Genomic DNA, 144,179 nt, shown 5'->3' on the forward strand with positions numbered 1-144,179 from the left:
TTAGAAAATTGATTTCTAAACATATTTTTTGTCATTAAAATTAGTTGTTATCTAAGAAATTTTTTGTAGTGATGTATTTGTATGAATTTACTTAGGGTTATTTGAACTCATTTAAAAAGAAAAAGTGTTGAGTTTTAAAGTTATGAATTTTTTCAATTTACTATGTGAACTTGTTTTTTTATAAGATTATATTATTACGTTAAATTATGTTGTTCTAATCTCTTCTTTAGTAATTATTTTCTTGGAAATTGATTTTACTTTGACATCCATATTTTGACATAATCAATTAATGTAAACCGTAATAATTTCTCTTTAAGCAAGCAATTGTTGCACTAGCAAGGGAAACAATTTGTTTAATTATGACTTGGTCTGATCTTTGCATAGGACAATTGATGCAATCTTAAACAATCTCTTCCTCAATAGTTGATCACTAGAAATTGAACTTGTGATCTTTGATACCAATTCTTCATGCATTTTCATCTTTAAAATGCTTGAACACAACAAAATGGAGTTTGTAAGTATTGAATATAATGAAAATCTATGTATGAAATTAATTTTTCTTATAAACTCTATTTATAATAAAAGAAATATGGACTAACCCAAAATATTAATAAGAAATAATAACAAACTAACTAAAGATAATATATTTATCTAAGATATCTAATAATATAATATATTTAACATTCTTCCTCAAGTTAATGCATACAACAACCTTTTACTAATATAATAAAAAAAACTTAGTCATGTTTTTACACTTGATTGACACCAAATTGTTAATGATTTGTGAAGACAACATAAAAGATGAAATATCAATCTAGAAGGCTTTTCCCAAGCAACAAATCTGAAAGGTTGCTCCATATAAATCATTTCTTGTAAATCCTCGTTGAAGAATGCATTGTTGACATTTAGTGAATAAAGAGGTCATTGTTGAAGAGTCACCATGACTACAAATAAATTAACAAAAATCATCTTTTACATAGGAGAAAAAACATATATGGACGAGTCAAAGACAAAAGAGAGGTCAAAAGGGACCGTGGACGAAGCCAAAAATGAAAATGAGAGAGAAAACCTAAAAAATCGAGATTCTCCAATCAAGGCACCTAAAAGAGGAAAAAGAGCGACTTTGATGATCTAAATAACTTCTTAAGAGAAAACGAGATGTGCGTGTAACCAAAAAAAAAGGAGCATATCCACAAAGTAGAAAAGGAATGAGGCGTCACTGAAGGCACGGTGGTCGTCTGGCTGAGACGATCAAAATCGTGTGGTTGTTGGTCGAAAACTCTGACAGCGACAATAGACAACGCGGCTGGTAACAACGGGTGCAAGCAACAATTCTTTTTTCCCTAAAATAACCTTAGACTCTTACCATGCTCAATACAGTGAAAAACTATATATAAGATTAATTTCTCTTGTGTAGATATACAATAGAGTATTCTAAATTATAAAAGAATATGAGTTAAGCCCAGAATATAAAATAAAAAATAATAACAAACTAACTAAAAATATTTTTGATACATGCTAATTTCTTTATTTTATTTCTTTAATTAAGTCATGTAAAATTTCAAAGTTATTCTTGGTCACGGTAAATAAGTAAAGAAACAAGGAATAATAAGAAAGAATGCAAACAAAGTTAAAAGTCATTGAATAATTTAGTAAAAATGTTCATAGAATACACATTTATTTTTGTAATAAAAAATGCTCAGAGTAAAAATTTATTTTTGTAATTGGACATTATAAAACAAAGAATGATATGTTTTTTTTGTTAATTTCAAAGTTATTTTATTTCTTTAATTAAGTCATGTAAAATTTCAAAGTTATTCTTGGTCACGGTAAATAAGTAAAGAAACAAGGAATAATAAGAAAGAATACAAACAAAGTTAAAAGTCATTGAATAATTTAGTAAAAATGTTCATAGAATACACATTTATTTTTGTAATAGAAAATGCTGAGAGTAAAAATTTATTTTTGTAATTGGACATTATAAAACAAAGAATGATATGTTTTTTTTTTGGCAAAGACTAATACTATAAAAGTAAATTTTGTTATTATGAATAATATACTCCCGTCTAATACGATATGTAGTTTAATTTTGCTAGGTTTTACCTATTTGAATTCATGTACTTGAAATAAAAAACGTGATAAAGTATCAAACAACAACAAGAGTAAATAAATAAAACGAGAAAAATAAAAAAAAAATACATAAAAGTAATAAGAAAAATATACTTCAATGAAAGATGATAAGAGAAAAAAAAGTTGAAAATATAAAGTTTATACCATTAATAAAGGATGATAAGTAGTTTTTAACAAAATCAATTATAATTCGATGAATATAACAAAAAAGGCTAAAAAATTATTTGACTTGCAAGTAATATCCATTATACCTCTCGCATTATACAATAAAATGCAAACATATATTAAAATAGCTTTTTATTTTTATTTTTTAGCAGCGTATGTATGAGTAAACTAAATGAAAAAGGTGTATTTGATAAAAAAAAAAATACAGATTTAAGTTTTATTTTGTACACTATTCTATTTTTTTAGATAGTTTATTGTTTGAATTAAAAAATAATATCATATATTTTTGTATTAAATTAGTCTATTGACCCGAATGTATTTTTTTTAAAATAAAAATGATAAGAAAGACTAGGCACAACGAGCTAGCTCGTTTATCTTGATCTCCCTTCTAGTCAGTTCGGCCAGTAAGGTCACACATTACATTAGATTATTTGTCATGTTAATCTAGTTATGTAGTATATCCCGACCAAATTGACAGTCAATCCTATCCATCTAACTCATCTCAATCATTCATTCAACTCGTTTATTGTAACCAGCCTAACCATCTTGTCCATCATGGCCAACTCAACCAAATAAGCCAGCCAATCCATCTTGACCATCTCGTCATCTGATTCATCTCGACCATCATGGTCATTAGGTTCATCCCGTCAAGCCAGTCTGGCAAGATCGGCCAGTCTATCCATCCTGATCATTTAGCCAATGCAGTTCATCCCCTCCATCTTAACCATCCCGACCATCTATGTGAGTCCAACTAATCAACATTATGAAAACTAAAAGATATAACTAAGAAGGACAATATAATAATAAACCAAAACAACTTTTCAGAACTATGAGATGGAAAGAAATCTTGTTAAAAAATACCTAACCTTCAAATACAAAAGAAGAAAAAGCTTTGAAAAGGAAAAGAAAGAAGAATTTGGGACCAAACAAGAAGATGATAAAAAAATAATGTAGGAAAAAGAAGAAAAAGTGGAAATTTTACGAGGAAGAAAATTTAAATAATAAAAGAGCAAATAACTAAAAACCAAAATAGTTTACAAGTTTCATGAAATTAAACTGCCTCATTTTAGATAATTTTTCATGGTATTGTTTTTCTGTATAGATATTGATGAATAAAATTGAACTTTTTTTTCTGTTACAACTTTTTATTTTGGTGGAGACTATAAATTTTACTTCAATGATGGTGGGTCTCAATATTTTAAGAGAGTTGCTCCTTGTACCACCACCAACAGCTTCATGTACCACCACATACCTAATTTGCCCTTCTATAAAATGGATGTCAACATCCGTTTCACCTTCAACGGATTGACATCCGTTTACATATTTTATATTTTAGTTTATTATTTTTATTTAAAAAAAAGACTTCAACGGATTAAAAAGTATTTTATTTATTATTTAAATAATAATATATAAATTAAATTCAAAATAATTATTTTATTAAATAAAATAAATTTAATTTATAAATAATTAAGTAATAATTTTAAAAAAACTAAATAATATTTATATATTAATTTAAAATATAAAAAATTAAAAAAACTAAAAACTAGAAAAAAACAAAACTAATTCAACGGATGTGGCCACGCCTGTTTAGTAGATTTATAACAAAATTTTTAATTATTATTTAAATAATAATACATAAATTAAAATTAATAATAATTATTTTATTAAATAAAATACAATTAATTTATAAATAATTAAGTAATAATTTTAAAATAATTAAATAATATTTATATATTAATTTAAAATAAAAAGAATAAAAAAATTAAAAAAATAAAAATTCAACGGATGTCGCCACATCCGTTAATGACGTGGCACATCCGTTTTAATATATTTATAAAAATTATTTTAATTATTATTTAAATAATAATACATAAATTAAATTAATAATAATTATTTTATTAAATTAAATAAAATTAATTTATAAATAATTAAGTAATAATTTTTAAAAAATTAAATAATATTTATATATTAATTTAAAATACAATAAATTAAAAATTAAAAAATTAAAAAAAAAACTCAACAAATGTATACATCTGTTGAAGAATTTTTTTTTCAACGGATGTTGACATCCGTTGAAGAAAAGAGGTGGGAGTGTAGTATATTTTAAAATATAAAGGATAGTTTTGAAATTTTATAAAAATGTGGTGATGGAGGGAGTAAAGTGGATTGGTTTAGAGAGTAACCCTCATATTTTAATAGACCCATGCACCCTAAAATCCTTCGGCCCAATTCATGTCATTCACTGGGCTTTTTCTTTCTTATCGCTAATTACACCACCGTATAATTCGAAAAGACTAATATATCCTCGCTTATCAAACCATGCTCTTATCACTGTTGGAGAGGAAAAAGAGCAAAAATAAAAAAGTAAAGCTCATTTAAAAAAAAAAAGACTTATTTCTGAAAAACGTTTTCTAAAATGTATTTTAAGGGGCAACATCATTGTCATGGAAAGTGGTCGAACAATTTTTTTTTAATACTTCTTGCATGAACATATTATTTATAAATATATTTAAAAACTTAAATTGATTTAACGAATAGCAACAAGATCATATTTTCACTCTATTTTAATACATTCCACTTCATTTACCTTAAAATACTCTTTCAGCATTATAAACTCTAATAATCAAAAGTTTGTCTAGTTTACCATTTCAAACCTTTAATACATCTATTTTTTTACACTAAAGGAAGAACAAATTCAATTTCTTGATTGAATTATTGATGAGATACTTAGGATATAACTTTTTTGTTTTCGAACACTTTTTTTTTGTTTCATCTTGGAGAAGTAGTAATGTTATGATTTTTTTTGTTAAACAAGAAAATAAAAAAAGTGCATTTAAGGCTTCACAGGAACATCATTGAAATATTATCATTCTATAGTTCATTAATGGTTTATAATTTACATTTCATCTTCGAAAACTTGCTGTGTATTTGGAGTTTCCCTTTTCAATTTTTTTTTTGTTCCTGTGGTGAATTATTTTTTTAATACAATGGTTGAAGTGGGTTTGCTGAATTTATTTTTTATAGTTATGATATCTTTATTTTAGTTAGCTACTAGATACATATAATGGATTTGAAAATAAGTATAGGTTATAAATTTAGACTTTCTTGGAATGGGAGAGAAATAAATGGGATAAAACTAAGTTGGTAGTAGAAATAAATAAAAAAAAATATAGAAAATAAAGATGATATCATTTTATAAAAAAAATAGAGAAGAGACCAGAAATGATAGAAAAATGAAAATATAATGAGTAAACCAGTTTTCAAATAGAGCATATTATTTCTTTCTTTCGTTTTCCCATTCTCAACTAAGTTACATATTAAAACGAATAAGTTACACACATATATAAATGAAAAAAATTATAATTGTAATATTTCAAGTTAGTCAATATGATCTAGTTATGTCTCATTTAATCTTGATCACTTGTAATCCAACAAAAAGATAGTGACAAGAATGATCTATTATTAATAAAAAAAATACATATTATAATACTCTACTTTGCTAGAGCAAGATAAAAAAAATCAAAGAATGTATTGAGAAGATAAAAATAATTTTAAAGTGATGAGAATATAGTTACATTTCTTTTTTTATTATTCTCTGAAATAGACATGCACTTTTTTATATAAATGGTTTGAAATTGAAAGTTCATAAATGAATATATATATATATATATATATATATATATATATATATATATATATATATATATATATATATATATATATATATATATATATATATATATATATATATATATATATATATGAATAAGATTCTAACGTATCGATCTTTGAATAAACTTCAAGACTTTTAAGAAAAAAAAAAGCAAAAAAAAATAAAAAAGTAATAAAAATAATAATTAAAAAAACTTATAAGAGAAAGTTTTGTAAAATTAACCTTTTGGTCTCAATAATTTCACTAATTTAAAATTTTAATTAAAAATTAAATCTTCAGCAATTTTAAGTTGTAATTTTTCTAAAATTAAGTGAATTTGGTTTACAATTAATAACATTGTTTTTAAAAGGTGATTGAATGTTCTGAGTCTGTTGTACTGGATCTCGATCTCAGAAATCATAGGTTTGGGGGATGGTATGTCTACATATACAAAGAATTAATGCATTAGTACAGTAAAAAATAATGCTAACAGTAAATACATGGGATATATTTATGTTGTCCTTAATTACTCTTTATTTCATTGGCTAAAGTAAGGTATTAGTGTTAGATAGTCATTATTCTTTACTTACAAGATGACAATTGAACTTGTTTTTAAAGATATTGTCTGAACTTTTTTTAATTTTCATAATTTTTATATCAAAGTTTGTATTAATTAGATACAAATATAAATATGAGTTATACTTAATTTTTAAATTAAATATAAGGATAAAAATTAGTGAGTGTATAATAGCAACTGTTTCAATTCTAATACTCGTTTTCAATCACGAAATTGACTTTGTTTTAAATAACTAAAACATCATTAAACTTTTAAGTAACTTAAAAAACTTATATTAGTTTTTCTTTTATTTTTAATTTTGTAACTTGTTGATAGGATATATATACATTTAATCATTTTTATTTACCTTTATATATGTTTGACCTTTATCCAATTGTCATTTAAATATTTCAATTTTATTTTTATACAACTATAATTTCTCTTTTAATATTTGACACTAAAAAAATGCTATTATTTTAACATTGAATCAATAACATTATACTTTATTTATTGTAATTTTTATTTTCATGAAAAAATCATTTAATAAATATTTAAAACATAAAGAGAATAAATAATAAAGATGATGAAAATTTTTACTCTAATAAATTTTACACCAAATCCTACTTATTATCATCATAAATATTAATGATAGAGTCTACAATAAACTTTAATAAATTTCATCGCACACATATATTTACATATGTTTATTAACGATGGAATGATATTTTAAGAGAGATTATAAATAATTCCAAATAAATGCATGATAGAAATAAGGTTTAATTATTTCGGAAGTTCCTATTTTCGGGCAGAATTTAAATTTGGTCCTTTTCTTTCTCGGCGTCTCAATTGAGTTCCATTTTTGTGAAAATTGCAACAATTCGGCTCTGGCCGTTAAATTGAGCCTAACGGTGTCAATATTTGATAAACGTGGCACGTTGTACTGAATTGTACTGCTTTTTTTGCTTGACGTGGATAAATGATGTGTATTAAGATAGTTTTAAAATTTGTGTTTACAGAGAAGGAAAAATGAACTAAGAATCATTTGGACTCAGAGGTGCAGCGTGAATGCTTAATGTAACTCCCATTGGAAGGGCGAAACTTGAGTTCACACTCCAAGTTGCTCCAGAACTTAACTGAACCTAAGGCTCCTACTCTTCACCTTGTTCTGGCGCTTCCCTTCAAGTCAAACCCTATCACGTCACGCTTCCATGACTCATCCACTTCCTCCATCTGGTCCGGTGTCAAGGGGATGGAAGCAAACCGAACAACGTAGTTCAGAGTCTTGGAGCTGCTCTTAGGAACATCAAAGGGTTCGGCAATCATCCTTGCTATCGGCTGGCCCTGGTAGCTGAGGTTGAAGTTTATGTCAGAGAAGGTTGAATGGGCCCTGGAGTTCCCGTTCTGGGCCACCATGATGATGGTGAGTTGTGTTTGGATAGTGGGTTTCTCCCCAACCGGGGTTAGTGGGTTTCTCCCTAGCCGCCACCTTCGCGGCTATCATTCCCGTCTTTAGCACCATCATCAAAAACACCAAAACCCTACTTTCCATTTGTTTGTTTTTAAAAAAATATAAATATACACGCCAGACAGAGTAGCCCCTACACGTCAATTAAAAACTCATTCCAGCGTGCCACGTCAATAAGACACTGACGTCGTTGGGTTCAATTTAACGGCAAGGGCTGAATTGTTGCAATTTTTACAAAAATAGGACCCAATTGAGACACCGAGAAAGAAAAGGACCAAATTGAGATTCTGCCCGAAAATAGGAACCTCCGGAATGATTAAACCTAGATATAATTGTCATTATGAATATTTTATTCAAAAAATAAAGAGTAAAAAATATAAAGAAAAGAAAAACATGAATTACTGTCTCGAAGTCATGCTAGAATTACATCGTATTTACAAGAGAAAAAAAGCATATTATAAAAAAAAGTCTATGATATATTGCATGAAAATCATTCCATATGTTGAGTTTCATATGTAAGTAATATATAAGTAAAAAGAAAAATTTCTTAACATATTAAAAAATTTATTATTAGTTAATTCTCTCGCATTTCAAGACTTTTAATTTTTATAAGTTTTTATTTTAAAAGATTTTGTCAGAACTCATTTAAAACGCACCCAAAACTCTTGAGCGGACGTCAGGTGTCAAGCAAAGGAAGTCTGAGATTCAGAAAGTGAAAGACAGGTGTGTGTCACAGATTGGACGAACGTTTTGAGAGTAGAGTAAAACTGAAATTTTCTAAGTTTCGTGCCACTTCTCTACATGCACCAGTCATCTTCAACCTTCTGAAATCTCCTCCTTCTCTCTAAAAGCTCTTCCTTCTCTCTATAAAATCTCACCATTTCTCTTCTCCAATCACCATTCAGGCATCGTAGAAGCACTTCCGGCGTCAAGAGCTTCCAGTTAAACTGTTCGGTTTGTGAAGCTGAGCTGGTAAGTCCTTATCTTCACTCAGTCGTGCGTTTTCCTGGACATGCAAACCAAGTTCTGGTTTCCTGTGTTGATCACCCTTCTCAAATGAGTGGTTCTGATAGGGTTGGGTTTTCATTTGGTGTAGTTTGGAATTGTTGAGCGTAGAGGGTAGAAGGACGTATAGAGGTGAACCATAAACCCTAGCTGGAAGCGTTCAGTCACGTTAGAGGTAAGGGAAGCTTATATAATTTGATTGTATGTTAGTTTCTACGTTCGTTTTTAATGAATGCATGTTTGTTGAGTTGCTGAATGAATATGAAGTATGATTGTTGATATGTTTTGACTGTATGATGTATGAATCTTTACTATGATATGGATGTTTGCTTTTATGAAAATAGATGTTGAGAAATGAATTGATATAAAGAATTCTAAGTATGAAATTCCCTATGAAATTGTACGTTCGTCACTGAATGGTCCTTGACCGTTCGGTTTTTTTTCTAGTAGACTCGGTTGGAACTAGATTCTTTCATTTGGGAAAAATTCTAGTTGAGAACGAGTGTCTTCGTTTTGTAATAATTGTACATGAGCGTTCGGCCAAGGGTAGTCGTTCCTTGGTATTCGGTTGTAAACTTAAGTATATTTATATGTAATTATATATTTCGTTCGCTATTGAAAACTATTTAAATGATATCTTATTATATTTATCAAGTCTTTCTTCTATAAGTTTAGTAGTGTTCGGTCTTACACCAAGCGCTCGTACTAAGTAAGTGCTCGGTCTTACACCAGGCACTCGTTCTCATTTTCGTAATCTATCTTTATAATAAGAGCGTTCGTCCAAACTAAATAGAGTACGCTTTCTATAGTGCTCGGTCTTTGACTGACATTCTGATTGTTCTTGATGTTTAACTCATTCAAAAGCTAAGTATATTTGTTGACGTTCGGTTTATTCACCGGATTCAGTTAGGTACCATTATTTGATGTCCCACAGTGTCTGTCTCAATTGGTTTCAGCCTAGAGTCTTAGTACTCGGCCTAGGCTTGTTGGCGTTCGGTCTAACTCTCGTGAGTCAGTTCATTCAATTGGCTTACCTAGTAAATAACGTTTAGTTCTATTTGTTCTCGAGAAATATTATTGGAATCAGTCTCTTTCTTAAAACCGATGTTCACACTTTCGGTTTTGATACGTTTTTGGAACTGGAGACCTTTGGTCTCACTCCAAGCGTTCGGTCTTGTTCAGGGTTAAAGTTCAGCGTTCGACATTTTGATATTCTAAGAGATTTATTCAAATTGATCTCATTGAGGTCTTATTAGTGAAAGATGATGAAATATGATATGGATGAAATAACTTGAGTTATGAACGAGCGTTCCGAGGAGGAATAACTCATGAATGTAAATTGGAAATTGGTAAAATATGAATGTGGGCATGCTAAGCTGGCGGTTCATCCTGATATTTGTGATTACTCGTTTCTCACGTAGAGAAGGGTAAGCCATGTTTGAGAATGGCAGGAGGTCCTAGTCCTTATGGTTAATTTGGACGGACGGACTAACCTCGGGTGGCAGCTGTTGAGGGTATCCCAGTTACTACATCACCCGGGTGCACGACGTCGTAGCTACACAGAATTCATACCGTCCAGACAGTCAGAGTCTAGTATTAGGCTTTGCATGAAAAGTGAATGAGTTATCATGTTTGTATGAATTGTGTGAAATCTATGTTGATAATTGAATTAAATTACATAAGTTTACCCTATTTCCTGTCTTGTCTTTTTGTACGTTCGGTGTGTGTATTTCTGTTGCAATGATCATCCGTGTGGATGTGAGCAGAAGGAGAAGCGTTGCTGGAAGAGGCGCTGGAAGAAGAAAATTTGGTAGAGGTAGAAGTTAAGACCGAACAGTAGAACCGTTCGGTCATCTTTTGGGCTACTCTTTTGTAGGCCGTTTGGTATAGGTCTTTTGTAAACCGTTCGGCATAGTTTCAACTTTTGTACAGTTTTAGCTTTCTCGTTATTATGTAAGGCCGTTGGCCATAAGCGTACGCTCTACTTTTTGTATGAACTGATCTGTAGTATTATGAATATGATATTCCTATTATATGGTTTTGATACTGTATTTTTGGGATGTTACATATTTAATATTAATTTTTTTAACATTTTATTATTATTTAAATCGATTCATAATTTTCTTCCATATTTAAATCTCTCATTTCATAAAATATATTAACTCATTTAAGAATTATTTTCAATTCTTCTAGAGCCTCCTTAAATATCAAAGAATTAAAAATATCACTAAATTATTATAAACATGATAAACTATGGATAATGAATGTGTCATCATGTAAAAAAAACATACTACTAATAAATCAATTTTTACTAACAAACCCCATTAAAATTCAAAAGAAAACTCACACAAACATTATCATAATTTAGTTTAGTTTTCAAAATTTTCAAAAATATGCTATTAAAAGAATAGAAACTAAAAGCCCGTATACACACAAATTTATAAAGATAAAAATTATTGTTTTTTATTTTCTTTTATAAAATTTTATCAAAAAGATTTTGAACTAACTTATATAATTTTGACTGAAGAAAAAAGAAAACATAATTTTTTATGCATGAACATGGATTGACCTAGCACAGCAGTTCCGATATCAACGGCGACTTGGCCTCTCCACCAACAACCAACAGCAAAAACAACAAAATGTTCAATGCTCCAACATCACATTAAATATGGAAGAAAAAAAGAATATATTATACGTCCAATAATTTTAAGGATATTTTCTTTCTCTGCTTCGTTATTTATTATATATTATAATGATAAAGATAGATGAACATAAAATTAATAGGATAATAATATTTTTTTCTTTATGTTTGTAGTAATAATTTAAATTTTTTCTCTATTTATTTTTATTCAATATATTTTTTATTTAATAGGAAAGACCACATTAAATCTTTTTAAATTATGGTTAAAAATATAAGAATAAAAAGTACTATTAAGTCAAAATAATAATAACAATATGTAAATTAATTTATATACTATTAAATTGTATCACATCTCAATATGAAAACCAAACTCACTCTACTTTCCTCCTTTTTCTGCATATTTTGTCTAAATTTCATGCGTATGTGTGATTACTGGGCAGATACTACTTGGAACATAATATATTAAAAGGTAATATTGAAACATATAAAATATGTAAGAACCAAGAAAATAGAGTATTAGAATAGATAGATGTATTAAAATAATGAGACTGAGTATTTTATTTTAAATAATTTTATAATATAAATATAATTTTTTAGAGTTCGGTTCATTATCTAAAATACTTCTATCTTTCTAAAACACTATCCTCCTTGCTTTCTCTCACTTCTCTCTACTCTTTCTTACTCTTGGGTCATAAGTTCAATGATCAGGAAATGTCTAGACGATCTTAGCGTCGAGAGCTACATTTTTTACCGATCAATTTCTTGATTTGGGCAAGTAAGTTTCATTCCTCTTTTCTAGGTTTTCTTGAATATGTAATCATGCGAATAAATCTGTCTTTGCATGAGATGGGTGTCTCTCTTTCTTGATTCTTAGCTCAATTTAGGTTTTAAGGTTGGTTTTCTATCACCAATCGATGATTTGTAGGTTTTTCTAGAATTTCTTTGCGATGTAAGCAACTGTCGGAGTTTTATTGAGTTGTGCAAATTTCTTTGAGGTAAGAGAAGTTAGATTATTGTTTTAATTTAGTGGTTTAGTGAGTATGTATGATAATTCTACGTTTATTGTATTGATAGAACTAAATTTAGGTTTTTGAGTAAATGATATTGTGTGAAATTTGATTGTTATGAATGTATATTGATGGATTGTGATAAGAAACTTAATTGGATGATGTTTGACTTGCTTTTGGGTGTATAAAAGGTTAGAAATCTGTATTAAGGTTGATTGGTTATGAATAGAGTCACATTGTAGTGGCTTAGAGTAAGTTTTGAGGAAGTAGAGTAGCGAAAATGAGAATTAGAGGTTAGATGCTCAATGGGTTTGTTGAGACATCTTTGGTAAGTCAAAGGTGACTTGTTTACCAATTGTCGGAACAATCGGTACCGTTATAGAGTCGCGCAGCGGAATAAAATATAGATAGCAGAAAGCGTGTAACGATCACAACACAAGTTAAAATAGTCGGTTTTAAAAATTGATTTTCTTAGCGAACTTTTATCGAACAATTGATGTGGTAAGAGTTTAGGGATCAAGAAAATCAACACAAAATTTTTATCCTGGTTCGAATCAAAAGATTCTACGTCCAGTCGTTAATCACTATAAATAGTGATTAACCTTTTTCACTAAAAATATAGTTGTACAGATTACAAGATAAATGAAATGAGCAAAGAATAGAAAACACCTTCCTTCGACAAACGAACCGGAAGAGCTTCCTTCGACGCATGAACCGGAAGCAACAACTCTGTCAACTTGAAGAGAACTGCTCCGACCTTTGACACACAAAGCGCGAGCTTCTCCTATTCACAAGACCAGGCAAGAGCACTCTATCACTTTGAGAACTTCCTCATACAAATTGTATTCTCAAAATGACATAGATCCTTTTCACTCACAGAGAGTTTCCCTTAGGCACAAAGCTCTAATACTCTCAATTGAAAAGTTCTTTCTAAGAGTTGTGAAGACCTCTATTTATAAGCCTAGTTTCGTGCAGGGTCAAAAACTGAAAAGACATCTCCCAACTGCCACTGATAATCGATTATCATAAGTGATAATCGATTATTTGTGTCCGTTATGGGGTTTTCAAAAAAGTGATAATCGATTATCCTGAGCAATAATCGATTATTCCAGAGACTTGGACAGAATTAAATGAAACAGTGATAATCGATTATTCTGTGTAATAATCGATTATTTGCGCAAGCAACTCTCTTCTAAACTGGCTCGTGATAATCGATTATTCCTCTTGATAATCGATTATTTGTGCAATGACTCACTAAATACGAAAACTTCTAAGAGTTTTTACATCATTACATTTTATCCTATACATTTGTTTCTACAAAATGCGTTTAACAAAGATGCATTTAGAGTCTTCAATTCTTCAGCTTTTATCATCATCAAAATTTCACAGTAGCTTCAAGAGACCAATGCTCCTCATTGGTAACATTGTTTGAGTCCCTAAATTGCTTAAAAATGTGTCAAAAGTGGTAGAACATGAATTGGGTCCATAGGTTGATGATTTGAAAGTTTTAAAGAGTGAATTGCTTAGGAAACACTTTAGAATGATGTAGTAAGGTTTAGAAACACTTGTTCAAGTATAATGTTTGACTCATTGTTTGATGATTTGCAAGCGAGAAGGTGCACTGAGCGAGTGGTTGAGGTCTGGGAGCATTGTTAATTTTATTCGATTAGTGAATGGGTTCGCTCAGCGAGTGAGTTGGGGGTCTGGACCACTGTTTGAATTTTCGCACAGTGAGTTAGGTCGTTGAGCGAGAGGTTGGGGTCTGGTACCACTGGGAGTTGTATTCGCTCAGCGAACTGGGTCGCTGAGCGAGTGGTTTGGAGGTTGGGGTTACTGTCAGTGGATTCGCACAACGACCCAATTCGTTGTGCGAAAGAAGTCTGTGGTCGCTCAACGAGTGTGTGCATTGAGCGATTGGTTCAGGTTTTGGGTTTACTCTTTCTTTCTTTGTTTTATATTGATGTGAGTGGTGTTTTGATTCAAGTGAGAATGATGTAGGAGTAATTCTTGTGAATAGATATTTCTTTTCTTACGAATTATGATTAGTGAATGTAACTCCATGACTTAGGGTGAGATTTCATGGTAGTACCTTGGTTGATGATGTTGATGTTGTTATATGAATGTATGGATCTTTGAAATGGTAAGTCTATTCCGACACTCTAATGATCATTCATTCTCAAGTAGAGAGAAATTATGCATGTGGTGAGAGTAGCGGGAGGTTCTTGTTTATAGGCTTTGAGTTTAGCCATAGGCATTGAATATGGACTAACCTTGTATGGTGTTGGAGAGTGCCAACAGAACCATATAAGTGCACAGACCACCAATAGTTCGACATTCATACCTAATCCGGATGAGTCATGTTGAGTATGAGATGTATGAAATGATCGGTGTACATTATATTCTTTTGAAATAGAGTTGAAATTGTTGAATAATTATACAAATATGAATCTTTGTTTATCTAGTTTACCCTTCTGTTTGTTGTTTTAATTGTATGAGCTTGTACTATTTTTCTCGGCCATGATCATCCGGTGGGTGTGAGTAGAGGGCGAGGAGATGTCTATGGAGCAGGCCTTAGAGGAGGAACCAGCAGATGTGTAGTTCCTTAGATAGTTAGGTGTATATGGTTTTGGTTTATCCAGTTGTATATAAAGTTTTAAATTTATAGTTGTTTTTGGATAACTGTAAGTTAGGTTTTATTCTATAATTATAATTGTTCTATCTTATCATGTCTGTGACGACTCTTTTACATAGTGTTCTACTATATTTTTGGGTGTTACAAAATATTTTTTTGTGTGTGATCTTTTAATGTTTCTTTAAGTAGGATTGTTAATAAGACTTTTTTTTTTAAAATATTAGTCAGAATTGAAGTAAGATTAAATGATTTTATGTAAATTAAAAATAAAAGTGATTAGAAGATTAATTTCGTAAAATTGTTATTCTCTTTATTTATTTAAGGGTTAAATATGTTTTTGATTCCTTAACTTTCAGCGAAAATTGGAATTAGTCCCTCTTCAAAACTTTGGCCTAATTTAGTCTCCAAACTTTAGAAATGTGTGAATTTAGTCCTTTTAACTAAATTTTGTTAGGTTTATTTGATGTTTCAAGTGCGTTTCATGATAGTATTTGAGTTATTTACACCGTTTGACACATTTTTGCTTTAATGTTCACTGAGAAATGCGTTTAAAACTGTTGTAAAACAGCAGTAGGATGCTGGAATTAATTATTCTCTCATTCATGCTTTTGAAACAATACATAGGTGTTTAAAAAGAAACAAACTATTGTCTAATTAAGGTAAAAAATCTCCTGAAATAAAGTCTCTAAATCAGGAGATATCTACCCAATAATACCTGATCTTAATAAAAGGAAATCTGCCCAATAATTACTAATCCTAATCCCTTAATTTTAGGGATTACACATAATTGCAGGATTACACATAATTGTTATATTAATTGTGCAATAAATTCACATATTCTGACACCCCCCCTCAAGTTGAGGAATAGATATTGGTCATTCCCATCTTGCTTATAAGATCTTGGAAGATAGGGCTATTGAGACCTTTTGTTAACACATCAGCTACTTGTTGCCTGGATGGGACATACGCCATGCATAATAGACCTTCGTCTACTTTTTCTTTGATGAAGTGTCTATCTATTTCAACGTGTTTTGTCCGGTCATGTTGAACCGGATTATGTGCAATTTCTATTGCTGATTTATTATCACAGTACAGTTTCATGGGACCCTTCAAATCAACTTTCAAATCATCCAGAATAATTTTTATCCATAATAATTCACATATTCCTTGAGCAAGTGCTCTGAACTTTGATTTAGCTGATGATCTAGACACTACATTCTGTTTTTTACTTCTCCAAGTTACTAAATTTCCACCCAAGAAAGTACAATATCCAGTAGTCGATCTTCTATCAATTAGAGATCCTGCATAGTCTGCGTCGGTGTAGGCTTCAAGGTTCAATTTTTCATTCTTCTTGAATAGGATTCCCTTTCCGGGAGTGCCTTTTAAGTAATGTAGAATCCTGTAGGCAGCTTGAAGGTGAGACTCCTTTGGTTCATGCATAAACTGACTTATTACACTTATCGAATGGGCAATATCTGGTCGGGTATGCGCCAAATATATTAATTTTCCAACCAACCTCTAGTACATCCTTTTTTCTACTTCTGGTTCATCTCCAGATTTACTCAGTTTGTGATTGGGGTCCATTGGAGTTGTTGCGGGTCTGCATCCAATAGTCTTTGTCTCAGCCAACAAATCGGTTATGTATTTTTGTTGGGATATAAAGATTCCTTGGGTAGAGTATGCTACTTCAATTCCTAGAAAATATTTCAGTTTTCCAAGCTCTTTGAGATCAAATTCTTGGACTAGTCTTTGTTTCAATTTTTCCTTTTCTTTTTCATCATTCCAGTTACTATAATATCATCCACATACACCAAAAGAACTGTTACCTTCCCCTTTTCTGAATGTTTTATGAACAACATGTGGTCTCCTTGGCTTTGTTTGTAGCCAAATCCCTTCATAACTTTTGAGAACTTCCCAAACCATGCTCTAGGAGATTGTTTCAGTCCATATAGTGCCTTCTTAAGTCTGCACACCTTATTTTGTCTATCTCCTTCAACCCCCTGTGGGATATTCATGTAGATTTCTTCCTCTAGGTCTCCATGAAGAAAGGCATTTTTAACATCATACTGTAGTAGTTTCCAATCAAAATGAGCAGCTAAGGATAGAAGAATCCTTAGAGTATTCATTTTAGCAACTGGTGCAAACGTCTCTTCATAGTCTATTCCATATGCTTAAGTGTATCCTTTGGCCACCAATCTTGCTTTGTATCGTTCAAGTGACCCATCAGCATTATATTTTACTGTGAATATCCACTTACAGTCAACGATATTCTTTTCTTTGGGTTTATCCACAATTTCCCAAGTGTTATTCTTCTCTAATGCTGTCATTTCCACTTGCATAGCATCTCTCCACTCTTTCTTTGTTAGTGCTTCAGTAATATTATTTGGTATAACCACAAAATTCAAGTTTACAATAAAGCTTTTATGGTTAGCTGATAATCTATTATAAGAAACATAATTTGAGAGAGGATAAAGAGGTTTTTTAGTGCAATTTCTAGTACCTTTTCGGAGGGCTATTGGAAGGTCAATCTCATTTTCTGGTTCACGTATTTCTTCATTTTCTGGTGCAGAACTTGGATTGGATTCATGGACTTGCATCATCTCTGGAATTTGCTTTCTCCTGGTGTAAACCTTGTTAAATATCGGAGGATTGTCAGCTTCTATTCGAGTTGCTTCCATGGGGAAATCTGTATCCATAGCTTCTGATCCTCGTTCATAATTATGTTGTATAGTTGGAGGCTCAGATCTGTTGGTTGTGATATATGGCAGAGTTAAGAACTCGGCATTTTCATGAGGGTCTTCTAGACATTGTTCTGTAGGATTGGTTTTGTTAAAAAAAGGTTTAGTTTCAAGAAAAGTAACATCAGCTGAGATATACCATTTTTTAATGATAGGATCATAACATTTATACCCATTTTGTGTGGCTGAATATCCTAAAAAAATACATTTAACAGCCCTGAGATCCAGTTTATCTCTAGCTTGAACAGGGACATGTGTAGAGGCTGTACATCCAAATATTCTAGGAATCAGTCCATTTGATTTCTTAAAGTGAGGAAAGAAATTATTTAGGACTTCTATTGGACTCTTATTACTTAGGCCATGAGAGGGAAGTCTATTAATAAGATATGATGCAGTAAGAACAGCTTCTCCCCAATAATTTTTTGGAACATTCCCTTGAAAAAGAAGAGCCCGAGTTATATTGAGTAAATGCCCATTTTTCCTTTCTGCCACTCCATTTTGTTGTGGGGTATAAACACATGAAGAGTCATGGATGATCCCATTAGATTGGAAATACGAGGATATGGTTTGGTTGAAATAATCTCTAGCATTATCGGTCCTAAACCTTTTAATATTAACTCCAAATTGAGTTCTAATCATTGAGTGAAATATGGGAATGATAGTGCTGACATCGGATTTTTGTTTAAGCAAATAGAGCCAAGTAACCCTAGTGCAATCATCAATAAATGTTACAAACCAGCGGGCCCCAGAAATATTTGGTACTGTAGACGGTCCCCATATATCATTATGAATCAATTGAAAAGGTTGAGAGCTTCTATTATTGCTGTTGGGAAAAAAAGCACGAGTATGCTTCGCTAACTCACAAGTTTCACAATGAAGTTTTGAGATATCTAAGTTTTCATACAAATGAGGAAACATAAACTTTAGCACCTTAAATGATGGATGTCCTAGACGATAGTGATACAACCATAGTTCATCCTTATTTGTTATACTGTGAAGGGATTTTGCTTAGTTGGTTTGGGATTCTTGAGATACTTCCAAGTAGTAAAGACCATCTTTTTCTTTAGCAAGTCCAATCCTCCTCCCCGAGTCCTGTTCCTGAAAAACACATAGAGATGGGAAAACATTGCAGAACAATTGAGATCAGAGGTTAGTTTCTTTATGGAGAGAAGACTGGGTGAGAGTTTGGGAACATGGAGAACGTTTCTAAGCATAAGGTTGGGGTTTACTTGGATATTACCATATCCTGCAACAGTAGCTACTGACCCATTTGCAACAATAATTTTTCTATTACTTGGTGAGGGTGTATAAGAATGAAACAAGTGGAATAAATGTGTCATATGATCTGTAGCTCCCGAATCCACAATCCAAGAGTTCACATTATATGAGGTATTCATACAAGAAGTTTTACCTAAGAAAACAAGAGAACATGATCCAGAGGGTTCCTCCATATTCCCCAATAGCTTCTTCAATTTCTTTATTTCTTCCATATTGAAATTGTCTACTGCTGGAGATTCTTTAATCTTTGTTTGTGTTACGTGCACTTGGGACTTTTGTTGTCCTCCACGATTCACCCACTCCTTTCCTGGAGGTTTGCCATGCAATTTCCAACATTTCTCCCTTGTGTGTCTCGGTTTCTGACAATAGGTGCACCATAAATTATCTTTGTTTCTTTTCCATAGAGAATTAGGAATTTGCTCATTTCCTTTCTACACCAGTTCAGGTTTGGTAAGTAGAGCTGACCCATCTATTGGTTGAGACTTAAGCATTACACTCCTCCGACTTTCTTCTGCACGAACAATAGAGATGGTTTCTTCTAGTGAAGGAGTATCCTTTCTCCCTAGAATTTGCACTCTAACCTGATCAAATTCAGGATTTAGTCCTGCAAGAAAATCATACACACGATCCTTCTCTATGAAATTCTTCAAGAGGATTGCATCCTCAGCACACTTCATTTTAAAAACTCTGTAGTGATCAAGTTCCTGCCATAGATTCTGCAACAGTGTCGCATATTCTGTGATTCCTCTGCTTCCCTGTTTTTTGGCTGCAGTTTTTATTTTGATTTCATATACTTGGGCAGCATCATTGGCTTTAGAATATGTGCGGTTTATGGAGTCCCAAATATCTTTAGCTGTATTAAGAAACATACAAGTGTCGCTGATGGTAGCTTCCATGGAGTCCCACAACCAAGACATAATCATGGAATCTTTTTCATCCCATGCTGCAAATGTTGGATCCTCCATGCTTGGACCATTTTCAAGGAGATGAACCAGGCATCCTTTTCCCTTGAGATAGGTTCTAACAAATTGGGACCATTTGAGAAAATTTTTTCCATCCAATCTGTATGACGCTCGGAGACCTTGGAGTTCTCCATTTTTGTGTGAAGGACTAGAGACTTCTCTACTTGATGTAGCACCAGACATTGTAATCGGATGTTAGGTTAACACAGCGGAAAGAATAACAGCAACAATTAAGGCTGCCCCTTTTTTTTGGACGAGAATGGCAATGAAGGCCAGCAATAGTTGAGGAACGACAATGAAGGCCGTGAGACAAAAAACAAAGACCAGGGCTCCAGGAAAAACCTAGAGCTCTGATACCATGTTGTAAAACAGTAATAGGATGCTGGAATTAATTATTCTCTCATTCATGCTTTTGAAACAATACATAGGTGTTTAAAAAGAAACAAACTATTGTCTAATTAAGGTAAAAAATCTCCTGAAATAAAGTCTCTAAATCAGGAGATATCTACCCAATAATACCTGATCTTAATAAAAGGAAATCTGCCCAATAATTACTAATCCTAATCCCTTAATTTTAGGGATTACACATAATTGCAGGATTACACATAATTGCTATATTAATTGTGCAATAAATTCACATATTCTGACAAAAACATCAAATAAAGTTAACAAAATTTGGTTAAAAGGACTAAATTCACACATTTCTAAAGTTTGGGGACTAAATCAGTCCAAAGTTTTGAAGAGAGACTAATTCCAATTTTCGCTGAAAGTTAAGGGATCAAAAACATATTTAACCCTTTATTTAATTTGCTCTCATAAGGAAAAAGAAATTAGATCCACATTTTTTTAGGAAAGAAAAAGACCATTCTCTCTATTATGAAAGTTACAAGGATAACAAATGAATCCATCCTCTCAAGCATTATTAAATTTGTTTTAAGTTTGACAAAAAAAATCAATATTAATTAGGTATGGACACAAATATAAATACGAGCAATACTTAACATTTAAATTAAATATGAATACATATTCACTTTGTTCTCATACCTACCTTTATTCTCCTGTATGTCCTCATTTTGAAAGCTTCTATCAATTTTCCTTTGTAACTTATTTCTTAGATACACATTTTAATTATTTTTCTCTTTTCTATCCTTATTTGATATTTATTTAATTGATATTTCATATTTATATAATTATCATTTTTTTTCTTGATATTTTAAAATGTTAATACACCATTCCATTTAAAGTGGAGGAAATAATATACATGGAAGTCTTTAACGTTCAGTTTGGTTGTCATAAAAGGGAAAAAAAATGCACATAAAAGAGTTGATATTGAAATTCACAGGTTTTGGCAGCAAGAAAGGAACAGAAAGTATGATAAAAGTTGTATTTTAATCAGAAAATAATATAGAAAAACCTATAAAGATTCATAGCATTTACTCATTGGTGTCAAATATATATACTGTGTTTCTGTGTTTCCTTGCAAAGTTATCGACCAAGCAGGAAACAGGAACAACCTTGTTTTTTTCAAAGCAAGATGCACAGAATCACAGAAATTTGGTTGGTGGCAGAAATGCAGCTCTCAATCTCAACCTCATGAGTCAAAAAAAATTTGCCATAAAAGTCTTTCCAACTGTGCCGAGTTGAAAAGGAACTATGACAGATAGTTAAATCTTGCTGGTCAACAATTTAAACTAAACTGTTCCCAAGACCAAGAATGTGTAGAACTATTATGTAATAAGAATAATGCTATTCACACACACTTTTCATGACATTTTTTCCTTTTTTTCTCTCTCTCCCTAATGTAAGAAGTGTTAAAATGACTCATGATATAGATATATTCTTAATCATGTTTTGAAATTGAATTATGCAGAAGTTGTGTCAATAAGCATCAGCATCAAACACTACATTAAACTACCATCTCTTATTATACCATTTTCTCTTACATATCAATGTCAATTATGTCTACACCATCCCAGTCAAAAATTGATCACAGTTGACTTTAATTACATACGAAAACTACTCCATCAGCAATGCATTTTTTAGGCTAAAAGACAAGATATACGATGTACTAGATTGATAGAAGCTCCTCTCAGGAGTTTAGAAGTTTATTTATAATGATGTAATTCTGTCTTCCTTAGGAAGGTTGCGTCATTCCTCTGTCAAGAGAGTGCTTCTGCAAACTGAGGAAATTGAGGAATATATTATTTAATCTTCAGATAATGATGGACGGGATAAAAAATTATTAAGGGTGCATTTAGGTAAACAACTTAAAGTAGTTGTTGAATAGGGATTCTTTAGAGAAAACTTCTCCATAAACAGTTAAAATTAGTTTATATGTGAATTCAAAATCAGATTCTAGAGAAGCTAGTAAGAGATCATCACTTCCATAATTTAATCTTACTTTTTTCTCCTCTAAGGGCTTACACAAGTACTTCTTTTACTTAAAACTCCAAATGCACCCTGATCAATGTGTGCTTCTTTGCCGGTTGTGCTTGGAACTTGTGTGCGAGAAGGCACAAACTTTGTGTATGCAGAAAACGAACATTGGTCAAGTATATGATTGTACAAGATTATATGATATCAAGTTACCAACAGAAACCATGGAAGAAAGGAATGCTACAAAAGAATGTTTCTAATTTTATTATTCAATCTCTTGTTTGGCAATTAAAGTATGGAATTCTGTTACAAATTCAGGATCTAACCCTGTGCAGACTATCATCACATATCTGTTGAAAGGACCTATACATCTTTTACATACAAAGTCCATTCAACAGACAATGACCAATTACTTGAACATGTCATAAACAAGCAAAAGAATGATGGCCTCAAGCAGCAAAACGGTGTACATCACTTTATCAAACACAACCTTTGAGTTAAAGAAAAGAAGTGCCGGCCAAACCATGATGCAGAAGATTATGAGCAATTGCATCCCTGGCCTTCATGGAGCTCATTGACCTCAATGAAACTTCAGGCACCATCTCATCATCCATCAAATCAATCTTCAACTCAGGGTCCATCTTTTCCCCCTTCAACTCACATATATTATGCAGAACACAGCAAGCCCCAAGCACAACCGGCAAGTCCTGCAGCTTCACCTCAGTCCTCTTCTGCAAACAACTCCACCTCCCTTTCAACCTGGCAAAAGCATCCCTAGCCACCTTCTGAACCTCCCCAATCTTCTCATTGAAAGCATGCTGAGTCCAAGTCAGATTCTGCTGACTATAAGGCACCAAGACCCAATCCATCAAAGGGTACCCGGAACTCCCCACAATCCAAACCCCCTTCAAAAGCCCCCCATTAGCCCTTTGAAAAAGGGCACTTTTTTCCAACACCTGATCATCAGGCATTGAACCAGGCCAACCAATGCACACATCAGTGAACACCCCTCTGTGATCTACCACCCCCTGAACGGTAATACTATAAGAAGTCTTCTGATTCCTCTCAGTATGCCTCTTGTTGAAATAAGCAGCCACACTGATCTTAGGAGCTATGATAGGCACATGAGAAGTATACATAGACCCCACCACATTAGGAATCCCAGAAACAGACTCAAACTCACTCTTCACCCTCATCAATGCACCGTCATCGGGCCAATTCAAATACTTGTGCATAAGCACAGTCTTAATTGCAGTGCAAACCTCAAGCACCAACTTATGGCAAGTTGATATGCCCAATCCAAACCTCTTAGACACAATCCTAAGAGGGTCACCAGTGGCCAACCTCCACAAACAAACAGCCACCCTTTGCCTCACAGGAATAGCATTCCTCAAAGTGGTGTCCTCCTTCACAATTGCAGAATTCAACTCCTCACATATCATATCAAAAGTTTCCCTTCCCATCCTAAAAGCCTTCCTAAACTCTTCCTCAGGAAAATCTTCTTTGTTACATTCATCCCACCACGCCCCCGAACGATCCTTCACCCACAACCTTCTCTGAGAACCCCCCACACCAGATTTCGCCCCCTCAACACTTCCACCACCTTCGCAACCCTCCTTCTCACACGCAGCCACCGCCACCGCCCGTGCCATTCCGCGTGACTTCTTCCTCTTCACCCTCTCCGATTCCTCCACGTGGCTGTAATACTCATCCAAATTGGAGTAATACTGAAGCATGGCCTTGGTTTTCTTCTTGTGATTTGTTTCCAACGAAAACTTCTCCTCCTCGGAGACCCTGTTGTTCTGTTGTTGCTCAAGCTTCTCTTGCTCATCCAACAACAGTATCGAGGTGAGGAGACCCTTCAGCTCCTCCTTCTTCTTCTTGCTCCTCCTGCTATTACTCTCTCCTAGGTTGTTGTTGTTGGATGACCCATCATCGCCACCATCACCATCATCGTCATCGTCACCGTCGTGGTTTTTTCTGCGGCGCTTTCTGGCCGTTGTGGAAGTGGCGTTGTTGCTTATGGCGTTGTTATTGTTGTTGCTGTTGCTCATTTGATCAAAGGAAGATTGGAGCAAGGTGTAAAGGTAAGACAAGGATTCAGGGTCTGCAAACGTTGTTGGGAGTTTCATAAAGACAAAGAAAACAAAACAAAAACAAAACCCAAACCGATAAACAATCAAAGAAAGAATGAAAAAAACAAAGTCAGAGGCTTTAGATTTGAAGGAACAGGGACAACACAAACTCAATCACAGTTTAGCAACAACACCAATTCTTAGGATTGTGTTGAGTTTCAGTTTGGTTTCGTGTGAAATTATTATTATTATTAATTAATATATATATATATATAGTTATAAATTGTGTGAGGTGTGAACACACCGTGTGGTGTGAACGCGGACATTGAAATCTTATAGAATGAAGAGATGCCAGAGAAACGAGTGTTGTTTTCACTTCTTAATTAATTAATTCATTAATTTTTCATTAATTAATTTTTTTTAATTCATTAATCAGCGGAAATTAAGCGTATGATGAAACTTTGGACTTTCCAGTTTTGCGTCGATTTCTTTAATTGACAGATCGATTAGAGAGTGTTGCAAGTAAGCGAGTAAATATTTATTTATTTTAAATCATTGACGTATTAAAGTTTTTCTTAATTTCAAAGACCAACAATATATAATTTTAGAAATTAAATAGAATATTTAGTTTCCTATAACAAAACCAAGGTCATTGGTTTTTCTGTTGCTACCAACTCACTTTTATTTTCTAATGAAATTCCTATACTACTTTTAATATTTTCTTTGCATAAATATACCATACAATGAACAAATATCTGTTTATATGTACGTTTAATCAGCATCAACATTAATGATTATGAGAATTGTGATGGTGGGATGAAAATTAGGGTTATAGTGTGAACACGATTTGGGAATGGAATTTTTTGAGATTGGATTTGGCTGTCAGGTATGGTATAAGACAGACGCAGACTTGGAATTTTCTTAATTTATCTTCTTATTCTCTTCACTTTCTCGATCATCATTAAACTTTTTTCATCCATGGGATTCCACGTATAACGAACAAGATTAAACATTTTTTTATTATCACGCTATTCTATTTTTTTATCATTAATACCAATAATCTCTTCTTTCAAAAGTTTAACCAATTTAAATTTAAATACAGGCCAATAATAATAAATAACAATATTGAAAATGTAAACCCAAACGCCCAAAATTAATATTAATAATTATATTTTTTTCAGTTTTTTATCCAAATTTTGACCGGTCAAACCTGCTAGTCTTTGTTGTCAGAGAACTAGTCAATGACGTAATAACAATCAAGGTTAGTGTCTAATTATGATATTAAGATGTAATTTTTTAATAGCTATTATTTTGTTGGTTTGGTGTCAGGAAAAAAAAATACAATTTTTGAAAATGTTGAAATATTTTGTGGTGAGATTAGGGTTAATTTTTAGAATATTGAAGTGGGGTAAGAGCACTAATTGAGGATAATGGTGTAAGTTTTAAAATTTGGAAATCATATAAAGGTGTTATTAGATGATAAGATGTTGATGTACTTGTGTAGTTGGTTTATGTTTATTTTAGTGAAGAATGTGATGATATTAGTAATAAAATATTTAAGAGGAATTTGATAGATGTGTTATATGGTTGATTTTCCTAGCTCAGATCTCATGTCAAAAGTATTCTTATCTCAAATCAGATTCTCTTATATATAAAAACGTTTTTTAATTATAGACAGAAAAAAAAAGTGTCATGAGTAATATATACTTATGCATCTTGGAGAAAAAAAAAGAAAACTACTTTTTAGATAATTTTTGTTGACAAAAAAAATCCACATGTGGTCAATTCTAACAAAACCTAATCAAATTGGAGTAATCCTTTTTTTTCTTTTTTTAAAATATATTTTAAATTAAGAGATAGAATTAATTGACTTTTTGGTTCATCATAAATTTATGTATTTTTAATTGAGTTACAGTTAAACTTTATTCTTTTTCTTGGATATCAACAAATTTTTACAGTTTTTGATTGAGGTTTTGTTTTTTTATAATTTTTAATTTTTGTTAGCTGATTATTTTACATTATCATTTTATTTTCTTGTCTTTACTAAGAAACATGATATTTTATAACTAATAAAAAATACTAACCATTCTACATTAAGTATAATTTTATTTTATTAATCACAAATTTTCATATTTCTTAATATTTGAAAAAAAATAAAAATAAGACGACAAACTTAAATAACAAAAAAGAATTAAATACTTATAGTTGATTGAAAAGTATAAAAAAGTATTCAATAAAGAAACAAATTTTAATAACAATTCGATTAAAAGTAAAACTTAATTTAACTTAAAATTATTTAAAATTCATATCACTATTAAAAGATTACTACATTTAACAATTTCCATATCAATTTTAAAACAATAACCACTTTGACGCCTAGAAAATTTGAAAACGAATCTATGAAAAAAAAATGTCAAATTGAAACAAAATTCTCACTTAAATAGTATTATTAAAATGGGTCATCTAATTTAACATGGTTTGACTTACCACACGCACTTAGTAAACCAACCTAATCTATTTATTAGTGAGTTGAAAAAATTTGAACTCAGTTCGCACTATCACAGGTTGGTGGGTTAAACAGATTAGTTCATTACCTCACTTAATTACAATTTTTTTTAATTAAAAAAATAATAATATTTATTTAATTCAAATATAAACAAAGGAGAATGATCTTAAATTAGATTGGTGAGCCAAGGATGACAAAAATACTCATGTTTGTCGATATCCGTAGATAAAATCAACGATAGATAATTGATACTCGCAGGTATTTATTATCCATAGGTAGCGGGTAGCGAGTAGCGAGTATTTTAATACTTGCTTATAAACGGATCGTGTGCGAGTATTATACTATCATACTCGCGAATATTCGCTATCCGTAAAAAATAAAAATAAAAATTTTAATTATATTTTATTAAGATAAATTTAATTAAAATTAAAATTAATTTATATTTTATCAGGTTAAATTTAATTAAAATTAAATTTTAATTTATATTATATTTTTTATTTTTTTGTAATTTTATTTAAATTTTATTTTAAAAATTTATAAAATATATATTTTTTAAATATTCATGGATATCTACGAGTTTTAAAATACTCAGATATATTTTTTAAACGGATATTCATGTGGGTAGCAAACAAATTTTTTATTTCGAGTCGAATAACAAGTAAGCACTATCTGTGTTCAACCCAACCCATTGTCATATTTAAATCCAATGAGTCAGGTCCAATATTAGTCTCCATCAAAAGTTTTAAAATTTTTTGTCATCCAATCTAGCCTAAACTTATGGTAGGTTGAATTAACTCATAAGTTGCAAACCATTACAAGTTGAGCTAAGAAAAATCATTAAAGAAAAGGAGGAATGTTTTACATTAATAACAGTTATTAAAAAAAAGCATTATTGTTGTAAATGTTGAAGTGATTAGAGGCATTTATTAGTGAGGCATAGGTTTGGTTTAACCTTTAGCGAAAAAGTTGTGCTTGTTGGGAGTAGACATTTTATTTGGGAAGACTTTGACATTGAGCATGCATGTTCACACTTGAGTTGAGATTGCCCTAGATGATGATGGGTCCCACACTCCCAAAGCCTGATATAAGAATTCAACAATATACGCTACTTTTGACCTTTTGTCTCTCTAGTCATACCCCATCTCACAAGTAAACCAATGTGCTCTAAGACATCAATTTGCAATCTCCAAATATGCAAAAAGTATAATCTCATGTGCATCATCTCACATAAAACTCTTCTCTTAAAAAGGGATTTAGTGTAAAAGCAAATGGGTCATTCATGAAAAACCAATATCTCAACTACCATTCTATCTTTTCTTTCACCATCTCTTACGACATTTTTCAATCAATTCACGGCTTTCACACACTCGCTTCCTGCTATTTTTATATTCATGATTGACGATAACCTTTTCATATTCTTCCCAAACATGTTTCAATGCTGCAACTTCTCTTTATAACTCTCAGTCATCCAATCGAGCTCATGACCTTATCTTCCTCTTCTTCAATATATTGAGATTTTAATTCTACCTTAACTTCACATGTTTATACTTAAATGGTTAGCTTAACTTGGATGAATCGACCAAAGACCTATATTAATGTTTCTCTATAAGAATCTAACAAAGTTAATTAATTTTAACTTTCTACATTTTAAGGTCCAATTATAATCATATCCATAATATATTCGAAATGTCATAATATCTTAGCTATGACTTAACAATGAATATCAAATTTATTAAAAGGTATATTAACATTGTTGTTAATTTAAAAGTTAAAGATGGTTGTAGTAAATATAGTTTGTTATTCCCCAAATGAAATTAGAGACCTAGTTTTTTTTTTCTTTGACTTAGCCGCATTGTCATAATCTTACCTTTGTTTTCTTTTTCCTTGAAAAAACTAGGACATTGTCGAGTTGGGGGTACAGTAGGGACCAATAGATTCACTTGTAATAAAGAAGAGCACAAAAGGTCAACAGAAGTATTTTTAAAAGCATCCCAAATGATAGAGCTATCAACGCAACCCAATAGATCAATTAAGCCAATAGCCAAATGAAATTAAAAATGTTAGGTACAAACCAGTTAACAGTTAGTGGTAAACTACCAAAATTCTTCTTCAACAAAAGACATAGAGGTCTCACAAAAATGTTAGTTTTAGTTTTTAAAGAGGTTAGTTTAATTAGTAGTTCATATATTATTTGAGACTTTTATAATTAACTATTAAATTTAAATTAAAATATTTCATTGATCATCATATTTGTTTAAAAATATTAAATAGATTCTCACATTTTGATGGGTCTCAATTAAGTTTTTATTATTTAGAATGTGTAATAACATTAAATATAACGTTTGTGATATTTTTTAATTTTTTTAAAATTTCTTTTATTAAATTATCTAAATCTCAATTTGTTATTTTAATTCAATTCAATTTTTATTTTTTTAAATTGACAATTTTAATCTTTTCAAATTAAGAATAAATTTAATTTTTACATAAGTATTATAAAGATATTTTTTATTAAAATTGATAATTTTATCAAATATTTTTAACAATATTAAGTTCATTTAAATTTATATTTTACATTAAATTTTATTTAAATAGTTTTAAAATTTTGCATTTGAATTGTAAAATTGTTATTTTTAAACCAACTATATTATTTTTATAGGAATTATTAACATAATATTATATAAATATTTAAAATATGAATTTATTTATAAATCTATACTAACTTATATACAATTATTTAATATGTAAATTCAAGTAGAACAACAATATTAAAGTTTATACAGATACATTTAAAATTTTAAAACAAAATTTAAATAAAATTCAATATAAAATATAAATTTAAATAAACTTAGTTAAAAAAATTACTTTTATAATATTTATATAAAAGTTATATTTTATCTCAATTTAAAAAATGACGAATTATTTTATTTAAAATAAGTTGAAATTAAATAAATTAAAATAATAAATATAAAAACTAAATTAAGATTATGACAATGATTTAACATATAACATGATGTTGATTTAATAAAAAATAATTTTTTTAAAGAAAAAAAAATCACAAACTAACACAAAAAATATTTAACACTGTCTAATAAAAATTACCTAATTATATTATATATTTTTAAAAATAAAAAACAAACGAATCAAAATATAAGGCCTATCAAAATATGAGAACTATTTGAAAATTTCCAACTAATACTAATACCATAAAAAAAAATTTAGCATAAATTTGTGACATTGCAACTCGGTTACTCCAACAAAAAATTATGTTTAACTCAATCTGTCCAATCATTACCTTAATGGTAAGGTACTGTCAGGAACACGAAGTCCCACACAGTAAAACAAGATTTCAACCTTTCACCATCAAACATTTTGGCACTGATCTCCATGTGGTAGTAATCGAAATCGATGCTTCCGTGAAAGAACAAAGCGACATCTGGGTGCAAATGAAAGGCGTGCATTGTGTTTGACGTCAATAGATTTGCATCCACATCTTACTGTGACTCATTCATCAATAATTTGCATCATAACTGGTTGAAGTGACTTAAAAGGAAAAATCGGATTTTCTACAAACACTCACTCACAGACACAAACAAATTCTCTCTAGTAAACTGATGGTTTCTAAATTTGTAAATCGCTATCACATTAGCTCTTTAATTTTAAAAAACTAATAAAAAAATCTCTGTAAGTATAAATTGGCAATCACACTACTTAAAATTTTTTAAAAAGATATTACTCTAATAATAATAATAATCGCACATATTCCAAGAAGCCTAAGTTCAAGGACTCGTTTAACATTCCAAAGACCTACGTAACATTTTCAACTTCAGAAATTAAATTAGAAGAGGCTACCACTTTCAGGACTAAAGTGACTCTACCCCTCCTTAATGTGGCACGTCAACTTTACACGTTAACTATTAATACGTATTTAGAAATGTGCCCCTCTTAACAAAACAAAAAATGTCAAATGAGTCTTCAATATAAAAGGTAGAACTATGAACTTCTACTCTAAAGTGAAAAACCATGCGCATGATGCATTATCAAAGATGCTATGTATGGAATACCCACGCACGACCATAATAATAGCTGAAGCTTAGTTCCCTAGAAAAGAAAAACTCAATTCAATGGATATCTTTGTAAATACATGCCCCCAAAGCTCCAAATCCAACCCATCTCAACTAAAATGAAATTCTGGCATCCAACTAAAGTCTTCTTCATCTGCAAAAAATTGCCAGTCTCACAATAGTACAACATCCTTCCGATTCCTAATATTAAAATAGAACAAATGTGTTAAAGCTACACAAAACATCTGTTAAGATTGGACAAAGATACAAACTCAATTAATGAATGAGAGGAGGCCCTCACATGAGTTCCTCGTTGGCTTTAATTGAAGGAACACTTGTACGGTAACCCTACATCTCAGTTCTCACTCACCAATATCAGTGTCCTTGTCTGCAATGTCTGCTACACTCCTCAATGCATCAACTTTCTGCTTAGTTCCTATTAGCGAAAGTTTCCTTTCCCAGCACAGCAGCAGAGACATGTTAACCTTCAGAACCAATCAACTTGTATATTTACATAGCCATGTTGGCACCTGAATTGTCAAGTAAGAGATCTCCCAGCCCACTCTCGTTCTCGTCTCTTTTGTTTGGCCATCATCCTATTAAACTTTTCTTTCCCCTTTTCCAGAAGAGGGTCGTGCACAACATAATCATTTGGGTCCTCATTACGTGACATGCGGTCCTGCACGTTTACAAGAAAATTACAGGCAATGTGTAAGGGTGTAAGAAAGGAGCGATGTGATTTATATCAAAGAGGAACCAGTTGCAGTTATAACATATATCTTAGAGCACGAGGATATTTATTTCAATAGAATTGTCTAATTTCAAAGATTTTCTTCATGTATGGAGAAGCAATTTTCAGATTATTTCTCTGACAACTGGACAGATGAAAATGAAAAGACAGGTAAAACACATAATTTGGATGGGAAATAAAATGATTTTGAAATCCAGAGTTTATACAGCCCATATAGAAGAAATGCGAAGAGAAAACTCACCTTGCCAGACTCGGGGGTAAATTTTAAACTGACACCTTTCCAGTCAGACAAATCCTCATTTTTAACATCTTCAGATTCGCTAGCTGGGAGTGTCTCCTTTGCTGCTAAAGAATTCTTAAATTTTTGAAGTTTAGCCAGAACCTAAAGGTAGAGATACAAAGGGAACAATGTTACTCGGGAAAAGTACTTGAAAACACAAGCATATTATCACAAAAAAACCCTTAAACGACTAAAAATTTAGAAACAAAGCATTAACCCCATAATCCGTAAGGTTCAGACATTAACAAATGTTCATTTAACTGTCAATCTTGTTTATATAGAAATTTTGAGTCAACTACTCTTACATGCCATAGTAAATCATTAGTCAGGTTATCATTTCCTTTCAATTATATTTTTTATAGTCTAGAATGCTCAAGAACACAAGCAGGAAAAAAAAAACTACAAAGGAAATAAGGAAACATAAAATAAAACAATCAAAACATACTTCATCTTCGCGCCCTTGAAGTCGGCGTTTCTTCTGCTTCTGCAATTGTCTTCCTCTCTCAGTTTCATTTAATAGTTGCAGATCTGCATCTGCATTAGCCATTCGCTCAGCTCTTGCTTCAGATCCCACTCCCTTTTTCTTCATGGACAGCTTTTCCACCTTTGGTTGATCCTCATCAACACTAGCAGCATTGGACCTAACAAGTAGACAGTCAACCATTTACTTAAGTTTAGACCAATTACAAAATGTTTGAATAATCACACAAGCCACAAAACAAGCTTGCATATGCAGAAAATCCAATAGATACAAAAAACATCTACTTGGAAATCCAAGCAAGCAAACTTCATAGGCAATAGGAGGCTAACAAAAAGCCACTTTAAAATATTTCTTTGGCAGCTAATGGATAAGATTATATATCTTCTTTAAATAAATGATAAACACTAGCAGTATAACCAGCAATCTTTCAAATGCCAGAGCACAATCGAGGCACAGTAACTTGATTACAGTGGATTTCTCAGGTAATGAAGCCCTGGGTTAGGAATCTCCATATTGTTTAAGGAAAAATGTCAAACGTCAGAATGATATCCATATGAAGTACAGACATGCATGTGCATATCCTGGGACTATGGACTTGGAGAATTGAACTACAGACTAGTTAGTAAAAATTATCCTTTTTGTATGAAACTAGGAAAAAAACATGCAAGCACAATATGTTTTCATTGCACAGGCATGGTTCCTAATGTGAACAAAATGTGATATGCATCTTAGCACAACCATCTAATAATTTCCTCTATGACTCACCTTGGGTCCCCACCATGGCCACAAGTTGAATGGCTTTGTTACCAAGTATGCTACATAGGGAATATAGAGCATGTAAGGGGCTACAAGCTCCCCATAATGAGCCTAATAGTATATCATTCTTGTTTCACAACAATATTTTACAATTTAAAAGAGCCGAAATTTTTCTATAACGTTATGTATCATTGCCATTCAAAATATCCACAATGGCACTTTTGTGGCAACAGATAAAACAAATACTCGAGCTCTAAATGTTGCCATAGAATTTCAAAGACGGATAGTTTTACCTTAGTGCTGACGTATCATGATTCTCTGGAATGGATCTTCCTGCTGATTAAGAAAACAATGATGAGTCTTGGCAATACAAAAAATATTTTGAATAAGAATAGTACATAAAAAGAAGGGAAATTATAAAATGTTCTAAGGGATCAACAGCTTAAATCTTAGTAAGCATAACCATTACTGCATTCACAAATAAGACAAACTTCTGCCATAGATTTATAAAATAAAATAGATCTCCATTAACATAAATAATTACTGCATTTACAAATAAAACAAACTTCTGCAAAAGATTTATAAAATAAAATACATCTCCATTACCATTTTTGATTAAATTAAATGAATGTTGTCATTTTATTTGCTCTTGTAATGCAAAAAGTAGCGAACATTCCCCCCAAGTGTTGAGAACACGAAAAGGTATTTCATAATTTACAATCAACTTAAAAGATCCAATATACTATAAGCAGTTGCAAAGTGTCTCAATCAATTGTTCCTGCAACTATTAGCATCTTCTAACCATTTTGTCCCTTGTTAAGACTACCATTTTTATTATACACGATTAGTATTTTTATTCCATTTGACAGGTCCTACATGTCACTTCTACAACTCGATTCTTCCACACACCATGCCTTTCAAAATTTTCGCTATTACATGTTCCTTATATTCGTGTTGGTGCAACAAGCATTTCGAAAAGAGTGAGAGTTTAATTTCATACATCAAAAGTATCTCTCTCCTATGTTTTGTTTTGAAAATTTACAGATAGGGTTCAGAAGAAGGAAGTGGCCTAGTTGCTAAATAATTTATCTTCTGTTGGAGATGAAGAAGGAATAAACATGGCAGCCTGACAGTAACTGTGGTAGCATAATGTCACAGCTATAAGATCATTGAACCTTGCATGAGTAGAACATGAAAGGCTTCCTAGATCAGAGGTTGAGATGTTACAACTAAGAAACTGCAATATATAGCAGCCTGACAGTAACTGTGGTAGCATAATGTCACAGCTATAAGATCATTGAACCTTGCATGAGTAGAACATGAAAGGCTTCCTAGATCAGAGGTTGAGATGTTACAACTAAGAAACTGCAATATATAATATAATATAATATAAATTGAATACAACTTGACGTACCTTTTTGCAACTTAGGCTTCGGAGGGAGATCACCCAACTCCTTCCTCTTTTTGAGTATCTGCATGCGCATTCTTGAATCAAAATCTGCTTCATCATCATCACTGGAATCAAGACGAGCAATGTTACCAGGTGCTGAATCTTTCTGAGGCTCTTCTTTCTTTGCGTTAAGTGTCTCCCTAACAGACAGCTGCAAATCTCTTCTTGATGCACTCTGCAAAATAAATACAAGCAATTTATGTTTGTGACAATTTGAAGTAACATTTGTGTTGTTAGTTTCCATTGAAATATGAGCTTTCAGGTTGAAATTATCAAATGATTATGTCACATGGGGACTCTTGGAGCTGTAAGCCAAAGCAGCAACCACAAATAATTAATAGATAAAGCACTAAAAATTACAATTATCAGGTAAGTGTTATACTATAGGAACAGAAGAAATACTATAAGAAAGGTCTTATTACCAATTCACTATCAGGTGTTTCTTCCTTTAGAAGACGAGGATCGTTCAAGACATCATGACTGCTCTTAATCTTTTGCTTCACTGACGCCAATTCCTTTTCCTCTTCTTCAGCTTCTTCCCCAAATGAAAGCAAGTTTAATTTTCTGTAATCGAATTTACAAATCAATAAAAAACATGCTGCTTAGAAAGTAAGCATTCTGTATTGAGTTCTAAGACATTTTTCTTCAACAGGAGGTTGAACTTACTTTACACCTTTCTTCTTTGGTTCTTTACTTTCAGTATCAACTCTAGATTCAGTTCGAGATTTCTGAAGTGTTCTTGGAACAATATCTTCAAATGGATTCCATAACACCTAAGATAAGTATATTAAGATGAAATTAGTGAGGATTAATTATCTGCACTGGACACAAACTACAATGTTTTAGCAATACCAATCAAAAGCACAACTAACCTCGACTGATAAAATTTTTGGCGGATCTAAAGGCCGGTCATTCTTATCAGTTTCAACTTCACCCAGTCTCAAAAGATTATACATTGTATCTCCTGTCACCTGAAGTCAAATAGCAGTGAGAACAGCCAATCATCCTTAAATATCACAAACAGAAAGTTTTACTTCATCATAACTGCAATTGGATTCTTTAGGGATTTTTTCACTTGACTGTGGTGATATGGAAGGCAAGGACTCCGTAGACGTCCTTACAAATAAAGGAAAGAAATCCTTGACCAGAACTACATTTTGTATGCAGACGTAGCTAACTGAGTGTCTGACTCTATTGGTCATAGTTCCCTGTTGTTGTGGCCAGTGCTCATTTGCACATATGTGAATCAACCCAAAAAACAAGGAAAGGATGCCTCCCAGGGGCATACGAGAATGATTTGAGCCGTATTAAGAGAAAGTATCATGTACTTGGCTTTATTTTTTCAGGTGGGGGAGGAAGTGAAGTGGTGGACCTACCCATCCCAACCAGCGATATGCTGGGATTGATGTTTTCTGTTTGCAATTTCACATATTTCATTTTGTTTTCACTTTGTCCCCATTTTCAAAAGTGTAGCAAATCAAAGAACACAACCTTTCATTGTTTTCAATTTTATTTTCTATCTCACCATTTCTTATACTTATCTTTGAAAACAAGAAGTAAAGCAAAAAAATACGTGACACTACATAATTAAAAGTGAAAACAGACAATAAAAACAGAAATTTTCCTTGGAAAGAACTCCTCTTACTTTTCCAAAAATGGTATGCTTGCGATCAAGCCAGTCACAACGATCGAGAGTGATGAAAAACTGACTTCCATTGGAATTTGGAGATCCAGCATTTGCCATCGCAACTATTCCTCTGTGCTTGAATTTTAAACGAGAATGAAACTCATCAGCAAAAACACCACCATAAATGCTTTCACCTCCTACAATAACAGCAACAAAACAATTAGTTTTTTTGATAAAAGACCCACTAAACAATCAGAAGAATCACAAACAAAACAGTATCCACAATTCACATAAATCAGCTAGTAACAATAGAACAGAACAAATATGATTATGGTATGTATGGAAACTAGTGAATCACATTTAAAAAATCATGCAAACCAGGAGTTAAAGCTACTCTCTGGTGTGTTGGAAAACCATGGTGGAACACTGCAGTTTCCTTAAATCAATGCAAAACCAAACCCTATTCATGGTGGAAAGTATTAGAATTGATTTTCCCTACTATTAGACTTTACTTCAGTAAAAAGACAATATTTGTTTACTGTTACGAAAAATTGATTTTGCCTCCAAACCTCAGCTCTACTATAAGTGATATAAGTAGCTTCTACTTTAGATTGAAAAACTTGTCAGAATAACTCTTACATCAAACTTGTCTTCAGATAAAAACGCATCCCAAAGCAACCTAAAGTTGCTTTAAGTTATAATCAATTATGAATCAAGACGTAAGGGTTTGTTTGGATGAGTTTCTCCATAAGTTCATCCTAAGAGAGAAAAATAAGGAAACACTCATTAGTTTCTCTAGAAGCTAAAATTAACTTATGCACATGTTACAAATAAAAATTTAAAGAAGCTATATAGGGAACTTTTACAAGTTATGCATAAGTTAATTTTAGCTTATGAAAATGCTAATGTCAAATTTTCCTCTATTTTACTTTTGTGGAAAGAACTTATGGAGAAACTCATCCAAACAAGTCTTCAACGTGCATATATTTAACTAAACTCCGCTAACTAATAATTTCAACACCATTTCAACGTGATTCCAAATAATCCAACCACAAATCTAAAATCATTAAAGTGATAAAAAAAACAGCTTCCGCTTTAGATTGAAAAAGTTACACTAAATTTTACATCAAACTTGCTTTCAGAGAAAAAAACGCATCCAAATCAATTTAACCTGTATTTCAATGTGATCCTGGATTATCTAATACAATATGTAAAAACACTTTAAAGTGTTAAAAAGATAGCTAGTTGCTTTCGGTTGAAAAAATTTACATTATATATTACATATCCTAACATAAATCAACTTAACTAGTATTTCAAAACAATTCTGAATACTCTAACACACATTAAAGCAATACTGCTCTAGATTGAAAACGTATACACTATGTTTTACATTTTGCATCAAATTCGCATTCAAGAAAAAGCTTATCCAAGCACAGATCAATTCGCTCCAACTTCCATTTTAACTATAACTAAGCCAATTAACCAAAAAAAAATTCATATAAAATCAATTAAGCAAACGCTCACTCATAGTTTTACAACCAATCACGGAGAAACAAAAGCGGAAGGGTGCAAATTAGAGCGCGTGGACTCACCGGTGCCGGAGCCGGTGGGGTCGCCACCTTGGACGAGGAAGTCCTTGATGACGCGGTGGAAGATAGTGTCGTCGTAATAGTTTTCGAGGCAGAGCTGCACGAAGTTCCTCACGGCTTTTGGAGCCTCCTTCGGCCATAGCTCGATGTCCAAAGGTCCGCGCGTGGTGCTCACTACCACTTTCCCCTTCGTCGGAGGTTCTAGAACGTAAACCGACGACATCTTCGATTGTTTCGATCGCGTAACCACCACCAGCACCGCCAACGACGAGGATAACTGTGTGTGAGGGTTTTGGTTTTGGTTTGGATTTCAGAATCAAATCGATTCTTTGTTCTTAGCACTCCCAATTCTCTTTTCTTATTATTTATTTATTTATTAAACAAATAATATAGTTTTTCAGCAAATTAGTTCCTCAATGAAATGTTAAGAATAATTTCTTTCCGTCGAAATAAATCAAGAATAAAATTTTTATGGTATTTTCAATTAGAATTAATTAAAAGGCCTTTTTTACATAAAAAAAGTCTTTAATTTTTGAAAATAGTGACTATTCTTTTAAATTTCAAACTAAAATTATAGTTAAAAATTTAAGATTTGAATTTTAAAGGATTTACTAAATACTAAGTCATAATTATTGAAATACTTTTATAAATATAAATATAAAGATTTTATGTAATTTATAAAAATAAATAATAGATATTATGTGAGATTCCTCAGAAGATTAAGCTTGATTTAAATATTTATTTAGTCTTTATTTTCGTTAATTTTGTTTAGTATAGGATTTTTTTTTATGTTTAATGTGGTTACAAATTTCATAATTTATGTTCAATTTAGTTTTTTTTCATAACATTGTCTAAATAGTTAATGATATACTATACTTATTGACAATGTTTGAACAAGTTGTTGGTTTTTTGCTTACATGGTCATCCTGCACAATTGTTTACATTGCCATGCGACGTTGTCATCAAACCACGTTGTCAACCACCATTGGAGTCATCACCGAAGCAACATCGTTCCTCCACCACAGAGACACATAAGATTCCACCACCATCACAAGTGCAACACCAACTAGAAGGAATCACAAACCACTTCATGCCTTTAACACAAAATGCGAATCCATCTTCTTGAAGTCCTTAATCGCAAACCACACCTAGCACAAATCCATAATCAAACCACCACGAGACAAAAACAACAACGAACCACCAACAAAACGTGACAGCAACGCAAATAACAATTCAACCACCGTAGAACCCTAAATCATAAAACCCCAGATTGTGAGACGCATTTCACGATTTAGGGTTTTGCTGGTGTGTCCCCTTTGTGTGCATTGTTGATTGACATGGTGTTGTTCGTTCTTGCAGGTTCAGTGATGGAGCACGACGTGGGTTGTTGTGTTCAGACAAAATCGTCTCTCATATTTTGAAGTTTAGCCAAATAACATTAAACGAAATAAGAATTTGAAATATCATAGGTAGAAACATAAGCATTAGCTTCGAAATCCCCATCAATAGAAGAGTCTTAGGAAAACACTTAGGATTGTAGAAAACACAGAAGCACCTAAGTCAAAACATCCAGACGCAATACTAAACGACTAGTTGGAGCACAAGTTGTTAAATTATATTAATTTAAGAATTGGTTCATGTAATGTAAAGTATAACTTTGATGTAAAGATTCTAATGCGATGATTATTAGAATATAAGGTATTAAAGTTATAGGCATTATTTTAGAGTTATTAAAATCAATCCCTCTCTTCTCACTTCAATAAAGCGCATTTTGGTATTTTATTAAAGTTGGTTAAATATCATAAAAGAGGAAAAATGTTTTACTTCCGTGGACACATTAAGTTTTTGAAAAGTAAAAGAGAAAAGTAACGTTCTCAGGAAAGAAAAAGAAACTGTGACTTTGACAGAGAAAAACATCCTTGGCAATTTTTATATCATCAAGAAAGCATTAAAGAGGAGTAAGAGAAGGGAGAACAATTGATAGGAAAGAACTATACAATGGATCCAGGTAAGTTCTCTTCTACTATGTATGTGAGAATAGTGAGTATCATGAAAATTCAAGATCCTGTGTGTTTTTCATTCAATTGAAAATTAAAGAATTGCTTACAAGTGATATCAGAGCCAGGTTCTGAATTTTATGATTCTCCATGAATGGTAATTTTCTCAATTTTTTGAAACCCTAATTTTTTTTTAATTATAAAATTTAGGGATTTTAATTTTTTAGATGTTTATATTAATTAATTTTTTTGGCATGAAAGAAAATTTCAATTCACTGTTACGTGAATTTGATCAAGGAAGCCACAAGTCTTTTTAATTTTGGTTGTCACACAACTTTATTGTTGTGACACTATTCTGACAGTAAAGCAATTTTACTGTTGCACTTATGTTAAATTCTAAAACTGTGCATTAAATGGAAATCAAATGTGAATTAAAAGTTTGAAGGTTACAAATGCTTTTAATGTTTTGTTTTATGAATTATACGTAATTGTTAATTAAACTTAGACGAAGGAAATTCAATTAAGTTGAATTTCGAATGAGTTATAATTCTAATCAAAATTAAAAGTTTTATTAATTCCGTTGTTCTTTTAAATTGCTCATGTTATGGTGTTTTGAATCCAAAAACACTGTTAGGAGAATGTATATGCATTATTTTGAAATACCATTGAATTTTGATGACTGGGATGTATGTATTGATTATATTAAGGGTAAATAAAAAAAAGCACGTATCAAAATATCCCGCCACAAGAAGTAGTTAACTTCTTGAGTTAATACACATTGATATTTGTGGTCCTTTTGACGTTGAATCTTGGAGTGGTGAAAAATATTTTATCTCCTTTATTGATGACTTCTCACATTATTGTTATATATATCTATTACATGAAAAATCTCAATCAGTGAACGTCCTTGAAATGTTCATAAATGAGGTGGAAAGACAATTAGATATAAAAGTAAAAGTAGTAAGATTTGATAGAGGTAGTGAATAGTATGCTAAAACTGATGAAAGTGGACAATATCCAGGTCCATTTGCAAAGTATCTTGAAAGTCGGGGTATATGTGCACAATATACAATGCCCGGTACACCACAACAAAATGGTGTAGCAGAAAGGCGAAATCGTACTCTTATGGGTATGGTTAGGAGTACGTTAAGTCATAGTAATATTCCTTTATCTTTGTGGATGTATTCATTAAAGACTGTTGTATATCTGCTTAACAGGGTTCCTAGCAAAGCAGTTTCTAAAACTCCTTATGAACTATGGACTGGAAGGAAACCCAGTTTAAGACATCTTCATGTTTGGGGTTGTCCGGTAGATGTAAGGTTATACAATCCACATGAAAAGAAGCTTGATGCAAGAACCATTAGTGGCTACTTCATCGGTTATCCTAAAAAATCAAAGGGATATAGATTTTATTGCCCTAACCATAGTACAAGAATAGTTGAATCTAGAAATGCTCGGTTCATTGAAAATGGACAATTTAGTGGGAGTGAGGAATCACGAATAATAGACATTCAAGAGCATACTGATAGTGTTTCTACACCTATTGTCTCTTCTGAAGTTGTTATCCCTCTGGTTGTACCACAATCACACAACAAGTAGAGACAACAAGTTAATGTTTCAATCCCACAAAATGAACATATAAATGTTGAGCCAATTGACAATGAGTAAGTCACAAATGAGCAATTCATAAATGAGCAATTGATAGAGGAACCACAAGAAGCAACATTAAGAAGGTCTGTAAGGCAGAAAAGACTTGCTATTTCGAATGATTATGTGGTTTACTCTGTTAAACATGAATGTGACTTAAGCATTGATGAGGATCCAGTCTCTTTCAGACAAGCCATGGAAAGTAATAATTCAGAGAATTGGTTGAATGCTATGAAAGAAGAATTAAAATCAATGGATAACAATAAAGTGTGAGATCTAGTTGAATTACCTAAGGGTTCAAAAAGAGTCGGCTGTAAATGGGTCTTTAAGACTAAACATAACTCAAAAGGCAATATTGAAAGGTATAAAGCTAGATTAGTCGCCAAAGGTTTCACTCAAAAGGATGGGATTGACTACAAAGAGACCTTCTCTCCTGTTTCTAAGAAGGACTCTTTGAGAATTGTTTTGGTTTTGGTGACTCGTTATGATTTAGAGCTTCACCAAATGGATTTAAAGACTGCCTTTCTGAATGATGACTTAGAAAAGGAAGTTTATATGGACCAACTAGAAGGTTTTACAATAACAGGAAAAGAAAATTTGGTGTTTAAATTGAAGAAATCAATATATGGACTAAAACAAGCTTCCCGACAATGGTATCTAAAATTTAATGATACCATAACTTCATATGGTTTTGTAGAGAACACCGTTGACCGGTGTATATTTATAAAGATCAGTGGGAGTAAGTTTGTTATTTTGGTTCTATATGTTGACAACATTCTTCTTGCTGCTAATAATATTGGTATGTTACATGATGTAAAGAAGTTTCTCTCTAGTAACTTTGAAATGAAAGATATGAATGAGGCATCTTATGTGATAGGAATAGAAATATTCCGTGATAGATCACAAGGATTGTTAAGTTTGTCTCAAAAATGCTATATTAACAAAGTGTTAGAGAGATTCAGAATGGAAAAATGCTCTCCTAGAGTAGTTCCAATTCAAAAAGGGGACAAGTTTAGTCAATGCAATGTCCCAAGAATGATTTGGAACGAAAGGCCATGGAGTCCATTCCTTATGCGTCAGTGGTTGGGAGTTTGATGTATGCTCAAACTTGTACTCGGCCAGATATCAGTTTTGCTGTTGGAATGTTAGGCCGATATCAAAGTAATCCCGGAATGGATAACTGGAAAGATGCAAAGAAAGTTCTTAGGTACTTACAAGGTACCAAAGAATACATGCTCACCTATAGAAAGTCTAATCATCTTGAAGTGATTGGCTACTCGGATTTAGACTATGCTGGATGTGTGGATTCAAGAAAGTCTACATTTGGGTATGTTTATCTATTAGCTAGAGGAGCAATTTCTTGGAAAAGTGCAAAACAATCAGTCATTACAACTTCCACCATGGAGGTTGAATTTGTGGCATGCTTTGAGGCCATGGTTCATGCTTTGTGGTTGCGTAACTTTGTATTGAGGTTTGGCATTATTAACAGTATTGTTAGGCCAATAAGGATTTATTGTGATAATTCCGCAACTGTCTTCTTCTCTAAAAATGACAAGTACTCAAAGGGTGCTAAACACATGGATTTGAAGTACTTGTTAGTTAAATAAGAAGTGCAGAAACATAGAGTGTTGATTGACCATATTGGTACGAATTTGATGATAGCAGATCCGTTAACTAAAGGACTACCGCCCAAAACTTTTATTGGCCATGTTGAAAGTATGGGCATTATGGATAAGTCAATATTAACATGATGATGTTATCTATCTATATGGATATGTATAGTTATATGCTTGTACTGTCATGACACTTGTGAATTCAATTAAAGTTATGTTTCTCTTTATTTTATTGTTATCCACATTAAGTTATATACATGTATTATTGATTGTGGTAACATGTTATATCTCTTGTAGAAATATGAAAGTTATAAGACTGATTAAAGTTATGTTGAGTTGGTTTGATTATGTGATACATGGAAGAAATCTTGTCGTTCATGACTTTTGCCCGCCATGATCCGATCATTTCAATTCATATAAGGATGATGACTTGATAATTCTAATGAATGGTGCACACTTAAAGTTTAGTTTTAGATCTTCAAGTCATCACATGAACCAAGTGGTATTTTATTAAAGTTGGTTAAATATCATCAAAGAGGAAAAATGTTTTACTTCTGTAGACACGTTAAGTTTCTAAAAAAGTAAAAGAGAAAAGTAACGTTCTCAGAAAAGAAAAAGAAATTGTGACTTTGACAGAGAAAAACATTCTTGGAAATTCTATATCATCAAGAAAGTATTAAAGAGGAGTAAGAGAAGGGAGAACAATTGATAGGAAAGAACTATACAATGGATCCAGGTAAGTTCTCTTCTACTATGTATGTGAGAATAGTGAGTATCATGAAAATTTAAGATCTTGTGTGTTTTTCATTCAATTGAAAATTAAAGAATTGCTTACACAAGTTGCTCTTTGGTGGCAACAGTGGCCATGGCGGTGGGTTTGTGTTCAACATGTCGGCGCTGGCGTTTGGCCAATTGTTTTCTCAGAGGGGACCCCTTCAGTCCAGTAACACCCCTTCGGTTCGCGCTTGGATATACCCTTCGGTCGATCACCACCATCACTACTTCTCGTCGCTGATCCACTAGGGCTCCGTCGCGGCGGCTTCTTCAACGGCGGTGGACTCTCTTTCGCATTCCAGCACGAATTCAGGGTGAAGAGGAGCACAACGGTGTATCCGACAAGCTGTCCTCTGCTTCCTCCGATTCTCGCCATTGATTTCAAAAACACATAAAAGATCCCAAATTTGTTCTTCCCGAGGTTCTTTCTCACGACCCAATTCTTAAAATCTCAATAGTGTTCCTCCTTTTTCGTTTCTCTTACTCAGTATTTTTTGTTAATGTTATTTTAGGGCATGTGGGTTGCATTGAAGATGACTCGGTTGATAAAGAGAACATGCTTTTGAATGAATTTTCAAGAAAACTTAGTTGATAAAGAGAACATGTTTTGCTTGGTTTGATTGGTTGATTGAAGATAAACCCTAATTTTTCAAGAAATCCTTATTCTGATTTTAGAAAAACATTGAAATGTGACACACATTTAACATGAAGGCTAGCATCAGATGTGGCATATAGTTAGCCAAATCAGAAAAAATTTAACGTCATTACTTTTTGAGTACTAAAGATTCGAGTTTCCTAAGAAAGTGAATGAAAATAAACAAACATTTGGAAGACTGACGAAATCCAAAATAACATGATACTTAAGGAATTAAAAACATATTTAACCCTTATTCTTATTGATATTACCTTTTAAGTGAATTAACTTTTTGATTATTCTTTTAAATTTAACTAATTTTTAATTATAAAATTACCTACAAAAAAAGTAAAATTTATTTACAATAATTTAAATATGATAATAATAACGATAAAAATAATTTTTTTATTTTTTTATTATCATAAAAAAATAATATATATATATATATATAAAATAATATAATATGGGTATTTCTCTTTTTATTAATAATTGTTTTTCAATTTTATCTTAATTATTTTTAATAAATTTAATTATTTTTTATTTGACCAATTTTCTTAATTATAATGGAACTATTTACCAATAAAATTATTTATATTTACAATAAAATTATTAAAATTATATTTTATTATCATTAAAAAAGTAAACACAAACACGCTAGCACATGTGTCTAGTCTGTATATAAAAACAACATAGTTTTTGTATTCGCATTTATTTTCTAATTTTATTCTTTTAAGTATTTCTTATAGATAAAATAATTATTTTAACAACATTACCTTTTAAGTGATTATTTATTTGAATTTAAACATTTTTTATTTGGCAGCTTTTTTAAACTTAATCATTTTTAATTAAAAGATTATTTACAAAATAAATGAAAATTACTTACAATAAAATTATAAAATTATTTATAATTAATTTTTTAATTATAATAATATTAATAATTATTTTTTATTTTTGTATTATCTAAAAAAATAACACACGCATAATACATACGTTTCCACTAATTTTAAATAAGCTGAATAATAACATTTATACTATTATAAAAATTAATTAAGTGTTATTTATTTTCTTAGATTTTTCATTATAAATAAAATTCATAATAACAACAATGAAAATAGTTATTTATTGACTTTTTTTGTATAAAAAAACTTTTTTTTTGGGAAAATAAAGAATACAGGTTGTATTAAAAGAATACTTTTTACATTTTTATGTTAAATTATATTTTTTGTAGGCATATATTTTCTTTAAAAACTCAGAATTCTGTTCTATTTCTAAAATTGCATATTTTTAATTCGTTTTTTTTTCTATTTTGTACCAATCGAACATTAAATCTACCACATCCCTTAAGATGTCATTAAAAAACTTAACCATTTAAAATTAAAAATAAAAATAAAAATAAATAAGACATATTTAAAATTAAATATTATATTAAAGTCATGAATTTTCGTAATAATAAAATTTGTAAGATTCAGTTTGTTATGTTTAAAAGAAAAAAAGTTAAATTTGATAGAGAATGAAAGTATCTCTTAAAAATAGACTATGACAAAATTATTTTTTATTTATTAAACGATGCTATTTCTTTAAAACTAGAAATATTATGTTTATTTATTTATTTGTTTCACAAACATATTGTGTTCATATTTGATAGGAAATATAGTAAGATAGATCAATTAAATTTTAAATAGGATAAGTTTTTTTGTATCCCTTTAATTATTTTTTTCTTTCACATGTGTAGTTAGATTCACGCCTACTAGATTAGGTTAGTTATGGAATTAGAACTTTTAATTAAATTAAGTTAATTTGATGTTTTTTTTTATTGTTAGGTTTTTGTACTCATGTAAAAGGAGATTCAAAATATTGTAGTGAAACATTTCATACTCATTAAGTTATTTATAGGTAAAGAAAAAAAAATTAATTTAGAAATTCGAGAATGGCGGAAAAGTTTGTTCCTAAAATAAAATTGAAAATGATCTTAGCCTTGACCTGTATATTAAATAGATGTTTTAATAAATTACTCTTATGTAATAAAAAAATGTAATGTATATAGTCCTAGATGATCGATATTAAAAATTAAGATAGATTGATAGAAAATTTGAGAAGTATGAATAATAATTTATTTAGAGAAAAATAAGAAAGAAAATGAAAAAAAAGAAGGTTGTGGTGTGGTGTGTTAGGGTCAAAGGCCTAAAAAATGAAAGGATGAGGTTGAAAGCATGGTGCGTCGGGGTGAGGGTGATGGAAAAGGTTGCAACAGGAAAAAAGTGGGAAAGCATGGCTTTTCTCATTTCCATCTTCACACCGCATCAAGATCAAGAGGACCCCAAAACAAAAGGACACAAACTAACCGAGACCTTCTGTCTCCGCCCCCGTCTCTCACAGCGGAGCAGGAGGTGGCAGACCTTGGCCAAAACCACAACCACAACCACAACCACAACCTCAACCTCAACCTCAACCTCGGCGATGTCTTCTAATGCCGACTCCACCACCTCCCAGCTCTTGAATGTCACCATGGTAGCCGTTGACAAAGGCAAGAGCTGTGCCCACGCCTTTCGTTGGACCATCAAAAACATAGACAACCCCGTCATCATCGCACTCCATATCAAACACAAAAACATTACTCATCGTAGGTACCCTCTTGCATTATTTACCTGTCTCTCTCCCTTCTTCTTATTCCATCCTTCAACAGATCTTTATATATATATATATATATATATATATATATATATATATATGTACGATGATTTTTATGCTGTTGCTTATATTATATAACAGTTATAATATTATAATTATGCGCATGCAGAGAGCACCGATGCTGTACCTCCCGACGAAGACGATGTAGCACATGTTTTCAACCACTTACGTCAAATGTGTCAAGGCAACAATGTATGTAATTGATATCCAATTTTGGAGAAAATTTTCATTACAATATTCTAACAAATAGTTTGTAATGGATAAATAAGTTCATTAATTTTATGATAATTACGTCACGATTTTTTATAATATCAACCGTTAATTTTGATTAGTTGACACATACAAAATTTATATAGAGACCATGCATAATTATTGAAGTCTTCACTAATAACTAGTGTTATGTATATAATAACAAATAATTATTGTTGTTGCTCGTGGTGATACTTGAATCTAACTTTGAAGTGATAAAGATGTTGCACATTGTTAACTCAGGTTCAGTTGAAAGAAGCCGTGATCCATGACAGTGATATTGTGAGAGGAATAGTGGAATATGCACAGAGAAATCGCGTCAATACTATAGTCGTTGGTGCAGGCTCCTCCAACAGGACTAGTTTTGCAAGAAGTCTTTACCTGAGGAGTGGAAGCAAGTTAAGTATTAATTGAGACATTACTTACCAATTTTTCTACTTTGAACTCATATAAATGAGTTTAATCATCTTAAAATTTGGCCTTTGCATGACAATTTTGTGTTTCCTTTGCATGTACAAATGTTATGTAATGTGTTAAAGTTTCTTAATGTGGTGGCTGTCTCAGAAAATTAAAAGGCCATGTGTCAACAGGCGTAATGAAATCAGCACCAGATCATAGTTCTGTGTTTGTGATTTCAAAAGGGAAGATAGTGGGAGCTCGACCAGCAATACGACCGATGGTAAACATGGTTCAACCACCAAGTGAACATGCAAAAAGGTGCCACACAATGAAACTTATTAGTACCTTTCACATTTTCAATGCATATATGCCATGATGAAATATGCAAGTAGTGAGTAAATAATTTGTCAGAAAATAAGTTGGTTATAGCCATGTTAAACTGTAAGCAAAAGGGGTCTTAAAAATTTTTCACATTTTGGTTGGCTACAGTGAGAACAGGACACATGCAATTAGAAGTGGGAGCACCAATGGAAGATCAGAAAGATCACTTGTACTTGAAATGCCAAGGTCTTCTTCAGTTGGTCAATCAATGGAACACAGGTTAATATTTTGCCGCAGCTCGGATGGAACTGACTCTTCAAAGTCGAACAAGTTAGTGTCATCAGATGGAATTAGACAAGAGTGCGATCTATCAGATTCTCAATTCACAGTATGTGTCCAAGAAAACAAAAGCTTATCATGGATTAGATTGTCTTTGTTGTAGAACCAGAACTACTGAGTGATCAAATCAGTATGGTAAAACTAAGTCGTAGAAATTAATTTACTATTTTATTACTTCATTCCAGGAAGAGCTGGAGAGTGAGATGAAAAGGTTGAAGCTCAAACTGAAGCATACTATGGACATGTTGAGTTCAGCTTGCAAAGAAGCAGTGTCAGCCGAAAGCAAGGTAAAGTAAATTATGTGATCACTGTAAGAAGTAAGAAAACTCTACTTATGTGTTCATTCACTGCATAATGTATATAGACAAAAATTACGTACCCTCAAAATGGTTTACATATTGTGATGCAAATAAGGCCACAACTATTACTCCTTCACTATAATAAACTGGTAAGGATAAAACAAGGGTAGTGATTAATGAGGTTGAATGTTACACTTAGATGAAATCAACGAAGTGTTAAATGAAATTACTCAAAGGGTGTTCTTGGCAGGCTAAAGAGATTAACCAACGGAAACTGGACGAGGAACGTATAGCTGAGGTGGCTAAGTTGTCTAAAGAGGCAGCACTTGCATTGGCAGAAAAGGAGAAAGTTAAAGCCAAAGCTGCCTTGGAAGCAGCTGAGGAAGCCATTAAGATGGTTGAAAAGGAAGCACAGAGAAGATTTAATGCAGAGATGAAGGCCAGAAGAGAGGCACATGAAAAGGATCGAGCATTGAATCAGTTGGCATGCAGGGATATTCGATGCAGAAAATACAGTATAAGCGATGTTGAAGAGGCCACTCATAAGTTCTCCCCAGCATTGAAAGTAGGTGAAGGTGGATATGGACCCGTCTTTAAAGGCCAACTTGATCACACCCAAGTAGCAATCAAAATTTTGAACCCTGAAGCTACCCACGGAAGGAGGCAGTTCCAACAAGAGGTATGTAATAAATTCGTCATTCCAGAAATTTACGTTAACTTTTTTATGTACTTTGCTTATTCTAACCGATATACTTTAAATGTCACAACCGATACAACTTTTAATTCATCAACAGTATAAAAGTATTTATGGTGAACATCCATGTTTATGCAAGCTGAAGAAAATATATTTTCCTTCTGACATGTGTAGGTTGAGGTATTATGCAGCATAAGGCATCCTAACATGGTTCTCCTCATTGGTGCATGTCCTGAGTACGGATGTTTAGTGTATGAGTACTTAGAGAATGGTAGCTTAGAAGATAGATTACTGAGGAGAAATGATAGCCCTCCAATTCCATGGTGGAAACGTTTTGAAATAGCTGCTGAGATTGCAACTGCACTTCTTTTCCTTCACCAAACAAAGCCAGAACCAATTGTGCACAGGGACCTCAAACCTGCCAACATTCTCTTGGACAGGAATTTTGTGAGCAAAATCAGTGATGTGGGTCTTTCAAGACTAGTGCCAGCTTCTGTGGCTGATTCTGTCACACAATATCACTTGACTGCTGCTGCTGGAACCTTTTGTTACATTGACCCTGAGTACCAACAAACTGGGATGCTAACAACAAAATCAGACGTATACTCATTGGGGATAATGCTTCTACAAATCATCACAGCCAAGGCTCCAATGGGGCTTGCTCACCATGTTCTGAAGGCCATTGAAGAGGGAACATTTTCGGAAATGCTTGATCCTTCGATCAATGATTGGCCCCTTGAAGAGACTCTTGAATTTGCCAAACTCTCACTGAACTGTGCAGAGCTCAGCAAAAAGGACAGGCCTGATCTTGCAACCGTGGTTGTGCCAAAGCTTAATCATTTGAGAGACTTTGGGTTAGCATCACAGAACAAGCTGAATCATAGTCATCCTCAACTCCCTCTCTCGCCTACAAGAACTCATCGATCAGATCCATAAAATAGGTTCCATTATGGAATCATGGCTGTGCCATGTTATTTTGAGTAGAACATTTACTCCAGTAAACTCCTTGCAGCACTCATTGTTGTGTTGTAATGCTAGTTTCCAGCAGCTTTCTTGTAACGAAAGAGTTCCTTTAATCCAAATAGATGATGCCTAAACCCTAAAATGGACTTGCAAGCGATCATGAATGCATTATGTCGTAAAACATTTTTAAAATGTTAACTTGATCTCTTTTATGTTACTTTAACAAACTCATATATTACATGATTGTGATAGAAAGATAGTGCAAGTTTCTTTTACAATCTCAATGCTTAAACTATTAACTCTTAAACTTATGTGCTGTCCAGTTTTCTTATAAGATTTCTAGTGACTATCACAAGATGTGTTTATGTTTGTTTAAATAAACATAATCAAAAGCGATTATAAGAGAAAAAAATTTAGTTATTTCAAAACTGTAAGTAAAAAATAAGCTTTAATAAAATTTATTATGAAAAAAAGGGTGTAAAGTAACTCAACCAAGATCATTTTATTGCAGATGTGAATTAATACAATTGATTTTAGTTGTGATTTTTTTTTGTTGATCACTATACTAATTTCTTTATCATTATCAACAAAGATGTTATGTTATTTTTTCTCAATAGTTTGCTAGTTTTTTTCAATGTAACTAGAAAACTTAGCCAACATTGTTAAAAAAAAGTTGGCAAAAGACTCCTAACCTTAAATAATTATGCTAATTCAAATTATCAAAAATAAAAATCACCACTCAAAGAACCCTCCTGCACTTAAATAACATATGTAACATCAATGAAAACAACATATTTAACATAAAAGCCCTACAAAATTTAACATTTCCAAATTTTTTAATTAATTAAAAAGTTTAATTACTTGTTGGATTCTCACTTTACTTGAAATGTTTCAAGTTGGTCCTCATTTCTTAATTAATTAAGTCTTTTAAAACAAAAATTATTAATAACGTTAATAACATGTTACATGTCCATATGTATTTTTTAAATTTTTTTTGTAAAAACTTTTGTTTACACCTTTCAAGTCCCTAATGTTGACATGTTTAAGTCCTTAAGTGTTAACGGTTATTGTATTGATTTTAATTTATCTTTTATATATATATCTTTAATTCAATTTAATCTTAGTTTGTTTAAAACAGAATAATATTATTAAAATTTTATTATTTGTATAAATATTATAATAATATTTTTTATTAAAAATAACTTTTTAATATATTACATTATTGTATGTTATTAACTTATAACTTTAATCATTGAATTTTAATATAAATATCAATATAATATTTATATAAATAATAACTTTGATAGCAATTAAAAGAGATTCAAATTTATTATTTATGTAAATGATGTTAATTAATTTATTTTTATAAAAAAATATGATTAATAATATATTAGTTTTAAATATTTACTTTTTAAAAAAAGTATTTATACTTAATTAGTTTTAATCTTAATAAAAAAGATGGGTTATAATAATATATAATATGTAACAGGTTAAAAAGTTATTTTTAATATAAATACCAATATAACATTTATATAAATAATAAATTTTATCTTAATTTAGAAGCGGAAATATTATTATTTTTGAGAAAAATTATGACTAAATTAAATAAATAAAAAGAAATGTTAAAAATTAAATTGAAAGCAATGTCGTAAAATACAAACATTAAATCATCTAAACTACACAAATTATCTCCTTCCACTTGTATAGATTCCAATTTAAATTTTACAAAATTTTTCTCAATAATATTTTGTATAGTCTTTTTAATAAAAATAACCCGATCATAACTATTCAATCCAACAAAAAAAATCACCGTTTTCCATCTTCGACAAATCTTTTTAACTGAAAATAAATTTAACTGATCAAATCAATTTCTGTTACCTTATATCTTGAATTCATCAAACATTGTATTCTTACAAGAAACCTTAGCTCAAATTCAACCTTTCTTAAACAATAACAAATCAAATTTTTTTTGTATAACTCACATAAACCATTGTAAGGAGAATTAATACTTTTCCAGCGTGCCATTCTTAAGGAAGCATCAAAGAATATAACTCAAACTTCCAAAGTGCCAAAATCCCAAATGCACGCTATATAAAAAATTCACCAATTCTTCCATTGTTTCTGTCTATATAATACTTTCACCATGTACATATTTTCCCATGCTTCCAAGCTCATTCCAATTTACCTCATCAAATGGGACATCACAGATTCAGACAAAAAGATCTGTTTCCATTGATGAGAAAAGTTGGATTCATGGTGCTGGGTTTGTGTGCATGCATGGTGGCATCAGAAGAAAACATTGAAGACCCTTCAACTGGTTCATTGTGCATCACTGAATGTGCCTCATGTCCTACCATATGTTCACAACCTCCTCCTTCTCTTGTCACATCATATTCAAACCATCCACCTCCTTCACCTCTTACACCACAACCACAACTTCCTCCTCCTCCACAACACCACCTCACACCACCATCATATCCACCTCCTCCACCACTCCTAACATCATACCCTTCCCCTCCTCCACTCTCAACATCAAATCCACCACCTTCTCCACTTCTAACATCATATCCACCACCCCCTCCTCTCTTAATATCAAATGATCCACCCCCTTCTCCACTTCTAACCTTCCCTCCACCATCACTAGTACTACCACCACCTGCAAAGCCTTTACAGCAAACCCCTCCATCACTGCTCTCTCCTCCTCCACCACCACCACCACCACCACCTTTCAAGTCCAACAACAACAACCCTCCTTCATCAGGTTCAGGACAACCTACAGTTATTTCTGGCCCGAACTACCCCTACTACTATTACTATTCCTCAGCTGTTGCATCTTCCTTTTCTCCACATGTTATACCTTTTTTCCTCTCAGTGTCCTTCTTTCATGGGCTATTCTTTTGATGGTTCGGGATGAAACCAGTATTTGTACAGTGTACAGCAATTTGATGGACATATATGTTTTTTCCTACTTCATGTTTTACCTTTGTTAATGTAATTATTACTAGTAGTAAGAGGAATTAATATTCCTTTGTAAACTGTGACAAATTCAAGTTTGTTATTCATTGAATGGTTTTTTTATACTATGTTATGAGAGGTTGTATTTTATGTATAGAGACAGTTCTGTACAGAAAGTAAACACGTAATTATTGTTAAGAAATACTTGTTTTGGCTTTGTTTTAGATATTGAGTGTCATGTGAATCAATGATTACCATGAGAAACTAATATTGATGTATGCCAGTTTATTAATTTTTTATTGTTTCTGATAAATATTGATTAACACTATGATGCTGTTTACTAATTAATGATGAGCACACGTGTATTGCTTTTATACATAATTTGGTCACACAATTGTTAAAATTAATTTCACATTTTACGTTTTTTTGAAAGCTAAATCGTATCAATTACATCGGAAACTTTATCTAAGTTGTTTTAGAAAAAAAAAACTTCATATATAGGTTAAAGTGTTTGCTTTATCCATAGTTTGTATCTTGTGATAATTTAAGGTATAGGTTTATCTCAATAAAAGTATATTCTTCTCTTTGTTGAAAAGAAAAGCAAATATTGATATAAATGTAATAAGACTTAAAAGATCAGGAAATAAAGTTTTACTAGCAATCCGTGATAAACCCTAGCTGAATTTGAAAAACAATGTCAATGTGAAATTAATGAAAGAAAGAAAGCCAAAAATAAAATGAGATAAAAAAAATAGGTAAAATTAAATTTGTATCTATATTTAAAAATTTATTAAAATTATATGTGAATATAATATTTTATAATTAAATATATTTTTAGTTTTTAACATGAAATTTTTAGTTTTCAAACTTAAAAAAAAATGAATATAATTATTTTAACCAAATTATGTCAAACTTTTTTAACGTGTTAAACTTGTTTGTTAAACTTGTTAGTGAGCTTAAATGACATAAATCATTCAAATGTTAACAAGGAACTAAATTTTTTTTAACATAATTTAGTTTAAATGACTATATTTATTCTTTTAAAGTTTAAAAATTAAAGTATATTAAAGTTTTAAACATTAATAAATTATAATTTTTCATCAAAATTCAAATTTTAATCTATAAATATATATGTTCTCATTCCTTACCTCTTTATTTTATTTAACATATGTTGTTTTTATAGACATTAATACTTTGACACAACAAAAAAAAAATCTTAAGATGTTCTTCATTAATATGTTTTATTAGCCCTTTTAAGAACAACAAATGGCTAACGACTTTAAATAATTAACACTTTATCAATGCACTTCACTCGCCCTTCCCAACTCTAAATAAACTTTTGTGCCTTTATGCTTGTTTTTAAATCTTTTGAAATAATGATCATTATTAATTAACAAACCAAAAGAACAAAATTATAAACATACTTTACAATAAAGGTTAAAGACATTGGATGGATATTTGAGTATATTAAGATATTTTTCAAGTGTGGTCACTTCAACATTAAGATTTTCTAATTTCATGGATCAGAAAATTAGTAGGACATGTTCTAAAATAAGATTAACAAAATTAGTTAACAAATAAGATTAATTAAAATTAGTTTTATCATATTCTTTTCTGGACTGGTCTGACTTTGTTTCGACAACAAAGTAAAACAAATCTAATGTTTAATATCTAATTCAGCTTAATGTAAAATTTATATAATGTACCTCAACAATAACCTCTTCTTTTAGATCTTGGATAATTTTCAAATCTGGAACCATTACTATTGAAAGACAATTTTGCAATTGAGTAAAAGCAAATATGAAGTTGTTTAAAAGCTCAACTTTCATGGCTTCCACTTGTTTTTTTACTTTTTCTTTAACTTTGTTTCCATTTCTTCTTGCATTCTTTTTTTTTTTATGCTTTGAAGTTCAACTTGAGCATTTTAACTTCATCAATTATGTTTTGTATTTCAACTTGAGATTTAGACCCCATAAATTTAAAGTGATAATCCTTTTTCCACATATTTGCACATAACCATATCCGATCTTTTCCAAATACTTGGGAAAATATATCATGTGAAGTTAAGTTTTTCTCTCATTCTTCTAGATAAAAAGCAATTGCATCCTCAGGCTTTCATTGAAAATTGAAAAAAAAATATCAAAATTACACTTATTATTCAAACAAGACTACTATAAAAATAGAGACAATGAAGATTATCATTCCTTTAGCTTCCTCATTCATAGGCTATGTGGCATGATGAACATTTTTTTGCATAGAATGACTCTCTTCCATTAGTATATCATATAAAAAAAATCAATGTAAAGTAAAATGGGCTTATATACTAACTTAGTTCATATTTTCGTTGAATTTATTCATTGTGATCCTTTTTTCTTTTTTTGTGATTAATAAAGTCTTAATTTTCATCGATTTCGGTTAATTTGGTCCTTTCTGGTAACAACGTATAAATAGGTAATGGTATAGTAGACAAACCGATATTATTTATATGATATGTAGTGTTTTTTTTTTATGTGTAAACAACCTTACTTTGATCACTTTTATTTTCTTCTCCAACCAATGCTTAGATTACATTTTCATCACCACCTAACCTTCTGATTCCCCCTCAACATATGTTAGAAGCTTTCATCACCACATGACCAAACATAATGAACTAACACCTCACCAACATACTCAACCTCAATAAAACACCTCATTGTCATTCAACTTCATTGAAAACAAATAAATTTCACACTACATCTTCAAAAAATACAAAGGTCTCCTCCACAACACTCCATCTTCCCCAACTCTTCACGCTTAAAGCAACCCCTAACCCTTTCCATCCTCCTCCCCAATATCTCTTACACATACTAAACCACAACACTACACCAACCACTATCTCCTCGTAGTCCAAATCATCTTCTTACCCAAATTTACCTTATGTATTATGCTATTTATACTATGTTTATGTACTTTTGTTTTACTTGAATGAGCTTAATTCATGTAGTTAATCGCCTTGATTAGTCTTTTGGTTGATTGATTATGTTAATGATGTCTTAATCTTGATGCTAGTATGGTCAACTTAGTCAACACTTACTATGGAGGTTGCCTTGACTAATATATAGTCAGCAAAACCATCATGACATGTTCTTATATTATAAGGGTCGAGTACATCTAAACACAAGTAATCTAAGATGTACTCTAAGCAAATTCATTCAAAATACATCATCACCAAAATAAACATGAGAATAATAAATTAGATTATATATATATATATATATATATATATATATATATATATATATATATATATATATATATATATATATATATATATATATATTATACTAATGGTATTTTCATGTTTTACACGATCTAAAGAGAAAAAAACAATGGAGGTGCAAATAGTTATAGTCATGATACTCCTTCCATACCACGTGTTGGGTCACTATGCGTAAATAATTGGGTTATGGTGGCCCAAAGGTAAACATTTGGAGCACTTAAGATCTTCACCCACTTTACCTCTCCTTCTCCTTCATGTGAGTTGTTAGTCAAAGCTTTTGTTATTTATAATAGTTATATTGTATTTGAACAAAATTATCTCATAAATAAACTATTTACAGTCTTCAAAATGCAACTGTTAAACCTTTTTTAGAATATCAAATATCAAACTTTACTGTGATCGATTTTTTCTTATTTCTCCAATAATCTACTATTGAGATAACAAACTTTGTGATCGAATTTTTTTTATTTATTTACATCATAAAATATAACATTCGATCAGCCATAATCTGTTTTGGAAAATAAAAATTAAATATATATTTTTAAAATTTAATTCATTTTACTGAACTAAGTTTTGAATTTAAGATAATATAATTTAATAATTAAATAAATATACGTTGTAATACGTTATGTGTTTAAAATTTTTCTAATAGAACAATTTTAAGGCTCAAAAGAGTTTTTACAACTTCCTTCTGCTTTTTAGGATACTTTATTTTTAATATTTGTTTACCATAATATTCTTTAAAGAATCAAGAATATAGAAGAAAAAAATATAATTATATTTAACTTTCTGTTAAACCTTAAGAGTTTTTATATTTAACTTTCTTCTTCTTCACTGTATCAGAAATTAGATACAAATTTTGCACTTAGTAAAAATTAGACACGGATTTTTAATCATATAGATTTCCCCATATATCTCTGTCTAATTATTTAATATAATAATATATTTTGAGCTCAAATTTGAAACATTTAATTAATTAAGTTGACACAATTCTACGTACTCAACAGTCAAAACTCTTCAAATGATCCTAAGTATTTATAGACTCATAAAATATAAGTTTCCCGTGTAGAAAAGTGGTTACTTTCATATGAGAGTTGAGAAATAGTACCTACCAAAAGGTTTTTTTTTTTTAAATCTTTCTGAAAAAAATGAAATGAATGAAATTTTTATAAACTAAAATTAACTTATATATAAATTATATGTACGAACTTTTTTATATAATTTCTTTAAATTGTTATTTTTAATTTCTGTGTAAGATCTTCTGAATTAAAAAATGGAATGGTTAAAGAAAAATCATCAATCCATAAAGTCAAAGATTGAGATTGGCATGGTGGTCCCTTCTTGAAAACCAAGTCACTCGTCATCACACAAAGTCTTATATAGTGTTATTCAGAAGGTGTTCAATTTGTAATATCCCTTATCTTCCACGGCACCACTTGAGCAATGAAATAGTACCAAAATTGTTGCATGGTTTTTCACTTTCTATTCCAATCATTACACTATGACAGGGGAGTAGAACCATGAAAACCCATTCAAACAAACACTTGATACTTAATTTGGAACACCACTTATGATGTACACGACTATTATAACATGAAGGACAATATTAACTTCATTATTCAATTGGGAATTCATAAGATAACGAAAATATTTCCTTGAATATTTATTGATGAAAAACATATGTTTCATAAAAAAAAAAGGTAAACTTAGACTTAATTATCCAGATATATTTATTGGTATCAAACTCATACACTTGTGGGGATCTCAACTATTTTGCAGAGTTATTACTAATGTGTTCCATCCTACCACTTACAAGATTAGTCTAATCCATGTCTTAGGTCATCATCTTGCATTCATACCAAGACTTCTTGCAGCTCTCACCACATAACTCATCCTATTCTATCAGTGTGGATGCTTATTAGAGTGTAAGGAATCCATACATGAATGCATATACTAAAAAGACATACATCAAAAGGATTTCCTCCATGGAATCTCCTACACTCTCATGAGTTCATACATCATCTTCATACATACTTTACATTTCATATCACACATTCTCAAGTTTATTGAACAAACTTAACAACACATATCCAAACTATTTGGGATTTTAAAAAATAAACTACAACTTCCATGAAACTTGGAAATTTATATTATTAAATTCAAATTAAAGATAATTGAATCAAGAACACAATGTAAAAAGAATAGACACAATTGGATAACTGCGGAAATATTTATGCACCAAAAAGCAACAAAAGTCAAATAGTCAACAACATAAACTACTGGAATCTTAAGGGAAAAACTACTCTAACTACAGACATCCAATCAAAGATCTGAACGATAAAAATAAAGAAATATATTTTTAGGAGTAGCTGAAAATTTTTAACTTGATTCGACGGTTAACGAAACAAAAATCACCAATTTTCCTTAGATGACTCAGAGTTGGAAAATCCAACTTCTCCAGCGAGAAGAAGTCTACCAAAATTCTCAAAACAAAAATCACCAATTTTCCTTAAATGACTCAGAGTCGGAAAATCCAACTTGTCCAGCGAGAAGAAGTCTACCAAAATTCTCACTCAGCGATCATTGGGCTTGCCCAACAAGTATACGTAATGTAGAAACAAAAATTTCACAATTTGGTAATACCAGATAACAAACAATTGAATTTCAAATATCTTACAAGTTTCAAACATGTCAAATTTGAGGTAAACAAATCCAACCAAAATCATTACATTGTATATACCATTGAAAGCCCCAAATTTTATAAGACACTAAAATCCTAAAGCATATTAATTTCATAAAATTGAAGATGATATACCCCAATTTCAATAATGCACAAAAATCAAACATGTAAAAGTAAGGAATTATCTTCTATCACATTGATTGAAGTTCTTGAAGTCCACTAACACAATAAGGCAACTTCTACCTGTAAAACCTTCACTTGCACAAAAAATCAAAAACATGATTTAAGCATAGAGTTGGACACAAAACATGCAAGGAGAAAATTGGAACAAAAGTGGAATGCATACCACAGAAAAAGCAAAAAAAAAAAAACTGAAAAACGCAAAGTGGATTTCTAAAAACCTCAAACGATGGGAAGAGAAAATGAGATTTAGGTGAGATATTGAAAAGTGAAGAAATGAAGAAATAAAAGAGGAGAAGATTGTTTGAAGAAGATGGAAAGTATGATTTTTTTTTTTGAAGTTGTAAATTCTGTTTTTAACACAAAGGAGTTTTACACATTATATTATAGTTAAATTTAAAAAAAAAACTTTCTTAAAGTATAATTTTGAACTATTCTCATATCGTTAGGGGTGACATTATAAAATGTATAATACTTGTGACTAATTATCTATTTATTAATGATTTATATATAATAATTAAAGAATAAGACTTTAAATATCTTTTTATTTATACCTATAAAATTGAATTTTTTTTTATAGTTTATATTTGGTTTTTTAAAAAATTAAATTTATTTGCATTAATATTTTAATAAATAATTTAATTTGAATTATATTTTAGAATTAATTTTTTCATCTGAATTTACATTTAAAATTTTTTTAAATAATTTTATTTAAAATTAAATATAAAAATATTTGTGGGTAATTATAAATATCTACGAATATTTTTTATATTTAAAGAATAATGAATGATATTTTTTTTAAAACAGTACGGATAATGGATAAAACATTACTGATACCTGGTTTGATGAATTCTATTTTGTATACAGGTTAAAAATCGAAGTGAAAGTTTAAATTTGATATGTATATTGAATAAACATATAAATTAGGTTACCTTGGAATGAATCTATATACTAGTACCTAGTAAGCAACTTTTTATCTTTACCAACCATAGTTCCTAGTGATAATGAATTGTGGAGAATGATGCACGTTGTTTAATTTTGACTTGACGTGTGTTTGATCTTCTCCTTTGTGGTTCGTTTTGGTATTTCCACACTTGAGTGTTTTCTACTCATTCCCTTTCTTATATTACTTGCGTACTCCTTTCAACTAAAATTTTCTTTTCTTCCCTTTTCAACGATCAAATCTTCCTAAGCCATTAAATACAAATGGACTTTCTTCACCACTGCAAAAACTAAACAACAACATTAAATACAAACTTTTTTATATTCAGATCACACAAAATCGTCAATACTATACTTTAAATAAATAGAAATTTTCCATAATTTTTAATGAAATTCACCTCGGATTTTCTTATCTAAATTGTTGGACGTACATTTAAAAAGTAATCAATACAGTTTTATTTAAATAAAATTATTTTATTTCTTTTGTACACATAAAATGCATTTTATCTTATAGTCCTTTTCATTTTATAATTCTACCAGTCATATTAAAAATGATATTTGATAATTTGTAGGATTTTAATCTGACAAGTTGGACACTTTTAGCCAATTAGCTCTTTTTGTTTGGTTCACGTCTGCCCTAGTTACTCCAGTGGACGGAATATTTCTTTTTTACTTTTTAAATTACGTGAAAAATATTAAAATTGATTTATTAAAATAAAAATATCATTCTATCACTCCTAATAAGTTATACAAATGAGATTATGTTAAATGACATTTATATCATTTCAAAAATAAGTGAGATTATGTTAAATGACATTTATATCATTTCCAAAATTTGGGTTTGTAGACATGCATAGTTTTATTTTTTCCTCTTTACTAATAAATATTTTTTTTTATGATGACTTATTATAATAAGTGAGTGAAATTCATCTTCTATAATAAGTTGAATATTAATATTTTTGTAATAAAAATAATATTTATTATAACTAGTAAAAGAAAACTTATTTTAATAAGTAATACGATGATAGAATTGAAATTATATTTAAAATTTATTAGGACAAATTTAGAAAGAATTCACGAAGTTTATTTTTGAGTTGCATATCAAATTTACTTTTGTATAGGTTTCTTCCAAATCTAACCATTCGTTATCAGTCTTGTAGTAATTAAACCTCAAATGAATGACTTCTTCATGTATATATTAGAGTTGTAGACTTATAGGCCTTAGGTGTTTTAGAATATTAATATTTTAGAATATTTCAAGCAAAATTTTATCATCATCTTTAGCACTGAATTTTTTGAGACTTTCCTTTGTTGCTCATGATAGAACACTGATAGCTGAATAGTGAACATAACATATGTTAGACTTCCTGTATATCTTTCCTCAATTTATGAAGAATCCTTTTAATCAATGGTATGATATAAATTTTATTTTGTAAATAACATATCATATTCACCCCTTCATCCCATAAATGTTTAGGAGATGAATTTACATTTAACACCGCTTTAGTAATTTTTTGTAATTTTTTTTATTAACATCATTTTGTTGAGATATTTTTAAAGTTAAAAAAAATTATGATTAATATAATTTTTTTTAAGAAATCTTGAATTTTTTCATTTTTGACTTTACCTTCATTACTTCTAATTGAAACATTATGTTTTTGTTTTAAATATGAAATTTATAAAAACTTTGAAAGAATTATCTGTAAAGATTAAAAATTTCACCGTACTCATATAATATTGGTCGTCTATTACGACTATACCATATTATTTACTACAAATTAATACAGTATTTGAGCATGGGTTAAGAAAAGTATATGGAAGTGCAATGTTTTCACACTATTTTACAATACAGTTCAAACTAGGCTTATGGATTCGACCAGCATGAAAAATCTTTGGCATGGTAGTAAAGCGATGTGAAAACCGGTTTAATTAAACATTTTGATTAGAGTTAAAGTAGATTGAATTGAATTATGTGATTCAGTCTTTTAGTTCATATAATTTGTCAATTTCAGGGGTTAATTGGGAGGAGATATATTAGGTCAACTTTCGCATTTAATTTTTCTTCTTCATGTATAGGTAGACTGTTTGATTGGGTATTATTTTATAAAAAATTAGTTTTAAACTTGTGCATACGTAATGATATTTGTTTAAGTTTGTTTTTGTTATATTAGTAAATATATATTATATTAAAAGATATGAGAGGTTGAAAAAACACTAATAATAATTTTAAGTTTATAATTAAATTTTAAATAAAATAAATTTGAAAAATTATTTATAAATTTAGAAAGTCTATGTATAGAAATGTAAAGATTAATTTTTTAAAAATATAAAATATATAATATGTTAAAAAATATAGAGTAAACTCTCTAAAAATACAAAAAATAGACTATGCAAATATATATTGAGAATATTTGTTATAAATACAAATCAATGTTGGACATATTGATCTACTGTGTATTGCTAGACTCGTATAATCAGTGCATCGATAAATTCGTTTAATATATAATGTTAGACTCATCTAATTAGTATATGAACACATTCATCTAATATGTATTATTACATTCATCTAATGTGTATAAATAAACTCGTCTAATATGTATAACAAAATATATCTAATCAGAGAATGAATAAAGTTGTCTAATGTGTATTAATAGACTCGTATAATATGTGTATAAAAAAACTCATATAATATGTATATAAACAGACTCGTCTGATGTATATTGCTCATTTAATCAGTGTATGAACAAGCACATCTAATGTGTGCTGTAAGACTCGTTTAATCAATAGATGAATAATTTCACTTAATGCATATTCTTAGGCTCGTCTAATTAATGCATGGAATGACTTATTTTATTTTTTATACAAAAAATATTTGTCTAATTAGTGTTGGATAGACTTGTCTAATGTATATTGCTAAACTTGTCTAATTAGTGTATGACAAACACGTCTAATGTATATTGCAAGATTTATCTAATCAGTAAATAAACATACTCGTTTAATGTGTATTAATAGACTCGTTTAATCTGTGTATGAAGAATGTTATCTAATGAATATTGTTAGACTCATCTAATCAATATATGAATGACTTGTCTAATGTGTATTGCTAATTTGGTTTAATCAATTCATCGATAACTAGTTTAATCAAAGTATTCTTAAACTCATCTAATCAATGTACAAAATGACTTGTCTAATATATTTTTGTTATACTCTTCTAATTAATGTATCTACAATATCGTCTAATGTGTATTGTTACTCATGTAATATTTTTTTCAATACTCGTCCAGTACGTGTACGAAAAGACTTGTCTAATGTGTATTCCTAGACTCATCTAATTAATGCATTGACAAACTCTTCTATTATGTATTGCTAGACTTGTCGCATAAGTATATGGTCACACTCATATAATGTGTACTGCTAGACTCATATAATGAGTATATGTTCAAACCTATCTAATATGTATTGCAAGACTTGTCTAATCAGTTAGTAGACAAACTAATTTAATGTGTATCAACAAACTTTACTAATTTGTGTAAAAAATCTTGTGTAATTTATTTTTCTAAACTTGTCTTATCAATGGACAAACTAGTCTAGTATTTGTTTTTAGACTCATTAATTAATTTATGAATAAACTTGTCTAATAAGTATTTTTACACTCATTTAATGAATGTATGTAATGACTCATCTAATGATTTTTGTTAAACTTGTTTAATTAAGATATGGACAAATTTGTCTAATAAGTGTTTGTTCAGACTTGTTTAAAATGTATTGCAAGACTTATCCAATTAATGAGTGTACAAACTTCTATTGTATTAATAAACTTGTCTAATTTGTGTATATATAAATTTGTCTAATGTATATTAATAAAATCATCTTACCATTCTATGTTGTTGGTAAATTCATCTAATCACTGCTTAGACACTAATGAGTATTCCAAGACTCATGTAATCATATATGAAATGTCTTGTTTAATATTTTTTTGCTATCTTTGTCTATTGATTTTATGGACAAACTCATTTAATGTATATTGTTAGACTTGTTTAATTAATGCATCGATATACCCATTTAATGTATTTTTGTTATATTTGTTTAATAAATTAATGGAATGATTCATCTAATTTGTTTGGTATATTGGTCTAATTAGTATATGGATAGACTCTTCTAATGAATATTGATAGACTTGTCTAATATGTTTTGTTACAGTAATTATGAACAAATTGGTATAATGTGTATTGTAAAATGTGTTTAATAATTTTTGTATATTTGTTTAATTAATGAATGAAATGATTCGTCTAATGTTTTTTTGCTAAACTGATCTAATTAATATATAAATAGACTCATCTAATGTATATCGCTATAAAACTATCCAATGTGTATTGTTAAACTTATATTTTTTTATACTCATCTAGTGTATGTTTATAGACTCATCTAATCAATGTAGGTTTAATGTATGTTTTTATAATGACAATATAAATGCATTAGTGGTATATTTTAAGACAATTAATTTGTTAGCTTTTACCTTTTGTTTTAGAAATTATAAGTTATTACATTTGAAGGTGGAAATAGTAAATAATGAATAAAAAAATATAAAACAAAAATTATAATATTAAGAAGTATATGTTTTTTTTATATTACAAATATATTTTTTAAACCTTTGAAATGAACTATTAAATAAAACAAAAATCATAATATTAAAAGTGTAATTTTTTTATTAAAAATATATATTTTAAACCTTTGAAATGAATTAAATATAACTTTTAATTTATTCTACTTTAAATATAACTATTTAAAACTTTATATGGAGTTATATATATATCATTGCTAATTTTTATTAGATAAAATTAATTTAATTTTTACATAAAAGAGAAGAAGAATATTCAATAATAAAAATATTTATATTATTATTTGATATAAAAATGTTAAATATAAGTTTTCAATGATAAATTTTTTAAAACAAAATTATTTCATCACAGGTTTTTATGCTTTACTATTAATAAACATGTATTATTTTTTAAATAATCTTATTTTAAGAAATAAAAATAAAATATATTTTTTACTTTTTATTTTATTAAATGATTAAATAATCATAAATCATAAAAGAAAATAGTATATAAAAATAATAATACTTCAAATATTGTTAAAAATATGTTATGAAAATCTTTTAATAATAATTAAAATGGGAAAGAACACGTGTTTAAATAATTATTTATTTATTTGTTTGAAATCAACTTACTTTAAACATAATATTAATATTAATGTGGGGAGGAGGCGTTATAGTTATTCTGTTTTTTAATTTTGCAATCAACTTATGTGTTATACATTTTTTAATTTTTTTTTAGGATTAGATTGAGTTGAGATTTTTAACTTAATCATAAAATAAGTTCCATCCAACTTGATTTTGTTTTTTTGGCAATTTGTGTTAGGTTAATCTATGTTGACACGCGGGACGTGTGATCCATTGATGGTGGTCCAAAATTAAATTCATACAACATCTAACCCTGCTTAGTCAGATTTATTAAACTAGTATTTAATTTATTATTTTATATATAATGTAATATTAAAAATGTTTATAGAAAACATTATGAAATTATATTTAATCACTATAGCATGACAGTGATTTAACAGATTCAGACTCCCAACCAAAATCTTCGGTTCATTGAAGAAAAGAACTTTCACTACTTCAATGACCAATACAATATAAAAAATAAAATTGCAACTTTAAGATTGTTTTATAAATACAATTATTTCGTTTTACATTTAATAACCTAAAAATAAGTTATACATGTTATTTTACACTTATATTATATTGATAAATAAGAATTCTCCAATTTCGTACTTTAAAAACTGACGGTAAAAATATGTCACTCTACAAAAAAATTATCCCAAGGAGAGCATCGTCAACATAAAGTTTGATAGAAACATGTAAAAATTAAAATACCCCTTAACACAATATTATTGTAGCAGCCCCACTACCTTTTTGTTTCCAACTTTTTATATGAAACCAATTTGTACTTCTTAATATAAAAACTTTGAAACTTGAAAGGCCAATGCAATTGTCAAACCCTAATTAAATGAGCACCCTTTTAAGCCATTGAATGAATTCCATTTTCCAAATGATCACTTCTTGTTTTGCAACATTTTCAATGATCGATGGAAGTGGTTGTGGGGGTTAGCTTAATTGGTTCACCCTTTCTCTTTGACCTTCCAAACCTTCATTTTTTTCCCACCGTCTTTAAATTTTAAATTTTCTTTCAAAACACTTGGATTCAATACATCCAAAGCCTCCTCAAAGTCCTTCGATCTGTTGACTCTCAAACGTTTCATGCCTTAATTACAATTCTACGATGAATCCAAAGTAAGATAACAATAAATATATAAATAATGTAAGAGAAAACCCTTAAGTTGTAAGCTTCTAGAAACTGCCCTTGACGATCACATATAGAATTTAAAACAATAGGTTCATTGTCGGGTTGCTATTGTGTGATCATGACATCCTAACAACAACAACAACAACGTAGAGAGCCTTACCTACCAAATACGGGAACATATCAAATAAAACCATAAAAAAATCTCAAAATCCTTAAACCATTTTTCTTTTCTTATAATAATTCACGTGTCCTCAACACAACCCATGAACGATTAAACAAAACCTTTTTGAAGTGTGCAACAACAGATTACAATGGAATTATTGGTTTGACACAAATGGAATTTAGTTATATCTCTTCGTTTCTCCGATCTTCTCGGCGAATGTGCATCACTTGCTAAGCACAAAAATATGTGGACGGCAACGATCATGTTTGATGAAGTCTTTCCATACTTTGGAGAAACAAATTAAATTCACTTTTTCATAACATCACTTTCGTTTTTGTAAGTTTTTGTGAAAAATATATTAGTGTTAGATTGAAGTCAATAATAGGTAGGCATGTTGATTGACCTAAAAATAAAATAGAAATCCTTCGTGTATATCGTGTAGTATTGCTGTAGCATCCACATTCATGAGTTCTAGAAGACAAGGAATCTCCCACAAATTTTCTCTAGGTGGTAGGTGAAAATTTTCTACTTATAAAATTCCTCAACTCTCACTTATTTTTTCCCTTGCAGCATCAATCATTCCAAAAAATTTATGTTGTCTTTCTCATATTATTAGAATCAGAAGTAGCTTGTGAAAGAAAGTTACAGAGCAGGTTTGTTGCAGTTTCACACGTAGACCAAATGAGTACTAAAAGGAACACATGGAAGTCTGTGATCTTGATCTTAGGTTGTTACAAGGTTAAGTGTCCCCTGGAGGAATCAGAAAAACAGGTTTTGAAACAAGGGTCTTTCCAGAGGCTGTGTTTATCTGATGTGAGCAATTCAAGCTCCACTCAGGCCATTGAAGATCTTTCAATTTCCTTTGCTGGGTCCAAACTTTATGCATTCACACTTGAGGAGCTAAGGGAAGCAACAAACAGTTTCTCATGGAGTAATATGCTAGGAGAAGGAGGGTTTGGACCTGTGTACAAGGGTTTTGTGGATGACAAACTTAGGCCTGGTTTGAAGGCTCAGACTGTTGCTGTGAAAAGGTTGGACTTGGATGGCTTGCAGGGTCACAGGGAGTGGCTGGTTAGTTAGCTTTCTCAAGTGCCATTTTTAACTTTTCATGATAATAAACTGTTGTTTTGATCATAATTTCTTTTCTAGGCAGAGATTATATTTCTTGGACAGCTAAGGCATCCACATCTTGTCAAGTTAATTGGGTACTGTTATGAGGATGAACACAGACTGTTGATGTATGAATACATGCCAAGAGGCAGCTTGGAGAATCAACTCTTCAGAAGTGTGTTTCTTTTCTCTCTTCTTATTGTGTATTTCTGATTATATCACAAGTATCTCATAAGTCAAACATGATTGTAAGATCAAGCTCAATAATTATCATCAAATGATTAAGAACTTTACATGTTCTGTTCTGTTTTATATGGTCATGCACACATAATTGTTTCAAATCTATATGTTCTCTTGGATGCTAATGAAAAATGGACAATCCCTCTTACTGATACAAAAAAAATCGAATTCTTACATAAACTAACAGCTTCTTTTGCTGTGATACAAACAGAATACTCTGCTGCTATGCCATGGTCAACCAGGATGAAAATTGCATTAGGAGCTGCCAAAGGTCTGGTCTTCCTTCATGAATCAGATAAGCCTGTAATATACCGCGATTTCAAAGCTTCAAACATTTTACTAGACTCGGTATGTTCTGTGATCTCATGTTGCATCTCTTAATTGCTCGATCGTCTTAATTTCCATACCAAGAAATTAACTTATACTCTTTTACTTTTTTCCTTACAAATCTAGGATTTCACAGCTAAACTCTCAGACTTTGGTCTAGCCAAGGATGGCCCAGAAGGGGAAGACACATATGTAACAACACGCATAATGGGAACACAAGGATATGCTGCTCCTGAGTACATAATGACAGGTATATGCACTAACATACAAAACGTTAACCAAGTTTCTTTCATGAATTGACATCCAAAAATTGAAGGGGAAAAGGTAGACTATTTCATTCCTTACTCCCAAAAGCTTGTTACAAGCCTCAATAAGAATTTCAGCACCGTAACATATTACTATAACTTAAAACTCCCTTTATGCTGTCACTTTCATCAAACGTAAAATTCACAGCATCAGAACTTTCAACTAAACAGGCTATATTTTCTTAAGTCCAAAAAGACAGAAACTTATATTTGATGAAGGTAACTAATGAGTCATTGCCTTGTCACAGGTCACCTTACAACCAAGAGTGATGTGTATAGCTATGGAGTGGTGCTGTTGGAATTGCTTACAGGAAGACGAGTAGTGGATAAGTCTCGGTCGAATGGTGGGAAGAGCTTAGTGGAATGGGCAAGGCCTTTGCTGAGAGATCAGAAAAAACTTTATAGCATCATAGATTGTAGACTAGAAGGACAATTTCCCATGAAAGGAGCCATGAAAGTTGCTATGTTGGCTTTCAAATGCTTGAGTCCTCACCCAAATGCAAGGCCAACTATGTGTGATGTGGTGAAGGTGTTGGAGCCACTTCAGGACTTTGATGATGTTTTCATTGGACCCTTTGTGTATGTTGCCGTTAGTGAAAATGGTAACAAACATAAAATATAGCAGCTGATAGCACTCCTCAGCAAAGTAGATATAATATATATATGTATGTATATATATATATATATATCTATCAGATAGAAAAAAGGTAAAAAGAAAAAAAAATGGTGTTATTTTATTTTACAAGACGGCAATCAAGAAAGGGGAGGCAAGTAGTTGTATCAGATGTGACTGTGGCCAGAAACAGAGAGCTGCAGCAAAATGATGATTAGGGTGGAATAAGGATAATCAAATTGAACATAAGCTGTTAGAAGTGATGATGGAGTTTTCTATGGTTTGATGATATACACAAGAATGTACAAGTATAAGCACTTGCTACTAGTTCAGGATACACACTAAAATCTATTCTCAAGTAATGTATGTGACAGAAATATGGCTGGGATTATGTTTGGACATGGTTTTGGATTTCAAGGTATAGTTTAGAGAAAGTGAAAAGAACAAAAAATTCCATTTAATCAGTAAACTGTAATCTACCCATTAATATATTGTTATTAGTATGATTAGTGGAGCTAATATGTCATTGCTATGATGGTTGGTTGAAAGAGTTTGGTCAATAAATTTTTTTGCCTTGAGTGCCACTCAAGCCTAATATTTAGAAATCAACACTTGATGTGCTAAGATTGAGACATGATTGTCTCTTAAACATATGGTCAAGAATCCAACCTTAAATTTGTGTGTATGGAAAGATAACTTATTGAGATGTTAATCATTCTTGTACATAAAGGAAATAGTCTTTTTGCTTTCGAACTAAAAGATTCCTAAAATAGGACATAACTCTGTAGGATACTGTTCTAATTTTAACGTGCATTCACTCAGGTGTGATTATTATTAACAACCTAATCACCTTCATATTCTAAGGTATCATTAATCTATGTAAATCTCATTAACTTAAATATTAGAGTTTCTATTAATATTTTTTTCTAAGAAAGAATTATGGCAAGATTGAAAAACAATGAAATCTTTATCGCTTTTGAAGGAACATACATTTAGGGAAAAGATTACCAAATTTTAAAGTGTGAACACAATTTTAATAGAAATAATAAAATTAAACAACATAATGAAAAATAAAAAACTCATAATCCTATTATTTTAAAATTTCAAGTTTGAAACTAACTTTATCTTTCTCTTAATATATCCACTCAAGTAATTTAATCTACCATTATAAATTTTAATACTTCATCAACTATGTTGAGTTAATTAACTACTAAAGTAAACATAAAATTAAAAATATGTCAAAATAGATTTTAATCCATGAGTGAAATCAATTTATTACGAGTTTAAAATATATTGAATTGAAAAACCTTAGTATTTTTAAATATTGATTAAACTAAATCTGATTTATTTAGCTTATGAATTAAATAAGTTTGTCCAAGTTAAAAATGAATTAATTGATAATCCATCAGCAATAAACTTTTTAATTTTTAATCATTTTTTTCATATGTTTTTCTTATAATTATTTACTGAATTTGTGACATACAAAAAAAGCTAATCAAGATTGAGCTAACCCCTTCTAAATCAATCATTATAAAAATGCATTGGCTGACCTAGATACCCTTCTCCCAAAATCCAATTGCAACACTTATTTTTTCAGGTCATATCATATAAAAATACACAACACAATAATCTATTTGGTGAAAGTAATAACTATCAACTCCAAATAAGTCTCAATCATCCAATATAAATAAGTGTTATCAAACCGGATCAATCAATATGTGGTTAAAATACTAAGTCAATGGATAAAAGGTTAACCACATGACTAATATATTATTAAATATAACTTTATATTATTCATGTTTTTCGTTTGATATCTTATTCACGGGATAATAAACAAATCTTAGACTCTTCTTCAACAGTTTAATAACAAAGAGTAGCAAACAACAAATAAGTGAACATGGCTAACAAAAGGGACAAGAGGATGAGATGGCTAAATTTTTTTTTACACTTTTCGAAGATGGTTCAAATTGAATATCCCAATTATATTATTTGGTTTCGTGAATGAATTTTATGGATATGATGTTAAAAAACTATTAAACGTTAAAATTATAATTTATTAATACAAATTTAAGTCAGTTGTATAACACTATTTATTATTTATATATTTTATTTATAGTTAACTTGAGAGTTTTAATATTAATTTATGCCAAAAACTAAACATTAGAACATGATATTAAATATTTATAAATAGTGTTAACCTATTAGAACATGATATTAAATATTTATAAATAGTGTTAACCTATTTGTACTGTATGACCGTCTGATCAGATATTGATTGAGTGATCTAGGACTAACGTATTAGGGTTCACAACAAGTAATCATTTGGTGAGACATCGAAGACAATTGAATGATCATAAACACTTAAAAACCTTAAGTATCATCCATAATTAGGTAAACACCTAAAACTTACTTACCACATATTTGGACCATGATTACAACTATGTTAATTACAAGCTTATCTCAAAACTTATAAATACAAGTCTGAGATAAAAAAGTTGGTAATTACATTTTATTGTTAATTTAAAACTTTATTGTAATAATCAATTAACTATATAACTAATTTGAACGTCGAAATATTTTTAACAAAGAAACACACATGGTTTAGAGTTAGAATCCCAAGAACATAAGAAAACTTTATAACCGAGGATGAAGATGTTGAAAAAAAATATGAAAAAGTATTTTAATTGTGATTCTTAACCGTAAAAATTGATAAAAATAATGTGTTGCATTATTTAAAAGAAAAATTGTTAACTTAGACTTGTTATTAATATTATTTTAAAAAACAAGAAATATATGTTATAAATATTGTTAAATTTTGTTTTAATTCTGTAAACTATTTCTCTTAGTTTTCGTAGTTATGGTAATCTAAAATCTTCAAAATGGTCTTCACCACAGTAGAAATGTGACATGTGTTTCATATAAAGTTGTTATATTAACGAGAACTGTGACGTGACGTTTTGGAATACATATCAAATTGTTATTGAAAAGAAGAATAATAGGATTCACTTTTTGAAAAGTTAAAATTTACGATGACACGACTAATAAAAAATTTAAAAGGTTAGACTCAAATATATCTTTAAACGAAAACTAGAAAAAAAAGCCATATCTGAGTTACTTTGAATTGGTCTAAAAGTATGTGGCGCAGGCCACATGGAATCAAAGAATATCTCACAAGGATCTGAAGAGAAACTGAATCATATAACTATTTGAATAAGATCTGAATAAAATAAGTAAAAATTATATATAATTCTTAACTTTATACTTCAATTAAAAAAGAAATAAAGAATGTCTTTTATCTATGATTCCTTGTACCTTGAGAGGGATGATTAACAAAACTGGTGATAAGCCACTATCCTTCGTATATTTATGCAATTTATATTAATTAATTCTAAGCGTTCTATCACCCAAATTTAAAAAATTTCTCATGACACCATATATATATATATATGATGCAATATGTTATTTGGTAATAAGATATACTTACGTAGAAATGAAGAATAAAAGAGAAAGAACGAAAGATGGGACAAGATGAATGTAAGAAAAAGAAAGAAAACTTTTATTAATATGTGGAAACGTAACATACAAAGTAGCATAGATAAAAGGTATATATATACATAGGGAAAAAGAAGAGAATGGTATAAGCAATTAGAAGAAGGATAAGAGGTATAGTTTATTACCCTCTAAGCTCGGAGTATATATATATATATATATATATATATATATATATATATATATATATATATATATTAATAAATCACACTTTGGAAAAATGTACCAGCGATTTTTCTTTTACATTAAATCATATAATAATTGGTGTAAGTTTTCATAAACTATATATTAGTTGTAATAATCAATACTATATATAAGTGATAATTAATGTAGAAGACTTTTCATATACTACGTTATGTAATATGTGACTCTTTTCTATTGCTTCTACTATTTGAGATTCACAACCTTAATTAATAACCATTTGAATTAATTATACAATTTTGTAAAGAAAAAATTTAATACTCATTCAAAACAATTTAAATTAATCATGCCATTTGTAAAGAAATATTTTTTAATTTTCATTTAAAATAGAAAATACCAAAATTTATCAATAATTATTTTTAAGTATATCAACATCTAATGTTAATAGTTAACTCAAAACTAAGTTAATAACTACTAATCAACATTAAATTAATTGTTAATTAAAACTAAACTAACTACTAATTAAACTAAAATAACTTACTACTAAAGACTAAATACCACACATAATTTGAAGAATAAATACACACATAATTCGAAGACTAAACACTATGTCAAAAAAAAGTCTCCCTTTTATGACTATTATTGTCAGAATAGGTATAAAATATCTCATTTTTTATATATGTTGGTGCTAGAAGAAACATAAAAATACTCACTTTTTATATATGTTAGAGTCATGACCGGTATAAAATGGGGTTTTTTATATATGTTTAGGCTTTAATCAATATAAAAAGTGATATTTTTTTGAAATACTTGATCTGTATGTGCTACTATCCATATCTAGATTTGCATAAAATTCAATCCCAGAATATAGTCTAAATAATCAATAACGAACAAAATAATCAATATTGTTTCTATTATTATCACATCAAAATAGTTCATAAATTCATTGTAATATTTACCAAATAAAGTTCCTAAATATATTTACATAACATAGTTACTTAACATGGTTACACATAAAATAGTTCCTAAACTCAAAATGTAATATTGAATACATTTAATCATCTACAAGCAATTAAAAGAAATGCAACCCACTCCTCCCGAACATCCTTTATGACATGTTTCTTCATTGGAAATGTGTCATCAAATATCTACACAATGAATAGTTTGAGTCAAGTTATAATATTAAAGACTTAAAGTGTTAGAGTTATAAAATGTTCATGTTACCAAATACCATGAGTCAACGACATTTGGTGATATAATTTTTTGCATGTGTCTCATGACATAATATTCGCACTCAAAGCTTCCCAGTTGACGTGAGCACTACAAATTAAATTTATAATTGTATTTATATTTTGAAAGATTAATTACTTACAGTTGGTGCAATGAACTACAACTTCTTTTTAGAAATGATATGTGTTTCATGCAACTTTCAATATGCCTGAACCACTTTGTAAAGTTAAATTCACATTGAAATGAGTGCTATGAAACTTAGTAAAATCAATTATGTGTACACAACAAATAAATTATTAAAAAAACTTACGATATTAGTGTACTTTTAATTGCCAAAGTGTGAAGTTTTTTTTGTAATGAACACAAGAGAACCACAAGAAATTGTTGAGGAAGAATTAGTAACAATTGCCAATGATTCCTGCAAATCCAAACAATAATAATGTTAAATAAGATTTATATAAATATAATTTTATTAATAAAATATATATACTTACTCTTACAAATAAGGTGCTAAGTACACTTGCTTTTTTCCTTTTTCAAAAGTCTCTAAGAGGTACTTCTATACCTCTTCACCTTTATTCCCAACTCCTCGAATGACAACAGGGTCAATAAAATCATAAATGTGATCATTCTTCCTCTCAACGCTCGATCGATGTAAATATCTTAAACATTAAAAATGAATAATGTTAGAATAATATAAAATATTGAATATATTTAAACTTCATAAATGTAGAAATTTACTTACAACAACTAAAGTTGTATTACTAATATACATAACATATCTGTTAGAAGTGGACTTTAAGCCTAACTCAACCCCACAAAACCGGCTTGTAGGGTGAGGTTTGCACCCACTTATAAACTATGAATTGGTCTTATCTCTAGTCGATGTGGGACTTCCAACAATATCAACGTCAAAGAGAATTTCAAATATATCCCTTTGACATATAAAGAAAGAGAGCGAAGATGTCACGTTTATGACTTCAGGAGACATTTGTAACTCTATAGGAAAAAGTAAGATCTTCATTACCAACACACCAAGTTGTTCTAGATTTTTTGTTATGGCAGCTGTGGTGATTGTGGCAGTTGTTGCAGCGGTTCATTCACATCTTCCTCCCCTTGTGCTTCAACCTGGTATACATATTTAAAAACTCACAAAAGATTAATATTACCAATAAAAACAAAAAAGTGCGTAATTAAAACAATTATCTTCTTTATAATTGTTGTTGATAATCTAATGGGCCAAAGGATAACATTTCTAAGGGCTTGTCTCACTGTCTGAACCTCTTGAGTGGACACAAGGACTCGAGTAGTAGCATCTCGTACGTCTACAACCACTACCACTACCCTAATCATATCACCTGTAATGGTTTCATGGTGTATGATTGATCCTAATGTATACATTTTACCTAAGTTATCCAAATAATATTTGTAAAATATATCAAAGAATATAATTCAATAAACAAGTACATCTAGATAATATAATAAGAGAAAGACTTAATTAGTTAATTGGTCTCCAAATTCAGGGGTTAGTGTCAAGTTGGTCTCCCCTTATAAAAAAGGCTAAATTTTGTCCCCATGTGATATAATTTCACCAAACATCACAGTGAGAGAAGCGTGTTGAAGGGGATTCCTAGGCTAGCCTAAGGGGAAGGCTAATTCTGCTCAAAGTATTCCTTCTTCAATTGTGCCCGCATATCATTGTACTCTTTCTTCATCTTGCTGATCTCCTTCCTCATTTCCTCCTTCATCTCTTGTCTAATTTCTTCTCTGATACCCTTGAGGACCTCCTCACTAACATGGGCTTTACTATGATAACTTGTTGGAGGACCAAAAAATTGACAGATGCCAATAAATTTACCAACACCTCAAACACGTCCAAGATGCTCTAGACAACAATGACAATGCTAATATATCTTCACGGCCCTCGGGAGTGAATGTACCCTATGTGCTCTACTCCACTAACTCATTTTACAACAAAAAATTAAAAGTTAAGTTAACCACATATGGGAGATCATATGTTGTTAATATAGGTACTCACAATGCGCTTAGCTATGCTCATTGCTTCCTCGGATGTGTACTTTCCTAACGGCCTTTGGCGAACTCTCTTTCATATATCATATTGGAGACCCCACTAAGATCAGAGGCAACTGCCTCTCTGATCATCTTCTACTCCAATTTCTTTTAACTTACACAAGACAATATGTGGGAGTGGTGATTTTTCTTTGCAATCTCTTATGCAACTCTCCTCTTAACCTATGACATCTGTATATCAATAATCTACTATGTTAGCAATATGTTAACATAAATAATTAAACTATGATGTAAAATGAATTTACTTAAACTAGGAGAAATACATATACTTATATAATATTATTTTTTTATACTACAAAAATAATATAATATAAAAGGGTTTTTTGGCCTCGGTTTCAGAAACCTAGTTTCCGGCGGTTTTCATAAGAAACCGCAGTTAAATTTTGATTTAACTTTTTTAAATAATGTTTCGACGGTTTAATAAATCAACCCGCAATTAAGTTTTATTTTATTTATTTTTTTCTAAATTACTTTTTGGCGCTTTTTTAGCATAGCGCCAGTATGTCCTAATTTTTTCATTTTTCCCGCTCTATTTTTGTTAGTAATCCCTAATTTTTCTCATTGTCGCTTCTCTTTTCATTTGCCATTTTTTCTCCACTATCGCAACTTCACTTTTCTTTCTTCGCCACTTCTTAGGTTTTCATTTTTCCTTCCTTTCTCAACTTCCCTAATCAATCCTTGTGTACGCAAATCACATGGCATGCCAACGATGTCAGCTCTTTGCCGCTGCCAGCGATGTCCGTGCAGCCGCAGATCGTGCCCTCGTTGCCACCTCCAAAGGCCGAACTCGCTGGAGGCACGCGATTCTCGCTAATCTTTTTGGCCGATGGAAGCGAAGGCACCACACGAAGGCCAGGAAGTCCCGCACTGGATTGGCGAAGAAGAGGACGATGGAGTTTTGGAGATACAGGTTGAAGTTTAATGCATATAAGGTATAATTTCTGTTGACTTTATGGTTATAAGAACTTGACGATATAATTGTTCTTGTACTATTTTTAATCATGTTTTCCTATTATGTTGCAGTAGCCTAGCGAAAGGAAGGCTAATTTATAGGTTGTTGTGTGCTTGTTTTTAAATTTTATATTAATCTTGTTTTAGATTTTGTATCAATCTTGTTTTAGCCTTTTATAATATATATTCTTTTACTATATTCAGGCCCAGTTTTCTCATATGCAAATTGCACCTTTCTCTGCTGGCATTATTGGATATCATCTAGCTTATTTTGGTCCAAGAACACCTGGGTTTGTCTCACCTTAGGCAGCAGGCTATCGTTTTCAACCTCATGTCTGATGCAGCTTTTGTGAATCATATCATGTAAGGAAACTAACATAGTTAGAATATGTGAAAAATACACATGTTCCTTTTGATTTTTTCCTAGAAATTTCCCATAATCGGCTACATATTTTACATGTTCGAATAACTGATACCAAAGTAGCAGTTTTAACATTTCATTGTAAACAATTGGGTTAGAATACGATGAATCTTTGGCCTTCAGATGTAGACTTATAAACAAGACTGTGTCAATTTATTTTTCTTATGAAAATTTTTACCTTTGCAAATGAAGTTCACTCGTTCTAAAACAATGACTTAGAAGAATCATGTTTTGGTTTTTGAAAGAGGAAGAGAGGGCAAAGTGAAAATAGAGACGACGAAGAAAAGTGAAGGGTCAGTGCAATGTTGTTGGATATGTTTTTGGTCGGCTAAAGTTGCTTAAGTATTATTAAATGTTGTAGAAGATATCTGGTTTCAATTTTTCTGGAAATGGTGTAGGTATATCATAGGTATCAGACAGAAGATAGCAGAAGAGTTTGGATCAAGTCCTAACAAGGATGAAATACTTGGGAAACACATGCCAAAGATGTCATTGTGACCCTAGAGCGTTTTGTTTCACTCAGTGTCGATTTGATGAGCTTGTTCATAATGAATTCAAAATGATTTCTTATTCATCTTCAGAATGTTTTCATCACTTTAGATCCCACAAATACTTTAGAAATGATTCACTGCTATTGATTAGTGTCGAAAGTAGCTTATATTTTGTTTTCATGTTAATAGTCTGTATGTTTTATCAATAATTATTTTGTGACTAAATTTGCCAACGATGATAACCACATTTCTTGATCTTTGTTTTCTTATTCGGTAGGATGAGATTTTCCTACCATACGAGAATATGCTCAACTATGATAACTTTGTAGTTCAATTATTTGGAGAGGAAATTCCAAACTTGATAAAGATTCTCCGGGTATTTATTTTCCTCGATTTTTCTCTAGTTATTGAGTTATTGCATAATTTGTCATAAACTCTGCATAAAGTTTTCATCCTAGGAAACATCCGCCACTTTAATGCAGGTACTTTTCTTCATTTGTCAAAATCATTTTAGATTTCAGCAAGCTGTTAACAACTAGGTGTTATGGTAATCAATCCCAAACAGCATAGAGAAAGAAAATAAAGTTGGAAGAAACAAAAACTATGCATTGATATCTATAAAATTTCATTAATTTCCAATTTCATTATTTATTTGTGGCCTAAATAAATATTTGATTGATTGTTTTTAGAAATAATGTACCAGAGATTTTTTTTTCTTAAACAAATTATATACTTAAGTTACAAACGTACATCATTATAATTTCATAAGCAGATCACAAAATGTCCTTTTTCCTTCTTGTAGCAAAACTTATTTTAGAATTTCAAGTTATTTAGCTCATCTTTCCTTTTTCAATCTTATATATATATATATATATATATATGTGTGTGTGTGTGTGTGTGCGCGCGCGTGCGTGTATGTGTATGTCTTTTTAATTAATTACTGTTTTCTTATTTTCAGGTGAGCTAGACCCAAAACTAAAAGTATCTTGTTGGCAGATATCTCCATTCATACCACATAATTATAGAGAAAGAAGTATCCGCTAATGTTTTAGTTTATATAATATGTAATTTTATTATTGTTACTTAAACTTGTATGTAAGAGAATGAAAGAGAATGTTATTATGAATATTTATTATTGTTAATTTTTAGGATTGAACTTGTTATTTATAATAATATTTAATTTTGGTTTCATATTATTCTTTCTGGTTTATTATTAAACATATTTTATAATAATAAAATCATTTAAATTACAAATATTAAATTATTTTCATTATTGACAGTTTTGAAAATTTCAACTACGTCAACTCAGTAATTTTCAGCAACTTTTGGGAACTCTTATAATTACCGACGGTTTTAAAGAATCCCCACAAATACCGACGGTTTTATAAGAAATCTCATAAATAGCGGCGGTTTTTGAAAAATTCCTGCAAAACTCTGACAAATCTTTGTGACGGTTGTTTTTCCATAACTTTGCCAATCCGGGAAATGTATTTACCCGGTAACGGGTAACGCAGAAAAAACTCAGATAATATTTGTTATTTTTGTAGTGCTATGATAATAAAAAATAAAATTATAATTACAAAGTTAGATATTATAACAATTACTAAAATATAAGGTATAATTAATATTTATATTAAAATTATAAATAAATAATATAAAAAATTTAATTAAATTTTATAATACTATAATTACACAATACTTGATAATAATACTAATTATTTAAGTAGACTTTTATAAATAATAAAGTTAGTAAAATAGAATGTAGGATGGATAGTACATTTTGTACACTACAAAATATTAGAGAAAAAAGTGACAAAGATGTTTTTATTAATATTATAGATTTTGATTCTTGACTGTGAATTAAAAGCTTTAAATAAGTTGATGGAAAGGAACTCTAAATTCATACTTTGAAACTCAAAGAACCAAAATCATAAAATTAATTTTGAAAAACCAAAAGTTCAACAACTAATAATTCTTCTAACTTGTTTATCACATATTTATTTAATTCAAAATATATTTTTTACAGTAACCATTTGCATAAAAATTAAAATCTTTAAACATAAATCCCTAATCATATACTATTGTTAATTTATTTTTACTAAAAAAACACAAAATTTCAAAAAGGTTCGGCTTTCTCCTTTGTTTCTCTTCCTTTGCCAGTGAGTTAGAACTTGAGAATCAAGAGAGTGACTACTGATCGGCGATAACGACTAGTTCCGTGTAATGGCGGCCTCCGTCGCACACGGCGGTACTCTCACTGCGCACGATCGCCAGATTCTGACGGCGGTGAACGCCGGAGCGTCGAGTCTGTCGTTGGCCGGTTCCACCTTCATTGTACTCTGCTACCTTCTCTTCAAGGAGCTTCGCAAGTTCTCCTTCAAGCTTGTTTTCTACCTCGCTCTCGCTGTACGCTTCCCCTTCACCAGATCTAAAACCCTGCGTCTCCTCTCTGTATTTTAATCCTTGCTTCTAATTCTTCATTCGTTAGTTTACTAACACCGGATGGTTTGCAAACACGGCGTGGCGCAATGCGCTTTGGCCTCTTCAATTGAAATTACGTATAGTCGATTTCACACTTGATGTTTGTTTTTTCTTCTTGAAACCTAATTGCTTGTTTTTGAACTAGGTTTCTAGTTGCTTCTTTTCAGTGGTGTGATTTGTCGATTAGGTTTTTAGAACGAATGAGCATAAAATAACTGTTTTCGAAGATAAATTTATTGAACTTGTGACTTCAAGTTGCGCTAGAATTAGGAGCTTAATGATGGAGAACCTAAGGTTAAGTTAAACCTACTTTGCAAAAAAAAAGAAAGTAAAATTAGGAGTTAAGCTAGTAGACATATGACACTGTTTGAATAAACTTCTCAAAAAACACTCAATCTTAGAGGAGTTGAAAATAAGAAAATAAGAAAAAAAAGAGGAATTACGCTTTTTCTGGAAGTTAAAATTAGTTTATGCATAAGCTAGGTTTCTCTGCTTATTCAGAACTTGATTTTAACTAATGAATTAGCTACTTTTTTAACTTGTGGGAAAAACTTTGTTCACTTTGCTTTCTTTGTTTCTTCTTATCCTACAAGTGATTCTTGGTAAGTTTATCCAAACAGTGCAATATATTTGTTGTAAAAGTTATCAGATGGTACCAGAGTGTTATTGACTTCAATTCTAATTGTAAAAGCTACTTTATGAGTATATGTTGATAAAAACTGTTATATTGCTAGACAACATATTTTGTTAAGCATCTAACTTTTTTATAATTTTTTTATTCTTGTTTCTTGATGCCCTTAACCATTTTATTCTGCTTTTCCAATGCTCTGCTCTATAATTGAAAGAAGTAGATCCTTTAACATTCCAGGAAGCTTATGTGTCTGTTCCATTGCACTGGTTATTTGGTTATCCATGTGTTTTTTTTTTCTGATCCGTAATGCTCTTTTTATTACATTTTTGTCAATTGCAGGATATGCTTTGCAGTTTCTTCAGCATAATAGGGTATAAATGCTTCTTTAAATGTATGTATCAACTGAAGTTTTTCATCATGTGATTGATGGAAGTTTCATTTTGATGCAGGGACCCGTTCAAAGGTTTATTTTGTTATGCTCAGGGCTATAGCACACATTTCTTTTGTGTGGCATCTTTTCTGTGGACTACAACAATTGCTTTTACCCTGCACCGCACTGTTGTAAAACACAAAACTGATGTTGAAGATTTAGAGGCCATGTTTCACTTGTTTGTCTGGGGTATGCAGCTATGTATAAATCAACTTTTATTATCCTTCGTTTTAAGAAATAGCTTAGTTTGCCATAATCTTCACATTCTGTAACTTCACAACCCCATATTGTTTAATCTGAAAAAGATTTTTTAGACCAAATTAATGCTAATCAAATGGCCTTAGGTCTTGGTTATGTACCAAGAGTAATAGCGCTTCCTTCTGTGTTCTAAGCTCAATTATTTCATTAGCAACATTCAATTCTAAGAGCTGATCTGGTAAAGCCTTTTGCATTTATAGGTACTTCCTTGGTTATGACTGTTATGCGCTCTATCGGTAATGACCATAGACATTTAGGTGCATGGTGTTGGACTCAAACAGGTCGCACAGGGAAGGCAAGTATTAAATGGAGACTAGGAGTGCATACCACAATGCTTTTATATTTCTCCTGGAAATTTCTGTTATTCCCTCTTGGTTCTTTCATTATACATATTGTATACATGGATTTTCAATTAATTTAAGAGGCTCCTACAATGCAGGGTAGTTTCCTTTTAAATTTAAAAAAATTAAAAGTAAATTGACTTCAAATGTAATTTTAATTGACTCAAAAGTTATGGTAGTTCTCTGTCGTAAATGTAGGAAGGGGTAAATTGTGGTGGTGTGGGCTTTTGTTATCAATTTGTAATTACGATTTGTTCACCCCTTTTAAGTTATGGTAAAACTATAACATTAGGTGTTTTAGTTCAAGTAAAAATGATACCAAGTCAGGTATCCCCTTTCAATAATTGTGTTGATATTCTAGAAACCTGGTTGTGTCAAGTTTCCCCCCTTATGTAATTTGCCATTCTCTAAATACAAATGAACTGGAAATGAAAGTAAGGATTTGGTTTCCTGTGAGAAGTATATTTTCCTTGTAGCAACTCTTTATTATTCAAAATCAAATATGTAGTTATTAAAATGAAAAGAAAAAAATCCATGCAAGAAATGTTTAAGCAGATGATTTTTCTATACAACATTTTCTCTGCCTTTTGTTTAGGGTATAGGATGCTCGTAATTGTGGCATTATCTAGTGTGTGATGTTAATGATGATTAAGAATAAGAACAATGATCTCCCAATTTTCTGCAACTTTGCAGTGTAAAAATGTTGTGTATGTGTGTCTTGTTTACAGATTAGTCATTAGTTTGCTAATTTTCCTTAGGTAATTCCTTTTTGTATGCAGGCGGTTCATTTTGTAACATTTTACATGCCACTCTGGGGTGCAATTCTGTATAATGGGTTCACATACTTTCAAGTAATTCGCATGCTGAATAATGCAACCCGTGTATGTACCAAATTTTACTGATTATTTCCCAAACAAAAATTGCTTGTTTACGCATATTTTTTGAGACCTTATTTTCTTGTTTCGTGGAATTTCAGATGGCGGTTGGTATGTCAAGCCAAACTTTCGTGTCAGATACAAGAGATAACATGAGGGTATTTTATTCTATTGTCACCAGAATCCAAGATTTGAAATATAAGGATCCATATACATGTATTGGGAAATGATCTCTCCCCCAAAAAAATGATCAAAAAGAAAACACTAGATGCACTTTTATTTGTTTCTAGCAGCTATATTGTAGTGATCCATACTAACTTTATTTTATGATTTAAATTCTGTGATGAGGCTTTTTGATTTTAATCTATTCTTTTCGTGCAAATGCCTTATTTAGACTAGGTTTGTTTAGAAATAAGAGTGTTTGGTAGAGAGGGTAGAAAAAAAGTTAAATGGAAATAAGTAGGTAGAGTGGAAATAGATGAGAAATAAAATGAAAATTAAGTTTTTGGTTGAAGAGAAATAGAGAAGAGATGATGAAAGATATAGAGACACTAGTAGAAATAGGTGAGAAATAGTACACTGGGTCCACCATTTTTTATTATTTCTCTCCTTTTCTCCTATTAGATATCTATAATTTTATCTATCTTCACTCATCCTCTCAATGAAACCCACCATAAGGGAAGTTGTCGCACAATATATGTATATTATAATGTATTTGGCACCAAAGTTTTCATGAATAAAATAAAATTAATTTTCTGTTCTATGATTTCTAATGTGGTTTAGAGAAGCTTACCACTTAAGTTTTTGTTGTTGGGATTTTCTCAAGTAAATTAATATTCATGCTTAAATCAAATTACTTAAGAGGAAATCGTTATTCTCAGTTGCATCTACATTCTCACCGATCTGTAGTGTTTTCTGGTTTACACTGCAGGCTCTGAATCGCTGGGGATACTATCCACTAATTCTGATTGGATCATGGGCTTTTGGAACTATTAACCGTATTCATGATTTTTTTGAACCCAACCATAAAATCTTTTGGCTCACATTTCTTGATGTTGGAACAGCTGCTCTTATGGTATCAGCAAGTAACCATACTATTTTATATTTAGCTCTATTTTCTGTAGACTCAGCATGATTGTACTTTGCTTTCAAATCCTCTCTTATAAACTTGTCACCTTCACTGATCTCCTAGCACCCACCTGATCACACTTATGTCATCTTCACTACTATATGCTAATAACATAGTAAAATGAATTATCTAACTTGTATCACTGATACATATTTTGTTTTAGTCCCTATATTTTTTAGATGTAATGGTGTGTAGTGGATTAAAAAGGGAATGTTGGAGAGTAGAACAATTAGTTTCTTGGTGTAGCAACTAAAATGTTTAAGATGTACCTGTGAAAATGAGTAGAATAAGAACCAATGGAATGATTAAAGCTTTGATGTATTTATGCATTTGACTTGATTGGTGTAAAGATGTGGGTACAACTTGTTAAAGTTTATTTTTTCCGACATCTTTGAGCTAAAAATACAAATATTCATTTAGACATCTCGTGTTTAAATTATAAAATTCTGATTTCACAAGCCTATAAAAGGGTATGTTTGGGTGTTTGGTCACTGAACCACAATAAATGCAATAAGTTAAATGGTACGTAGGTTTTGTTGTGGTTTGACTTTATTCCATTTTATGCAGCATGTAGATGTGCACTTTTATTACTAATCTAATTGTGTCAGCTTTACTGGTGGACGTGTCTTGCCCCGGTCCTGCATGATTTGTGTTGTAGCTTAGCAGTTAACCTGCTACTCTTGTTTTCTCCCTATTACTTTAACTTCCTCATCTTGTTATCTAATCTTGTGCTTGTCAAAGCTGAATTTGCTCAACGATTATTCTTTGGGGAAACATGAAAAACATTAGGTTATTTCTTACAATTTAAACACTAGATGATGCCAAACAATTGTAAGAACATTTTCTATCAGCATTGTATTCCTTCAGTTAATCACCTCCCCTTTTTTACTGGTATGTTATGCGTTTTTTTTCAGTGAATGTGATGGCTTCCCTTGGTGATTGTTATTGATTTGATGTTGTGATAATCAATGAAGTTCAACTTTGTGAAAAATACAGATACTTTGTATCTTGCTAAGCTATCTCACTTTATCTACATACTGCAGGGCCTCTTTAACTCAATTGCTTATGGTCTCAACTCTTCTGTACGTCGGGCAATTTGTGAAAGACTGGACAAGTAAGTACTGGCTATTCATCTTTGAGAGATAACACTGGATTTCTTTTTCTAATTAACGTCAGTCTAGTTGTAATATCTTCTCCCATGTTCTGAATTTAATGTATAAACTTTGATAAGATTTTAAGACTTGGGGAATCTAGTATAGTCGTTAAGGGGAGAGAACCAAACACTTAAGCACTCTGCTGAACATCATGTATTACTAGATGTGAGTCTTAAACACCCTATGATAGACAGGTCTCTATTATAGAACCCCTTGAGTGCTGACACCTCAGTGGCAAACATTCTATGACACATAGTAACATTTCACTCAACTTTCATGTTGGTTAGAATACTCTACCAGTTAAAATCCTTTGTAGGTTACCCTTTCTGAGACACAGACAACCATATCTGATAACAACTGATAAACACCAAAGCAGTTGAGGAACCCACCCTTAAAGTCTATTTGTCAAGAGGAGAGAATCAAGCACTTGAATACTCTATTGCAGTGTTGTCAAACTCGAGAATTGTAAGAGGATTGGAAGGGGAATAAAAAGTTAAACTCGAAGATCGTAACTGGACTCATAAGAGTTATGCTTATACAAAAAATTATATTCATAGACCTGTGCATGCATTAAAAATAATATAGACAATAAAAATAATACATAATAAGTCTTAAGTAATAGGATCCCATACATAAATAAAAATAGATTCTCAATTCATAAAATTACTCATAAAACAACTAATAAATTTATAGAGGCTTAATACAAACACAGAACAAACACTAAACAGAACAGAGTGAGCGTCTGTGACTGTGAAGGCAACACCAGGGATGATGACAGTTTGTGCTGTGATGCCAAACAATAAGATTAGTTTCATCTCTGATATCGTATCTTTGAGAAAATTATTGGTTATACTTCATGTATAGCACATCATGCAATTTTTTATGGTCAAGAGAGGCAAACCAAGAGAGGTAAATTTTTTAATTTAGTTTCTTAGAAGTAATGGAAGGACTTCCGTAGAATGAAACAATAGCTCTAATAGACATTTTTGAGGAAACCAAAAGAGACCACTAAACCATCCAATAAGAACAATAAAAGAGAAACCCTAGGTTTAACTAGGAAACGATAATCCTTTGAACACGTTGGAAAAGGGCAACCAGGGGCCAAAGCAGGGAGGCAGAGGTCTAGCGAGCCCGGTCGAGGTGGCATGACGATCTCCGGTGTGTGGAAGACAGTGCATGGATGTCACGTGCCAAGCAGCAGTCAGGACAGATAGCACGCATGGCGACACAGGGAGTAGAGATAAGCTTCGGGATCGATGGTGTTGGCTGACACTCAGGGAGGTGCTCCAGATACGGTGGTCGTTAGACAAAACTGTGATGGTGACTGGCGGCGGTGGAAGGAAAATCGTGACAAGAATGCACCAGAGAGAACTGGACCAGATAAGTGGGCTCAACTTAAGATTAAAAAAGAGAGAAAGATATATTTTAGAGGACTTGAAAGATTCCTTGTATGATCTTTTATTTATAATGATAGAAATCTGATACAATGAGAAGATGAAAGATCATAGGACTGCATTATAATTCTAGATACAAAACTAGGTACAACTCACAGGTACAACAAAAAGTAGTTCTCAACGCAACTACTTTCTGTCCAATTGGTAAATCAGTTGTTGGGCATACATGGTTGTGTACTTTTTAAAACAGGACCTGATGGTAACATTGATCACTATAAAAGCCAGACTTGTTTTCAAAATATACACAAAATCTATGAGCAAGATTATATTGACACTTTCTCTCCTATTGCCAAAGGGACGTCTATTTGATTTCTCTCTTCCATTGCAACTATTCATCATTGGACTTTGTTTCAACTTGAGAAAAAATGCATTTCTATATGATGACCTTGATAAAAAAAGTCTACATGAAGCAACCTCTTGGATTTGTTGCTTAAGGGGAGTAATTTAATATGGTGTGTTACCGGTGTAGGTTCTTACATGGCCCAGGTAATCACCCCATGCATGTGGAATGACACATGCATTGTTTGAACAGTCATCCAACAGTTTGGAATAACACGAACTGATGCTGATTATTCTTTGTTTTATTGTCATTCTCCCCAAGGATGTATCTTTCTCATTGTACACGTGGACGACATTGTTATCATAGGTAGTGATTAGGTTGGTATTGTACAACTAAAACAATATGTTGCTAAAAAATTCCAGACAAAAGATCTTGGACATCTAAGGTATTTCCTTGGTATAGAAGTGCGACAATCTCATGATGATTTGGTCATATCTTCTACAAAAAATGCGCTCAACATTCTAGAAGAATTAGGGAAGATAAATGCTAAGCTTGTAGACACATCAATGGATTTAAGTGTCAGACTTGTACATAACCAAGGGAAACCTTATTCTGATCCTGAGATACAAAAGGTTAGTTGATAAGCTAAATTATCTCAGACCCATCCTGATATCGGCCATGATCCATCCTATGCTATTTAAGTCCTGTAGTTGTTGTGGGTCATGATACAACCTGCCGGAGGTGGTGGTGGCAGTGGGTAGGTGAAACAGAGAAGTGGTTGCAGCGCTGGGTGTGTAGGTGGGGTATTTTTTTAATTTTTGTTTGGTTTTGGGTTGGGTTGGATGACTCAACCGTAGTTTTTCTAAGAGTATTACTGGGCTGGGTTAGGTTTATAACCACAGAATGAAAACTCAAACAGAAAGGAAAACTAGGGTTACAAGCTGCCTCGGGGTGGGTTGGGTTGTGCTGTCTCGAGATTTCCTTTTAAAGACTTGTAACCAATTCAGAGATAGATTACTTCACCATCCCTACATATAACCAATTATTGAAGAACTTGATAACATGAAACTTTTGATTAGTGGGGAGTGTTGCACTAGTCAAATTTTTGTAAAGACTATGGTGTCTTTAGTCTTTTGCAGAGACTTGAAAACTTGAGTACTGTCCATTTCACTTATCTTACATTCCTAAGTGGCTTTGATGAGACAAATTTGAAAGGTGCCCGCCTCTGAGGGGGATTTTGGGCATAGGAAGTCCATTTAGGGAGCCAGAGAAATGCATTCAAAAGTAATGATTTATGGTGTGAGCAGAAAGTAAGGCGATGTGGTTGGCAACATGGGTTAAGATTCTTGTTGATAAATCATAGCATTCAATTTACTCTTTATTTGCCATGCAATGGGTCATTTCTTGTGTTGAACTAGTTCACCGAAATTCTGTGTGCAACAACAGTCTTTGTGGAATCAATTTGGTAAACTGATAATTATTAGTCTACTGATGGGCTCATAATTTGGGGGTACTTGGTGCAGTAGGTCCAAAATATGTTAGGCTTTTGTTTCATTTTTCAACCTTGTACATATGACGTAAATCATTTATTCAATTTTTTTACCATTTAATTATAGATGCCTATTTGTTTTTGCTTTATGCAGTACATTTAATTTAAAACATGTAACCAAATTTGCTTCTCTCATTTATCTCATGCCAGGTTCTGGCCTGAGAGATTATCCAGATGGCTCCCTAACAATTTGAAGTATAAGAATCTACAGCAAGAAAGTGAACTAGTTTTGTTCAAAACGGAAGAAGATCAATAACAGTGAATGGGACATATTGTGATCCTTCATACCATGTGACATTTCTTATTCTAGTTTACTGAGAGGCTGTTTTTATAGACAACGTATGATCTGCGGGCAGCAAAGATTCCAGGCTGTTTGTTGCTCTGCTGCTTCAATTATGTGAACCCTGGCATTCGTCACTGAATTTATGGTGCTGGTGATCCTTTTCTAGCATATCACAGGATGGAAAACTTAATTTGGAACCTGCTTCAGCTAGTTGAAGACTTCTTGGGACTACAGAAAATGCTTTTATCGTTTTAGCAAGTCTCAACCTCTCATGTGATTTATCTTTAAGAAGTCTTGACATATAGGATCACTGTATGTATAGGTTAGATGCACTTACAGATTGTTTCAAATTGCTGAACATTTTCCCCCCTAAATTTGCTGTGTATGTAGTCTCAACCTATAAAGTATTAAGTTTTAAACACATGCCCATATCTTTTCTTTATTCTTTTTTCCATATGTATAGTTTATTCTAACCGAAAATAAAATCATTTAGGTTTTGTATCTGGACAACAAAAGGAATAAATTCCCCTGAAGTTGATGCAAGTGAAGCAATAATTTAAAATGACTTGCGGGGCAAGTATTTTGGAAATCTCTGTTTTCTCACCGAACAACCAGAACCTTAAGTTTATTTACAGGGATCCTTGCTCCTGGTGATCTGGCGCCTTTTCATTCTAAAACGTTCCACTAATACCTATCATCCACTTTTGTGTATGATTAACAAGAACACAAGCTCGATACATACAGTAGGGTTTCACTTCCCTTGAATGCTTCCAGTAGTGGCCGGCGATTGTGTATAAGAAAATAAAACTATTTTGGCTGGCTAGTTAAATTATTTGAAAACTTTTAATCAAGTGCAAATAATTTTCTTTTTAATTGAGTTTTTGAATTTATATTTGCTTTTTTATTGAGTTTTTCTGTGGAGTTATTCCCGGACTTAACAAAAAAACTAACCAGAGTACCTAATCAACAATAAACACAATCAAATAAAAACAAAAATCTCTCGTACTTAACCCAATGTAAAATTGTGCATAGTTTATTTCTTTTTTTTTTAAAAATGGCTTCAAAATAATATAGCCAGAATCAAAGCCCTCCTATTCATGCTGTTTCCACTACCATAGCTCACAATTAAAAAATTCATCCCTAACAAAAAATTATTCTTTACAACATATCTCAAGAAGACCAACCAATCTAGTTACAAATACACAATTAGACAAACCACATTAAATTATGAAACTCTATGCACTGGCACAGGAACTATCAACAACAATAGCATCATCACGCTCCTCCTCATTCTTAAACAGAAAATAACCAATAGTAAGACCCACCACAACTGCCACAAGCACTCCTCCATTGAAGGACATAATTGTCAACATCAACAAAAACCCTATCCCCGAGTTCACACCAAACAGAACCGCTTCCGCCAACTTAACTCCCAATCTCCTTTTATCTCTGGCGATACCACACAGAAGCGGAATCCGGATCTCTGTCCGCGACGGCCTCCAATAGCTAGTGACAAGCTTGAGGTGGATCAGGCAATTCTCGAGATACTGGTAAAATGTGGCAATGACGAGACATGCAAATAGACTCAGAAGGTAACTCATCCAGGAATCGGTCTTTCATGAATCGATTAAGATTGTCACCTTCTTACTCCAGTAAAAAGTCATGTGCATCATATTTGCTTTTCTGAACAACAGAATAAAATAAAGTTTCCTTTCCTTAGTTTTAGAGGTTTTTGTTTGTGTTTTGAATGTTAAAAAATCACAAGGATATCAACTTCTTAAGTAAATGAAAATCTTCTCCTTTACAATATTCAAATTAATAATGTGGCTATGTATTTTTATTTAAAGTTAAAAAAAAAACAATTTACTTTTAATTTTAGTAGTCGAAATAATGTTTTTATTTATAAAAATAGTTGAAATTGATTTTATTTCATCTATAGAATAATATTGTACACGGTGTTATATATAGTTTTAAAACATTATAGATTTCTTTGAATTAACATATATATATATATATATATATATATATATATATATATATATTTTGCAGATAATTACAAGTGATCTATATCTTATAATAAATGTATATTGTAACACCATCTGAAATATTAGGAGATAATATATAAAATATTATTTAGCATCTCAATAACTCGAATATATATATATATATATATATATATATTATAATATATAAATATGTTAATGTACTAAACTGCACCTAAAGGTTTTTAAAATGGTTCTTGGAGAGATTTTATATGATTTTAATATGATGTATGTATAATGGGAAAGAAGAAGAATACGAAAATAACAATTTTCACTGACTACAATAATCGTGGTAAATTTTTTAATACAAGGTATCATTAATTATGGATCTACATATTATGACAGATTATTCAAATTAAATCATCTTCACATAGATATGTTTCTACTGCAAATTTAAAACAACTGGGAAAATATTTTTAAATTAGGACTCACTCAAGAATTTATTAAAGTGAAGGCTATTTGCAATTCTTTCAATTTGACTCCATCAGATGCTTATCAATTGCAGATTCAATTGTTAGGATTGCATGAAATCAACAAGGGAATTTTCTTGCCACATTCAGCAGCAGCTGTGATATGCTCCAACCAATTTTCATATCTTCAATCAAATTAAAGAATTTAACTGCTTTCGCAAGAATAGACACAGACATGGAATTTATGTTACTTTTTAACTTAAAACTTTATGATAATAAATTTATAATTTTTTTATATGATATTACAGTCCAACTTAATACTTCACACAATTTTACTTAGTCAAAAAAATAACAGTGTGGATAGAAAATTACCAGCAATCACCGTTGCTAGAAACTGACAAGGGATTGCACTTGCACTTCTTTGAATTCATCACATGAACTAATTCAATAGCAGAGTCTAATCAATTCTACGCACCGACACAAGCTAATACCAATCAACTTTGCTTCAATCACTGCACAACAACGTTGAGAGAAATCTAATTATTGCACCGAACAGAATTCAATTGCGTGATGAACATCACAGTATGACTGATCAAAGTTTCTTCAGCTGCTGCAATTGCCACTGCATTCAAATTTCTGCACCGCTTGCTTCTTGATCAATGTTACATATACCATTCAACCACAGTTTCAATTCTATTCGAATTTGAAAGGACCGATTGCTTGTTTTGAGTTCTTCACGCTTTTGTTTTGCCTAATAAACTGTTTCATCAAATGCGTGCAACAATTGTTCACGTAAAGAAAATGTACCTAAAACATGCACTCTTTGTTTCAGATTATTATCATTCCAAACCAAATCACATGAAAGTGGGATAAGTATATAGAGATACAATTTGATATACATTATACAACTTTGGACTTTATAAACTTTTTAACTTTGATTCGTATTCTTATGTTATTACAGTAACACTCATGGAGAGTCTTATTATTTTTAATGCTTGAACATAGTTTAACTATTATATCATCTTTGCTTTTGATTGTCTTTGTTGTCCTCGTAATACTATGATTATAGATGTTTGATGATGTTTTTATGCTCTAATATTAATAGCTTTCATAATTTAATTCTTATATACTCTAATATATACATATATTATATATATACACTCATAAAAGACTATATATAAGATGAGCATTTTTACATAAGGAACTAAGTTTTATTTTTAAAATTTTGCTAAGTTTTGAAAAGAAAAAAAAAAGCTTTTAATTCTTATTTCAAGAAAGCATAAGTACCTATAATTTCTTTTAACCTTATCTCTAGTTGATGTGTGCCCCTTAGAACTCGCTAGGATAGGCTCTAACCATGGCTCTGATACCATATGAGGAAGTGAGTTTAAGCCTAACTTAACCCCACAAAACCAGCTTGTAAGGTGAGTGTTGCACCCACTTATAAAGTATGAATTGGCCTTATCTCTAGTCGATGTGGGACTTCCAACACACCCCCTTCACGCCGAGGTATAGACATATCGTGCGTGATAGTAGAAATTGGATGGTCTGATAACGACCTGATAGCGGGTGGAATAGAAGCATAGAATACCCACTTAGAACTCGCTAGGATAGACTCTAACCATAGCTCCAATACCTTTAATTGCTTCCATATAGAAATTGGCAGCTTTCTCCTTCTAGTTGTGCCCACGGTAATTTGATTCCACCAATTCATAACATAAACTTCAAACTCCAAGGATGTTATAAGAACATTATCTTCAACACCATAATCATAAGAGCTGAAGATTTGGTTAAGCTTCATTTCCCATGCCAGGTAAGCTTCCGGGTCATTAGCTCCATTAAATTTAAGGATAACAATCTTCTTCCACATCTTATCTTTTCTAGGCATGTGGTTTCCTAACTCTTCTCGTCTTTGGCCTCACCTTGGTCTAAAACCATGCCCCTCTTCATCATTATCCCTCCCAAGCGTGTGATTCTCAAACTCCTTCCGTCTTTGGCCCCTTCTTGGTCAATAAACATGCTCATCTTCATCATTATGAGAATAACGGCCTAAATCATCGTGTCTCCTTCTCCTTCTCTCCACTCCCTCTAATCTCACACTCAAATATTCATTAGACTTTTGGAGCCTTTCAAACTACAATTGAGTGTATTGTTGCATTTGAGCCATTTGTAAGTTCAGTTTCTCAAGTGCAACCATAATATTCGTAGTCTTATGTGATGAAGGATCACTATTTTGGGAATAAGCCATGTCCTGCAAGAAAATGTTAGTAATAATAATAATAATATATTTAGGACATCACCACACCTCTAAGTGTCTCACTCAAATTTCACTCGTATATCACACAAATAGTTTTTTTTATGTACTCTCTTGCCTTTTTTTTTTCACTCAAATTCCCTTTAGTGCTTGGCAAGAAACTCTAATAGCTTAAGCAAAGATTGAACAAACAATGTGAAAAACGTTACGAGATCTAAGTCTTGACTGGAGAGATCAAAGAAAATAGAAAACTTTAGACAAAACTTCAAGGAATTTTTAAAAGACACAAAATAATAAAATTAGAAAATTATAGGACTTCCAAAAAGAGTTAAATGAGACAATACAGAGACTCTAAAAAAAGACGAAATTTAATTTAGTAGATTAACATTCATAAACAATAGTGCAACATAATAATTATTTGTGTTGAACTCTACAATTTTTTTTTACTCTTGGATTCGTACTTTTTTTAATATATATTTGTTTTTCTTATTTGGATCCATTATATATATATATATATATATATATATATATATATATTTAATTTGGCAGTTCAGCACACAAACGAAGATTGTCCTTCAAACACCAAACCTCATGCAAGATCAAGGTAAAGATTTAATTGTGACTACAATTAACATAAAAAACACAAGAAAGAAAAACAGATAATTTCCACGAATCAAATGTAGAAATACACAAATTAAAAGAAGAACATAAAAAAAATACGAAAATTAAAAACTAAAGGGAATTGGATTTTGGGCTTTTTTTTAATATGAAAGAAAAATAAGATAAAAGAGAATATTCAAACAAGAACCTTACTCTAGATACCATCCTGTCCAAGAAAGAGTACTATTTTTTCTGAATTTGAATCCTCAAGGGGCACAATAAAAATAAATCAAAGAAGAACGCATAATAAGACAGAGATGAGGACGCTACAATCTAGCATATTGATAAGTCAAGGAAGATTCACCACAAAGATATTAATCTTTGATAAAAATTAGAATTCTAAACCAAGAACCAAGAGAATCCTATCTAAAAAATGCAAATGCATATATTATGACTCAAAAGTGTCTATATATGTATTTGGTGCCCCTATATATAGTTTCAAATGTTTAAGGCACCTAAGAAACCTTAAAAGAAAGCCCAATGACATTGGGTCCGAAAATAACTTGAAAAATAGAAACAAATTGTTTGCAATTAAAATAAAAAATATAATTTATTTAATTTCCTAAATTATTCTTCAATTATGCTCATGATCTTCACGTTCTTTAAAATTATAAGATTCAAGAGTCAAGGAGATGTGTTTTGATCTTTGACCATCATAGATCCTTTGAATTACAAATGCTTTTCTTCAAGTTCTCTCATATATGTTTTAGGAGATAGTCATCTATCATATCCTTCTTCTTGAAGAGGATTTCGTACCCCTCAAAGATTCTTTATCAAGAAGCATGGTCAAACAAATTCAAGAAGATTTAGAATCATCTATGCAAGGTGAAGCTAAACTTTTATTCACTTGGGCCATCATGAAGTGTTTCTAGACCTTGTATTAAATGTCAAATAGTGTAGGATTTCTTTTTAGGCCTTGTATTAAAAGTCAAGTAATGTAGGGCTTTGAACAATCTTGCTTAAGTTGAAAGGCAATATTTGTGTCTAGATTAACTTAATCTTTGATGATTAGTTTTCTTATAAAGGTAGTGGTCATGTGTCATTTTCTAATAGTGGGATACTTTTGTTAAAGTGGCTTTCTACATGACAAGCTCTTAGTGGAGAATTTTCTTACAAAGGTAGTGATCATGTGTCATTTTACAAGTAGAGAAACTTTTGCTAAAATGTCATTCCATATAACACTCTAATAGAGAGTTTTTTTATAAGTTAGAGTCTCACATGTCAAGATCTCCTTCACCAAGTATCTTGGATAGATCTCAATTCCATTATTTCTTAAATATTTTCTCTCCTTATAAGATCAATAAAATGAAAATATACGTAAATAATTATAAAAATAAAATCAGTGAATTTATTAAAATAAGAAGAAATAGTTAAAGTGGGTGTTAATTACTGTGAGATCTCCATTAAAGTTGAGTTGGATAGCATGACACATGCATAGAAGAAAGTAAAGAAAAAGGGATAAGATTTGCATGGTTTGAGTATCCTTATCAAAAGGTTCTGCCATTTTCATCAAGTACAACTTCTTTTTCATTCTCCTTATTTCCATCTACCATGCCATTCCCATATAATAATACCATAAGTTTTTCGTGTCATCCATCATTATAATTGTACCCTCTTTCCCACTATATTTATTTTTACGAAGCATTTCAATTTATTTCCCCTCGTTAATCGTTTTGTTGTAGATTGAAATATCTTTTATTTTTAGTTTCTAAATAATTATTTCTAGTTGTAATAGTTTGGACATTATATTCATAGTATTATTTTAATTTTGAATCTTTAGTTAATTTGATTGTCACTTACTTTTCTTGTCATAATTCTTTATATATCATTTTTATCAGATTTTATTTGATTCAACATTTTCCAGGTTTCAAAGTGAATATATAGTTTGTTGGATGTTCAATCTTATGCTATCTTTTACAATTTTCGGAAGTTGAAATAAATTTACTAAATTTGTATATAAAACTCTATACGTGTTTGATTTTCTTACTTTTAATTTGGACTTTTGTAATCGGGTTTATGAACCTAATTAGAGCTCATAAATATATTCATGTGTACAAAAAGTTTAGAGTTTGTCTCTCAATTTTTTTTTTTACTTTTTAACTCTCTTTTCATTTTCTTATCTCTTTTGTGTTTTTCATTCTTCATCCACGAGAACTAATTATTAAAAAGTTCACTTCTCACTGAATAAAGAGAATACAACTTGAATTATATTTTGTATCAATTGTTTCATCTTTGCACTTTATAGTTGTAATTCTGATTTCATAAATCAAATTAGGAGTCAATTAAAATATGATAACTATTTTTTAATTATATAAAATGATATTACGATTAAATCAGTATTTATGACATTTGTTTGATTGGATTAATTAATAAAATTGGTTAATTGTTTAAACCTGAATACAAATTTTTAAAGAATTATGATTAGAAAAATTGTATGAATATTTAATTCATCAATTGATATTTTGGTTTCTTATATTTCATTTTCAATCTTTGTTGCATTTTCAATTATAAAAAAAAGTGTATAGGAAGATACGATATATTCATTCATGACTAATTTAAATATATTAATTCTTTTAGTAAAAATTTATAATTAATATTAGTGATCAATTTAGAATCTAGTTTATTATTAATTATAATTTCTTATTCATAATAATGACTATTTTAAAGATTAATAATTTTTAGTTTATAAATTAATATCTAAATTAATTTGTATATAGTAATTAGTTATTTTGTATCTCTAAAATTGATTGTTATTTAAAGATTTTATTATAATAAGAATACTAAAACTTAAATACAAAATAAATGTGTACTTAGAAAATTGACCAAATTTGTATTCTATAATGCAAAACTCGATTTGAAATTTAGATGCTTTGATTTCAAAACTTAGTTGAGAATTTCTAATGTGCACATATAGGACCTAATAACAAAGTTTTTTTTTCATGAGATAAAACCAATTTATAATATATAAATGGATGCAAATATCACTTTATAAGCTGGTGTTATAGATTACTTTTTAATATAGTATCTGCTATCGGACTATCCATTAATATCTAATCCTACACACAAAATGTATATACCTTGACGTCGTGAGAAGGTATATCGAAAGTCTCCGATTAGATGTCACACCTTTCTTCTCTGAAAGATTTTATTTAGGAATCCACTAGGTATAAATATTGGAGCATGAATTGAATATAATTTGTTAACATGACTCATGAAGAAAAAAAGGTGGCTTTTTCTGTTCATCAGCCACGATAATCTTATTTATTATTATTCCAACTTTAATTTATTGATAATAACGTTAGCGTAGGCCAGTGTTGCATTAATTAAAATAATTTTTTTACCGAATAAATATTAAAATCATAGCTTCTCATTATTTCATAAAAAATAAATAATATAGCCCGTAACACATTATTTCTGCTATATATGTAAAATTAATTAAATATTTCAAAATTAAAAGAAATCCAGTAAAGCGTGTTATTAAAATTCTCATATATACCATATCAACATACCATGCTTCCGAAATTGATTCATATAAAAAATAATATTGCAAAATTATCATTTCACCATATGTTGTTATCCATTTAAAAAATTGTCATATTTTACAAATTTTCTATATTAAGAATTAATCTTTTTTCTTCTTCGTAAACATAGAAGAATGTCCTCCAGTACACTTTTCTTTCTCTCCTCTCTCCCACGAATATCTCTTCTTCCCCTCAAAGACTTCCTTTAATTAATTATTTTGAAATTATTAAAAATTAAAATGTTAAACAATAATAGTTTAGAAAAAATGACATCGGCAACAATACATGGAAGGAATTTGTGAATATTTACATTGAGCAAAGTGTGAGGTTTGTTTTTAATTGAATTGGTTTTTGCTTATCATCGAAAAATACTATAATTTGTTTAAAGTATATTAAATTTTTTAATTGTTAACTATATGATTTGCTACAAAAAATTGACGGAGAAAGGTTAAGTTGATAGAGGTAGAAACGGTAATTTCTATAGAGTATTTATTTCACATAACTAATTAACATAATATTTCACATTCGAAATTGTTAGAAGTATGTAAAATAGTTTTTATTATTATTTAATGACAAGATGTATTAATTTAAATTTATTATATATATATATATATATATAAATAAAGAGATACACTTTTTTTTGTGATATGATATGAATTATTGACTTGATGAATAATAACATTGTATGTGTTGGTGTGTTTGTGTGGCGTATTTTCATGAGTCTTATTAATTTCAAGAGTCTTGTCTCGAGAATAGATTCTTTAGAAACGTATATGTTTGGAGTAATTCTAGGATTTTGACTCGTGAGTAGATTCTTTAGGAGTGTATATATGTGGCATAATTCCAAGGTTTTGACCTGCAAGTAGATTCTTTCATTGGGGACGTGTGCATAGATTCTTTCTTTGGGGACGTGTGCATAGATTCTTTCTTTGGGAACGTGTGCATGTGGCGCAATTTTGAGGGTCTCGTCTTGAGAATAGATTCTCTAGTGGTGTATATGTTTGGCAAAATTCCAAGGATCTGGTGAAAAGATTCTATGGTGACATTTCCGTTAGTGTACACGCTGATGTAGAAGTCCTCGTATTAGAGGTTATCTTGACATTCTAGAGGAATCACAGTGAATATATAATAGCCTATATTTCATGAATATGATTAATTTTAACATTTTTTATTTAGGTCTGGGTATAACATTGTCTTCTCTCACCGAATGCCTTTATTTCCATCTCTAGTATGAAAGGCAATGTTTTTTCAATTGTTTTCTTCCTCGCCTAAGTATAACCACATCTTTTTAGTATCTTGAGTCACGTTCGCAAGTTCACCATTGGAGACTCATCTTGCTCGCGTCCCATTGGAGATGATGATAGTCATGTTTAAAGAACTCTTTATTCCATTTAGAGGATGGTGAACAAAACATTAGGATAACTTTAGAGGTCAATGAATCCTAAGCCTTTAAGTGTTGTATACATGACAAACATAAAGTGTAAAAGAATGAGAAATCTCTAATTACTACTAGAAATCACCACATAGACTTTTAGAATTTTCTAAAGAGTTTAAGCAAGTGAAATAAATTTATGAAATGTAGAAAAATTAGGGGAAAATATTAAAAAAGAAAAGAGATAGTATACGATAAAATATTTCACTTCATCAAACTACATAATCATTTTAAGTTTTTTTTTTCCACAAAAATCTTGTCAAGATAATATTTGTGATAAACACACTCTATAAACAAATGCACAATAATAAAAATTAGTACAAAACAATTTGATTCAAAAATCAATTTCTAACTATTTGTAGTGAATTTTTAAAAATCAATACTAGTGATGAAAACTGAATGTTTATGTTGCTTGTTTGAATGTTTATTTTGCTTATTTCTGGTTCAACAATGTATCCATTGCTAAATCTTTGTTTAATTTTTGAAGTTGTTTAATAGAATGTAGAGTTACTAAAATGAAAATACTTTTTTTTAAAAAATTCAATATATAACTATTCATTAAAAATTCATAAATAGGTTACAGTTTTTTCATGAACCATAGTCTATTATGTATTGTAGGTTACAATTATAAACCTTTATCTTAAACTCTATTTTTTTAATATACCATTAATTATAGTTTAACGGTAACAATATCTTTCTTTTTGTTGTACTAGTGATGAAATTTTGAAATTCATTCTATTTTTCATATAATGATCTATCACTTAATTTTTTTTTTTTACTTTAGTTGATAAAAATGTTTGCTAATTGTATAGTTCTTAATAAGTCAAAAGTTTTGGTTATAGTATGAGATTTGAAAAGAGAAATAATAGTATGACATACACAAATTTTTTACTTTCATTTAAAAAAAATTACTCTTGCAATCATTACTAAGTGTTGTTTCAATTTTTACTACAAAAGTTACAATTTTTATATTAATATATAGTCTCCCTTATGGACTCTATGTTGAATAATTGTACCCGTGACACATCATTAAACTATCATTCTAGGATGCATGTAGTTATTCTATATAGACAGCAGTATTACAAATTCAATAACTAAATTTGTAAGATGGAGTGATTTAAACTTGACATGAGACAAAAGCATTTTGTCAAAAAATAAAAATAAATTGGAAGAAATTTTTAAAGTTGAATTTAGGCACAAAGAAACTGAATTTTCATTACTAGTAACCAAAAGTGACATTTAGATTAAAGTCAAGGAAGGAAGACACCTATCAACAATCATCCTCTCAATCCCAAATATCAAATAAAAAACAACCAGCAACTTATAACCTAAACCACAACCCAATTCACGACAAAAAATAAAACTTAATAACTACCAAGTCTCAATTTTATTTATACAACAAAAAACTTAGATACAGTTCCCTGAAATATCATTCTTTCATCAACACTGAAGTTCTATCCTTTTGAATTAAGGAAATAAAACTTCAACTCTCACATAATAGAAAAACATTACAGTCATATATCTAAGTTTTGCTTGAATGAATATGTGATTCATGAATCCTTTTATTGCTGGAGTAGGATAAGAGGAGTGATCATTCCCTCTCTGCCTGCTGCGTTCCTTGCATGGTTGAGAAGCAGCTTTGAGATCTTCCAAGTGGTCGACAAATGAAACGGTCTTTCCTCGGAGAATCCAAAGTTCGGAACAGAATCTGTTTGACGGCGAGGATGAAATCCTCATTCGTGCTGTCGGGAGGAGTTGATGATCTGAACTGTTGGCAGAACCTCATGTGACGTTTCAGAGCTTCGTCTGTTGTAATCATGATTTTCTCTCTCTCCCTCTCTTCTTTCACTGCCTCCGAACACAGCCCACAAATCCAACGCCCACCGTACCTCTCCTTCACGCGCCCAATGTACGCCTGCGTACACTCCTCCACCAACGCGCAGCAGCAGCACTTCACAGACGTCACAGCCGCCTCCGCCGTTTCCGCCACCATCTCCGCTGCCGTCATCGACTTCGTCTCTTTCAAAACCTTCGCAGCCATAGCTACAAACCCGTCAAATCAAATAAGAATAATTACACGAATAGTTTCTATTGGTGATGCTAATAAGTAAGGTACGGAGATTTTTGCATGGTATTTGCTTAATTTGTGGATTTGATAACAAAGGTAGAGGAAATCCGTTTCAAGATCTTCTTTTTTTTGTAAGTTATTGACGTACCCGATAAATCAGAAGTTGAAGACGAATGAAAACAATGGAAAGATCTAGAAAAATGATGGAAACTATTTGTATCTGTTTTATCGCTCCTTCTCCCACTGAGTCTCTTCAACCTTCTCGCCGCCGAAAAAGAAAAGCTTGAACAGCTTATGGTACATCACAAACCCTTCACGGGCTCTCTTGGAGAAATTGGTGAAACCGAATCCAACACGAACACAAAATCAATAATTAACTGGTTTTGTGGGTGATGGATCTGAATTTGGTCCACAACATGTGCGAGTGTTGTGTTTTGTGTGTGACGAGGATTGAGGCAGAAGGGTGTGGATGTGTGGATAGATATAGAGGCTGAGATGCAGATCTTTGTGTTGCTTTGTAATTTATTTATATTCAAAAGGAAAAATTTCCAATCATTGGAGGGTTTCGGTGCGATTGGAAATTACCATATGTTTGTTTTTAATATTATTTGGTTTGGTTTTACTTGCTGTACTGTGCTGTTACTTTCAGTTTGAAGAGATTTCTAGACTGTTCCTTCTGTTTAGAGTGGAAGGTTCAAATTATTTATTGTGTAACTGATTTAAAATCTTAGCGGAAATATATAAAAAATTGAGGATAAAAAAAGTTGTTTTGGTTTCTCAAGTTTTAAACAATATTTTTATTTTCTAAATTTAAAATGATAATTTAACTTGAAAGACTAAAATTACCTTTTCGTTTTAATCTTTTACAACAGTAAATTTGAAAGACTAAAATGGATTTCTTTTTTATTTTAAAACAGGAAAGATATTTTTTGGAAAAGGTAAGATATAAACGCTTTTATGCAAGATTAAAATTAAATTTTTTCTCATATGGAAACTAAAAGTATAAATCAATTATGTGAAAAACATATATTAGAAATATTGCATTTAGAAGGAAAAAAACAACTGAACGCTTCTCAAAATGATTTCAAGAAAATAAATTTAAAATTGGAAAACATTAAATGAAATCTTTTGGATTTTGTTTTGGGAGGATTTTATTTTGAGAGGATTTATTATTTGTTGAAACAGAAAAAAAAAGAATTATTAGAACGGATTTACCAAGTTTAAAAATGCATATATTATCAGAAAGATATATCTGTTCTCAATACAGTACAATTCATGCCAATATATATATATATATATATATATATATATATATATATATATATATATATATATATATATATATATATATATAATATAATATGAACTAAAATACGATATATGAAGATAGACAATATTATTAAAATATTAAAAAGTGTCAGAAGTTATTATTATATTCTTTTACTGATGTTATAATTTGAATAATTTTCTTGTTAAATATGTTTTGGTAATCTACTTTGTCGTTAACTTTAATTATATTTTCTGTATTTCAAAAAATTGATTAATTAATTCTTATATTTTAAAAAATAAATTTAGGTTTTATATCAATTGTACGACGATAAAAGTTTAATTATATATTAAACTTAAATATAAAGAAAAACTAACATTATATATATTAATGAATACACATACGTGCTTATGGATATCTTTTTCTCATGATAAAAAATAAAAGAATATTATATAATTTTTGTAAGACCCTGAAAAATTAAAGGAAAATGTGAATCTCGGGTCATTAGTAGAGTAAGAAACCAAAAAATGTATCAAGTTGTAACAAAAGTTAAAGTTATATGCAAAATACAATGCTGTCAACTTTGACATGGTTTGGTATTTTAATTATAATTAATTGTACAAATTAGATATTAAGTTGATTCTTTTTCCATTAGAAAGTAGACTCGAATAGCTTCGATTCGAGTACTTATACGCGTAATTCCGACATCGGGAAGGGGTTCAACCGGACTGACAAAGTTGTCAAAATCAGACTCACTCGCTGTACGCGTTTTGGACGCGTTTTGAACGCGTTTTGGACGCGTTTTGACTCAGTAAACGCGTTTTACTATTTAAACACGTTTTTCTGGTTATTTAAGAGGGTTTTGGGGCTGAGAGAATTCCTAAGTTGAATCTGAGAACTGTTACCTAAAAGCGTTGGACCAGAGAAGTTTTAGAGCTAAGTTTGGAGCCACGAGAAGGAATTCTAAGGCAGAGGAACGTCGGGGAACCGTTTGAAAGCAAGCTTAGGAGAAAACCGTAAGGGGAGCTAACCTTGAGTCTTTTTGTTTCTGTATGATCTAAATTTGGTATATGTTTAGGATTTTGATTCCCTTTATGATTTTAGAATGAAATTTTGCTTCTGTTGTATCTTTTGAATTGATGTACGGTTTGGAATTGGGATATGTTTCTGTTTTGATGGTTTTGAAGAGATCTTGTTCATATTAAGCATTTTGAATCGGTGGAAGTTTTTAGGTATACGTATAGATCGAAGATTTTGAATCTGTTTATGGATTTAAAAGGAGACTAGGTCTTGATCGGAAATTTTGGATTGTACTAATTATCCGCTGCCTTTTTAATTATATGTTTAGTTTAGATGTTTATAAGATTTGGATGAATATGGGTTGTTGATGGGAGATAATTTTTTGGATGTCTAGAAAATCTGTATGATGGAAGGAATAGTCGTTATAGTCCGGGAAGTGAATTTTCGTAATTTTGGAATAGTAAATTCGCTTGAGTGAATGAGTTAACTCGCTGAAGCGAGTTATGCGTAACAAATTTAGTGTTTTGATATTTTTGACGTTTTGGGAGTTTTGGATGTCCGTTTTAGACGTTCTTTAGGTCGATATGGGGGGTTTTTGACCCTTCCAGAGCCATTGGTGAGGGTATCCAAGCTGTTTGAACTACTTAATGGTTCAAATTAATTGACCATAAAGAGTTATGTGTTAATAAGTGATGTTTCTGTGAGGTTGTGAAATGTCTGAGTATGTGAGAATTATTTTCTTGAGATATGACTAAAGACGATAATATGTTGACATGTGTATTTATGAATGGAAATTGTATAATAGAGTTCCAAGGAGGAACTCCTTATTGATTTTGTGTCAAGTACTGTACGTATGAATATAGGAACTCCGACTTAGGGGTTCATTCTTATGCTCTCAATAGTCTCGATCTCACTTAGAGAGAAAGCTATGTGGTGGAGAGTGGAAAATCCTTACCGAAGATCCACAGTGTGAGTGGACAGAGTAGGAAGGATGTAGCTTCAGTGGTGATATTCATATCCGAAGATCCAGTTTGGAGGACAGAGTAGGATAGAATAATTGAGCTAGCGAATAAGTACATCCATGTCCGAAGATCCAGTTTGGGGACAGAGTAGGATAGGATGTAGTTGAGTAAAAGTACCACTGCAAGTGTAGAACTAGCTAAGAGTTCAATATTCATACGATTGTCCGAATGAATGGAGTTTACGAATGATAATGGTATGTTTATTATATTATTGAGTAATTTAACTTATAAGATGGAAGTTTGGTTATTAATTTAATTTACCATGATGTTTTGTATTGCATTAGCTCACCCTTGCTTTGTCTGTTGTTTGGTTGTTATTTGGTGTTATGTATTTGATTGGCGATGATCATCCGGTGGATGGGAGCAGAAGTCGGTGATATGCCGGTGGAGCAAGCCTTAGATGGAGGATCGACTGAAGAATAGTTTTAATAATGAAACCTATGTTTTTATTTCTGTTTTAAGGTGTGGAGTGTAATTAGTTTGAATTAACAGTGAGGGTTTGTATAATAATGAGGAAAAACTCTTATTCCTCCTTCTATCAACTGTTCTATTGTATCAATGATGTAAGAACTCTATTATAGTTTGATGCTATAATTATGGGGATGTTACAATTTTTATTACAAATAATTAATTAAATTTAAATAAGTATTTATAAAAATTACAAGATAAGTATGTTAAACAAAAATTGTGTATAGTAAAATAATAATTAGAAAAGTTAATTAAAAAATATCTAAAAATAGTACAATAAAATATATTAATAAAGAATAAAATTGATAAATAATTATGCACATTAAAACAAGATTATAAAAATGATATATATATATATATATATATATATATATATATATATATATATATATATATATATATAGCTATGGATATAGAAATTTAGTTTTACTATTAATCTTTAACTATAAAAAGTCTTCATTAAATATTATATTTAAGAATAAAAAAATCACATTTAATTTTTAAATTAAAGCACTACATCTATAAATTTGAACGTATAAAACTAAAGTTAATATATATATATATATATATATATATATATATATTATATATATATATATATATATATATATATGTATGTATGTAAGTATGAATTTTATAATATGATTATTTTTTATGAATAAACAAATATAAAATAGATATATGTTTTAGAAGGGTTATTGAATTATAACTTGTTTTTATTTTTTTAATAATAAATTTTATAAAGGTCATTTAAGAGTTCAAAATGGTTTTTCAAAAAAGTGAAAATAAAAAAAGCAGCACATAAGAGTGAAATGATTTCTCTTTTTATATTAATTAATTTATATCTCGATTATAATTCTTTATTGGGAAGTGTATAGATTTCATTAATAAATAAAAATTACAAACAATTTTATTTTGTAAGTTATTATTTTGACAATTCTTTTAGATTTTTTAAATAAAAGTGAAAGTACATAAGTCACTCGCTAAATATATAATATCACTATTGGGTTAATACATTCGTAGAATATTCAAAAACAAGTGTCTTATATGTTTGAATGTTATAAAATTATCTAAAGATTGTAACATGTGTTTTGTAAAAGTTGTAGGATATTAGACTATCAAGTATTTATACCAAGTTTCATAGTAGATGGTTTAATAGACCATAAATGTTCTTAATTCAAATTCAAGTAATATTAAGTTCTAACAGTTAAATATTGTCTAGATAATATTAAGTGTTGAAAAAAGTTTCTTGACGAGTATAAAATCTTTGTGGATATTGATGTAAATTGGAAAACTTATCGTTTGGACATACATGAATTTTTTTTATACTTCATACCTATGAGATACGATATATTCTTCGCATCATAATTATGCGTTGGCAATGTGTTACCTTCAGAAAGCGTGTCACTCAACAACTCAAGCAATTTTGTAAAGCTTTTATCACTCTACTCATTTATTGTCTTCACATTGAACAATTTTAATATCGTTGACAGTTAAGTATACTTAGTGCATTCTGGGAAGAAAGGTTATTGCACAAGTTGTCATACAAATGAGCACATAAGAAGGAATAATGTCCAACATCATGTATCATGTCATCTAATCGATCACTCATCTCTGTATCAACCTTTTCAATTTCTACTTGAGATTCAATTACACTTGGCATGCCTATTAACTCACCATGCCATGTCAACTTTGTACCATCACAAAGAACATGCTTTCGAATAACTTTAGTTGAAAGTTTTCACTCATTCAAACAATCAATATATAGGTAATAGAATCTTTCATTATTATCTGAAACATTCATCTTTGTAAATTCAAGAAATTGATTTACTCCACTCGCATACTCATTTGTTATGCATAAATAATTTATCCAACTATAATTAATCCATTGTTTTGCATATAAACCAACACCTCTACTTTTAGATGTAGCTAAGAAACCACCGCACACGCAATCAAATTTGTGAACTAATTTCTACCACCAAACCACATCACAAACTATTAATCAATGTATTTGGATGTTTACACATAAATTCAAAATATTTTAACTGTCTAACAAGTTAACGATGGTGTTGAAGGACAACAACAACAATGTGAATAACAAGACAGAAGGAGAGGCGAAGTTGAGAACAAGATGAAAGTTGGAAAGCAGAGGTTAGGATGAATGAGAGAAGCATAGGTGAAGACCGCGACACATAACAAAGGTGTAGAGCAGAATGGTGAAGTGCGAAAGATGGGAAGAAGAAAATTAAACATTTTATACCGATTATAGTAACTAACTAGTATAAAAAGTTATTTTCTATACTGATTGTAGGTCTAACCGGTATAGAAAGCTTCATAATTTATTATAATTTTGCCACCGCGTCATTTTCTATATTGGTTTGGGGTCCAATCGGTATAGAAAAGCTTTCTAATTAATTATAGATTTTTTATTGTGCCACTTTCTATACCAATTATAGGTCTAATGCATATAAAAAAACTTTCTAATTTATTATAAATTTGTCACCACACTATTTTCCATATTGGTTGGATCTACAACGAATATAAAAAATCTTATGATATTTACAATTATACCACTACACTCCTTTTTATACCGAGTAAATTATAACTAATATAAAAAATCACTATAAAAAATGTACTTTACACTAGTGCATCTTTTTAAATAGTTTTATAGTAGTAATATTTCCAAAAAATAGCACGCAAAAAGGTTTGTTTAATTATGTAATTATCATTTTTGGGATATGTGAATCAACCAAATATACTAAGTGACAATTCAAGTGATGTACAAAACCATGTGTGTATTTTTTCCAACTTCATGTTAATAATATATATATATATATATATATATATATATATATATATATATATAAAAGTCTTTTAAGATAACTAATAAATTATAAGAAAAAGATATGTACATAAAAAGATATGCACATAAAAATTCTTCAAGAAAAAAAAATATGGATATTTTTCAGTTTTAACTTTTTTTCTCTCGCAATTAATCTTTGGTATCTTGAATTATATATTGAATTTTGATATTTCAAAGAATTGTCAATAACTAAAAATAACATTATATCATTATATGAATATTTTTTTATAGATAATATAAATTTGTTAGGATATTTATCCTATTTTATCATCATTATATTGTGTTAAGGGTTACCCTATTTATCATGATTATATTGTGTCTAGGATTACCCTATTTATCATGATTATATTGTGTTTAGGGTTACCCTATTTATCAGGTACTTTTGTATCAATTTATTCTTATAAATAGAAGATTATGAGAGGGATCAATCAAGCCCTCTAGAATTATTTTACAATTTAATTATCAAGTTGGTATAAGAGCCAGGTTCCGATCCTGGGACCTGTGGGTTATGGCTGCCATGGCAAAGAAGAGGCGAATAGTAGTCGTCTTGGCTACAGGAGAGAAAGTGTCACAATAATCAAGACCATAAACCTCATTTCATAACCCTTGCAAATGGATCTAAAACTTTCTCCAAAGGAGTCGGTCATGTTTCTTTGTCTCCCTCCCTCAATCTCAACTCAGTCCTTTTTTACCCTAATTATCCTTTTAATTTAATTTCCCTAAGCCAGTTGACCAAAATGTTAAATTGTTCAATAACCTTTGATCATAAATCTTTTGTTATACAGGAGTGTGGTTCGGGGAGACAGATTAAAGAAGGATATGAAGCTGGCGGATTATACCATTTTAGATCTCGTCCAAGGGTGTCCTATGTTGCTGCTCCTAATTCTAAAGCGCTCCATGATCGAATTGGCCATCCTCATTTGTCCAAATTAAAAAAGATGTGTCCTGAACTTAGTGGTCTCCAAACCTTAGAATGTGAGTCATGTCAATTAGGAAAACATGTTAGATCTTCCTTTCCTAAAAGGTCTCAATCAATATGTAATTCTAGTTTTTCCATCATCCATTCTGATATATGGGGACCTAGTCGTATATCCTCCTTTGGTTTTATATATTTTGTTACCTTTATTGATGAATATTCAAGATGGACTTGGGTTTATCTTATGAAAAATCATTCTGAATTGTTAGTTATCTTTACATCCTTTTTGAATGAAATCAAGAATCAATTTGGTCAAGTAATTAAAATATTAAGAAGTGATAATGCAAAAGAGTATTTCTCATCCTCCTTTTCTATCATCTTGAGTTCCCATGGTATCTTACATCAGTCTACTTGTCCTCATACACCGCAACAAAATAGTATAGCAGAACGAAAAAATAGACACTTGGTCGAAACTGCTCGTACCCTTTTTCCTGGTGCCCATTTCCTGTCCATTACTGGGGGATGCCATCTTAACTGCATGTTATCTTATTAATAGGATGCCCTCCTCCTCTCTTGATAATAAAGTCCCTTTCTCCATTTTGTTTCCCAATGATCATCTCTTTCATACATCTTCCTGAGTGGTTGGCTGTGTATGTTTTGTTCATGACATGTCTCCAGGTCTAGACAAACTCTCCGTTCACGCTCTCAAATGTGTCTTCTTAGGCTATTCTCGACTTCAAAAAGGATATCGGTGTTACTCTCCTGAAACTAAGAAGTATTACATGTCTGTCAATGTCACATTCTTTGAACATACTCCTTACTTCTTTCCATATGTTCAAGATGTTTCTATCCTCCAGCAGGTCTTTCCTATTCCAATAGCTGAGTCAAATAGCTCCACTGTCTCTGTCATTCCAAGTCTTGATCACAATCCTTCTACACCCGTTTCTCCACATACTGAGATCATCCCACACAAGGCCCCAATGGATAGTCCACCTCCCCAAGACAATGGTGAATCTCCTACTTCAAATTCTTCTCCCTCGTCACCTCCTCCTATGCCTCCTGGTGAAAATGATTCAGCATGGTCTATTTCTCTTAGAAAAGGTACTCGTTCCACTTGAAACCCTCATCCCATTTATAATTTTCTAAGCTATCATCGATTGTCGCCCTCCTATTTTTCTCTTTTATCCTCAGTGTCCTCTGTTGTTATACCCAAGAATGTGAAAGAAGCACTTGATCATCCTGGATGGCGACAAGTTATGATTGCAGAAATGCAGGCTCTTGACCACATTAATACTTGGGAGCTGGTGCGCCTTCCCCCAAACAAAAAGGCAGTTGGTTGTCGATGGGTATATGCAGTTAAAGTAGGCCTTGATGGTGAAATTGATCGGCTCAAAGCTCGGCTTGTTGCAAAAGGTTACACTCAGGTTTCTGGTCTTGATTATTGTGACACTTTCTCTCCTGTAGCCAAGATGACTACTATTCGTCTCTTCTTTGCCATGGCAGCCATTCGTCACTGGCCACTTCATCAATTGGATATCAAGAATGTCTTCCTACATGGTGATCTTGAGGAAGAAGTTTATATGGAGCAACCTCCTGGGTTTGTTGCTCAGGGGGAGTCTGGTATGGTATGCAAATTGCATCGATCTCTATATGGCCTCAAGCAATCCCCACGTGCTTGGTTTGAAAAGTTTAGCTCCATTGTTCAAAAATTTGGGCTGAAACGCAGTGAAACAGACCATTCAGTTTTTTACTGTCATTCTTCTATCGAGAAATGTGTTTACTTAATAGTATATGTTGATGATATTGTCATTATAGGAAATGATGTTGTTGGAATATCTCAACTAAAAGAGTACTTGTGTAGACATTTTCAAACCAAGGATCTTGAAAGTCTCAAATACTTCTTCTTAAGCATTGAAGTAGCACAATCAAAAGATAGAGTTGTAATCTCCCAAAGGAAGTATGCTCTTGATATATTACAAGAAACATACATGATTGATTGTAGACCAATAGACAGTCCCATGGACCCAAACCAGAAATTAAGGACAAAAGAAGGTGAATTATTCTCCGATCCAGAGAAGTATAGGAGGCTAGTGTGAAAACTGATTTATTTCACTATTACAAGACCAGATCTATCCTTTGCAGTTGGAGTGGTTAGTCAGTTCATGCAGGCTCCATGTGTTGACCATTGGAATGCTCTCATTCGTATTCTAAGGTATGTAAAGAAGGCTCCCGAGCAAGGATTGTTATATGAAGATAAAGGAAGCATTCAGGTCTCTGGGTATTGTGATGCAGATTGGGCAGGTTCACCTATTGATAGGCGGTCTACTACAGGATATTATGTTTTTCTAGGAGGAAACATTATTTCATGGAAAAGTAAGAAACAAAATGTAATAGGTCGATCAACCGCTGAAGCCGAGTATAGGGCAATGGCATCACTAACATGTGAACTTATATGGGTGAAACAATTCCTTCAAGAGGTTAAATTTTGTGAGATTCATACTATGAAGATGTATTGCGACAATCAAACTGCTCTCCACATTGCATCAAATCTAGTGTTTCACGAGAGGACTAAACATAGAGAAATTGATTGTCATTTTGTTCGTGAAAAGTTGTTGACTAAAGAAATATGTACTGAGTTTATTGGGTCAAATGATCAACTCGCAGATGTATTGACCAAGTCATTAAGGGGTCCTCGGATTGAGTTTATTTGTTCCAAGCTTGGTACATACAATTTGTATGCTCTAGCTTGAGGGGAGTGTTAGGATATTTATCCTATTTTATCATCATTATATTGTGTCAAGGGTTACCCTATTTATCATGATTCTATTGTATCTAGGATTACCCTATTTATCATGATTATATTGTGTCTAGGGTTACCCTATTTATCATGTACTTTTGTATCAATTTATTCTTATAAATAGAAGATTATGAGAGGGATCAATCAAGCCCTCTAGAATTATTTTATAGTTTAATTCTCAAGTAAATTATCATTTATATGATATATATATATATATATATATATATATATATATATATATATATATATATATATATATATATATATATCTTTTATTTTTTATTGATAAAAATATATAGAATGTAACACCCAAAAATAAAACATCTCACACACTAATCATTTCATAAATAATATAAACATCGTACAATATTTCAATCATCCAATTAGGAGAAAAAGAGTTTACACTGGAAATACATTATGCTTTCAAACATCATGAAAATACTCGAATTTGTTTTCTTTTCTTCTTTCTCTTCTTAAATTACTCTTCATTTCTCTGCTGCCTCCTACTTCACTTGTATAGGTTCAGACGTCGTTCCCTCATATGCTCCCGTATAACATATACGTTATACGATTATCGCAAAACTAAGATTTTCCGGCACAAACAAAAAAGTAAGGGTGAGCTACCATGAAAAATTCCAAGAGAGGCATAACACTATTATCATACGTAATACATTCACCATAAATTCTTGTAAGATACAATTATTATACTAGACTCTATTATTCGGATATAATGTTGATGGAAGTCTCGGGTAGTCATGCACTTGTGGTGACCTCTATTCCTCTCACAACATAATCTTAGCCAAATACAATATATCATATCACCCACAAGGTTAGTCTGTTAACATCTATTATCATAATTGAACATAGACTAGGAGCTCCTACCACTCTCACCACATAACACATCTTTCTCTATTTGAGACTAGATAATTATTAGAGTATTAAGATAACCACCAACAACAGGACCCTCAACATCAACATATACACTAATACCATACCATTATAAAGTCTCTCCCCGAGACTCATACTATATTCCAATGCATAATTTCATATCCAACATCATAAAATACATTCATCACAGAAATCATACAAAATGAATATATCACAAAACAAATTAACAATAATAAAATATTACTATAAATGGTCACCGGAGAAGAATCAAATGTTTAACGAATCAAACTCACCATAAACGCCAGTACATATGACTAGTCAACTTACTAGATCAGACCATGGCTACTCTATGATCAAGGATGTACCAACTCCGGTTTTTAAGATTCCTCTATCCTACCATAAAAAATAACCTTAATATAAACATTCTGGAGAACTAAGAAGTTGAATATGGCATAGCCGGTTATACATCTTCTTATCCTTTGAGAAAGATGCAATAAAAATATATAAGAACAATAAAAATTCTGGGGAAACAAGAAGTTGAATCTGGCATAGCCGGTTAGGCAACTTCTCATCCTTCCAAAAAGATGCAATAAAAATAGATAAAACAATAAAAGTTATGGGCAAACAAGAAGTTGAATCTGGCAGAGCCAGTTAGACAACTTCTCATCATTCCAAAAAGATGCAATAAAAATAGATAAAAACAATAAAAGTTTTGAGGAAACAAGAAGTTGAATCTGGCAAAGCCAGTTAGACAACTTCTCATCCTTTCAAAAAATTGCAATAAAAATAGATAAAAAAATTAAGAGTTCTAGGGAAACAAGAAGTTGAATCTAACAAAGCCGGTTAGACAACTTCTCATCCTTTCTGAGAATGCAATATAAATAGATAAAAGTTCTGGAGAAACAAGAAGTTGAATCTGGCAAAGCCGATTAGACAACTTCTCATCCTTCTAGAAAGATGTAAAAGAAACAACTACACGTTTTGAGAAACAATAATGTAAACACAGCATAACAAAATCAAAATCACGTTTTACAACCATCAATAGACTTGGATCTCATCACAGAAGTATGTTCATATTCAAAATTCAAGATCATACAAAAACAAAAGACTTCATATTCAAGATTTAAGATCAGACAAAAGCAAAAGATAGCATGTTCAAGATTCAAGATAATGCAAAAACAAAAGACTCAAGAGTAGCTCCCCTTACCTCTATTCTAGACTTAATCTCCCGCTTATAAATTGTTTCCCGAAAAGTTCCAAAATTTCCCCTCTTGCACTATAATTTTCTCTAACTCTCTCTTCTCTCAAAATCTCTCAATATTTGGTGCAATTTCAGCCTTCCCCCTTCTTGCTATTTATAAGTTAAGATTTAGCACTATTTAGGTTTTTTTTTAATAATATTTTATTAAAAATATTATTTTATTAAAAATAATATTTTGACTTCTCCACCGAAGTGTCTTGCTCCCCATTCCACTTCGGAAAGGTTCTTTGTTATTTTGCAATCATTTAGCTTTTTTAAAAATATTTTTTTTACAAAACCTTTTAAAATAAAATTTTCAAAATTTTAAATTCTTTCTTCTAAAATTACTATAATCCATTATCATAAATTTTTAATTTTTTTCTTATCATAATTTTCTCATTAATTATATTTTTTACATTTAAAATTATTACTACTAAAAATGCTACTATTTATTAAAAATGGATAATTTTAATGGACTTTACATAAAATAAAAACGTTTTTGAGACGTTCTAACCTTAGGTCGAATAAGGATTCAAACCATACAATTCTTTATATTAAACTATTTGATATTTGTTGCGTGTTGGTAATTTGAGGGAAGAATCATTGTTACACTGGAAATATTTTCATAAATGTGTGATGATTTAATTATGCAAGGGAAGTTGACGTGCTGACGACACACTCCCTTTAATATAATTATCATTATCACTTGTTAGAAAAATTAAGAAAATATATACTAAAGAAAATATACACTAACGACCCAAAAGTTAAATTGATACTACACCGAATCCAAATATCAAAATAAAACCTTTAAAGAATTTAGTTTATGAATTTTTAGTTAAATAAAATATTTGTCGTCTTACACATTTCACCCACTCAATAACTTATTTTATGGGTAATTCGAAGAATTTTTGTAATGAATATAACATTAATATTTAGTGTTAAATAAATAATAAAATCATTATTGTAGATTTGATCTTTTCATCTAAGATAATAGAATGAGATATACTAAAACTTAAGTTTTACAATATAACCACTGAAATTGTAATTAGATTATTAATAAAATTATTGTGAAGAATTTAAGTGTGGAATTAAAAATTATAAATTTAATAAAGACAGTTGAGATAAATAATATATATAAAAAATCACAAATTTATCATCTTAAAATGTTTTATTAAAAATAGTGTTAGATTTAGTTCTTTTATGATTGAATTTAAATTGTTTTGTTTCCAAAGTGTTGAATAGAGTGAAACTATTTATGAGATTAATTTGTCTTATGTTAGAATATAAACATAAGATCTTCTATTTATAATAAAAAAAATATTGACTAAGTATAAAATACAAATAAGAAATAATAACAAATTAACTAAAGATAAAAGATAAAGATTAAGATAAGATATAGAAATAATATCTAACATTTCTGTCAAGTTACTGCATTCAAATTATCAAGCTTGTTACTAATATAATAAAAAACTTAGTGAAAATATTTGGTTCTGTACTCGAGTGCACCAAATTATTAATGATTTGCGAAGACGAAATATCAATCCAAAAGACTCCCCTAAGCAACAAATTTGGAAGGTTACTCTATATAAATCTCTTCTTACAAATCACCGTTAAGGAATATATTGTTGACCTGTCATAGATAAAAAGGTCATTGTTGAAGAGTCATCACGACTATAAATAAACTAATAAAAACTATCTTTGCCACGAAAAAAAGGCGTTGAAAACATGTAAGAGCTCTAATGAAGACATTTGATGACACGATGATCGTCTAACAGAGACGATCAAAATCGTGTGATTATAATAGAAGAAATATGAACTATATTTAAAATATAAATAAAAATAATAATAAATTAACTAAAGATAAAAAATAAAGATAAGATAAAAATAATGTTTCTAATATAAAATAACTCTCTTTTATATATTTACTTAAAAAATTTCAAGAGGTAGTAAAGAGAAAACAAACAATAACATTACTTTTTAGAAAATAGAAAAAAACAGCTACAAAGTTCCTTAAGAAATTAATTTCATCTCTTAATTATTGTTTTAAACACTAAATTGATATAAAAGAAAAAGAAAATATTTTGATATATTAAAGAAAATATCGTGTTGTTCTTATAACAGAAAAATAAATCCTCCTAATGTGATATATAGTGTAAATGATTAAAAGTGTAACTCTCCTTAAAAGAATGATGGCAACGTGCTCTTTGCTTAAGTGATGGTGGAAATAGATGAAGGGTAGGAGTGGTTGTGTGTTTTGTACTACAAAACTAGAAAACCCATGCGCGCGTCATCTCATGGACCAAGTAGTACCGCCACAATTCTTGTGTTCTATCATAAATTAATCCCTTGGCCCTCTCGGAAGTCTAAATCCCATCACATCATCACTATCATCTTTTCTAATTTCCTCTTTAATATTTCACTCAGATTCACTATAAATAAATATATTTACAGTGTATTAATGAATTTTATCAAATTAAGTTATTTTAAATTCACTTTTTAAGATAATAATAAAGTCATTTAAGATTATTATAATAAAATTTGTTATTTTTGTTGTTGGATCAGTATCAAATTATTATCAATTATCATATCATCTTACTATTAAATCATTATCAAATCAATATTAAGTATTAATGTCTAATCCTATGTTGAAAATATATATCTCAATATGTGTTATTAGAATTTCATTTATAATGATGATAAATTTTAAAGGATTGCGTCCCTTACATCTCAAGATCATAGATGCTAGTAGTTTATAAACATTTCAATTTATTTAGATATTTTTTTCAGGACAAAATTTCATCACAATCTTTTCTTCTGAATCCAATCACTTGGTTAATCTTAATTATCAAGTTCTTTGTTTTTCTTAATGAGCATTGGTCTTGAGCAAAATCCTACGTATAAAATTATTACGTTGTATGAATAAATAGAAAGAGTTTTTTTATTTTTTGTAAGCATGTGCAAAAGAATATTATTAGCTTGAAAGGGTCATATTCTGATCTTGGAATGAATGGCGATGCCGTATAAGAGTTGGAGAGTGTACGAAGTGTTTGGACAAGTGGACGCACACCGTCGGATATGATAACTACAAATTTAGTAGGACCACACCTTAAAGAGGAAAAACAAAAATACCCCACCATTTTTCGTTTTTAAAATTATATTTGTTTTATTTATTTAGAATTGAAACCAAAAATATTAAATTTTATATATTTCAATTAGAATGTTTTATAAGATTCAGTTTGTAACATCCCACAAATACAGTGTAAAACCATATACGAAAGTCATCACATATTAACAATAATACAGATAGTTTAACATTCGTCTAAAGTATCAATACGACCGAACGGCCTTACATAACATTATAGAATTTAACCCACTATTCTAATTGTCACTAGACCGAACGTTCTACAAAAGGAACACATCGAGCGGTCTTACAAAATATAAAACTAAAAACAGACCGAACGTCCCTAAGGTTCGGTCTTCACTTCCTCCACGTCTTCCAACACTGCTTCCAGTAGCTCTTCTCCTTCTGCTCACATCCACATGGATGATCATCGCAACAGGACAACGACAGAACGAACATCCCAAACAAAAATGAAAAGAAACAGGGTAAGCTTATGTAATTTAATTTCTCCAAGCACATCATACAATATTCATAACAAGAACAATAACAACCACATCATGCTTCATACATTCATGCATGCAAATAACGACCACTTGACTCTGACTGTCCGGACTGTATGAATCCTGTGTAGCTACGACGTTCGTGCACCTAGGTGATGTAGTAACTGGGATGCCCTCAACAGCTGCCACCTAGGGTTAGTCTGTTCCATCCAAATTAACCATAAGGACTAGGATCTCCTGCCATTCCCATATGTGACTTACTCCTCTCTACATGAGAACGAGTAATCATGGAATATCAGGATGAACCGCCACCAAAGCTTTGCCCACATTCATACTTTACCAACCAATAACCATTTTCTGAGATATTCCTTCCTGGAATACTCAATCAAATTCAATGATTTCATACACATCACATTACAATTCTTCTCATACTTAATCATCCATACATTTACATAGCAAGAGATCATATGCTTCTATCATAACATCAGTACGACTGGAAAACGCTTCTTAGAAACTGATGAGGCTGGGCACTACTCATCCACCTCAATCAACCAACTCCTAAGAGTTCAACCGGATGCTACGAAGCCTAGGCTGAGTACTAAGTCTCTAGGCCGAACACCGTTTAAAGACCAACACTGACTTGTACGAACATCATACTGATGAGAAACTATGGGGTAACGAACACTTTTGAATGAAGACTCTGATTATAAACACAGTAATAATATATTACAGAAACGAGACTCAATGCTTGGTTTAAGACCGAGCTTTGCAGAAACCAATACTATTGAACGAGCGCTGGTCCAAGACCAAGTGATTATCAGGAACGAGTGCTACTGAGATTGAACTCTTGGTCCAAGACCGATCGCTAATAAACTTACCTAAAACGAATGAATATAAATCTATACAATTAATCCACCACTTATTCTGAATGAAAAGAACGACAACGCCTAAGACCTTAAGTAGTATGTAACACATTTAACTAAACTGTTTAGGAAGTCTAAGGAAGAACTACAATTTTACTGAAGACTCATATATATATATATATATATATATATATATATATATATATATATATATATATATATATATATATATATATATATACTTATCTATTATTCAAATACGATCGTTGTTAATGAAATTACCTATATGAGAGAACCTAATATTGACGGACGCTAAAAAAGGAACGAAATGGTTAATACTAACTCTCGGTCTAAGTTTAACAAATTCTATATAATATTACATGAAAACTCTTAACTTTCATCCCCAAGACATGAGACTCGGATAAGATCAGGTACTCCCAAGAAGAACCGAACGCTCGCTAATAACGTTCGTCCATACTATCACCCTTTCTCAGACTACCACATTTCTAACCTCAATTTCAATCTCAGCTCAATTCACAACATGCATATATCATTCATCCACACTTCTAAACAAACAACACGTACATATTTCATACTCAACCAATAATCCAAACAACATATCATGCAACATACTAACGTTCAAACAAGAATATAAATCAAATTATATAAGTTTCCCTTACCTCTATACGTAACCGAACGCTCAACGAGGCAGAATGTAGCTCCCCACTACCAAAGACCTAACGTTCGACAACCCCGTTTTCGGAGTACTGGACTAAACAGAGAGACCAGAACATTCAGAATTATACTATCCCATCAGGCGACCAGAATTTGAGAGTTGCATGCAAGACGTGAACAAACGTACTAGAGAGAAAGACACTAACCAGCTCAGAATCACAAACTGATCGATTTAACTGGAACCTCTTGACGCCGGGAGTGCTTCAGTGGTGCTTGAGTGGTGATCGGAGAAGAGAAAGTGAGTGTTTTTTAGAGAGAAGATGAAGATTTCTAGAGAGGAGGAGGAGAAAATGGTTCAGAGATTTAGAGAAGAAGGTAAGCATGCAGAGAAGTGGCACAACATTTGGAATTTGGCATTAACTACTGCCATCATCAAGAACGAACGTCCACTCTCTTGCAGCCACCTGTTTTCTACTTTCTGATTTCCAGATTCCCTCCCTTGACACTTGGCGTTCACTCAGTTGGGATTTTGGATGCGTTTTTAATGAGATTTGACACCGTTACTATATAAATGATGGTGATTATTACGAAAAAAAAACTTATGGATAGTGGGTACGTTTTCTCTCTAAAAATAATATTTTGTGTGTCTCAATTCAAGCTATTTTTATTTTTATATTTAATTATAATTTTATCATATTTTTTGTTATTATTTTTTTACTTAATGAATCTTCTATTATTTATATATTTGTTTAATTTTTATATAATTATTATTATTTATTTTGATTATTTATGTAACATCATTATAAACAATTTATTAAAATTGTTACTGTTTTTTAGTGCTTTGACTAAGAGTAAAACATATATGACACTTTTCATTTATTAACATGTCAACACTTTTTCACGTATGTATTTTATGTAATTTCATCATACCCCGGAAACATAAGTGTAAAAAATTAAATTTTCAATTAAAGATTTTTTGTGATATATCTTTGTAATTAATCTTTCACCAATTTCTTAATCATTTTCTCTTTTGTATATCTCTACATGAGATGAGAAAAACAAGTTCTTATAAAAAAATTGCTAAAATTGACTAAATACTTCTTAATCATCTAAAGGAAGAAGTAACTATGAGAGAAGAAGATAAATAGTTATTCCAATCTTTGTCTTAAACACTGTTAAATATACAACTCAAGATGTTAACTGGTTTAGTTTTAGTTTTCAGTTAAAACTTTTACCTTTACTGTAGCACTGTATAAATACATTGTTTATGCTATATACTTTCAATAATAGAAAACATTATTGTTTTTCACTTCCTTTGTTGTTACAAATCCTCTGTGTCTCTGTTAATCTTTCTCTACATTCCTATTAGTGGTATCAGAGCCACTAGTTCAGTTCTGGTGGTCGGACCCAGACGAGTACGTCCCCCATGATTAGGTGGAGCCAGCCAGGCAGGTGGCCAGTGGCAGATTTGCCAGATGACTCATGAGAGGTGGAGAGCTAGAGATGCTCATTGTTGACCATGGTGTGCCCATGGTGTACTCAAGGATAAAAAGACTAAAAAGACTTCTGCAGCAAGGGAGGAAGGAGACCATAGTCCTTTGTTTGAGGGAGGATGTTGGGGTGAAAACAAAGTCCCACATCGGATAAAAGAAGAGACAGATATGAGTTTATATACACATAGATACCTCCATTGGTAAGAGGCCTTTTGGAATGGTACCAAAAGCAACTCCGTGAGGGCCTGACCCAAAGCGGACAATATCTTATCAGTGTGGAGATATGTGTATATATCGAACCTCCCCAACAAACACAAGATATTAAGAGGTTCCATTATTGAAATATGATAAGTTTGATGTAAATCATACCTAAACACATAAACAATGTTAAATGTTACTATTGATTCAAAACAATCTTTTTAAGATTACTCGTTCATGTAATTGAACAAAATTGTATGATGATTCAAGGTTGTTTGTCTTCAATAAGAGCATTTGATAGTATTATATCACCTGTCTACATTAGACCTTTAACTTTTTTTCAAGACTTATGTTATCTTAAGATTCAGTCTAATTTTCGTATTTAGCTCAATAGCGAAAGCATTATTCATGTGTGTTTCCCAATAGTTTAGACATGATTTACTAAAATTAGTTACATTAGTTATGTTATATAAATAGGAACATGTATTGATAGTTTTGTTAAGTGAGAGTAGTTACTCCATTGTATAACAAAATTGATTGTTAATTGATTGAGAGTTCAATGAGAGAGACTTTGAGTTGTAATGTTAATAGTAAATTATATCGCAAACTTCGGTTGAAGTTTGTTAACACTTCAATTAAACTACACTACTTATATATATGATTCTTCTTCTTCTACCTTCGCTTATCATTTAACTCATTATCTTAAGGTTTTGGATGGGAAGTGATATCTTGATCTCTTAAATGCTTTGGTAATAGCTCATTGGTGTCAATTCCCTAACATTTCCCTTTGCAAGAACCTACAAACTAGTGTTGCGAATGTGGACCCAATACTTAGAGTAGGTGGAGAATCCTATATTTAAAGATTCCTTGTATCAAAAGTCATCCTCAAAGGGGTGTCATGTAGTTGTGTCTCATTGTGGCAATACAATGGTACAAATGAGTCAATATTTGAAGGGAAGTGTAAGGAAGGAGAGATTTTTACAATTTCAAGTGAATTTAAGTTTCACATTAAGTATAGATGAGAAAGATGAGCGTTATTTATATATATATATATATATATATATATATATATATATATATATATATATATATATATATATATATATATATATATATATATATAAACTCACAAACCCATAACCTTAATTAAGATTTAAGATTTTGTATTGGAGGTGATGTTTTGGTTTCTTAAACAGTTTTACCTTTGTTTTGGTAAAATAGTGGTACAAGTGGGTCACAACTATTGCTTAAGAGAAAGTGCACCTATGTCGAAGGAACTCACACTTAAACAAGAGATTCTTAAGATTCTGAGTGTGAATTTGAGTTACACATTAAGTAATAATGAGCAAGAGTTGTTTATAAAAAAGAAGACTCACAAAATCATCAGCTTATGATTTTGGGTTGAATATGATGTTTTGGTCATTTAAATGGTTGTTCGTGGCTAACTTAAGGTTTTTTTTTTGAAAATGATGTTTTGGTCTCTTATATGGTCGCTCATAACTCATTAGTTTTAAATCTTCCTGACATTTCCCCTCACAATAAGAATTATATGTTTTAAGATGTCTTGTAATGAAAAATTTCTTGCCACAACCAGAATTGCAATGAGTAGAAGAAAAAAAAATAGTTGCCACCAATATTTATTAAGAAAATATAAGAAAAACCATTTAGAAAAGATTGGTTTGGGAAACCAGATTTTTTTAGCTTAGGAGACTATTATGTATAGGAAAGATGTTAACATCTTAGAACATTCATCCGAAAGAGGGTTACCTATAATTAATTAATCATATTATTTATATTTTTATAAAATATTTGTCTCACTCTAATAATTAAAAGTGTTAAATATGTCTTTTTATCTTTTAACTTATGCAAAATTATAATTCGTCATTGTTCAAACTTTGATATATTTTTGTACCTAAATTTTAAAAATGAATGACCTTAACTTTTTTTGACATGTCAAATGCATTTTATGGTAATATTTAAGATGTTTAAACCGTTTGACATGTTCTCACTTCAATATGAGCTGAAAATGTATTTGACACACAAAAATTTAACATAATTGAATAAAAATGACTATATTCATTCATTTTTAAAGTTTGAGGATTAAAATGAGTCAAAGTTTGGACATAGACAAATTTTAATTTCACATCAAAGTTCAAAAAGTAAAAATATATTTAACATAATTAAAACATTAATTTAAATAGATATTAATACGTATTTTACTATTTAAAAAACTAAATTAATTATCATTATTATTATCTAAAATAGAATATATATATATATATATATATATATATATATATATATATATATATATATATATATATTTATATTTAACTCAACAGGAGTGGACTCCTACTTCTACAAATCTCCATATGCAATAGAGAATCAAAGTTACTTAGTTCTTGTTAGAGAATTTTTATTAAAAGAATTACGAACATAAAATTGATTTTAATAATTATGAAATATTTGATTGAAATTATTACTATTAAGTTTTGTACATTTTCAATTTTAGAAGATTTGGATTGCAAGTTGTCACATCTTGTATCCTTTAGAGGAGAAAAAAATTACAAATTGTCATAACTTGTATTTTTAAAAATTTTCATTAAAAGAATATATGAATAATTCTATTTCTATTAAATCATATTTTTGTTCATATAAAAAAGAAAAATATTTTCAGCAATCAGTTTTTTAGCAACCATGATAGATAATGAAAAGATTTGTTCATGGCTCATCGACGTAGAATCTCCCCATGCATTTATCCTCGAAAGAATCTAACAAAATTGGTGCGGTGAACATGAAACAAACATGTATGTAAGTGTATGAAAATCTAGATTTGAGGATGGAGAATGAAATATTTTCCATCTCCACATTTATTTCTGATATGCAGTATGCATAAGGTTGATTATTAAAGATTCGCAAATTTAAAGTCAATGTTAAAAAGAATTCTTAACTTATTTATTTTATTTTATTTGTTTTAATGTTTTTTATTTCCTTGAGAGGGCTCAAAACAAGGGTGTTGCTCCCTCCATCACCACACCTTTCTCCCTCCACCTCTCCAATTTTCTTTAATTCCAATTATATCCTTAGATTAAATTTTTTTACTTTTACTATTTTATTATTTTAATTTATTTCAAACCTAGTTCTCCTACTTTACTCCTTGCACCCAATCTTTCCATCTCCCATTTCTGTTTAACAATTTGTCTTCCATTTTACTCTACAATCCCATTTGTCATTTCCATTTGTCTTTTCCGTTTCACTTCTCCTCCTCCGTCTCTTTCTTCTTCATTTTCCTTACATTATTAAAATACATTAAAAATATATTAAAAAATAATAAATCAAAACATTTAAATTAAATTATTAAAATATCTCCAAAACAAAGAATAAACTAATAAAACAAACCCTAAAATAAGAAAAATAACCTTTAAAACGGAAGTGACGTCCGTTTAAGGTAAAACGGATGTCGACATTCGTTTTTCCTTAAACGGATGTCGACATCCGTTTTTCCTTAAACGGATGTTGACATCCGTTGAAGGATGTCACCTCCGTTTAAAGGTTACGATTTGTATTTTAGGGTTCTATTTGAAGGTTTATTCGAATAGCACCTGGAGGAAGCAACACACGCACTGCACCACTCCACACAGTACACCACGAGAGCGACACTGCACCACGAGAGGGAGACTGCTTGATAATTCTTTCCACCACCATCAACCTTTGCAACTTGTAGTATCTCACAGCGACGAAAGAAAGAGAGGAAGAAATATAATGTTAAAATGAAAGAAAAATATTTTACTCATGTACGAGACTAGAATAGGTTATTAGTGGAATATGTTGTGAATGAGTAAAATTAAAAAATAATAACCCTAAAAATAAAATTTTACTTAGGGACAAAATAGTAAAAGGAAGGTGAAGGGAGAAAGGTGTGGTGGTGGAGAGAGCAACACCCTCAAAACAATTATTACTTAAAAAGAAGTAAATTTCTGAACTTAATGCAAATTGATAAATTTTTACTTTTTCTTTATGTCCCTGATGTTTGAAATGGGTTTAGTTCTTCCTGCACCATCATTTTTTCTTGATGCACACCCTAACTTTTAAATTTACACTTTTATCCTTAGTTTATTAAAAATTTTAATTTTATTTTCTCTCCCATCTCCTTTCTTATTGACATTGTGCTGCACTCCATCCCCATGCTCCCCATCTAACACTTTCTTATTTAGGTCATCACTGTATTCCATCTCCATATACCGATGAGTATTCTCACTTCTCTTTTTTCTCTCTTTGCTTCCTCTACCAACCATAACAACAACAAATTGTGTTGAGACAAAAGCACTTAAAGAAACTAAACTGTCTAATAATCTATGTTTTGAAGTTTATCAAACAATATTTAACTAAATATTAATTATAAAAAATAATATTTAAACGATTGATATACTAAAAGATAATATTGAATGAAGTAAATTTTTGTTAATATAATCATCTATCAAAATATTAAACATTACAATATGATTAAAGTTATTCTATCTAAAAGATAGCATCAAAAAAAAGTAAGACATACACCTAATCAAATGATAAAACCCCTAAACGATAAATTTGACAATGTAATGACAATGTAACATAATGTAGACAGTATTATGAAACAAACGTTTAGAAAACAAGTTGTATACATCGATTTGTCATTAAACAATGCTTTAATTAAATGATGTTGACATGTGCAAAAGTGTCCTGAACATGTAATGTTAAAAAATTAATGTTGTATTCTATTCACTTTTTCTATGTAGGAAATGATAGTACCAAGCTTTATTCAGAAGCTCTGGACTAAGATCACAAAAATGTTAATAAGAAAACATTTGTAGAATGTTTTCTTAGAGCTTCTAGCTCAGAAATACTATTGGTGTGAAATAGCATTGTCACTCATGAATCTGCTAAGCAATCCCACTCCACAACAAAGGTCGGGTCTGCTGTTGCACAATAATCTAAGTGAACCAATAATTTGCTTGAATTGTGTTGAATTAACTGGATTTTTATCTAGTTCTTCTGTTAGTTTCAAATTTGGTATCACGTGTACTTGAGTTTTGTTGCAGTTCTCCATATTAAATCGTTTCAGAATCTCACCAATATATTTTCTTTGGTGTAAGAGAATTCCCTTTTGTGCGTGCATAAATTCAAAACCAAGGAAATAATGCAGGATTCCAAGGTCTGTTCTGTAAAACTTTGACTTCATTTCTTCTTTGAATTGCTCGATTTCTTCATTCACATCACCTATAATGAGTAAATTGTCCATATACATGCATACAAATAGCGAGTTCTTGTGTTGAGTTTCCTTTATATACACACCAAACTCTACTGTGCATTTCACAAATCCTTGTTTGCTAAGGAAATTGTCGATCACTTTATTCAGAGCTTTAAGTAATCCATATACCTTGTGTTCCTCTCCTTTTATTTCAAATCCTGGTGGCTGCATTCTGTACACTTCCTTTTCTAATGGACCATTCAAAAACGCAGATTTAACATCAAGTTGACATATGGTTCAATTTCTAGAACTGGCAACAACAATCACTAATTTGATTGTCTCCATTCTTGTAACTGGGGCATATAATTCTGTGTAATCAATTCCTTGCTTTTGAAGGAATCCTTTTGCAACGAGCCTGACTTTGTATTTTGCAATTGAGCCATCTTGTTTAAGCTTTACTTTAAACAAGATCTTTCAACTCTTCAATGGCTACTACAATGTGATCAAAGTTGGGTGTTAATGTTATGAGAACCTTCTCCATAATATTTGAATCGGCCATTGCTTCATCACAGGATCGCATGGAGTTTGTCACCACCTGAATTCGATTAAAATAGTCTGCTATGGTTTCTTGCTCTGCCATTGATAATAGCTCATATTGTCCTCTCAGATATTTATTGCAGCTTGATCTTCTTTGTTCTCCCGGTATTGCCATATACTTGTTGCAAAATATCCCATGTCTTCTTCGAGGTTTCAGCTTGTGAAATCTTTTGAAACACATTTGCAGAAACACATTGATGCAAAAAGAACTCTAGCCTTGCAGTCTAGTTTCTTGTTCTCTCGATACGCCTGCTTCTGTTCTGCTGAAGCATTCTTGGAGGGTTCTTGAAACCCAACTCTCACAATCTCATCAAGTTCTTGGAATCCAAGAATAGCATCCATCTTCACGCACCAGTCTTCATAACTTTTCCCATCAAACACCAGAATGTTTTCAGGTATGACATTTACAACAGCCATAATAGCACGCCTGCAACAATGCTCTCAACAACAATAATTAATGGTGCTTCTTTTTCTTACAGGTCCCCATCACAGGCTCTAGATACCAATCTATTAGAGCAGGCTACAAACACATCTCTGTAACAATAAGAGGAACAATAGGAAGAGTGAAGAGGAAAACAAGATGAAAGAAAAGAGTTTTTCTCATTAACATTTACAAAACAGTTAAAACAAAGATTTTATACGACATCCAACTGATGGTTATCCACGTATATCTGTAACCATATTAACTAACTCACTGTTTTGGATTATAATGCAACAAGTAGTAACTAGGGAAACATTATCGAGTTAATGATATTTTGTCAAAATATTAAGTTAAAGGATCTGATATATTTCATGTTTTAATGATACTTTGAATTAAATAAACAAAGTTATCCTATAATGAGATTTAATTGAAGATTGTTTATATTGAGTTGGGGAGGAAGAACAACGAAATGAATCAATGACAGAATAGAGAAAATTGTGTGGACAAAGAAAAAACATGAAAAAATAAATGCTTATATTAATTATGTAATAATTAATGGTGAACATCTTTGTATATTATTACTTCTTAACCTATTTAAAAAAGTTATTTTAAATTATCATCATTTTTCTTTCTTTTCAAATAATAATTAATGTAAAAAGATATCATCAAATACAATTTTCTTTTTTATTTTAGACCTATTACTTATACCCCATTTTTTTACTTTTAAAATAAGACTATATAAATACTTTTATTTTATTAAATTGTTTTTATTAGTCTTACATTAACTTTGTCTTTCCATTCAAACTAAATAAAATGTAGTTTCTTGCTCAACGTAAAAAAAATAAATAAGGTTTTTCTAATGTAATATGTAACATTCAATTAATAGTTTAAACCGTCAAGTACAACAATATATAATTAATAATTTAAAAATTGATAATTCAAGAGCTAGATTATATTGTTACAAGTATTTCAAACGTCTAAAACAAAAATAAAATTTGTCATTGATGTTAAGAGACTATATTCAAAACACAGAAGCTCAGTCTTTCAAATGAATTCTAACAAAATTATTGAAAACTTAAAGACTACTCATTTGCACCACTTTTAGTCTCTAAATATAACTCGATTCTTACTTTCTCATCTACTCACATTCATAAGGTGATCATTACAAACGAAGAGAATAAATACAATGAGATCCAAGCCAAAGAAATTATAAACTAATATACAAAAGGATTATCATAAAGCCATTAAACAAACAACATTGACAAGCTAAGCAAATCATATGGTCTTTAAACACAAATCATATCAAAAGAGACTCTTCTAAGCTCAATCATCCGGTTAAATACATTAATGTTGGACTACAAGGAAGTTTTAGAACTTATGATGGATACACTTCACCCACAAGATTAATCCTATACAAATCATTAGAACTTCAAAAAGATCTTTTGATGAGGACCTCTTGCCACTCTCAACCCCTAGTTCATCCTCTCTATATGAGTGTGAATGATCAGTAGAGTATCAAGATAACTTCCTATCTGAATTCCTACTTTAATGCACACCCTAAGAAATATATTTCACAAGTATTTTCCCTTGAAAATCTTATCATACTCATAGTTCATATCTCATCATATTCCAAACATTCATATTATCATCCATACATTCATGTAATACAAAAAATATTCACACAACCCACATTCATAGACATCATTGAACATGGAAATGATTGAACAACTTTATTAGTCTTGCTTAGCAAGGTCATCCACTCACTTAGCGAGTAGTACCAAAAACCTCACTCATTAAACAAGAAGCCTCACTCAACGATCCTAGCAGTAGGACAAATTTTGTAATAAATCACCCAACGAGCTTAGTACGCAACCAACTAGGACATCACTAGAGCTCCTAGTGATTTATATACCAAAATTCGCCCAGTGAAGGCAAGACACGCTTAGTGATAACCAAGACAGTGAACTCTTTGACTTTGGAGTCGCTCAACGGGAACCCAACGAAGTCAAAGGATCTCTGTCTTACGTGTCGTCCAACAACACAACCCTTTATCCAACTAGTCTGCATAATTGCAAAGAACGAAAATTTTCAATTATGCAAATTTAAACTTGCCAAGTTTCATTTCAATAGTTTAAACATGGTACTAACATACCATTTCAACATTTAACAATTTATCTCAATACAAACCATTACATTTAAAATATCAATTCTAATTTTTTTTCAAAATTTATCATGTACCCGAATCATGCAATTTAGAAATCTAACTCCAAATTCCATATATCTTGTTAATTATACAACTCAAAAAATAATGCAACCATAGTACAATTGCTCAAATTAATAATTTAAACATATTTTAACTTATAAATAATGCAATTTAAAGATTATTCTTCAAGGATTTAGAAACTCCAAAATATACTCAAAAACGCAGGAAGCCTTATCTACCCTAAGGAACAACACAAACATTACCATATATTCCATTAAAATCACCGATCAATAAAGAATCTTACCGATTAAACCTATGTAAACAAGATAGGTCCACATGTAAATAAAGAATAAATTGAACCTAGAAAAGGGTCAGAAAACCAACTTACTCAAATTGATAAATTGATTAGTTGATTTTAAAGAACTCGTCACCAAGAATAACCATGAGTCTCAAGACGAGAAGAGAAATAACTTAGAAAGAAGTGACAAAATTCTATTTATATTTAAATATTTTATTATTAAAATAATCAAGTGTTATTATTTTAAACACATTTTCTTTTCTAAAATACTATTTTTTATAGTTCTTACATAATTAAATAATATTGTTTTTTGTTTCATATAAAATAAGAAAACATAATTTAAACCTATTTAAAAAGAGTAAATAATATTAATAAAATATTGATGAAAGGACTTAATAATAAAGAAATATTCCATAAAACTTCGTATGAAATAAATTAAAAGTGATAAACTAGTTAAAAAGGTCAGAACAGAAAGTTATATATATTTATACATAGTCTAAAAACATTGACTCTATAAATAAGATAAATAATTAAAATCAAATTATTTAATAATAATAATATTGTACACATCTAAATTTATCTTTCTAGCATGTAATTGTCAAAGTAGCAGTTGGAGTGACAAAGCGGTCAACGTCTTTGTGAGTTGTGATGCAAAATAGAATATACATACGTGTCTATCAATTAAATTAAAATATTAAAACGCACAATATTTTATTATATTGATGTGGCCAGTGCTCCCTCTCTCACTCATCACCTCTGTGTTTGCTTTAACATTTGAAAGAAAGAATTAATTTCCCAAAAATATAGAAAAAATATTAAAATATTTTTCATTATCGCTTCCTTTTCCAACCATGTTTATTTATTTGACCTTAAAGATTCGAACTTAATCTTCGTTTTAGGAATGAGTTGAGTACTCTTAAAATGTTTAAATCTTTTTGAAAATTACGAAAGCTTTTTACAATAAAAAATAAACATGAATTCTTAATTTCATAGACACTACATTCAGAAAAAATTTATACTAAAAATATATAAAATTATAAAACCCAATATATTTCTTTGGATATTTTATAAAGGGAAAATAATATTTAATAAGTTATACAGGAGCTGTGAATTTAGTTCTTAAAAACGTACAGTATCTGATTTGATGTCTATATGTGTAAGAAATAAATTAATATTCTAACATTTATTTAATAACAAAATAATTCATGATTTAATGTTAAATTGATCCATGAAACTTAATTTTAATAAAAAATATCTCACAAAAGAAAACATAAATTTAGTTTTCATGTAAAAACCTAGAAAATAGAGTATTAGAGTAGATATGTGTTCTAAAATAATGAGACCGAGTAATTTTAATTTAAAATAATCTTATAATATAAGTAGAATTTCCTAAAGTTTGTCTCATTATCTAAATACATCTTATCTTTCTAAAACATTGTTTTCTTCTCTTTCTCTCACTTCTCTCTAACATTTCTTACTCCTCGATCATCTGTTCGACGATCAAGAAGTGTCTACCAAACTAACCGATCAATTCGTTGAATCGAGCAAGTAAGTGGTAAACCCCTTTTTCTTAGCATTTAGGGTTTTGATTATGTAAAACAGTTTTGTTTGCATGAATCAAGTGTTCCTTTTCCTAGATTCTTAGTTTTTTTTTTGTGATTTTAAGGTTGTTCTTCAATCATCAATCGATAAATTGTAGGTTTTCTAGAAGTTTTTGATACCGTAAGTAATCGGCGGAACGTTTAGAGGATTGTGAGCTATTGAGATTGAGGTAAGGGAAGCTAGATTTACTTTAATTTGTGATTAAGTTTGTATGTGAGATGAATTTATGAGTATTGTGTTATTTGAATTGAATTTAGGTTTTAGAGTAGACGTTTCATGTTTAAATTGGTTATTTTTTAGTATGGATTGTTGAATGGTGTTTATGAACTAAATTGAATGATGTTTGGACTGTGATGAAATGTATTATATGTTGGAAACCTGTTATAAAAAGGTTTATTGATGAGTAGGCATAGTTTTCATTTGTTTTTGGGTGAGTTTTTTGAGGAAGTGGGGTAGTGAAATTTTGATTTGGGGGTTGGGCACTCAAAAGGTCAGTTGTAATAGTTTAGGTAAGTCATTTGGGACTTGCTAGAGCCCTTAAGTTGCTTAAAATTATGCAAAAGTGGTAGAACGGGATTTCGGTCTATAAGTTGGTGTTTTGTAGATTTTGAAGTCTAATTTGTTTAGTAAATGCTTTAGAATGATGTTTGTAAGGTTTAGAAACAGTTGTCTAAGTTCAATTAAGTTTATAACACAATCTAGGAGGATTAGAAGTGGAAGGAAATATTTGGAAATGGTAAATTCTGGGTAGGTTGGGTAAATTCTGGGTAGGTTGGGTAAATTCTGCATATTTGTGTTGTAGAATTATGCAGACTCGTTGAGCGAGTGGAGTCGCTCAACGAGTGGTCATAGAGTCTGACACACTGTATGATGATTCGCACAGCGAGCAGGGGTGCTGAGCGAGGGGTTGAGGTCTGGAACCACTGTGAGTTTTATTCAATCGGCGAATGGGGTCGTTGAGCGAGTGAGTTGGGGGTCTGGACCACTGTCTGGAGGATTCGCCTAGCGACTTGGGGGAGCTAAGCGAGGGGTTGGGGTCTGGTACCACTAATGCTTTATTAGCTCAGCGAGCTGGGTCGCTGAGCGAGTGGTTTGGAGTATGGGGTTACTGTTAGTGGATTCGCACAACGATTTAGGTCACTATGCGAGAGAACTTTGTGGTCGCTCAGCAAGTGTGTGCGCTGAGCGACTGACCCATGTTGTAATGTACTTTTTTATTCCTTGTTCTTGACTGGTTTGAGTTATGTAATTGATACATTTGTGGATGATGTATGACTATGTATGAGTATTATATGAGTATCAAAGTAAAGTGTATTGTTTCTAATGGTGTGGAAGAGAATTCCAAGGAGGAATTTCTCAATGGTGGTTGTCAAAGTTTGTAAGTATGAATATGGGAAGCTCAGTCTTGGAGTTCATCCTGACATTCTAATGGTCACCTATTCTCAAGTAGAGAGGGATGAGGCATATCGTGAGAATAACAGGAGGTCCTAGCCCAAGGGCTTTTCTTTGGCCTAAGGTGAGTGATAACTGACTAACCTTGTGTGTTTGCTTAGGGTGGGCCAACTTTTTCACCACAACAAGTGCATGAACTATCATAGCTACTTATTCATACTAATCTAGATGCTCAAGTCAAAAAGTGGTGGTCATAAATAAAGTCAAATTTGAATTGTGTCGTGTGACTATCTTATGAGAAATGTTTAATATGTATTCATATATAATTGTTTTCTTCTAGCTTACCCTTTTATCTGTGTTTGTGTTGTATGTTTTCTTTGTTTTCTCTTTGCTATGATCATCATGTGGGTGTGAGCAGAAGGAGATGATGTGTCCTTGGAGTAGGTCCTTGACGGAGGTGATGTTGTAGAGTAGTTGTCTCCAGAGCAGTATTTGTAAATAGTTTTGGTGTAGGATGTTTGTATATAAAGTTTACATTTTATAGTTATTTTGGGATGACTGTAAGACTTTAGTTTATATGATAGTCAATAATTGTTTTATCATATCGTTATTGTGATGACTCTTTTAATATAGTATTTATGCTATATTTTTGGGATGTTCCATTTCAAATCCAAATTATCACATTATTAATGTTAGTTTAGTCAACACAAAAGTTTAATTTTAAAAAAATAAAAAATATAAATTACTTTTTATTTTTTTATTAAATAAATATTTGTGTTAATGTTGATTTAATGAATTTAACTAAAATAAATAAGATTAGTACTAGTTTAACGTTAAATTTATTTATTTTTAATATTTATATTTATTTAAGTTATTTTAAAACACTAATTATAAAATAAATTTAAAAATATTAATAGTATATAAGATTAGTGTTAATCATATAATTTTAATATTTTATTTATTTAAGTTAGTTTGAGTTAAGCAAATATTAAAAATAAAAATAAATAAGGTTAGCATCAATGTAACTAACTACACTAACTTCATTTATTTTTAAAATTTTATTTATTTAAATTAGTGTAAAATAAAACTAAAATAAATATGCTTAGCGTCGGTTTAACATGAACCCTAACTTTATTTATTTTTTAAATTTTATTTATTTAAGTTAAGGTTGACTTAACTCATGCTAACTATAAAAAGAAAACAAAAATAAATAAGGTTATAGCATAGATTTAAGAAACGCTATCTTCATTTAATTTTAATATTTATAAATTATCACCGGCTAAGTCACACTAAATTATATAATGTGAACATGTGTGTTTTTCGTATTGAATATGAATTGTAAATTACTTTTAGGCTTAATTATATATTTCATCATCGGTTGGTTTAATTTTGTCTTTTTTTTATTTAGTCCTCTAATTTTTTTAAACATTCAATTTCTTCATTTCCCTTAAGTTCACGTTAAGGTCATATCTACATGTTAATTTATGGAATTTTTAAGTTTTTAAAATTTTTTAATTAAAAAGAAAAACATAAATTGTCATGTGGCACAACCATAGCCTAACACGTGGTAGTTTATGTTTTTCTTAAAACAATTTCAATTTGATCATTTTTGTTAAGTTGATTTAGTGTTGTGTTTGTATATGTCACATTTCAATTCGTAGAATTTTTAATTTTTTTAATTATTTTTTTTAATTATTATTTTTTAAATAAATAAGCTGGTTATTGTCACATGATGTCATGGTTGTCATTTAACGGTTGTATGTGTAAGTGTCACCGCCACATGAAAATTATTGTTTTCAATTTAGTTCTTATATTTAAAATTTTGATTCAATTTAGTCCTCTTATTTTTTAAATGATTCAATTTGGTCCTCTCCAATTTGAGATATAATTAGTAATTAAGCTTAATTACAACTTATGTATGCATGTTAAAATAATTTTTTTAGAATTTATACAACCAATTTCTCAAAAAAACACCTACCAAAACCTCCTTTTTATTATAAAAATCTAAGAATTTGACCACCACTCACTCCAAATACTCGAATTCGATTTTCAATCACCAAAACCACTTCATCACACACAATCATGATAATATAGAACATCAATTTCACACCACTCCAATCATACGTACATCACACTATCATTTGTCATCATTTAAACATACACATTACACAATCATCATTACAATTACATCTAATTTATCTAATCATACTTAGAGATACTAAATTCAAACCATAAATACAGTTCTAAGATAAGGTCTAACTTCTCTTACCTCACAAGCAACTGTCTGACTCTAAAAATGTCCTATTGATTGCTTGAAACACAAAGAAAATTTCTAGACGAACCTACGAAACACCAAATTGGATGCGGATAGAGTCCTTAGAACTCTAGATTAACCAAGAATGAGTAGGAGAAGCATGATCACACATGCAACGACCCTTATTTCTTCTAAAAACATATTAGGAAAAGGAGTCGAAACTTAGTTGTTCTATAACATAGATGAGTCTTATGAGTTAGAACTCTTAGAGAGAAGGTAGAGAACTCTAAAAAAGTGATTTTTAGATAAATGATACATTTTAAAATAATGAAACTCGTTTATAACAAAATTATTTATAAATCTACCACCACTTTTAAAAATACATGGGATTTCATATTACCTAAATTACTCTAATAAAAATTCAATTTTAAAAAATAGTGATAAATTATTAGAGTCTACCATGATAATCAATTAACATTTATGATTTTAGACTTAGTATGTGCATCACAAATCCAGCACTAAGTTTTTTAACTTTACCTTTTACTTGTTAATCACAAATCCAGCACTAAAAGTTATTTAACTTTACCTTTTACTTGTTAACATTGATATTAGGCCAATATTAAACACATGTTTTCTCATAAAAGAATTTTTTTATATTCATACATATGTTAAATTAACAGTGTTTGACTGAAACTCATTTGTTATTTACCTATCATATATGTTATAGAATTTCATACTTAATACCACAATTAAAAAACTAATATACTTTTCATCTGTCTCAATGAAAGTGTAATTATCGTATTTTTAGTGTAATTTTTTTATATATTTTTATCATTAAAAGAGTGGCTATGATTAAAACAAATTGAAACTTAAAAAAAATCATAAATCATCATTTAATTTTGAAAAGTCACTAAGGAAGATTAAAGAGGTGAGAAATTTCACACAAGCCTTTGTCATCCAACTTTAGCATACTAGTGTATGTGAAAAATGTTAGGAATAGTTTTTTAATGCACTTCTTTTGAACACAGTTTTTGTTAGTAAAAGATTATTGAAAAAAATATACATAGTGGATTTTAGAATTTAGTTAATGAACTTTTTTTCTGATTTTTTAGTTTTTAATAAATTTTAATAAATAAAAGAATATGTTAGATGAGAAGTATTTATACCTTGTACATGAATAGAACATGTCTCAACAACTATGAGGTCTCAATAATGAAGGTCACATTCGCTGTTTCAGTTTTGCTAATGAATTTATAGCATCAAACATTCATGTAATGCTTATCATTCATGTTTCTGTCTATCACCTATTCCTCATCTATAGCTGGAAAGTAACAAGCTCAATTTATATTCGATTCTTTTACTGTGACAATGATGGATAAACGATCTGGCTTATTGCTACGTTATATATACATATATACATACATATACATACATATATACATACATATACATACATATATACATATATATGAAGTGACTTGGTGTTGATTAATTAGTTCCATGTGATAAAGAAGTTAGCCCTTTTGGCTTAATTACATAATTGGTTAAAGATGTGCTAAGATAAAACAAAAAAAATCTTTATTAACGAATTATGAGTCAATCATATAAAATAAGATGATACCACTATTAATTTAAAAGTCTTAACACCAACAACAAAAATAAAAAGCTCATAAAAGTTATATCTCACATTCTTAATACCTATATTAATCTTAATATAATGTTATTTGTGGTTTCAAATTTATGGATGTTAACAAATTTCTATTTGATCCCATAACTATGAATTTTTCTTATTTATATGTTTTATTTTTAATATATGATTCAAATTCATACTTAAATTTTGATTTTGTATTTTTAAAATGAAATTAAAGAATAAAAGTTTATTGTGGTAATAGATCGTCTAATAGACGTCTAATGCAGAAATAGATCATCTAAGTGAAGTCTAAAAATATATATTGCATAGAAGTCAATAAAAATTAGATATAAATAGTGTTAATCAATCCTGAGTTGTATCTCAACAAATTTAATTGCAATCTCAATAAATCATATCTTAGAACGTTGGTAAAAGTAAAAAAAAAAAATTGAGAAAACGTTAGAGTAAAGGGAGTTTGATGATATAGATATGTTTAAATGAGTGAAAATAAAATAATAAAAAGGTAGATTGATTCTTCATAATTTATCATGTAATTATATTCATCTAAATTCTAAAAAAAATCAAATTAATGAAACAAACATATATAAATCAATTAATTGAGTATATTTCACAGCTCTCAGAAGTATGTACATTTAAAATTTATATTCTTTTGCATTTTGAAATAAACAAACAAGAGATGGTTAAAATTAAAATAAATAACAATCCAATGATAGAAATTAAAATTTAAAAAGAATAGACCATGTAACAATCTGGTTAATTCATTAAGTATCCATTGTCTCTAAACATCCACCTTTGAGATTTATATTATTTTACATCTTGAATTAGGTAAACAAGACATGCTTAAAATTAAGCAAATTAACCAGAATTTCAATAAAATATCAAAATTAAATTATCAAAAAATGTTCATAAACAATTTCAACAATAAAAATTAGAAGTAAAAATATATAGACTATATAAGCACACTCTATTACAAAATTAGATAATTGAACTTGTTTAACACAAAACTTCATAATTCACTGTAAAGTCACTGTTTAACACAGAACAAAAAAAAAATACTAATGCAAAATAAACATATTAGAACAAAATTTTAAATCGGTTGAAGTGAACCGATCTAATACAAAACACCGTGAAAATTTTGTAAAAAATAGAAGTGTATTAGATTGGTAGGGAAAACCAATCTAATTTACATATTAGATCGGTTACAAGAATAATCTTTATATAATATGCAAATATTAGATTGCTTAAATAAGTAACTGATTTGATATCATGTATGAAAATCCTTTTTTTTTCTCCTTCTTTCTGTTCTCCACTGTTCTTTTTCTCTTCCAGTCTCATTTTCTTCTTCCTTGCAAATCAAGGTCTTCACCAAAGTTGTTGCTAGTCATTAGGATTTTGGATACAAAGCTTTCCAATATCATCGTTGCATCCTATCAACGTTTTCATCTCTTCTTCTTCCATTGTTCAACCTTCTCCACCCACCAGTCACCAAGTTGCATTGATAAAGGTATTCGATCTAGCTTCACTATTTTTACATAATCACATTCAAAAATCGTTTGATCTCTTTCACTTTCGATATGTGAGTTTTTTGTTTTTGTTTTTCTCTCATCAAATTTACAGGGTCTTCTTTCCAACAATACCATTATTATTATTTGCACATTCCTTCTTTTGATGAACCTAAATTTGAGATTCAAGATCGAAGATTTGATAATAGATATTGATAATTACATATGTTTAAAAAATGATTTTTTGGGACCAATTGTTTGGAATCGGGTCTAATATGTCTTCTGTGTATTAAATAAAATGAATGTAATATGCATTCTAGAACCTATCTCCATTAAAAAATCTAATGTCCGAGAAAAAGTTAGAATATAACATAAAAATAACCCAAATTTTACATCTTCTCTTCCATTCCTCATTCGTTCTTTACATCTTCTCTTTCACTCTATAAATTTATAACCCAAATCTTTCAAGTGATGGTTACATATATTAAATGTGACTTTATAACTTCTTATCTCTTATTATCTTTTGATAATTTTTCTTTCTTACTTATAACTTTTCTTTCTTTCTTCTTTTATTCTTTCTTATCTCTTAAATTTAGGATATTATTAAAAATTTCTTTTAAATGATATATATTGCTAATAAGTATCATAAAAGAAATGGTTAATAGTTAATATATTTTTATAATTATTTTGTTGTTTTATTTTGTTTTCTTTATTATAATTTTTATTTTACTTAGTTATAATATTTTCTAAAAATTATTTAATTATTTTTTAATGTTCCGATTTATCTAAATAGAATAAAAACTACTATTTTTTTTAAATATGAATTTAATCACAATATGTAAAATTTAAGATTTTTTAAATCTTGCGTTAAAGTAATGGTAAAATAAATAATATGCAGAACTTTAATAAATATGAATGTTTATTTTATACAACTAATAAAATTTATAATAAATTATTATATCAAGATAATCCAATATAACATAAAGGATGAAAGGGACTGAAGTAAAATAAAAACAGAATTTAAGAAAAAAAAATCTTAAAACTCTTTTATCAAAAAGCCCTAACAATTCCTTTTATTAGAGAATAACTCCAAAAGCACAATTTAAAATAATTATTTTACTGGTTAAAAGTAATTAGTCTAATTTTTATATATGAAAATGAAAAAAAAATATATATATAGAAAAAACCGCATCTGGGGGTTGGGTGTATGTATTAATTATTAGAACAATTGAACTCTTAATTATTTTTTATATATCTTAAGGACAATGTTACTACCGATTTTTTTCGATAGCTAAGTTTCTTTAAAAATTTATTAAACATTTTAATTAAAATTTATTTCCAAGTTATTTTAGCATAAAATTGAAATTTGTGATCTAGCTTAAGAAAATATAATTTAATACTTATCGATAACCCTCACTAAATGGTAAGTATTAAGCCCTTTTCCATTCATTTCACGTGTTCTTTCCTTATTTATTATTTATTAATTGTGTTCAACTTTTCTAAGGAAAGACTTTTATTATTAAGCTGAAACAGTTGCACATGAACATGAATAGATTATGAGAACAAAAGAACCAAAACTGAAAGTGTAGTTTGTCTCATCGTGCAAAGTAATAGAAAAGAATACCACTTTATGATTCCAATTCAATGCCAAAAACCATGGGCACACTGCTTGCCTTGGATGAAGGAAAATAAATATTAAAAAAAACCTAACTTATAAAATTAGGTTTTTCCATCAGGACAAATTATTTTGGATACACCATGGCTCTTGATTGAAGGTTCATTGGAATTTAGACAATACATGGTTTTTGTTAGTAATTAAGATTGTAAATGCACTGATGCAGAGAAAATTGACTCATTTATTATTAATGGTAAATGTAGTTTTAAATAGCTAAATGACAGTTTCTAAACAATTAAAAACCATCCACCGAAAATAAAGCTAGTAGTGGTTACATGAATGAGAAAAATTAACAAATATCCCTAAAGACTTGGTAAACCAAGATATTATTCAAAACAGAAATAAAAACTACTGCAAACTCCTTCAGTTTCATGTTTAAGTTGTTACATGATTAATAACGAAAAATAAAATACAGTCCTAAAATATAATCGAGGAGTCTTAAAAAAAAATATCAGTTGAATGATTAATAATATAAAAAAGAGTTTAATATAAATGCAGTGTAAATATATATATATATATATATATATATATATATATATATATATATATGAGAAAAAGCATGTCATCATCAAACACATTGTCTTTTATTTTAAAGAATTACTCTATTAATAGGTGATAATGCTAATTCTTACCATTATCTAAGCATCATTTTAGTAGCAAAATCAACTCTTCTTTAGCTTATTACTTGCTTAAATCCTCTCTTTTATTTAGTTTTAGTATTTATCTATATTTTGGGCTACATTACGTAAATAATACTCTAATCCCTTGTTTTTTTTGATTTATTTTGATGTTAGGAAGATCCTCCATTACATTGAAGAGCCTCGGTGATCCAGGAAGTCATTGATTTAACAGTCATTTTCGCTTAAGCGAGAATAATTTAGCTTAAGCGAGAATGACTATCTTCTCCAAGAAGAATTCTCGCTTAAGCGAGAATAATTTAGCTTAAGCGAGAATTCGGGCAGTATATATACTCACGAGGCAGAAAGAAATCGGGTCTTTGGTTCTTTGGAGGTGCGATTTCACGTCTGGAGCTCATGGAGGACGCGAGGAGCTTGTGGGAACATCTCCTCCTCTTCCTTTGGGTCTCCTTCTTCTTCCATCTTCCATGTTTGTAAGCTTTAGGGTTCTCCATGGAAATGGAGAACCAGATTCATCTTGTTAGGGTTAGATGTAGCCTATGAACTCTTGTGTAATGAATGATTGTTTTGTATTTATAAATGCCTTTTCTATCTATTACTAGTATTCTTGTTTCCGATCTTAAAGCTTGCATGTAATGGGGACGCTCATGACTTGAGTTTGGGGTTTCATTGAGCCAGGGATGGGATATGAAATCTTGAACTGAAACAAGAGTCCTTGTGGGTCATTGAGCCAGGGATGGGATATGATTCACATGTTGTCTTAGATTCTAGTTCTTAATGCGGGTTTTCTTGTTAGATTGTCCAAGGGATTGGAGTTTGATAAGGAAAACCTAGGCTCTTTCACCTAAGGGATTAGGGCTAGAGTGTTTTAGTGGATTGACTTTAGTAAATTGATAAAGAGGAGATGAAATTGGTTATACACAAGAGTGCATTAGTGAAAACTAACCTTAACAATGTCATTTCATACCATTTCTAGTCTTTTCCATTTCCAAGTGCCTTCAATACCAAAGTCCAACCTTGTAATTACTTGTGAATTTATCTTTTTGCACATATTCTTAAATGATGAGTTGTTCTTGAGTCTAGATGAATTTTTAATCGCAAAATTTTCTAGTATTACGAGTCTCTTGGGAAAACGATACCTGGTCTTACCACGGTTTATTACTTGAACGATTTGGTGCACTTGCCAAAGAGTTTAACAAGTTTTTGGCGCCGTTGCCGGGGATTCGTGTCAATACTAGACTTTTGTGAGGTTTCTAACTTATGTAGACTTGATTTTGTATATAGAACTAACTCTTTTGTTGTAAATAGATTTTCACTTTTATTTGGGCTAATTTGTGGGTTTAGCCTAGTTGTGTCTAAGTGTATGCAGGGAGATGTTCACATAAGGAGGACTGCAGCCTCAAAAGCATCATGAAGACCCTGAGATTGAAGGAATTATAGGACACAAGGAGACAACTATGTTGAGCATCACAAGTTGCCCCAAATTCTTCCTCCCTTGAAGATGCTCCAAGTGCTAAGTAAAAGATAAACAAGAAAGGGAGAAGAAAAAGAGAAAGACTAGTCACCACCACCCTTTGATGAGAGGCAAGGAACTCAAGCCTAGCAAGTCAAAGTTGATCAAGAGGATTGAGTGTTTTAAGATTTCAAGGTAGTGGAAGGGCAAAAATGAAGATTCTTATGCTATGAGAATTGATTTGGTGACTAGAAAGTGATTCAAGAAGAGTTGGTGAAAGGAGCACACCAACAACAACATTTGCACTTCATTGAGTAAACCGTCAAGCTAATGACGTTAAACAAGCGCTTTTGGGAGGCAACCCAATTTTCTTACCCTTTTTACTTGTGTTTATTTTGTTTTAGTGTCATGTGCTTGTATGTGTTTCAATTTTAATTAGTGACTTGTGTTATGCATGTTTGTATTTTATTGCATGTTTGTGATTTTTGAGTTGTAATGTTGTTTTTGTGGTTTGTAGCTTGGTTTGTGTGTAAGTGCATTGAATGAAGGTACAGAACCAAAAATCACAAATTGAATGGCCAATCTCGCAAGAATCTGCATTATTTTCGCCTAGGCTAAACTTTCTCGCTTGGGCGAGATATGTGGAAAATAAGTTTTGCTGATATTTTCGCTTAGGCTAAAGAAGATTCGCTTAGGCGAGAACTGAATTTGAAATTAAGGTGCTCACTGGAATAGTTTCGCTTAAGCTAAAACTAAATCGCCTGGGCGAGATTTAGGCTAAAAATTGGGGTACCCACTGGAACAAGTTCGCTTAAGCGAAAATATTGTAGCTTGGGCGAAAATTTCTACTGCAAATCTAGCTTAAGCGAAATAATTTTAGCTTAAGCGAAACATGTTTAGCTTAAGTGAAAAAGTTTTAGCTTAAGCTAAAATCTGATATGGTGCCCCCAATACTGGTTCTGCACATTTGTTTTTGTTGATTGATTTTGAGTTTTCTCTTGCTTTGCACTCTTTCACACACTTCTTTTGATGTGTTTTTAAACCTTTTTGTGTTGTTGTACCTTTGGGAAGCTTAATTTTAAGACTTCCCTCTATGTTCATGTACTTTTGTCTTTGTTTGTTTTGACTTTCATTGTTTTGTTTCTTTGCTTTCTTTTGCACATTTCTTTTAGTATGTTTGGACCTTTCTCTTCAATTGTTGACTATGAGATACTAATTTTACTTTGAGCTTTCTTGTTACAGGATAAGATCTTCCTTAGGAATTAAAGAGTTCAAAACCACCATTGGTCAACCTTTGAGGCATGCCTGAGCTGAGAAACATATGACTTGAAGATTTTGCTGCTCGTGCAGCATGGCCTGGGGGCCAGGCCCCTACTGATGGGGGAGGTGAAGCAGTTGTGGAGTATAAGCTACTGGAGGAGGAAGATGTTACATATGAAAAGTGAAGCTAGTGTTCTACACTGTTGGAGCTGCAAAGAGTCCATTTTGATCGGTTTTTCAGTTTTAATTTTCAGTTCTTATTTACTTTCAATTTTTGTGTTTTTGATTTCTTTTTGACTTGCCTAGTGGATAGTTCTTTTGCAATTGGTTTGGTGATTCGAGTGAATCATATGTTATGCTTGAATTGAATACAAATCTTTTGTGCTTGCTCTTTATCTATGAAAATTTCTTTGAAAATTTAATTGAGATTATGTGGTTAAGTTTGTTGAATAGAGGTTGTGGTTGCTTGTATATGTTTAGATGGATGCTTGGTTTTAATTGTGATCAATATTCTTGGCATGATGTTTATCAAACTTTGGAACCCTGAGTAAACCTGTGAGATGTTGTGCCTAGAGTTTATTGTTGAGTGCTATCACTTTGAAATCACAGT

General features: G+C 30.5%; 9 protein-coding genes and 1 long non-coding RNA gene across 20 annotated transcripts; 5 read left to right on the forward strand and 5 right to left on the reverse strand.

Moving 5' to 3' along the window:
* Positions 1-22,845: 22,845 nt before the first annotated feature.
* On the reverse strand, positions 22,846-24,933 carry LOC108337953 (protein ALP1-like). Its single transcript, XM_017574539.2, has one exon. The coding sequence runs from the start codon at positions 24,737-24,739 to the stop codon at positions 23,105-23,107; it is 1,635 nt and encodes a 544-aa protein (XP_017430028.1). The 5' UTR covers positions 24,740-24,933; the 3' UTR covers positions 22,846-23,104.
* A 6,349-nt stretch (positions 24,934-31,282) lies between these two features.
* On the reverse strand, positions 31,283-38,545 carry LOC108338645 (peptidyl-prolyl cis-trans isomerase CYP57). 7 transcript variants are annotated; one of them, XR_008250486.1, is made up of 11 exons: positions 38,187-38,538; positions 36,613-36,791; positions 35,840-35,938; positions 35,634-35,740; positions 35,390-35,531; positions 34,932-35,142; positions 33,811-33,853; positions 32,726-32,921; positions 32,242-32,382; positions 31,620-31,928; positions 31,283-31,403 (listed from the first exon to the last, which is right to left on the reverse strand). XR_008250486.1 is itself a non-coding variant. In XM_017575652.2 (10 exons), the coding sequence occupies exons 1-10, from the start codon at positions 38,404-38,406 to the stop codon at positions 31,788-31,790; spliced, it is 1,479 nt and encodes a 492-aa protein (XP_017431141.1). In that variant the 5' UTR covers positions 38,407-38,545; the 3' UTR covers positions 31,283-31,787. The 7 variants fall into 7 exon arrangements, 2 of the variants coding, with proteins under 2 accessions (XP_017431141.1, XP_017431142.1); XR_001833054.2 differs by having other exon boundaries at positions 31,283-31,450; XR_008250485.1 differs by having other exon boundaries at positions 31,551-31,928.
* A 4,337-nt stretch (positions 38,546-42,882) lies between these two features.
* Positions 42,883-43,434, forward strand: LOC128197820 (secreted RxLR effector protein 161-like). Its single transcript, XM_052880631.1, has one exon. The coding sequence runs from the start codon at positions 42,883-42,885 to the stop codon at positions 43,432-43,434; it is 552 nt and encodes a 183-aa protein (XP_052736591.1).
* A 3,634-nt stretch (positions 43,435-47,068) lies between these two features.
* Positions 47,069-50,952, forward strand: LOC108336981 (U-box domain-containing protein 52). Of its 2 annotated transcripts, none has more exons than XM_017573420.2 (8): positions 47,069-47,468; positions 47,646-47,728; positions 48,029-48,183; positions 48,350-48,502; positions 48,674-48,893; positions 49,030-49,131; positions 49,394-49,822; positions 50,012-50,952. In XM_017573420.2, exons 1-8 carry the CDS (start codon positions 47,081-47,083, stop codon positions 50,771-50,773), a joined length of 2,292 nt encoding a protein of 763 aa, XP_017428909.2. In that variant the 5' UTR covers positions 47,069-47,080; the 3' UTR covers positions 50,774-50,952. The 2 variants fall into 2 exon arrangements, with proteins under 2 accessions (XP_017428909.2, XP_052735839.1); XM_052879879.1 differs by having other exon boundaries at positions 47,348-47,472.
* Positions 50,953-53,001: 2,049 nt separating this feature from the next.
* Positions 53,002-53,633, reverse strand: LOC108336982 (uncharacterized). The gene is made up of 2 exons (XM_017573421.1): positions 53,600-53,633; positions 53,002-53,456 (listed from the first exon to the last, which is right to left on the reverse strand). Exons 1-2 carry the CDS (start codon positions 53,631-53,633, stop codon positions 53,002-53,004), a joined length of 489 nt encoding a protein of 162 aa, XP_017428910.1.
* A 13,859-nt stretch (positions 53,634-67,492) lies between these two features.
* LOC108337497 (serine/threonine-protein kinase RIPK) lies at positions 67,493-70,400 on the forward strand. Of its 2 annotated transcripts, none has more exons than XM_017574030.2 (6): positions 67,493-67,854; positions 67,961-68,415; positions 68,494-68,629; positions 68,906-69,042; positions 69,148-69,271; positions 69,575-70,400. In XM_017574030.2, the coding sequence occupies exons 1-6, from the start codon at positions 67,809-67,811 to the stop codon at positions 69,946-69,948; spliced, it is 1,272 nt and encodes a 423-aa protein (XP_017429519.1). In that variant the 5' UTR covers positions 67,493-67,808; the 3' UTR covers positions 69,949-70,400. The 2 variants fall into 2 exon arrangements, with proteins under 2 accessions (XP_017429519.1, XP_017429521.1); XM_017574032.2 differs by having other exon boundaries at positions 68,009-68,415.
* A 10,515-nt stretch (positions 70,401-80,915) lies between these two features.
* LOC108338320 (G-protein coupled receptor 1) lies at positions 80,916-90,099 on the forward strand. 2 transcript variants are annotated; one of them, XR_008250463.1, is made up of 9 exons: positions 80,916-81,219; positions 82,265-82,296; positions 82,375-82,544; positions 82,814-82,908; positions 83,734-83,835; positions 83,931-83,987; positions 84,761-84,914; positions 86,002-86,072; positions 89,546-89,623. XR_008250463.1 is itself a non-coding variant. In XM_017575119.2 (9 exons), exons 1-9 carry the CDS (start codon positions 81,037-81,039, stop codon positions 89,649-89,651), a joined length of 960 nt encoding a protein of 319 aa, XP_017430608.1. In that variant the 5' UTR covers positions 80,918-81,036; the 3' UTR covers positions 89,652-90,099. The 2 variants fall into 2 exon arrangements, 1 of the variants encoding a protein (XP_017430608.1); XM_017575119.2 differs by having other exon boundaries at positions 80,918-81,219; positions 84,761-84,904; positions 89,546-90,099.
* Positions 90,100-90,694: 595 nt separating this feature from the next.
* On the reverse strand, positions 90,695-91,407 carry LOC108337882 (copper transporter 5.1). Its single transcript, XM_017574479.2, has one exon. It carries the CDS (start codon positions 91,277-91,279, stop codon positions 90,914-90,916), a length of 366 nt encoding a protein of 121 aa, XP_017429968.1. The 5' UTR covers positions 91,280-91,407; the 3' UTR covers positions 90,695-90,913.
* A 9,957-nt stretch (positions 91,408-101,364) lies between these two features.
* On the reverse strand, positions 101,365-102,582 carry LOC108337218 (uncharacterized). Of its 2 annotated transcripts, none has more exons than XM_017573692.2 (2): positions 102,214-102,582; positions 101,365-102,026 (listed from the first exon to the last, which is right to left on the reverse strand). In XM_017573692.2, exon 2 carries the CDS (start codon positions 102,003-102,005, stop codon positions 101,589-101,591), a length of 417 nt encoding a protein of 138 aa, XP_017429181.1. In that variant the 5' UTR covers positions 102,006-102,026; positions 102,214-102,582; the 3' UTR covers positions 101,365-101,588. The 2 variants fall into 2 exon arrangements, with proteins under 2 accessions (XP_017429181.1, XP_017429180.1); XM_017573691.2 differs by having other exon boundaries at positions 101,365-102,040; positions 102,214-102,580.
* Positions 102,583-104,210: 1,628 nt separating this feature from the next.
* On the forward strand, positions 104,211-105,977 carry LOC128197752 (uncharacterized). The gene is made up of 2 exons (XR_008250528.1): positions 104,211-104,348; positions 105,742-105,977. It is a non-coding gene; the product is annotated as an uncharacterized LOC128197752 (long non-coding RNA).
* The last annotated feature ends 38,202 nt before the right edge of the window (positions 105,978-144,179 follow it).

This window comes from Vigna angularis, chromosome 7 (genome assembly GCF_016808095.1).
Source record: "Vigna angularis cultivar LongXiaoDou No.4 chromosome 7, ASM1680809v1, whole genome shotgun sequence".
NCBI lineage: Eukaryota > Viridiplantae > Streptophyta > Magnoliopsida > Fabales > Fabaceae > Vigna > Vigna angularis.

Bases quoted from the DNA above. Each gene is read 5' to 3' on its own strand.
- LOC108337882 (XM_017574479.2), bottom strand. From the start codon at position 91,279: ATGAGTTACCTTCTGAGTCTATTTGCATGTCTCGTCATTGCCACATTT.
- LOC108338645 (XM_017575652.2), bottom strand. From the start codon at position 38,406: ATGTCGTCGGTTTACGTTCTAGAACCTCCGACGAAGGGGAAAGTGGTA. The intron at 35,939-36,612 runs GTAAGAGGAGTT...ATTTGACTTCAG, and splicing joins AGCATACCATTTTTGGAAAA to GTGACAGGAGATACAATGTA. The intron at 32,922-33,810 runs GTAAAACTATCC...TCTACTTGTTAG, and splicing joins CATGATACGTCAGCACTAAG to GTCCAATGCTGCTAGTGTTG.
- LOC108337497 (XM_017574030.2), top strand. From the start codon at position 67,809: ATGAGTTCTAGAAGACAAGGAATCTCCCACAAATTTTCTCTAGGTG. The intron at 67,855-67,960 runs GTAGGTGAAAAT...TCATATTATTAG, and splicing joins CCACAAATTTTCTCTAGGTG to AATCAGAAGTAGCTTGTGAA. The intron at 69,272-69,574 runs GTATATGCACTA...GCCTTGTCACAG, and splicing joins TCCTGAGTACATAATGACAG to GTCACCTTACAACCAAGAGT.
- LOC108336982 (XM_017573421.1), bottom strand. From the start codon at position 53,633: ATGCAACAGCTGAGGAATAGTAATAGTAGTAGGG. The intron at 53,457-53,599 runs GTAGTTCGGGCC...AAGGCTTTGCAG, and splicing joins GAATAGTAATAGTAGTAGGG to GTGGTGGTAGTACTAGTGAT.
- LOC108337218 (XM_017573691.2), bottom strand. From the start codon at position 102,038: ATGGCTGCGAAGGTTTTGAAAGAGACGAAGTCGATGACGGCAGCGGAG.
- LOC108337953 (XM_017574539.2), bottom strand. From the start codon at position 24,739: ATGAAACTCCCAACAACGTTTGCAGACCCTGAATCCTTGTCTTACCTT.
- LOC128197820 (XM_052880631.1), top strand. From the start codon at position 42,883: ATGGAGTCCATTCCTTATGCGTCAGTGGTTGGGAGTTTGATGTATGCT.
- LOC108336981 (XM_017573420.2), top strand. From the start codon at position 47,081: ATGGAAAAGGTTGCAACAGGAAAAAAGTGGGAAAGCATGGCTTTTCTC. The intron at 47,729-48,028 runs GTATGTAATTGA...TTGTTAACTCAG, and splicing joins AAATGTGTCAAGGCAACAAT to GTTCAGTTGAAAGAAGCCGT. The intron at 49,132-49,393 runs GTAAAGTAAATT...TGTTCTTGGCAG, and splicing joins CAGTGTCAGCCGAAAGCAAG to GCTAAAGAGATTAACCAACG.
- LOC108338320 (XM_017575119.2), top strand. From the start codon at position 81,037: ATGGCGGCCTCCGTCGCACACGGCGGTACTCTCACTGCGCACGATCGC. The intron at 82,545-82,813 runs GTATGCAGCTAT...TTGCATTTATAG, and splicing joins GTTTCACTTGTTTGTCTGGG to GTACTTCCTTGGTTATGACT. The intron at 83,988-84,760 runs GTATTTTATTCT...TTTACACTGCAG, and splicing joins ATACAAGAGATAACATGAGG to GCTCTGAATCGCTGGGGATA.